This window comes from Rattus norvegicus, chromosome 12 (genome assembly GCF_036323735.1).
Source record: "Rattus norvegicus strain BN/NHsdMcwi chromosome 12, GRCr8, whole genome shotgun sequence".
NCBI classification, from domain to species: domain Eukaryota; kingdom Metazoa; phylum Chordata; class Mammalia; order Rodentia; family Muridae; genus Rattus; species Rattus norvegicus.
Genome location: NC_086030.1, coordinates 16332081 through 16449706, shown reverse-complemented (window position 1 = coordinate 16449706; position 117626 = coordinate 16332081). Strand labels below are relative to the sequence as shown.

At 50.3% G+C, this 117626-nt stretch overlaps 5 protein-coding genes and 1 long non-coding RNA gene across 23 annotated transcripts; 1 reads left to right on the top strand and 5 right to left on the bottom strand.

Moving 5' to 3' along the window:
- The first annotated feature begins 3643 nt into the window (after positions 1-3643).
- Positions 3644-19161, top strand: Zfp12 (zinc finger protein 12). 4 transcript variants are annotated; one of them, XM_221917.11, is made up of 5 exons: positions 3644-5835; positions 6708-6767; positions 10366-10492; positions 10728-10823; positions 15321-19161. In XM_221917.11, exons 2-5 carry the CDS (start codon positions 6753-6755, stop codon positions 17153-17155), a joined length of 2073 nt encoding a protein of 690 aa, XP_221917.5. In that variant the 5' UTR covers positions 3644-5835; positions 6708-6752; the 3' UTR covers positions 17156-19161. The 4 variants fall into 4 exon arrangements, with proteins under 4 accessions (XP_221917.5, NP_001414121.1, XP_063127211.1 ...); NM_001427192.1 differs by lacking the exon at positions 10728-10823 and having other exon boundaries at positions 5639-5835; positions 15321-19146; XM_063271141.1 differs by lacking the exons at positions 3644-5835; positions 6708-6767; positions 10728-10823 and having other exon boundaries at positions 10479-10492; positions 15321-15439; positions 15532-19161.
- A 3118-nt stretch (positions 19162-22279) lies between these two features.
- Zfp316 (zinc finger protein 316) lies at positions 22280-41675 on the bottom strand. Of its 5 annotated transcripts, none has more exons than NM_001107121.2 (7): positions 41153-41317; positions 36279-36395; positions 35553-35929; positions 35317-35408; positions 34590-34716; positions 34050-34163; positions 22280-27681 (listed from the first exon to the last, which is right to left on the bottom strand). In NM_001107121.2, exons 3-7 carry the CDS (start codon positions 35902-35904, stop codon positions 25316-25318), a joined length of 3051 nt encoding a protein of 1016 aa, NP_001100591.1. In that variant the 5' UTR covers positions 35905-35929; positions 36279-36395; positions 41153-41317; the 3' UTR covers positions 22280-25315. The 5 variants fall into 5 exon arrangements, with proteins under 5 accessions (NP_001100591.1, XP_008767188.1, XP_008767189.1 ...); XM_008768966.4 differs by having other exon boundaries at positions 36339-36395; positions 41153-41294; XM_008768967.3 differs by lacking the exons at positions 36279-36395; positions 41153-41317 and adding an exon at positions 41565-41675.
- Positions 41676-59624: 17949 nt separating this feature from the next.
- Positions 59625-70155, bottom strand: Zfp853 (zinc finger protein 853). Of its 2 annotated transcripts, XM_039089853.2 has the most exons (4): positions 66867-70155; positions 66089-66329; positions 65480-65597; positions 59625-62989 (listed from the first exon to the last, which is right to left on the bottom strand). In XM_039089853.2, the coding sequence occupies exons 1-4, from the start codon at positions 67085-67087 to the stop codon at positions 60996-60998; spliced, it is 2574 nt and encodes an 857-aa protein (XP_038945781.1). In that variant the 5' UTR covers positions 67088-70155; the 3' UTR covers positions 59625-60995. The 2 variants fall into 2 exon arrangements, with proteins under 2 accessions (XP_038945781.1, XP_038945782.1); XM_039089854.2 differs by lacking the exon at positions 66867-70155 and having other exon boundaries at positions 65480-65602; positions 66089-66822.
- A 5788-nt stretch (positions 70156-75943) lies between these two features.
- Positions 75944-91063, bottom strand: Ints15 (integrator complex subunit 15). Of its 3 annotated transcripts, none has more exons than XM_017598485.3 (6): positions 89673-91063; positions 88926-89147; positions 86753-86918; positions 82268-82792; positions 81372-81411; positions 75944-76715 (listed from the first exon to the last, which is right to left on the bottom strand). In XM_017598485.3, exons 1-6 carry the CDS (start codon positions 89832-89834, stop codon positions 76514-76516), a joined length of 1317 nt encoding a protein of 438 aa, XP_017453974.1. In that variant the 5' UTR covers positions 89835-91063; the 3' UTR covers positions 75944-76513. The 3 variants fall into 3 exon arrangements, with proteins under 3 accessions (XP_017453974.1, NP_001385809.1, XP_038945780.1); NM_001398880.1 differs by having other exon boundaries at positions 89643-90080; XM_039089852.2 differs by having other exon boundaries at positions 89594-89703.
- On the bottom strand, positions 77559-81365 carry LOC108352423 (uncharacterized). 2 transcript variants are annotated; one of them, XR_010056713.1, is made up of 3 exons: positions 79899-81365; positions 79807-79866; positions 77559-79775 (listed from the first exon to the last, which is right to left on the bottom strand). It is a non-coding gene; the product is annotated as an uncharacterized LOC108352423 (long non-coding RNA). The 2 variants fall into 2 exon arrangements; XR_010056712.1 differs by having other exon boundaries at positions 79807-81365.
- A 150-nt stretch (positions 91064-91213) lies between the features above and the next one.
- Positions 91214-105260, bottom strand: Zdhhc4 (zinc finger DHHC-type palmitoyltransferase 4). 7 transcript variants are annotated; one of them, XM_063271258.1, is made up of 8 exons: positions 105137-105259; positions 104341-104520; positions 101838-103418; positions 100642-100715; positions 99138-99316; positions 96869-96994; positions 94781-95025; positions 91214-91557 (listed from the first exon to the last, which is right to left on the bottom strand). In XM_063271258.1, exons 3-8 carry the CDS (start codon positions 101952-101954, stop codon positions 91267-91269), a joined length of 1032 nt encoding a protein of 343 aa, XP_063127328.1. In that variant the 5' UTR covers positions 101955-103418; positions 104341-104520; positions 105137-105259; the 3' UTR covers positions 91214-91266.
- Positions 105261-117626: the final 12366 nt, after the last annotated feature.

Sequence of the window (117626 nt, the reverse complement as noted above, 5' to 3'; positions counted from 1 at the left end):
CAGTGGTAGAGTGCTTGCCTAGCAAGCACAAGGCCCTGGGTTCTGTCCCCAGCTCCGAAAAAAAAAAAAAAGTATCCAAGATGGCAACCCATGCTAGGGCACAGGACAGAGGACCAGAACACTCAGTCACGGGTTGACTACATTCATTGTACAATGGAAGATGCAACTGATAGCCAGGGGTCCAGTTGAAGCAATCTTCTCTGTCTTTACTAGTGGCTTACAAGATCCCATCCTCTGCCTGCTGTAGTAACATAAGGATAAGTGTCCATTGACATTTGGAGGTCTGACCACAGTCACAACATTCCTGCTTTTGCTGTACCACTGAGAATTTTACAATGGGCTATCCCGAACAGCAGCAGGTTCTGGGTAGGATGTCCCTAGCCACAACATTGCTTTTCACAAACCACCTCTGCTTTCGCCTCAACTTTATATATGTTTGACCAAACCACAGACATTTTCACAAGTCTTTCTGCTCTGCTTTTACTCTTAATCTTTACTTTTAAACCTGGCTAAAAGCAGCCTATGATAACCATGCCATACTCTAATCACTATGCTGTCCCTAAAATTCCTTTATGGCATTAGTTAATACATTAATCTCTTGTGGGTTTTTTTTTTGTCTGTTGCTATGATGAAAAAAAAATGCCTCAAGGAAAGCAACTTAAGGGAGAACAGACTGATTCTGACATACAGCTCAGGGTATAGTCCACTGTGGCAACAAATTCCTGCTGCAAGACCTTGAAGTAAGTCTTTGGTCCCACTGCATCTGCAGTCAGGAAGCAGAGAGTGAATGATACATGATGGTGTTTGGCCCCCTTTCTCCATCTTTTATAGCCTAGTATCTCTCACCTAGAAAATAGATCTGCCCACGATTAAGATGAGTTTTCTGACAGCAATTAATGTAAGATAGTTCTAGAGTGGTGGCAACTCTGTCACAGCTCCACAGACTCAGGGCCACATGGTGGCTCATGTCTATGATCTGAGCATTCACGAGGCAGAGGCAGGAGGGTCTTCTGCAGGCTAGAGACCAGTCTGGTCTATATAGTGAGTTCCAAGTCAAAGATACATACTGAGGCCCTGTGAAAAATACAAAAACAAAGCCAAAAATCAAACAAACAATGAGAACAAAGTCTCAGGGCACAGACAAAATACTTCCAAGTTTCTTGGCAGAAGGTGATACAAATGGCCTCACGTGCAATTTCCAATAAATGTCTCCTTCTCACTCAAAACTTCTGAGTGCAGTCAACACTGAGTGTCTCCTGGAAGTCATGTTTTGAACTCACTCTAGGGTCTCTTACCCAGCTGGGCTTACAACATCATTAAGCTTCTCTACTGTGCAGCTCGGGACTCTCAAATTTCTCTTTCAAGCCAGCTCCATAGGTTTAGAAACCACACCAGTTTTCTCTGTGAGTTGATTTCATATTCCTGGGATGCTATACCCGACATAGACTCCTGAAAGAGGAACATTTGTTTGCCCTCATCACCTCAAGGGGTTCATGCATGGCCCCTCTGCTGTGTCCTTCTGCGATTTTTGTGAGGCAGAACATGACAGTGGCAAACATCTGTGACTGGGGATGGCTCATTGCACAGCAGACAGGAAATGGATCAGGGAAGACAGGAAGGGACCAGATAGAGCCAATAAATTGCCCCTGCTCCCACTGGACCTACTTCTTCCATCCAGGGTCTACCCTTTAAGTTTTCAGGACCTCCCTAAACAGCGCCATCGTTGAGGACACTGCTGGGACAAAATCTTGGACAGGTGCAACTTTAGGAAGGAAGAGTTTATTTGAGCTCACAGTTTGAGAGCTATAGTCCGTCATGGCGAAGGGGTGGAGGCAGTAGTGGGAGGGGACTCTGTGATGGTCAGTGCTGATTGCCAACTTGACAGAATCTAGAGTCACCTACAAGACAAGCCTACAAGGCAGACTTGTGAGGGATTATCCAGGGTGGGATGGTCTCCTGACAAGCCCTTGCGGAGTTACCTTAATTATCTTGGTTGAGTTAGGAAGACCCACCCGACTGCAGAGCACCATTTCCCTGGGTTGTATAAACAGAGAGGGCAAAGGTAAACACAGTCACCCCTCATCACTCTCTGCCTCCTGGTTTGTAGATGTGATGTGACCAGCTGCCTCAAGCTCCTGCCTGTTAGGCTTCCCCAGCACCATGGACCACTTTTGAATGGTGAACCCAAAGAAGCATTCTTTACCTTAAGTGGCTTGTGTTAAGCTGTTTTATCTAAGCGACATGAACAGAAATTAAAGCAGTCTTTTAGGTGGCTCTAAACCCAGTCAAGTTGACAATTACGATTCAACGTTTTACCACCCAACTAGGTAGTGGCCACCGACGGGTGCTAAACTGCAGAGGTTAACAGCAAACATTGCCTGTCTGGGGCCCAGAGTCATGAGCCTTGAGGTGGACAGGAAAGGTAATTACAGAGATTTCTTGAGTGGTTGTTTCTCATACACAAACACTCAGTGAGGAAAATTGCTGCAGTATGGGAGATTTTTGTATCCTCTGTCTTTAAGACCATGTAGCTTGTGTTTATATTGGTTTTCATGGTAGCTTTATATTTTAAATTGATTTATTATTGCTGTTTGTTGTATATGAGTGTGTACACAGCACATGCAAGCGATCAGAAGACAACTTTTGGGAATTAGTTCTTTCTTTCTACTGGGGGTTCTGGGGATTGAAGTCCAGTTGCAGGCTTACATGGTATCTACCTGATGCCCTTTGGTAATTTATGAAGATTGAAAATATAAATATGACCTGTGTGTGTGTGTGCGCGCGCATGTGCGTGCATGTGCACACGCGTGCTTGTGCGTGTTTATGTTTGGAGACCATAGGCATCAGATTCTCTGAGCTGGAGTTACAGGTGTTATAATTTGACTTTGGTGCTGGGAGCCAAACTCAGGTTCTCTGAGCATCAGGAAGAGCAGTGCATGCTCTTTAACTGCTGAGCCACCTCTCCATCCCCGACCCATGTTAATTGTTAAAAATTCCTTAGGAAGTTGGGGCTGATAGTGCAGGACTGTCACAGCTACTCAGAATTGCAGGTTCAAGGCCAGCCTGGGCTCCAGAGTGGTTTCCAGCCAGCTTGCGTGACTTAGTGAGTCAACTCAAAACAGGGAGGATACGGAAAAGGGCCAGATGTAGCTTAGTAGTTAAGTGCTTGTACAGCATGTGTGAGATCATAGATAAACACACATAGACACACAAACACACAGACACAGACACACAGGCACACATAGACACACAGATGCATAGACAGATACACACAGACACACACAGACACACAGACACACAGACATACAGAGACACAGAGACACACACAGAGACACACAGGCACACACAGGCACACAGACACACACAGACACACAGACATACAGAGACACAGAGACACACAGACATACAGAGACACAGAGACACACACAGGCACACAGACACACACAGACACACACAGGCACACAGACACACACAGACACACGCAGACACACAGACACATATATTCATTCTCTTTCTCTCTCTCTCTCTCTCTCTCTCTCTCTCTCTCTCTCTCTCTCTCTCAGCAGATGGAATGACCAGCTCTCCCAAGGGTATTTAGCTGAGTATAGAACACTAGTAAATAATATTGAATTAATTATTAATGTTAATAATAAACCTTTATTCTGAGCACCCATGTTAGTGTTTATTTTTCCTTTAAAGAAGCTACGTATTTACTTCCATAATCCATAGCAGCTAGCCTCTTTCTGGGTGTGCTAAGCAGAAGACCTTAGCCAATCAGTCTGGTGAACTGCCCTCAGGGCAACCAGGATGTCTACTACCAACGCTCTAGTCTCCTTGAGGAAGCTGCCTGATGTTCATGGATGCTTGGCTGTTGAAATGTGTTCAGAGGAAAGCAGCCATTTCTGCCCATCTGTAACATCAGGCTCCACAAGAGGTTTCTCTCCAGCAGCCTTCTCCTATCTTTGATCCTTATTGTCAGTTCAGCAGGTTAGCTGTGATAGGATGAGGAGACAGAAAAGGGAAAACAAAGATTGACTGCCGGAGGTACACGGAGTCCAGATGGCCCACACTGGTGGAGTGACTCCTTGGCTACTCAATTCCTATCTGAGCAGAGCAGACGGATGTCAGCCTGCTGATGGTGGCCCTTGTTCCGTCTGTTTGTACAAACCAAAGTCTTTTCTTAACACAGAAATTAAATGAGCTTGAAACGTCCTCATTGCAAGCAAGAATTCCTTTTCTGAAAGACCTGAGTCCCCCCTGTGGAATGTGAACCTTGAGAAAAGAGTCTTCCTATCTGCCAGTCACCGGGGAGTTTAGCCCAGGCCCCTCATTCAGACATTTAACTCTGTGTTTGTCACAGGGATGGGGGAGATTTTGCTTCATGAGATAAGAACCAGCTCTGATGGGCAGGTGAGTTGAGGACAGACCTGGGAGAAGGTGCAGCCAGGCTTGCAGTACAGTCCTTCCAAGGTGTCCTCACCCTTTCTCCTGAGACCATTTGTGCCCAGCAGCATCTGAGGGGAATTAATGACGCTCCTGTCTCCTGCTGCTTGCTCAATAGTTGGCCCTTGAAGGTGCTTGGTGTTTCTTCTGGGATAAAAATGTTACTTACTCTCTGCACCAACGCAGAGAACTTACTCTGTTGACAGACTTTGTTATTAATTTTGATGTCAATGTCTTTATGAAGAATTAGAACAAGAACACTGTTGCATTATTTCTGTAAGAAGTTGATTATACTGTAGTTCATTATATTGAAGTTCATTATACTGTACTATCTTTAAAAATTGTCATTGTTGCCTGGCCCCAAATATCACCTTTCGAGGTCACATTGCAGAGAGCTATTTTCTTCTTTCTGTGTGTTCTTTCTGGTTCTGTTTTTAATCTCTGTTCATTACCCACGTGATCTAGAAACCCACCATTTGTGTTTTCTCTTCCTTCCTTTTTTTGCATCTGCAGCTTTTGTTCGGTCTCCATCAGCTTTGGAAACCGATAGGACAAGAACACTTTTGTGTTATTCAGGAAGGCAGGTAAAATCTGAGGGATCATTGATCATAGGGTTCCATGTTTGAACATTATCGCCCGACTGCAAACATCGAGTTTGAGAAGTCATTAGACAAGCACTTTTTTTTCTTCCTTTCTTTGTGTACCTTCTGGTTGCTTTTAGAATTTTTTATGCATTTGTTGTGTGATCCAGCAAAACCAGTTTTTGTCTTCTTTGGAAAAGAATTGTTGGGCATTTCTTATATGTAAGTGTTTGATGGAAACTTCTAGCACTTCGGTTAAACAGAGTGTGACACACTGTTAGGATCTGCCTTTTATCTAAAAGCCTCCGGCCCAGGGCGTCTAGGTAACTGGATATAAACCCTCAGGCCATTCCGGGAGGCTCAAAGGGAGTGAGGACAAACGCGATGGTGACCGCTGGGGCTGCCATTACTGTTGCTCTCAGCTCGGCGCCCACAAGCCGCTGAAATGAGGAGACTTGTGAGACGATCCCTAGAAGCTTAAGACTTCTGGGAACCCGCCCCCCAACCCCCCCACCCCCCGACAAGAATGAGAGGAAGACCACTGGGACTAGCGCCGAGGCGCTGCTGCGCGTGCGCACTTCTGTTTGTGTGCGTGCTCGCGCAAGCGCACAACCGCTGCGCTGCCCTGGCTTCCTGAGGTCTGAGTCTCTACGCTCGCGTCCGCAGCTTTGGAGAGTGCGAGCTGGTGTCGCGAGCCTGCGGGGCCGAGGTCCGTGCGTCCTGGTCGGCAGCTGGCGGACGCACCTTTGCAGGCCGGGGAGGCCAAGGGACAGGTTGACAAGAGCGGCGAGACCCGGGCGCGGCCTCCTAGGTGAGGCCTGAGGGTGCAGACCGGGGCCGCGGGAGGGAGGCTGGGTCCGTTTGATTGCTTGCGGGGGCCTGAGACTTCTTGCGGGGGGCCTGAGCGATCAGCGCCTGCGCCAGGCCTTGGCTCCCTGATGTCCTCAGCGTGTGGGATCCGGGATGGTAGCAATGTTCGTGTTCACGACTTTGGGCTGCGTACATGGTCCGAGGACGAGGCGTGCAGGCGTAGGAGGGGTCAGCTCAGTGGCCTGAGCTGCAGAGGCGCTGTCCACACTGGTACCTCACTTAACACCCCTTCCTCCCGGAGCTTCAGAGTCTCGTGATGTCACTCGGTGCCATCAGCATCCTTGCTCTGCCTGCTAGTTTTCCCGAGCCTGTCCCTGCAGCATCCTATGGTCTAGTTCAGGAAAAGTTTGTGTATGTTCATAGGGGAACACCGTGGGTCTGCGATGGTGGTGATATAGCCGAGTGCTAAGTCCCTGGCCGGCTTTCCTTCTGTAGTATTAAAGTCATGGTCACAGTACCGCGTAATTTTATATAAATTACAGTATAAAAAATAGTTCCCACCAGGCTGTCTTGTTTATAAAGCAGCCTGTGAGATTTCTTTTGTATCCCATGCTAAGTGTCAATTGTTTTAACTAGCATTTCTGGTTAATTCACCTCGACAGCTGCATTAGTTCATTTCCCCACGTCCCAATGCATGGTTGCTGTTCTCCAGTCCTTTCTTAAGGGCAACGAGAGCATTGTCCATAAGGTTTTCTTCTGGGAATGTTTTAGGAGGTTTTTTTGTTTTGTTTTGTTTTGTTTTGTTTTGTTTTGTTGCAGGAGAGTCCCCCTTTTCCACGCCCACTCATAATGACGCTGTTTTTCCTTCCCCAGACCCGACTGCATTAGTTCTACAGATTTTTCCTACCGCAGCAGAAGATGAATACATCCTTGGTAAGTTTGGTTTTGTCTCCATTGTCTAGTTTGGTTTGCTATAACTGGAAGAGGCGAAGGACAGATCAGACTTTGACGGGGAAAATCGATACGATAGAAAGAGATAAATGTTAGACAAAACAGTAGTGGACAGTAGTGAGGATTGTTGTGCTCGTATCTGTAGGTAACGTAGCCCATACCAAGTCCTGAGGATGCTGTCCTTGGCACCTTGACCAGATTTAAAGATGAGCCTCTTGGGCATGTCTGTTGGGCGTTGTCTTGATCACATTCATCGATGTAAGAAAACCTATTTTGTTCTGGACAAGGCCATACTCTGGGCATCTTGGACAGGATGACTGGAGAGAGTGACTTGAGTCCCCGCAAACATGTCTTCCTCCCCCTGTTTCCTCACTGTGGATATGACGTGGCTCTTGCTGCCTTCCTTGGCTTAAGATTGACCCTTTGATCTACAGCCCCAGCTCTCCAGTGGTATTCTAACACGAGCTCTCACGTTCTCTCGCTCGCCCTCTGTCTCTCTCCCTCCCTCCCTCTGTCTCCCTGTCTTGAGCTGCCTCTGTAGTCTCCTCTGTTTCTCTGATGTCTGTCATGCTGCCCTGTTCCTGGATTTAGAATTTCTTCTGCTCTTATGAGGATCTTTTAACCCTGCTTAAATCTGCCTCTCCTGGCTTTCCCCAGTGGCTCTGGGTTGGTTTACCTGGGGATCAGCCAGCTTCCTGCTGAGCATCTCTGTGGAATATGTCTGAACCTAACGGACTCCATGCATCTAAATAAGTTGGTCTCTTCGCCCATTATTGTCCTGTCTCTCGTTCCTTTCCTTCCACTGCTCCGTTGCCCTGCCAGTAACTCTCCAAGGATATGGTGCATTCAGATCCCATTGCCTACCACCACAGTCAGTTTTCTCTACGGTTTGAGCACTTTCTCTTGGGTTTGTTTCAGTTTCTTTGTTTTTTGCATCATTGCTTGGTTCGAGAGGGTCTTGGTATGTAGCTCAGGCTGCCCTTGAGATCTTCCAGGTATGTAGCTCAGGCTGCCCTTGAGATCTTCCAGGTATGTAGCTCAGGCTGCCCTTGAGATCTTCCAGGTATGTAGCTCAGGCTGCCCTTGAGATCTTCAGGTATGTAGCTCAGGCTGCCCTTGAGATCTTCAGGTATGTAGCTCAGGCTGCCCTTGAGAACTTCAGCCAGGGGCATATGCCGCCATCCCTGGCCCTGATGGTGACTTTCAATGACCAAGAAGTTTCAATGACCCATTTGACTTTTCCCACCCTCCCCTTGGCTAGAGTTGCTCATTAATTAGGAGTCATTATTCGCTGGCAAATGCCAGTGTACTCTTGTAGATATCAGCATTCATTCACCAAAGAGTAGAATATTCCTTCCTAGAGACTCATTAGGTTCCTGTAGCGGGAGAGTCTCCAATAGAAACACACAGATCGGGGATGAGTTTATCCTCAATGGGTTCTCGGTACAGAGCTGGTCCCTGGGTGCTTTTAATATAAGAAAAGTTCGTCTACTTAAAGACAGATGCTGTCAGCTCACACTCACGAGCCGTAGATCTGTGGTCCTGTTTTATGGTACTGTTTGGGTTTGGGTTTTGTTTGTTTGTTTGTCTGTTTGTTTGAATTATTTTGTGGGTGCCCTTGTGCAGGTGCCATGTTGGGCATGTGTAGGTCAAAAGACAACTTTTAGGAGTCAGGCCATGGGAATTGAACTCAGGTTGCCAGATTTGGTGGCAAGCATCTTCACCCACTGAGCCATCTTGCTGGCCCTCATGTTTTCCTTTATTGGACACTTGGTTATTCCATTTCTTTTCCAACGCAGTGGTTTCACATCTTTATCGCCTGAGAACAGGTCACTGGCTTGAGGCATCTTTGTTGTATGGCTAATGTATGTTTATACTATGATACGCTTGATGGCCGATAGCATAGATACCACTGGAGTCTACTTCATAGTGCTTGGTGCCTCCCATAGAGTCGCCGATGCCCGCTGGTGCCCGCAGGGATCAGTTGTAATGCTGATGTGTTTCAGGGAGCTGAGGACACAGCTCAGTGGTTAAAGCATTCGCCCCATGAGTGTGCAGACTGGTGTTCAGATCTTCAGAAACCCATAAGAAATGCCAGGTGGGTGTGTGCCTGCCTGTCCGGGACGGCTGTGGAAAGCGGAGGCAAGGGGATCATGAGAGCATTGGCTGGGAAGAGTAGCACGTCTCCAAGTTCTGGGATTGATTGAGAGGGTGAGCAGTGCAGCATGGGGGCATGCGTGTCTGGAGGACAGGAGGGGCTTGGGCGAGCAGTAATAACTTGGGAAGCGATGGAGCATAGAGGGCCATTAAACTGTCCACGATTCCAGGCAGGCTCTCCGTCAAAGCAGTCACTGCTCTGGCCCCTGAAGGAGAGAAGAGCTAGCAGAGGGCGTGAGGAAGAGCCAGGGAAGTGAGGGGTGGGACACCAGCCTTGTTCATATACTGGAGACAAGATAGAGAGCGTCCAGACGAGCAGGGTGGACCTCGGATTGCATGGGTGTCCCTTGTGCCTGAGGCCCTCAGTGGACAGAGCTGCTTCTCTTGGTTTTTGAGTTTCCAGCAGCCAGGTTTGTGCCTAGCTTGCAGTTCAAGCCCAGTGCTGCTGCTTCTCCTTCTCCTTCTCCTCTTCCTGCTCCTCCTCCTGCTCCTCCTCCTCCTGCTCCTCCTCCTCCCGCTTCTCCTCCTCTTCCTCCTTCTTCACCTCCCCCTCCTTCTCCTACTTCTCCTTCTCTTCCTCCTCCTTCACCTCCCCCTCCTTCTCCTACTTCTCCTTCTCTTCCTCCTCTTCCTCCTCTTCCTCTTCTTCCTCCTCCTTCTCCTACTTCTCTTTTCCCTCCTCTTCTTCCTCCTCTTCCTCCTCCTTCTCATTCTCCTCCTCCTCTTCCTCCTCCTTCTTCTTCTTTTACTTTTATTTATGAGTACATTGTAACTGTCTTCAGACACACCAGAAAAGGGCATCCGATCCCATTACAGATGGTTTTGAGCTGGGATTTAAACACAGGACCTCTGGAAGAGCAGTCAGTGCTCTTAACCGCTGAGCCATCTCTCCAGCCCCACCCACTGCTTTCTTAATGTGCATAAATGAGCCCCAAGGTAGTGGGGTTTTTTTTTCTTTCTTTCTTTCTCACATGTGCATTTGTGTCTATGCATGGTTTGCATGTATCAGTGGCTGTGGAGGCCAAGGTTGGTATTGGGAATTATCAGTCACCCTTGTACTTTATTCACTAAGGGAAGAGCTCTTATCCCAACCCAAAGCTCCCCAGTATGGCTAGTCTGGATAAACCAGCCTCCTCTGGAGAGCCCCTGTCTTGACTTCCAAGATTGAAACTACAGATGGGCAGCCATACCCGCCTTGCATTTGCATGGGTTTCTGGAAGTCCAAACTCTGGCACTAACACTCATATTGCAAACACATTTCCATAGCCACAAGACAGTGTGCTTTTGATAAGTAGACTTTTCCTCTCGAGGTCAGTAACATAAAGGTACACAGTGCTCATGGTTAACTGTACCAGTAGCTCGAGAAACACTTGTTCTCCCCGTGCATTTTATAAATGTCCTCATTCCGATCGTGTCATTGCAGGCCCCGCTGTCATTCAAGGATGTGGCTGTGGCCTTCTCCCAGGAGGAGTGGCAGCAGCTGGACTCTGAGGAGAGGACGACCTACCGGGATGTGATGCTGGAGACCTACAGCAACCTCGTCTCCGTGGGTGAGGATCGCTTGCTTCCCAGGTGCTCGGACGTGGGCTGGATCCGAGCGGATGCCTTTAGCTTTGAGTCGACTGTGAGCGGCTTGTTCTGACCACCAGAAGGTCCTGACCTTTCTGCGGAAAGAGAGCCCGGAGTTCTTGTGCTACGTAACTGGCACAGTGGAGCTTTCCCAGTACGGTAGACGTCCCAAGGCACGCGGGCAGGCTCAAGTTCTTTTTCATTTCTCATTAACAGGGTATCACATTATCAAACCGGATGTTATCATCAAGTTGGAACGAGGAGACGAGCCATGGATAGTAGAAGGAGCTCTCTCACCTCGGAGCTATCCAGGTGTGTTAGTGGAGGCAGAGAGCAGGTGGTAGCTGGGGAGATCCTTTAGAAGTTACTGCAGGTAGTGAGTTACCCCTAAAGGCGTCTCCCTTACCCCATGAAAGTACGCGGTTATAGAGTTTCCCCCTGGCTACCACTACCCACAATCAAAGGTTCCTAGCTGGCTGTGGGAGGTGCACGTCTTTAATCCCAGCACCTGAGACAGAGCAGGTAGAGCTCCGAGAATTCTAGGCCAGTGTGGTGTACAGAACAAGTTCCAGGACAGTCAGGACTACACAGAGAGACTTGGGGGTGGGGTGCTTATGGAGGGGTCTGAGGAGCGGGGGAAAGAACAGAAGTCAGTTCCGTTTTTCTCTGTGCCTTGGACCTTAGCGTTTTGAGTTACTCGATGTCATAGTTTTCTCTCGTCCGGGCATTATTAAGTGTGTCATCAGAAGACACCTTAACCTTCCTCACGCCCAGGTCGTTAACTCCTCTGCTTCTCTCTTCATTCTCTCCCTGACTGAAACGCTTGGAGCTCAGTATCAGTCACTTTCCTGTGGCTGGGATAAAACCCCCACCAAAGGAACTTAAGGGAGAAACGTTTGTTGTTTTTTTTAAAGATTTATTTATTTATCTTATGTATGTGAGTACACTGTAGCTGTCTGCAGACACTCCAGAAGAGGACATCAGATCCCATTACAGATGGTTGGGAGCCACCATGTGGTTGCTGGGAATTGAACTCAGGACCTCTGGGAGAGCAGTCAGTGCTCTAACCACTGAGCCATCTGTCCAGCCCTGGTTTTTTTTATTTTGACTCCAGCTCAAGGGCTCATCGCAGTCTGGAGACTTTGAGGCAGTCACTCACACCGCATCCATCCGCAGTGAGGAAGGGAGAGAGATGCACGCTGGGGCTCGGCAGAATCCCTTCCTGTTTTTCATTCAGTCCAGAATCCTAGCCAAGGGCTGGTGCTGTAGACAGTGGGTGGTCCCCTCCCATCAAGCCCCCTTATCTGGATAATCCCCACAGGTCTGCTGAGAGGCCTGACTCCTAGGTGACTCAGCGCTCTTGAGGTGCCAATAGTAACTCTCACGGGCTCTTTTTTTTTTTTTAACTTTTATTTTTATCTTACACATATATCTTGCCTGCATGTATGTCTGTGTACCATGTGCGTGCAGTGTCTGTGGAGGACAGAAGAAGGCATTGATTGTCCTCAGACTAGAGTGACAGGTGGCTGGCCGTAAGCCACCATGTGTGTGCTAGGAGCCTAACCCAGGTCCCCTGGAAGAGCTACTGATGTTCTTACCCGATAAGCCACGTCTCCAGCCATGTTGATTTTATTTTGTATTATTGGGAGCGTTTGTGTTTGACTTGGGCAGCAGCACACGTCTTAGGTCACTGGACAATTTTTGTGAGTGATTCTCTCCTACTTTCATGGGAGATCTAGAGGACGAACGTAAGTTGCTAGGGTTGAGCCGAAAGCTCCCTCACCCGGTGAAGCCATTTCACCTCCCGCCTCTTTGTTTTCTTTGAGGTCAGATTAAAGAATTTCTATCCTAAACTGTGTGACCCCAGCCTCACCCTCTATTGGCATTTTTCTTGTTCCCATAACTCATTCTTACAGAGTTTCGTTTTGCTTGTTTCGTGTTTTGGTTTGGTTTTTAGAGACGGTCTCTCTGTGTAGCCCTGGCTGGCTGGCTTGGAACTCGCTCTATAGAACAGACTGGCCTTGAACTCAGAGATCCGCCTGCCTCTGCCTCCCGAGTGCTGGCACACACCACTTACAGTTTCATTCCCAAGCCCTTAAATGACATGCCCTTGTACTGTGTACGGAAGTGGCTTTTTTTTTTTTTTTTTTTTTTTTGGTTCTTTTTTTCGGAGCTGGGGACCGAACCCAGGGCCTTACGCTTGCTAGGTAAGCGCTCTACCACTGAGCTAAATCCCCAGCCCCCTGAAGTGGCTTTTGATTCATTTGTCTTCCCTCCCTTAAGTCTCTGGGAAGGATCGTGTCCCACCTGTGTCCCCTGGCTGGATGGTTCCTCAGAGGCTTCTCCACTGTCCGCTCAGTCAGGTTTCGCTTGCCTGTCCATTTCTCTGCCGACTCACGCTGGGGTTGCAGCCACTCTGCCGAGTTCCTACCGTCTCTTCTCTGCATGCGTTTCTTTTGGTCTTGACGTGTGTGAAAATTGATCGGGAACTCTCGCAGCTGATGGTGACTGAGCACTTCCTGTCTCCCCTTGCCACTCGGTCACACTGTTCTCATTTCCCACCATGGCCCTCACAGTTTCTAAGACTATCAATCAGCTCCTCAGGTGGATCTGGTCTCCAGAGTCTCTCGGGCAGTTTTTCCCTTAGGAAATATCTTCCTTTACCCTGTACGGTTGTGATGTAAGCATGAAGGGTGTCTGGGTTTCTGTAAATCCTAATTGGCTTGGAACGAGTCTTCATCTGAGATACCCAGGGAGGAGACATCCTTACAAAATCAACTATTTAATTTCCTTGTCTCCCAAGGCTTAACACTGTTCCATATTGCCTGTAAGAAGTGGTTTCCTGAAACACTCACTAACCTCCATGGCCCATGGTCTTAGCATCTTCTCTTTATGAATTTTTTTCATGTCTGCAGCTGTATGGTTTCAGTAGGATAGAGCTGTGCATCCCCACATAGTAAGGTTTGTAAGTCTGAGCTCAAGTTCCTACCCCTGGAAGTGTGGTCCCTCTTGCCACTGCTGAGTCTTCTCTCTGCAGTAAAGTGGGCAAGAAGTCGGGCAGGAGAGCAGTAGGGACGGAAACTTGTGGGTGCCGGTGCACCAAGAATTCCTTGGCTATCCCAGAAATCCTAGCATAGGGCAGCGGCACTGTGATCTATCTCAGCCGACTTGATAGGACATAGTGATATTGACAGTATGGATCGCCAAAGCAAATTCTGATTCCCATGTATTGCATGAGACCCTCTTGTTTTTCTGGAACAGGGTGTTTTCAGTTCTTCAGGTCAGCACTGGGTCCAGATGCTGATGTGTTGATTTTTTGACACTACTGGATTCTGGGAGGCTGTGAGTTAAGGAGATTAAATTGATAATGTGTGACTTAATCTGCATGACATTGAATAAGATTGGTCTATTTTATAATTTCTAAGATAAGTGAAAACAACATCATCACTGGAGAAGTACACTGAGGGACCCAATTCTTATGGTCCCCATGCTCCCTGAAAGTCACGTCCAGAGTTAGGAAACTGCGCGGGTCGTGTAGGAATGGGCTCAGTAGTCATGATAAAACACCATGACCAACTGAAAAATGTATGGAAGAAAGTTCATCACTGTCACAGCAGGGAGCATGGCCCCAGGTAGGCAGCAGCAGCAGCTGAGACCTCAGGACTCAGTCCATAAACAGGAAGCAGAGAGCTCACTCAAAATGGCACCGAAAGCTGCCACTGGTGTCATCCTTCAGGAAGGCCACACCTCCTAATCCTCCCCAAACATCTACCATGGGGGGTGTGGGGACCAAGTATTTAAACGCTCAAGGCTCACAGGGGACAGCTCATTCAAACGAGCACAGCGGGCTACCACAGTTATTGGTAGATTAAAAGTGGGAAAAATAATTGCTCAGGCGATCTTGAATGTGTGTTCCCTGCATGTGTTGTTCTGAGCTCTTCGACTCCTACAATCCCGCAGCAACCCTGTGATATAAAGGCCATCACATCCTGCTGACGTGGGGATACTGACAATACAGGCTGTTAAATACCTTCCCTGGGTGACCACAGCAGTTCATACAACACAGGATTTCATGGTCAAATGCACTCAGTCTTAAACCACAGCATTGGCAGAATGTTTTTTTCTTAAATCAATGCTTTTAGCACACAACACTTTTTTCAGTGCCATCTGATACTCCGTGTCCCACATAGGTGGTCCAGAACTCTCCTTGCAAGTGAACGCCTGGGTCCCAGGTTCTAAACATGAAGCAAGTTTACGTGTAAAACTTATATGACACTAACGTGGGGTGGAAAATCAAAATAGCAAAGAAGGATGCAGAATTGAGACTTGGCACAGTGTGTCAGTGTGGTCAGCCGTGCCGTGGAGTCTGACCTCTCTCTCCCAGTGTGTGAAGTGATAGAGGGAGCGGTGTTCGTCAGTGTCAAACCAACGCCCTGTTTCCATTCAGCTTGTTCTCTTTCTTGTGCTTTGATGCTTCTGACTGGCCTGAAGGCTCTCCCTGTTGTTCCTAGCTGTCCTGAAGGCTCTCCCTGTTTGCTGAGATTTCTTCTGTCAGCCTTCTACCCGTTACTGCTCCGGGTGTGTGAACAAAATACTCCGAAGCGGCCCTTCTCAGAGGTGCTGTGTTTCACTGGCTCACTCTCCTTCCCACCAGTGGGATCTGTCCGTGTCATTCCGAGAGAATAAGCAGTGTGAGCAAGCCCTCACAGCGCCGCGAGGCTAGGCACCAGATGAGAGGCCCTGTGTCAGTCTCAGGCCGTGTCTTACTTGGAAACGTACAAACCTTGGTTCACTTTTGCCTCCTTCTAGACGAGATCTGGCACGCAAGCAGCCCGATGGAGGAAGTCCAGGAAGATGAGGAGGACCAATCACGTTCAGCTGTGTTCAGCTATGGAAGCCTGCTCGATGCTTCTCGTATGGCCGCTGAGGTAGCAAAAAAGCTCGCCCCATCAGGGAAAGTCCTCCCTAAGTGCAGCTCCTGTGAGGAGAGCCTGATGTGTGTCTCCGCGTTCATTCGTAGCGATGGAAGTTATGCAAAACTGCGGCCCAATGTGTGTGCTGGGTGTGGGAAGCCCCTCCTCCACGGTAAGCTTGAGAAAACACATCCTGGAGACGATGAATTGAGTGGAGATGGAGAGGAGGACTGTTCTCTAAGGGAAGAAAGTGTTTATCAAAACGTTCGATTTGTGGAGAAGCCTTTGGACTATGTCGAGTGGCAGAAACCCTTCCCAAAGAGCGCTGTGTTTCTTAATCACCTGGAGGAGGAGCCCTGCGACTGGAATGATTCTGAGGAAGCTTTTCTGCAGACGTCAGACCTCAGCACCCACCAGGAGTCCCTCATGGAAATGAAGCCCTACGATTGCCAGCAGTGCGGGAAGTCCTTCTGCAAGAGGTCCAAGTTCATCATTCACCAGAGAACTCACACGGGAGAGAAGCCCTTCAAGTGCAATCAGTGCGGGAAGTCCTTCTGCCAGAAGGGCACGCTCACGGTACACCAGAGGACCCACACGGGGGAGAAGCCCTACGAGTGCACTGAGTGCGGGAAGACCTTCTACCAGAAGCTGCACCTCATTCAGCACCAGAGGACCCACTCCGGCGAGAAGCCCTACAAGTGCAGCTACTGTGGGAAGTCCTTCTGTCAGAAGACACACCTCACTCAGCACCAGAGGACACACTCGGGAGAGAGGCCCTACGTTTGTCACGACTGCGGAAAGACCTTCTCTCAGAAGTCAGCACTCAACGACCACCAGAAGATCCACACAGGCGTCAAGCTCTACAAGTGTAGCGAGTGTGGCAAGTGCTTCTGCCGCAAGTCCACGCTCACCACGCACATGAGGACACACACAGGCGAGAAGCCGTACGAGTGTAACGAGTGCGGGAAGTTCTTCTCCAGGTTGTCGTACCTCACTGTGCATTACCGAACCCACTCGGGGGAGAAGCCCTACGAGTGTACGGAGTGCGGGAAGACCTTCTATCTGAACTCGGCCCTCATGAGACATCAGAGGGTGCACACGGGGGAGAAGCCTTACGAGTGTACGGAGTGTGGGAAACTATTCTCACAGTTGTCCTACCTCACCGTCCATCACAGAACTCACTCAGGAGTGAAGCCCTACGAATGTAGTGAGTGTGGGAAGACTTTCTACCAGAACTCAGCCCTTTGTAGACACCGGAGAATTCACAGAGGGGAGAAGCCCTATGAATGCTACATATGTGGCAAGTTCTTTTCTCAGATGTCCTACCTCACCATCCATCACAGGATTCACTCAGGAGAGAAGCCCTATGAGTGCAGCGAGTGTGGGAAGACCTTCTGCCAGAACTCAGCCCTTAACAGACATCAGCGCACACACACGGGAGAGAAAGCCTACGAGTGTTATGAGTGTGGGAAGTGCTTCTCCCAGATGTCGTACCTCACTATCCACCACAGGATCCATTCTGGAGAGAAGCCCTTCGAATGTAATGAGTGCGGGAAAGCCTTCTCTCGGATGTCGTACCTCACCGTGCACTGCAGAACCCACTCAGGAGAGAAGCCCTACGAATGTACAGAGTGTGGGAAGAAATTCTACCACAAGTCAGCATTCAATAGCCATCAGAGAACTCACAGGAGAGGGAACGGGAGTGGGGTTGATGTGGGAAGGCTCCTTTAAAGTCGGACTACCGTCTCAGTAGACTAGAAACTCCTGCCTACACTTGAGCCCTGAGGTACAGTTGGCCCTCGGTGCCCCTAGGTTCTGTCTCTTAGGACCCACCAAAACTATGTAGGAAAAGGGGTTTCCCTGTACTGAGTCTGTACAGATTATTTTTTTTCTCCATCCCCTGAGCAGTACAATGTAACAAATCTTTATATTGCTTTGATACGGTATTAAGCATTATAGATAAACTGGAGGGGAATTAAAATACACGAGGGAATTACGTAGGGTGTACACAATGATGATGTCATCTTACAGACGTAGGTGTTCAGGTGGTCTCAGAACCACACTCCCGCATAGCAAAGGACACGTGTGTCAGAGAGCTCACACAAACGAACAAGTCTGTGTGAAACAGATCCATCAGAAACTCATAGGGCAGGAACCGCAGTCCGGAAAAGACCACAGAGCAGACTATACAGGAGTCAAGATGTAGAAATACGTTTCAGCATAACCTCGACCTGCTTAGCGGGGAACTGACTCAACTTAAGGAATGTGGGGAGGACACGCCTTCGGAAACTGCTAATACTAAAGGACACTTTGTACAATTAAAAGAAGAGGGCTGGAGGGATGGCTCAGTGGTTAAGAGCACTGACTGCTCTTCCAGAGGTCCTGAGTTCAAATCCCAGCAACCACATGGTGGCTCACAACCATCCGTAATGGGATCTGATGCCCTCTTCTGGTGTGTCTGAGGACAGCGACAGTGTACTCATATACACGAAATAAATAAATCTTTAAAAAATTAAATACTCTGCTAGAAATAAGTACAATCCAACTACAAGATGTAAAATTGTCAGTCTGCTTAGCCAAATTTGCCGCACTAACCTGGTAACGTAGGGCTTGTGGTTTCTCGCTTCATTTTCGGTAACCTTCACAGAAGTCTCACGTTCAGTTTGAACCAAGCTTGGAAAAGTGTGTGCTCTGTAACCTATGGTGAGATTACCCATTCCAGGTTCCCGTCCTGTTACTGTCTCCATAGGCACTGCCACTGAAGTAGTTTTGGAAATTACGAACTCTGCTTTTTCTCACATTTTTTCCTTGGATTTTAAAATGCATTTGGTCATCATCACAGGATTCTGTCCTCTGTAAGGAAGCCAGGTTTTTTTTTCCCCTCAGAAATATATCTATAAAATAGAAAACTTGGAATAGATAATTTTAAACTAAGCCGGAAGTCTATACAGATCAGAAATAGCTTTAGCACTCACTGTACTGGGTACAGCTAAGAACCATACTTAGGATATTGTCATTTCTATATGCGTTAACTCACTTTTTTATATGGATGCTTACGAGTATTCGGAGCACAGTGGCTGGGTAGCATGGTGCGTGCCATGGTTATGAGCTCGCCCTGCTGTCCCGTCCCTCAGAAGTGAGAACACACACAGAGGCACGTGGCAGACTTCACCCAGTGCCTTCTGCCGCTCCCTCCTTGGCTTGTCCAAGTGCGTTCCTCCTTGGATGATGGGAGGTAACTCCTGGGAAGTTTTAATTCCTGGAGATAATCCTTTCTCAGAACCTTTGACCTAAGTCCAGAGAATCAGAAATGGTATGAGAGCATTTCTTGAAAGGGTCTCCTCAGAGAGGTAGAACCTTGTGGGCATCACCTTCTCTGGATGCGGTTCCTGATCATGACTGCCAACCACGTGTACCATGTGTAGTCCTGGCTGGGACCTGAGTGATATCACAGAGCCACTAAACCAATGTGACCTGTAAGCCACTCTGGGTCTGGACTGTGGTTTTTGTTTTTTGTTTTTTTCTAAGAGACTTTCTAAACCAGGTGACTTAGGGACATTCTGATAATAACAAGAAGACATTGTTCTGCATTACGCTTTGTAGGAGTTCTGCAATTCTGAAGTGGACTTTAGGCAAATCGTTTATTTTGATGTGTCCATAGAGAGATTTACTGCCTGTAAATTTGTATATAAATAACCTGAGAATTGAAAATGAACTTGAAACAAATGTGTACTCTTCCTTGAGGTGTCCTGTCATTGGCCTGTAAGATTATTTCCCCGTGTGTTCCTACGTGCACATGTGTGCATGTGTGTGGAGGCCCCAGGATGACTTCAAGTGTCGTTCTTTGGGTGCTGTCTCTGTTGTTTGCTTTGACATGGTCTCACTTACAGGCCCCAGCTTGTGTCAGGAGTCACCTGTATGCAGTTCCCATCGTAGGTCCCACAAATGCCCAGCTTGCATACACGGGACCTGGGGGTAGAACTCAAGTCCTGGTCCTTGCAGAGTACCAGGTGTCATCGACCACCCCGGGCTGCTTCTGGCTCTTTTCACATGGGTTCTGAGAATCAAACTCAGGTCCTCAGGATGGGATGGCGAGGCAGAGGCAAGCACTCTGCCAGCCAAGCTCCTCTTTTGACTTGTTTGAGATACAGATGTTGCCTTGCAGCCCTGATAGACCTTGAACTCATAGTGGTAATGCTGTCTTACTCTCCGGACCATGGGAGCACAGACGTGAGGCGCCAGTTTGACACATATAATTTTGGAAACTGACAGCCTCAGATTTACTCCACGTCTAATACATGATGTTTATTTGGGGCCATTTAGCTCACACATGGCTCATCGCTTCCCTCATTCGGTGATACTTGGCACGAGGTCAGGATCTAATTCTGTTCACTTTCAGATAATCTCCTGATAGCCCGTGTCTTTTGAACAATGTATCCATTATACAAAATGTCCCATCACTCATGTATGAGACTCAACATTCTGTCGCTCAGCCACCCCATACCTCCCATGACCTTGTACAGTTGTGAGTTTGATAAAATCTGGTAGGTGGTTTGATTTGGGGTTGAAACAAAAGGTTGTTAGCATATTCTGAAATGATAGCTAGAGCAAGGCATGGTGGTGTACGCCTGTAATCCCAGCCCTCGGAAGACAGAGGCAAGACAAGCAGGCCAGCCAGCCTGGAGTAGATACCCACATACACATAAGTTTCCCACAATTGTATCACAACTCGATGACAATAGACATCACTGTGTGTGCATGTGGGGGTCCAAAGGGGACATCAGGCATCTCTCCTCCATCACTCCTTTATTTTTTGGGACAAGGACCTGAAGCCTGTTGATACATGTGTGAATTGGATGGGATCTACCTGTTAATGTGCCCAACCCCCAGCTTTTTACATGGGTTTTGAAGATTGGAACTCTGGTCCTCCCACTTGTACAAGAGGCAGCTTCCTGACTGAACCATCTCCTCAACCCATAATAGACATTTAGAGAGAAGACATGATACTACCGCCAGGATTACGTGTGTGAACCCTGGATTTGCCTGGTTCATTCTTGTTATCTCTGCACCCAGTTGTGATCCAACGCTAGCCAGGAAGTCACATGACTGCCCCCCAAATTATGGCAAGCTTAAAGTAAAACCTGCCAGGAAATGTCTGCTACCACACAGATGACTATGAGAAGTAAGTTGTGCTGAAGAGATACCTCAGCAGCTAAGATACTTGCCCTGCAAGCAAGAGTTCAAGTCCTCAGAACCCATATAAAGGCAGGGAGCATGTGGTGGCCTACCTGTAACTCTAGCCTCAGAGGGAAATATGAGTGGTCACAGAGTAGGCTGGCTAGCCAGAACAGTTTTAGAGAGCTCAGTTCAATTGAGAGACCCTGCCTCAATGAATAACTCGGAGGAATGATTCCAGGCATCACACGTGCATAGAAACCTGTGTGACCACATGCATGCACACATACAAAAATGAAAAAGGCATTGATTTCATCTATGTGTGTGCATGCCTGAGTGCACACATGTGCACCCTGTGTACAGATGCCCATGGAAATCAAGAGAAGATTGAGTCCCCTGGGGCCAGAGTTATGCATGGTGGTGAGTCACCCTGTGGTTGCAAGAAATTGGCCTGTCTGCAACTGTCCAATAGCAGCTGAGCCATCTTTCTAGCTCCCTCCTCCATTGGATGTTGTGAAAGCATCTGGCTTGTTGCTACCACCGGAAGCTGGAGGTGGCATAGAAGCAAGAACCGTGTGAACATGGAACTAGAGACCCGGTCAGGGACGGCAGAGCAGGTGAAGCACTTTGAGAAGGAATATGGGATAACAGCGTCAGGCGCTACAGCACACCTGAACTGGAGTCTTACTGCATAAGGCCTCTCCTCTCTAGGCAGCCTTTTAGTGAAACATTCAGCGTGTTGAGGAGATGGCTCAGTCAATGAAGGACTTGCTATGCAAACATGAAATCTGAGTTTGACCCCCAGTTCCTCCTGGAGTGGGGAGATAGGATTCCTGGGGCTCACTAGCCTGCCAGCAAATTAGTGAGGGACCCTGTCTCGATGATGATGATGATGACGATGACGACGACGATAATAATAATATAATGTGAAGCTGGCCATGGTGGCCGTGTGCCTTTAATCCCAGCACTTGGGAGGCATAAGAAGGTGAATCTCTGTGAGTTCAAAGCCAGCCTGGACTACAAAGCGAATTCCAGGCTACGTGGAGAAACTCTGCCACAAAAAACCAAAAAGGAGGGCTGGAGAGATGGCTCAGTGGTTAAGAGCACTGACTGCTCTTCCAGAGGTCCTGAGTTCAAATCCCAGCAACCACATGGTGGCTCACAACCATCTGTAATGGGATCAGATGTCCTCTTCTGGTGTGTCTGAAGACAGCTACAGTGTACTTATATATAATGAATAAATAAATCTTTAAAAAAAAAAACCAAAAAGGAAAAAAAAAGAAAGAAAAGGGTGGAGTGACTGCAGAAGACGTCTAACATCAGCCTCAAGCCTGCAAACACATGTGCACACATGCAAACATTCATATACATCCACAATTTTTAAATATCTTATGTCTGAGGGTATGTCTGTGTGCCGTGTATGCAGGATCCCTCAAAGGTCAGAAGAGGGGTCAGGTCCCCTAAAATTAGGTACATGGGCTCGTCAGCCAGGAAGTTGCTAGGAACTCGGCTAAAAAAGTATTCAGTGCCCTTACTTCCCAAGCCGTCTATCCAGCTCCACATATCTAAAACAGACAAACTAATTAACAAACACCCCTAAGAGACACATGTTCTAATTGTAACAGGTGAAATGAGGAAAATACATCTGAAATGGGGAAAGTAGAGAGGCACACGATGAAGTAAATTGTTCGGTTTTTATTTATGTGTATGGGTGCTCTGTCTGCATGTCTGTGTACCACATACATTCCCATGCTTGCAGAGGCCAAAAAAGGATGTCAGGTCCCCGGGACTGAAGCCTTGAGAGCTGCCAGGCAGGTGCTGGAATGTGACCAGGGATCCTCTGGAAGCCCAGCCAGTGCTCTTGACTGCTCAACGCTCTCTGCTGCCCCCTGTTGTTGAGACTTCGAATCAGGCATGTGTGACCATGAATTCTACACAGTACAGAAGTGGGGGAAAGCAAGTTGTCGAACAGTTATCTGAAGCACGTTGTTAATCAGAACCACTACCATATAGAGCTGTGTGTGCCCAGGAGCCTGGGTACTGCGTAGGATGGGTCTTGTCAGGGGAGGGGGTGTGTGAAGGTGAACTTGACGACTCAGACTGTTGGGAGTTCTTACAATTCATATCTAACTTATAATCTGAGGGGAAATAATGAACAAGGAAGATAAACTTTTATTTGAATCTAAAACTGTTGAATAAGCAGAGAAGAGACAGAGAAGATAAGTGTCTAAAGAGACGAACGAAAAAAATACAAAGGCTGAGAAATCAGGGACGTCAGAAGAAAAATGGAAGCCAAGGCAGGAAATGGCCAAGAGCAGTCCTCCAAATGTCACCCTTGGTCACATTTCAGAGGTCACTGGGGCTTTACCCTCCTTGGTAATGAAGAGACCTTTTGTTTTTTTCCAGTCTTAGGACAGACACAACACGAAAAACTCCAGCTGCAGTCAATGGTGAGTTTTATCAAGGATCTGCTTGGCCTTTCAACCATCTTTGTCTTATAAAGCATCCGCCTCCTAAAGTCCGGGTTATTTGTTTATTTTTGAGGTAGGGTCTCTGTGTAGCCCAGGCTGGCCTCAAACTCATGGAGTTGAACATGACGGTGAATTCCTGATCCTCTTGACCACCTCCCGGGTGCTGGGATGACAAGCGTCCCTGGTTTATGGGGCTCTGGAGAGGAAAAGTGGGAATATCAAGCAAACTCTGTGCCAACCTACTGCATCCCTTGGCTGGCCTGTTTGTGGTTTTAAAGGAAATACTAATTTCCTTCATCCCCATGTCTCAAGTCATGTTTGCATATTTTTTTCAAACCCACTGGGAAAAGATCAGCTTGAAGACTAAGGAAAGCCAGTTTAAAGGGGTTGTTTGGGAGCTCTGGGGTGGTCATGCCTTTATGGATCTGGAGTAGACAAGTCAGTTAGCCCTGGAGTCCCTGAGAAAAGGCCAAGGCCAAGGCCAGGGCTCTGCATTCCCAGGAAGGAGACTAGGCCTGCTCTCAACCTGGAAGGTTAGTCACAGTCATGCCTGTGTATGTTGTTCCAAATTCCTGGCAGTGTGAGGTATCCCAGCAAGATGTGGTGGATGCAGGCCCAATCCGTGATGCCAGATTTGATTCTGGTTTCTCTAAGGGTGGGAGGTGGGGTCAGAAAGGAGATGGGCTTTCCAGAGTGAGTGTCACTAACAGGCACCGAGGTGGGGCAAAAGTAGAGTCCAGTCCAAAAGCTTATTACTCCACCTTTATTAAAGCTAGGTCCCCCTGTCCACAAGAGAGGGGGCAGGGTGGTTATGGCTGCAGACTAAGAGGGATGGGATGGCACCCTCACAGACCACCCTGCCCTGGCTTGTTCTGAAGCTCGTCCCGGAAGACATGGAAAGAGAAAAGGGATGTGTGTCATCCACTGCTGAACAACAAGGACCCATGTCTTCCTCCCCACTCAATGCGACCTCACCACCCAGGCTCTCCTCCCACCCATGGACGACCCACCCAGCACCTAGCAGCCAGCCTGTTAGCTTTTGGGCCCCAAGGTCATGTCTATACTACAACAACAGATCTAGGTCTAAAAGGGAATGCAGTTGGGTGGAAATCTCACTTCTCTAGCCCCTAGTCACACTGGCCCAGAATTCATGGAAGGTGGGAGAGGCTCCTGGGAACCCTCCACAGATGCCAACAGTCTGGGCTGTCCACTGTACAGGGGCCTTGCAGAGTAAGGTGCTGTAAGCTCAGATCGGCATAATCCCTTATGTGGACAACCACTGTGCAAGCCGCCAATCCCTCTGTGGCCACGGACCCACCCATGGCAGAAACACCACCCGCTTCTTGTGTAGGGTGACCCCAGAAGCCAAGTGAAAATGCTTGCAGAGGATGTAGGGCCCTTATTACAGGATAAGAGGGAAGATTCCTGGGCCCACCCCAGTGCTGTGGAAAGGCTGACTGAACGCAGGACTCCACAGTCACTTGCTCCAGGGGAGGGATCTGCTAGGAAAGGCTGGGGGCTAGGAGCCCAGACCAGCACCCCACATATGCCCATGTGTGCTACTTGTAGCCACTAGAGAACAGACTGAGAGGGGATAGTAATACCAAAATCCATGTTGTAGCCAGGGCTTGTCGGACCTGTGTTTAGGGGTTGGAGTGAGGATTTTCAAAGAATAAGGCTTCCAACTCCCCAGGGACCTTGACAGCATCTGAAACCTGGCTACCCGTTTGGTATTTTGCTTTTTCAACTCCTCCCACACTCTTCGGTCATATAAGAGATGGAAATGAATACCTACAATCGACAGAAAATCTTCCCCTGTTGGTACCTCCACTTCCCCCAAAACCTATTGAGGTTCCTGCCAGCACTAGGTTCTGAAAACATACTGGACTCACTCAAATGACAGGAAGATGGTCCCCAAATCTCCCAGGGAGAGATTGGTGGAGATTGGTGGAGGTCAAACCCACCAAGAAACCCAAATGCACCAGAGAGCCCAGTGACAGACTCCTAAAGCAGCGGGGCTCTACAGGCCACCTGAACCGGATCCGTGATGAACTAATAGGTCTTGCCCGCCATCCCACCACCCCTGTAGCACAGATCCAGGGATGGGTCGGTCTTGATCAGGATGGCGGCCCATGCGCACCCAAGCCAGATCTGAAGCTTGGGGCGGAAGGGACCTGAGCACCCAAGAGTGGGAATCCTTAGGCCGCGGAAGAGACGGAGGACACGCCGCGCGCTTCGACAGGCCTCACAGGATGCTCTCCTCGTAGGTGCCCGAGGGGCTGGCGAACGCCGCTGGATCGGAGCCGAAGCTGGTTCCTCCGGCGAACTCGAGCAGCGTTCCAGCGCCGGAGCCCGAGCCCGATGGAGGCAGAGGCGGTATTGCCTTGGCAGGCGCCTGGGCCTTGGCGGAGGTGTTCTGCGCTGGCGCGCCCCCCTGCCCGCGATGCGTCTTCATGTGCGTGAGGAGGTGCGAGCTCTGCGAGAAGCGCCGGCCGCAGTTGGAGCACAGGTACGGCCGCTCCCCTGTGTGTGTGCGCTGGTGCGTCACGAGCACGGAACGCTGAGAGAAACGCTTGCCGCACTCTGGGCAGGGGAAGGGCCGCTCGCCCGTGTGGCCGCGCCGGTGCTTGGCGAGGTTGGAGCGCTGCGCGAAGCCACGGCCGCAGTCGGCACAGCGGAAAGGCTTCTCGCCCGTGTGCGTGCGTCGGTGCCGCTTGAAGTCCGAGCTGTGGCCGAAGCCCTTGCCGCAGTCGGGGCAGCGGTGCGGCTTCTCCTCGGCGTGCGCCCACTGGTGCCGCGTTAGTGCCGCGCTCTGGCCGAAGCGCCGGCCGCACTCGGCGCACGCGTAGGGCCGCTCGCCCGTGTGCGCGCGCCCGTGTGCCGTGAGGTGAGCGCGTCGGCTGAAGCCCGCGCCGCACACGCCGCAAACGAACGGCTTCTCGCCCGTGTGGCCGCGCACGTGCGCCGCTAAGTGCGAGCCGCGGGCGAAGCGAGCGCCGCACTCCGGGCACGGGAAGGGCCGCTCGCCCGTGTGCGTGCGCCGGTGCCGAGCCAGGTGCGAGCCGTACACGAAGCTCTTGCCGCAGTCGGCGCAGCGGTGGGGCCGCTCGCCCGCGTGGTAGCGCTGGTGCTTAGCCAGCGCAGCGCGCCGCCCGAACGTCTTGCCGCAGTCCGAGCAGATCCACGGACTCTCCTCCTCCGCCAGCGCGGCAGGTGCCGGCTCCGACAGCAACGAGCCGACGGCGGGCGCGAATGCTCGCAGGCCACTATCCGCCCTGGCGCCGGGGCCCGCGCTACGGAACGGGTCGCAAGCCAACCCCATGCCCTGCAGGGATAGCGGGGCGCCCAGGGGACCGGGCAGATGGCGCCCATCGGTCTGCAGCCGTTCAGAGAACTCGGGGAACCCCAGCAAGGGGAATCCGTCCGGATGCAGCCAGGACTTGGGGTGCATGGGGAAATGGAAGCCGAACCGGTGCGAGGAAGGCCCTTCGCCCTCCGCCAGGCCGTTGCCCATCTCACGAAACCTCCTGTCTGGCTCAGGATCCTTCTTGCTGTCGGGGACAGTCGCCTCTGCTGCCGCAGCGACCACCACCTGCTCATCCTGTCTGACTTCAACTTCATTGTCTCCATCGGCCACACCAGCCTTGGGCTCTTCATTCTTCTCTGCGAGCCCGGACTCCAGTTCCTCGGGTTCCGCCGTGGCTACGGCCGCGATTGCCATCTCCACCTCGTTGGGAGCCATCCCTACCTCGTGTGGAGCGGTAAGCGCGCCATCGCCGCTGCTGGGTTCCGTGCAGCCGCCACCACGCCGGTGACGCTGGAAGTCGGCGCGCAGGCGGAAGGCCTGGCCACAGTCAGGGCAGCAGTGAGGACGGTCAGCGGTGTGTACAGCCTGGTGGCGGGCGAGCGCTGAGCTCTGGCTGAAGCTACGGCCGCAGTGTAAGCACGGGTAGGGCCTCTCGCCCGTGTGAGTGCGCTGATGGGTCACCAAGTAGGAGCGCCGCCCGAAGCCCGCGCCGCAGAAGACACAGCGGTAGGGCCGCTCGCCCGTGTGGATGCGCCGGTGCGTGACCAGGTGTGACTTGTAGACGAAGCGCTTGCCGCAGTCCGGGCACGGGAAGGGCTTCTCGCCGGTATGCGTGCGCTGGTGGATGGCCAGGTGCGAGCGGTACACAAAGCCCTTGCCGCACTCCTCACAACCGAAGGGCTTGACCGCTGCGTGGTAGCGCTGGTGCTTGGCCAGGCGCGAACGGTGAGGAAACACTTTGCCGCACACATCGCAAGTGGTCTCCGGACATCCGATGGGGACAGCCACTGCGGGAAATGCCCAGGGCACCAGAAAGTTCTCCCCAGGCCCCCGACCGGACAGGAAATGTTTTGCTTCAACCTCCTCCGCCAGAATACCAAGGCTGCCTGGGTTGGGTCCCCAACCCTCTGGGGTCTGCACCGAATCTGAGTCGTCGGGGCCCCAAGTCCCAGGCACATCCCCCACTCCATAGGCAGCAGACCACAGCCCGGGGGGCTCATTCTCCTCCTCTGCCATCTCAGCAAGGAAGTCCTCATCATCTTCCTCCTCGTGGTCCTCTAGGTCGTCGTTCCAGAACCAGGCTCCTGACGGATGAAAAGAGAAAGACGGTACAATTTCACCTTGGCAGGGAAATTGGCCTTCATGGCAGCCAGACCCTTAAGTCAGTCTGTGTGTGGTGCATGCCACAGTTCCCTTCTACTCAGGACAGAAACGGCTAGTCAGGGAGAACCATGTGGAGAACTCACCTTAAAGAGTGCCCAGGAGCCGTGTATGTGGGGTCTTGAGTTCCTCCCTGTTAGAGGTCACCCCTGGGCTTCATTTTCCTGAACTCTGCATTGCAGAACTCTGGGGCAGCTTAGAAGATGTGTGTATTGTGAGTACGCCTGGGACTTTGTGCCATTCCCATCGAGATACACAGCCTGACTCACTACTGCCCTTTCTGGAACCTGTGGGCTCTACAAACAGGTCTGTAGGGCCACCTCATTCCAGAAATGAACCTGTTGACAACGCCCCCATGATGCACCCAGGAGACACAGGGACACTGGAAGTGTTCAGAGCACCTGCCCCCCCCCCACCCTCGTTCATCATACCCCCCTCAGAAGTCAGCCACTGAAAGGGCTGAGCTCCCTCAGGTAGGGCAGAAAAATCCTCCCAGCCACTTGAATCTGAGGGCAGAGGTGTGGCCCATCTAGACTGCTGCTGGCCCCGGGTGAGCCTAGACCACAGAAGCCAGGGACTGGGCCAAGACGTCTCAAAAAACCACAGCTGGCTTATAAGGTCAGCAGCCCTCCTTCTGCATTCTAGATGTTATTCACAGGAGAAGACAGCACAGTGCCACACACACGAAGCTGCAAGGGCCTAGCCACAGATAGGGATGAGCACACTGTCATATGGCAAGGAAATGGGTTCATTTTTTTTTCTTAGTCTGTACCACCATTGTGGTAATATATAATTTAGAAGCTGTAAATGGAAACATTTGTTAAGCCAGTTTACCTCCAGCTGTCACCAGAGTAATGAGGAGTGGCCGGCGGCCACGTACCCATGAGCCCAGTAAGGCAGGGAAGCCAATGCAGAGGAACAAATCCAAGTCCCTGGATTTCTGAGCCAGTCTGCAACTCTCCGGGACCTAGTTCTAGCAAGAGCTGAGAGGGTAGGCTGGGACTTGGCCAGAGTCTGGGGACAGCAGGGATGCCTACTGTCTTAGAAGGTAAGCCCCTGCACCCCACTCTGCAAAGTTCTCTCTGTGGGGTGGGTAATTCTGAGAGGCCTGGGGACTCACTGCTACCTCGGGTTGGCACCGCTCAGCAAGCATGAGGCCTGCATTGTGCTCAGCGGTGTTTAGAGGCCACTCTGGAGAAGTCAGAGCTGGCTCTACCCCAAGGTACCCCTCAGGAAGCTACAGGCCTTCTGGGAAAGGAGAACCCCAAGAGAGACCAGCTTTGGTCCCCCATTTCCTGCTTAGAGTGTTTGCTCAAAGCCATCTCCAGTGACAGCCACCACACAGAGCCTGTCTCTGTAAGTCTCAGGTGAGGATTCATCAGGCGTCAGGCATGCCGTGAGACTTGAAACCTAGGGTTATGGTGTGTTGTGTTCCTTAACAGCTAGCAGGTGGTGGGGGAGGGCAGCAAGGTGACCTTGAGGGCCAAACCCAGACCCACAGGGTAGTGAAGTTGGGGTGAGGGCTGCCTTGTACCCAACACTTTCTCCAAGGATCTGACCGTAGGTGAAGGTTCCAGGAAAACACAGGCTCAAAGCCCACTGTCCAGCAAATTACACAGCATGGCCACAAGAATATCTTCACAAGCCATGCCCTGAGCTTGGGATACCCAGACCCTGGTAAAACCGGTTTCCTGCTCACAGTAAGGGAAAAGGGAGAGGAGCTGGTAGAGGGTAGTAAGTTGAAGCCCTCAGAACTGTGGGCTGTCACCAGTTTCCCCCATGTCTCAAATGTCACTGGGTCACAGCCTCTTTGTTATAGCAGCTGGCGGTATGAGTCTTCTAGGTTCCTCTGATGCACAGTCCTGGGATTTACAAGCCCGAAACTAGTTCATTCCATGATTCACCCCAGGAGATCTCCCATGGCAGACGCCCCAAGTCTATGTGTTCTCCGAGGACTGCATGAGTCAAGCTGGGCCCTTTACCCAGATCTTTGCTCCAGAGACCCTGAGCGACCAGTCCCTTCCAAGGCTACAGGGTGGGGCGCTGGCTGTCTTGGAGGCAGCCTGGCATCAGTCGTAGAGAACCACTGATCCTGACAAGGTATTGGAGACTGAGGTCCCTAGTCAAGTTGCCATTTTTTTCCCATTAACAATCTGTTGTCCTGATGGGCCCAGATAAGCATCCACCCCCATCTCCAGTGGGAGATGAGCTCAGGCAAAGTTCCGTCCCTTATTGGGGACAGTCCCCAAGGGAGGAGGCATTCTACAGTGGTGTGCAAGTCTATAGATGCTGGCAGCATCACTGCCAGGGAGGTGTCTGAACTACAGCTTGGAAAGGCAACCAGCTCCTGTAACTGGCATCTGCCCCCTAAGCCAAGCTGTGGACAAGCAAACAGGTCTGGAGGCAGGCAGCCCTTCTCTGGGGATGGGCACTGGGTTGCCCCCCACCCCCAAATTGCTGGTGAGTGGCCTCTAAAAAACCAGCAATTCTTTGGCCTTGATGTCTCATGCGTGATGTGCAGATTCAATACCAAGGCCCTAGTGTTAACTGGAGCTGGGTCTGCCCAGATGGAGACCTTTGTCACCCCATCAGAGCATGTGCTCAGCACCTGGACATCTGTCTGCCCCTTTGCTCCAGGTGCTAAGCCAGCCTCTCTGCCAGATACTGTCTGTTCTTCCCTCCCACCTGCACCAAGCCCAGGGACCTGGGAAACGACAGAACTCCAGCCCTTTGTGCCCTGACTAGGACTAGAGGACGCTACTCTCCAGGTTCCCTCCAGGGACCCTCTAAAGCAGCGGTTCTCAATGTTCCTAAACTGTGACCCTTTAACACAGCCCCTCATATTGTGGAGACACCCAATGATAAAGTTATTTCATTGTGACTTCATAATGAATTTTGCTAGGGTCATGAATCGTAATGTAAATATCTGATATACAGGATATCTGATAATGCGACCCCAGAGAGATCTCGGCCCATAGAATGAGAAGCGCTGCTCTCAAGTGTCTAGTTGTTCATGGCTGTGTGCCGGACTGCCTGCTGGGGTGTTCCTGCACTGCCCCTGGCCAACAGACCTCTTCCCTGTGGCTCTCCCTTCCCTGTGCTCATTTCTGCTTAGCTGAACCACTAGGTAGCCAAGAGCTGCTGGGTCAGCTGTCCCAAGGCTCACAGCGTGCACTTCGTTGAGAAGGGTCACGTGAGGGGCTCCAGACATGCCCCAAGCCCCACCACAGCTGTGCTTACTTGCTAGTTCTGGATCCTCACTGCTTAACCCACATCTCTACCCACTGAACTATATCTTAATGTTTAAACGGGGCCACTCCTGGGTGTTGTGTGTCCTTTTTATCCTTTTCTTCCGGAAATGGGGCTGGGAAGATGGTAAATCCTAGCACTTGCCACACGAGTACAAACCCCTGAGTTTTCCCAGCACACGTGTGTGAAAAGCTAATGTGGCAATGTGCTTGTGATCCAGACTAGGGAGGGCGGACATGGACAGAGTCCTTGGACTCACCGGCCAGCCGGCCAAATCATGAAGCCCCAGATCCCAGCGAGAAACCCTGCCTCAGCAAGGCAGACAGCTCCTATGTTGACTTCCAGCCTCCATGCACAACTGCACATGTGCACATGCACACATGCACACACATCAAGAAAAGAAAACGGGCAGAAGCCTGCAGTGGAGTCGGGGTGGCCCCTACAGGGCCAGTCCTGCTCTAGTCGGCACAGCTTCTGTAGTGCTAGGGAGGAAGAAAGCAGGGAAGGTCTGTCTCAAGTCATAAGGCCAGGGACACACAGACACAGAGAAAGGGGCAGCAGCCACTGGGGTAGGCCTTCTCCGGCTGCACTCCCTGCACTGCAGACTGGAGGCAGGGATCTCTCCAGACCACATGGGTGTTTACACGGACCAAGGACCCTGGTGTGGAAACTGGGTCAGGAGGATGAACTTGTCTGGATGATGCAGGAGTGAAGAGTTGGAGGTGGCTAGGATACCTAGAGACCAGGCTGACAGGCAGTGGGACTGAGCATCACACAGAAAGTGACAACACCTGATGAAGGGACGAGGCCAGGCGCCCACACGTCATGTACAGCTGAACTCACAAGGGACAGAGGCAGGTTAGAGTCTTGTCTTACAGGACTAATTTAGAAATCCAGATGGCCAGCCTCAGGACAGACTCAGACAGTCTCAGTGCCCAGCTGGCACTGCTGGGCAGAGACGAATATAAAAGGACAGAGGAAAAAGAGAGGCAGACAATGAACCTCTCAGTATCCTCAGAATCTTCAGAAGGGAAGACCTGAGGGCTTCCCCCAAAGTCGGCCATCACGTTTGGATCCCCTATGGGCAGTCATGTGACACATCAGACATGCACTGGGGGCTGGGAGGAGAATAGCTCAGAAGTAAAGTGTTCACCATGCAAGCATGAGGACCTGAGTTCAAACCCCAAGTGCCAATGAAAAGCCAGGCATAGTTCTCGTGTCTAATCAATTAATCCTTTGGCGGGCAGGAGAATCCTGGAGAGCCCACAGGCAGCTAGCAGACCCTATGTGAGTGGTGAATCATACTGACACCCTGTTGCAAAAAGTGGAAGGTGAGAACTAGCGCTGGGGTTGTCCTCTGACCCCACCCATGATTCTTTTTCTTGAGACATTGTAGCCCTGGCTCACGTGAAACTCAAGCAGATTCATCTGCCTTTGCCTCCTGAGTGCTGGGTCATGACCCTTTGAGGATCAAACAGCTGTTTCACAGGTGTTGCTTAAGACCACCGGAAAACACAGATGTCCACATTGTGCTTCATGGCAGTAGCAACATTATAGTTAGGAAGTAGCAATGAAAATAACTCTTCGGTTGGGGCTCAGCACAACATGAGGGGCTGCAGCACAGGGAAGGTTGAGAACCACTGTTTAGAAGATGTTCATGGACCCTTTGCCAGCTGCCACTCTGCAGACAGAGCCAGGCTGAGAGACATCTCGGGCCACCAGCTCCAACACAGAAGAAACAGAGCCACTGACCCAGTTAGCCAGTCCTCTCAACGAGCTTCCGGTTCCCATCCAGGTGTGTAGCTGTGTGGCACCTGTTACCTGGTGTCACCTGCACTGAGAAGGACCAGACTCCTCCCATGGACCCTTCAAGGGAACACAAGGGCACACCCTGAACCTACACTCAAGAGGTTGACTCGTGTCCCACTCTAAGTGGGTTTTCTAGACGTGTCCATGAATGGAACACACCTCCCACTTGGGCCCTCAAGAACACTACCTAGGGGGTTGGGGGATCTAGCTCAGTGGTAGAGCGCTTGCTTAGCAACTGCAAGGCCCTGGGTTCGGTCCCCAGGTCCGGAAAAAAAAAAGAACACTACCTAGTTTGGGGGCTTCATCTGAAGGAAGGCTAGATTCCTGGTTGCCCCTCAGTACGCTGCTGTGAGGACTCATGAGCACACCAGAGTGAGGTTTCCCGTCTTCTTGCTTTCATACACATCTATGATATAACCCCACCGTCGGGTGACAACACCCCAGCCCCCCAGAGAGACACCTTTCAGGCAAGGGTCTCCATCACTCCAAAGACCCCATGAGATGTGTAGAACCCATAGCGTATTCCATGTGCATGCTCGGGGTGGAGTCTGAGGGTTTAGTTCAGTTGTTTTATCCTCCGTATGCATAATGTGGGGCCCAGGGAGTTGAACAGGCAAAGCCTGAACCAGTGCAAGGCAGTGGAGGGGGAGACAGAAGAGGAGGTGCTGGCATGGTGGCACACCCCGGAGGGACAGAGAGAGGTGGATCCCTGGAGTTCATGGGCCAGCCAGCCTCAATTGGTGAGCCTCCAAAAGCAGTGAGACTCTGTCTCAAAAGAGAAAAATCAGGCTGGATGGCTCCAGAGGAAGTGGAGAGACTGCGGAGGAAGTGGAGACCCCTTATGGTCAAATAGGTGGGCAAGCCAGAAAACTGGTTGGTCCAAGTGTGGAAAGCCACACTGACGGTTTGGTGGGTTTCTGTGCCAGTTTGCCAACTCCACTCATTTATGAAGGAAGAAAAAAATAAACGAAATGGACTCTGAAGGTTCTCTAAAGACGTGCACTAGCCCTTAGAGCTCTGTGAAGCTGGACCAAGACTCGGGAGCGGACGGCAGGGGTCAGCACACAGCAGCCCTCCCTGTCTCCTCACAACCACTGCAGACCCCAAGACATTAGCATTAACCTCTCAGGGAGGTAGAGGACCAGGCGAAGATCTGCTGAGTGCTTGCCTTGGTAAAGGCTAAAGTCAGACACAGCTCTGAGCAATGACCCTCCAAGGCTGGTGTCCCACTCACCCGTGTAGACACCAGTGACGACGTCTCCCTCCTCGGGATGGGGGCTGTCTTCGACCCAAGGTTCTTCTCCTTGTTCGAGGTGGAAGATCAGATCCGGCTTAGGGATTGGGTATCCTGCCCAGGAGAGGGACAGACGACAGCTGCAGGGATGATGGCTGCTCCAATGGGGCCCAAGGCATCCCGGTCCACACTCGAATCCTCTGCTCTCTGCCCTCCCAGTCCAGCCCTTCCCACCACCTCTGCTCTGAGCTCCTATAGTCCACGCCCCGGAAGCCTTGCATCCAGCCAGCTGTCCTTCCACACCCACCCCACACCTTCCATCAGGATACCCACCCTTTCTGCTCCTACCTACAGGCTTCTTGGGCTGCACGGTTGAGAGGCCGGTGGACTAACAGCTTCATAGCACGTCTTCCCCTACTCCAGACTCCCTGCACCCAGAGGCCAAAATGGCCTGACTGCTCTAAAGTCCTTTGGCTCAAGAAGCTAAGCCCTCAGAGCCCTCACTGACTGCCCTGGGGGCTGGGAGGGGGGTTTCCTTACCCAAGGAAACCAGGATCCCATAGTTTTCCTGCATCACATCCCGATAGAGGTCCCGTTGGTCCACATCCAGCCTCTCCCACTCCTCCAAAGAGAAGTACACAGCCACATCTTCAAAAGTCACCAGGCCCTGAGGAACACAGAGCCCCAGGAGAGAGGCTGAAGGGATGCCCTGCCTCCAGCACCCATTTGAAATAAGCTTGGAAAGCCCAGCATCCCATCATAGATGGGACCACATGTGCCCACATGCTACTGCAGCCTCTCAGGCCTCTCACGCTGTGATGGGGCCCATCTTCTATCCAGAGATGAAAACCTCAGACTCAGAGAGGGCAGAGGCCCTTGCTACCCTCACATCCCTTCCCTGCCACACCCACTGGTCCCAGCAAATACCTTGGCTGGGATTCGGATGGACAGGTGGTACCAACCAAACTGAATGTGGGTGCCAACACCTGACCCAACAGCAGGAAAACAGACCCCAGGAAAGGGAGAGCCATTCTAAAAAACGCCAACCTGACTCGGGGTGGGAGCTACAGTACTAGAAACAACATGATGGCCTGGGAAGGCACAGGGACCTGGGGAAAAACATCACCACATAAACCCAGGGCCTGGAACCTGAAGCCATGTTCTCGCTGATGCCCCACCCGCAGAGGGCTCCAGACCACGGTGTAAGGCCGCTGGGGACAGAGAGGCTGATCGGTGCCCAGAGCTGCCTATGCAGAGAGCAGCTCACCTGAGTCAGGAAATGCTCGTCATCTTCCTCTTCCTCCTCTTCCTCTGGATCGTCACCCTGAGTAGTGGGAGGCAGCCGGGAGGCCTGCAGGGCTGAAAGGAAGAATGCTCAGAGCCAATGGTACCTGGCTGGCAAGCAGGGTGGGGCCCCTGGGTCCTCCCACACTTCAGATCCAGGTCCCCCTTCACGGCCCCAGCCTCTCCGTCTCCCTGGCAGGGGCAGAGTCCCGTCCTTACCTTTTCCTTGAAGAGCTGGTGACTTGGCATCAGCACCATTGCTAAGCCGCTTCTGGGTCCCTAAGCTCAGAGTCTGCTCCTCTGCCAGCACCTCCTCCACATCACCGTCATCGCCATCATCGCCACCACCAGTGTCCGCTGAGTTGGCCTCCACTTCCACTCCCGCCGCCTCCTGCACCTGTGTGGCCACTTCCTCTTCTACTACTACCTCTTCCTCCTCTCTCCCCTGCTCGTCATCTTCCTCTTCTTCTTCCTCTTCCTCCTCGGGCTCAGCATCACATTCCGAGCCATCTTCTGCTGGCTCCAGTTGGGTATCTGGGGAGTCTGGAGCAGTATGAAGGGCAGCCATCATCCCCGGGAGAGAGCCTCCGTGTGGCCTGAAACACAGAGGCGTTTTGCAAAGGTGGCCACAAGAGCTAAGTGGGGGAACTGAACTCTACCTGCCATCTCAGGCTGGGCAACAAGCAGGCCCAGAAACACCACCGAAGGGGCTCCCTCCTCAACAGCCTCTGGGACATGGCTCCGGGTTCTCTCATCAGCAGCCGTGTGTCTAGTGGGAGCTCCAACCTGTTCCTGGGTGAGTCACCATTATCCCAACCCAGTCTATCCTCCAGGACCAGAAGCATGGGATGCAGGCAACAGAGCCAGCCCCAGGGATCCACGTTTGATCCATGAGTGTAATCTACAGAGGGCGGCCTGGTCCACACAGAAAGCAAAGAGGCTTACCCAGCCCTCGGTGCACATGAACCAGGCCAGGCCCGAGGACTGTCGACAACAGGCACTTACAAGGCTTGGGGGAGATGCAGGGCCCGAAGAGGATCTTGTTTCCTTTCAGAACCCCGTCTGTAAGTCAAGAAAGAGACATGGAGGGGGCTGGAGAGATGGCTCAGTGGTTAGAGCACTGACTGCTCTTCCAGAGGTCCTGAGTTCAATTCCCAGCACCCACATGGTGGCTCACAACCATCTGTAATGAGATCTGATGCCCTCTTCTGGTGTGTCTGAAGACAGCGACAGTGTACTCACATAAAATAAGTAAATCTTTAAAAAAAATGTTTAAAAAAAAAAAGAAAAAAAAAAAAGAAAGAAAGAGACATGGAGGGCCATGAGCACGCATTACTCGACTACTGATCTTCCCCTGGTGCTGTGCAAATCTCAGGCACAGAGATGGAGCCTGGCTCATCACTGGTGACACGTGAGGTGACCCTCCTTTACACTGGAGGGTCAGAGAATAAGCATGGTTGAGATGTCAACACCTCAGAGGCTCACAGAATCCTGCTCCCTCAAAGATGCCACAGACTCGGTCTAGCTGAATCTGGCCTGGAGCCTAGAGCCACGGGCTTAAGGGGACAGGAACAGAGGTCCTATAGCCACTAAACTGTTCCTTATCTACAAAACCCCAGCCCAGGGGATCTCCAGAGTGGGGTAATTGTGTTTCCTTTTTGATTATGTTTTCGTTGCTGTTTAATTTGTGGAATAGTGGTGCACGTACGTCATGGCAACGGTGAAGACAGGGTGACAACTTGCAGGAGTCAGTTCTCTCCTACCGCTTGGGTCTCGGGGATCAAACTCAAGACGTGAGCCTTGACAGCAGGCACCATTAGCTGTTGAGCCATCTCTCTGCCCGGGTGGCTTTCACAAATTCATTCCCATGTCTCCTTTCACCACCCTGCCACCTGGAACCTACCCTGTATGTATCTCAGATCTCAATGGGACTATTTTGCAAAGCAAGGCAGGCCACCCCAGCATGCTGAGTTCCAAAAAGGTCCTGAAATGCCAGGCCACACCAGACCCTGCAGCCACCTCCAGCACACAGCATTGCCTCAGGAAGCTTAAAACCAGACGGTGGCAGGTGAAGATGCCCAGGGCCATGAGAAGTCGGAGCACTGTGCCTGGTATTCCTTTGGACACACATGAGCGGCCTGCTCAGGTTGGGCTCACTGTATCCTATCCCCTTTCTGTTCAGACATCTTTAAAACCTAGGCTCTAGGGGATGAGGAGATGGCTCAGCAGTTCACAGCACTGGCTGCTCTTCTAGAGGACCAGGGTTCAATTCCCAGCACCCACAGGGTGGCTCACAACCATCAGTAGCTCCAGTTCCAGGGGATCCCATGTCCTTTTCTGTTCTCTGTGGGCACCAGGCATACAAGTAGTACACAGACACACATGGAGGCAAAACACATACTTTTTTTTTTTTAATTAAACTCTAGACTTTGGTACTGGGTCAGTCAGTAAAATGCTTGCTTCACATGCATGACGACCTGAGTTTGTTCTTTAGAATGTAAAAGCTGGGCATGAGGTACATGCCAATCATCCCAGTACTGTGGAGACAGAGACACGAGGTTCCATGGGACCTGCTGGCCAGCTGACGTGGCCAATTCAGCTCAGCGAGTTCCAGGCTCAGTGACAGACGCTGTCTTAGAAAACCTAAGGTGGACAGCTATTGAACCATTGACTTCCGGCCTCCACACACATCATTCATACACACACACACACACACACACACACACACACACACACACACACACAGAGATCAAAACAAAACTAAACGAACCCCACCCCACCCCATATTTTAGCAGCTGGAACTCTCTGATCATCCCTGCCAGTGCCAACCGTCATGCCCCTCCTCCCAAATCCACAGGCTGGGACTCTTGACATCCACAAGTCCCCTTTGTCTTGTTCCCGAGCACTATCTCGAGCTATATTCAGGAGCACCTGTCTCAAAGATTGAAGCCACAGAAATAAGTTTAAGAGAAGCATCGAGGGGTTGGGGATTTAGCTCAGTGGTAGAGCGCTTGCCTAGGAAGCGCAAGGCCCTGGGTTCGGTCCCCAGCTCCGAAAAAAGAAAAGAAAAAGAGAGAGAGAGAGAGAGAGAGAGAGAGAGAGAGAGAGAGAGGCATCAGAGGCTTCCAGGGCTCTTTGGTGTTGAAAGATGCCTGAAGGGTAGGAATAGATGTATGCCTTAGCTGTCCTGGCCAGAACCCAGAGGCACCGAGAACACTAAGGGAGAGATTTCCCAACCACCACCTACCTACCTCAGACCTAGAGAAGGGCTTACTCAGGCCTAAGGCTATAGAGCCAAGCTGAGCCCAGACACCCACAGAGCTAACGCCTATCCACTGGCCACCACCTTGGGCAGCAACTTCAGACTTCCCGGAGCCAGACTGTTGTCTGCAAGGACCCAAGGAAGGAGTAAAGCTGGGGCTGGGGAGGTAATTCGCATGTTTGCCACAGTAGCATGAAGACCTGAATTCAATCCTCCAGAAGGGGGTTGGGGGTGTGTGTGTCAATGCAGAACACAGTGCTATCTATCCGTAAACCAAGCCCTGGGCTGTGCTAGTCAGGCAATCTGAGTTGGTAAGCTCTGGGACCAGAGAGACACTGCCTCAAATAATATGATGACGAGTGACCAAGGAAGACAGCTATGCCGACCTCTGTTATATACATGTGCACTGTATGTATCTGCATGCACATATGCACACACAAAACTGTGTGGATACACTGTACACAAAAGGGAGGACGAAGAGGCAGCCCACCTTGGCTACGTCTCTTCCCAGGCAGCACGCACATTTTCTTTACGGACAAATTACCGAGGGATGAGGAAGAGTCTCAATTTCTTCCCCTTACTTCCTATCCCAGATACACAGTAGTCACTCCAGTACTTACTAAAGACATGGCCCAGAGATCTATAGTTAATGACATGGACATTGAATATTTTTTTAAATCATTGTCAGGGCTCCACTGTCACACTCCACAATAGGCAGGCCACGGTTGAGGGAAGGGTACACGGAACCAAAACCCACCCCAGAAGCCATGGAGAGTCTCTGTCTCCAAAGAAGACAGTGGATAAAATTGAGTCCGTGCACCAGCCCTGTTATGGTTACTGTTGTACACTTGACAGGATGTGAAGTTACAGAAGAAAAGATGGCTCGGGGATGTCCGTGAGGGAACGGCTAGATTAGGTTAACCACGGTGGGGAGATCCACCCTAAACATGGGCGGCACCATTCCCTAGGCTGGGGCTCTGGTTTGAATGAAAAGGGGAGAGTGAGCTGAGCCCCAGCATCCACCTCTCTGCTTCCTGACTGGGGAGGCCATGTGAGCAGCTGCCTTTAAACTGTGAGCCAAAGCAAATGCTTCCTCCCTTGAGTTGCTCCTTGTCAGGACAGAGCATGAAGGGGGGAAAACTATTAAAAGCCTCTAAGGTTTGTAATGTCCATGGGAAGACAGGGCAGAAGCCAACGAAGGCCTGATGCTCCAGGTGCTTTCACCCAGGATTCAGAACACAAGTTCTGAAAACCAGTCTGACCCGGGTAGGTCAGTTCATATTCCTGCAACTCAGGCCCTGGGTTCCCCTTCTCCTGGGATATTCTCAGCCCCATCCTGGCCAGTCAGCCCCTAGAATGCCTTTCTGTTCCATTCTCCTTGACCTCTCATCCTGGATTAGAATGCAAAGTTCACAGCTACATCAGGCAAAACCCCTGAGGCACTTCGACCCATCTTTCCACTAAAATCCTGAGCTTAGGGGACAGTGCTGCAGACATTCAGGATGGGGTGCAGCGCTGTTCATGAGAAGGGAGTGTGCAAAGACACAATGGTAAAGTTTGAAAAGTTAGGAACTCCAGAAAAGTCCCAAATCCAGGGGGACCCATGTGAAGGAGCATGTTTGTGTGTGTTCATACGCGTGCACGCACACTTGTATCTAGTTATCTTCATTCCTGCTCAGTAGCCCCCACATTGTCCAGAATGTCTTTCCCTGTTCACTATGATCCTCACCATCTGGCCAGTTTCTGGAGCCCCTACTCTCCAGGGTTGCTCCGTGGATGTCATCCACGACCCCCAGACCAGGCTCCTCAACCAGGCCCGCTAGCCTCCTAGACCAGAACAAAATGCCAAAGCCACCCACCCAGGCTGAGCAGTTGGGCTGATCCTCGATGGTACCTGCACCTCCTCTCTCTCTCTCTGCTTGTGTCCACATAACGCTCCCTAGATTCTGCCACCCACCTGGGGTGTGGGGATCAGATTTAGCAGAGCAGCCCGGCCAGCCTCCATTTACAGATAAAGCAGGCTGAGCCACTTCCCCTCGATGTCACAAAGCTGGCTGTAGGGCGCCAGGACAAAGTCTTTCCCTCTTCTCCCTCCCTCTAGGTGGGTGTAACCTAGCATCCACTACACGCTTGGGCCAGAGTGGTGACAGCCCTCCTTGAAAGGTGTCTCTCCAGGGGGCGGGAGCAGCTCCAGCCCAGCACCCGCCCCTAAGCTGGAGAAGGCGGCGCTAGCACCTTGCAAGGGTGCAGTGCAAGTTGTCCCTGGCCCGCCCCCTCCCACGCTAGAGTCTGCTCCCCTCTGGGGTGTTAAGCCATCCGTGACGTGCCGCGCAGGCCCAGGTCGGTACTGGGGGGATCTAGGGGCTTGGAAGAGCCAGCCCGTGCAGCTGCAGCTCCGACCCCACCAAGGACAAGCCTTGCAGCCCCGCGATCTCCCCACGGACACCCGAGGCCTCCAGCTCCTTAGCATCCATGACGGCCAGCCTTGCCGCCGCCACCGCCCCCAGCGCGCGCGTCCCGCCCGCGCGCACCTGCCGCGTCCGCGCGCCCCACTCACCGCGCGCGCGCCCGGGCCCGGCCAAGCCGGAGCGAGACACGGACTTGTGGGGGGGCTGTGACCACCGGGGACCCCCCCCGCACTACACAAAGTGACGGCCGCGAGCTGCGCGACGGCGGAGGAGGCGGCGGCGCGTGGGCACCGGAAGTGCAGCCTGCCGGCCCCGCCTTGTCCGCGCCCACGGGGGGGCACTTCCGGTCATGGGGCGTAACGGAGCTCTGAGTGTAGACAGGGGGCTGCTGCGCTGCACCCCCATATGCATGGAGGATGTTTATGGCTACTTGCAACGAGCATCCCTGTATTACCTGCTTCTCTATGTTTCAGGAGACCCCTGCCCACCCTTGCAGATGTCCACGACATCATGCCAGCCTCAGCAAGCATCTCTTTCCTCCAGACGACAGCCTGGGTCTACCTTCATGCCAGGATGTGCCGCGAGCCCGTCCTCTTGCCCACTGGACCCTCCCTGGATCTCATGATGGTGGAGAAGGGTAGTGACCCCCTGTGTATATTCAGGCAGCGCTTGTCTGACCCTGATATAGGCAAGGGTGTGGCCAGGAGATTGAACCCTTCTGGCGTTACTTGTGTGTGCAGGACAGTGCTGATAAGCGTGTGGCAGATCGTGAGGGGTTGCTGTGGACTATAGCAGTCAAATTCACGAACGCTTGAAGATTGACTCCAGAATAGACTTATGTTCTTCAACTCCCTAGTCTGTCATCCCGACACCTGGAAGGAATATGGAGAAATAGCCTTGCATGACTTTGACAGGTTGAACTTTGACAGCCCAATGATATATTCACAGCCACTGGGGCAGTGCTCTGTAGCCCCAAATGGGCCATCTTTTATTATGAAGTCCCTGGACCCCGAGACTGCTGGCCACCTATGTCTGGAGTAAATGCCCTAGGTACCTACAGAGACCAACCCTGGACATGATCCTGGGGAGACCAGGGTGCTAGCTTCTGCCCTCCTCTCTTCCTTGCCTGCCCCTCCCTTATATTGAAAAGTCTTTGTGAAACTCTCATGCTTTAGGATTCACAGCCTTACTCATTTTAGGGTAAGCCCTAACCCCTGCCTCTATTTGTGGGTTCTCTAGGGACCAGAACTTCACCCTTCCTTCCTGCCCACACACATGCAGGCACACATGGAAGGAAGCTACTTGTCTCTTGTCTTTACTGGGATATGTGTTCACATGTGTGCACGTGAGCTATCTCTGTGATGGCATTCTTACACACCCTGAGTTTTTACACGGACAGGTTGCCTGGCAAGTCATCTGCCTCCCTGCAGGATACCTGACAAGCTAGAAACCCAGGGAAGGGAAGAGGAGCCAGTCTCTTGTGAGTGATGAATGTGTGTGTTCCTGCCACGATCCACGCTGTGCTCCCTCTCCACAGCCTTGGCCCCTGTTGTCGAGTGAGCAGCTGGGAAAGTGGGGAAACAGACCTTCACATGGAGGCCATGTGTTACAAGAGTCGTGCAGCCAGACACAGTGGTGCAAGCTTGAAATCCCAACCCGAGAAATTTAGTAAGGCCCCCCCATTTCCAAAATTATTAAAAGCTGGGGGATTTAGCTTAGCAATTCCAGGCCTGACTTAGAGTCTCCCAGTGAGGGGCCGAAGTTGTGGCTAAGTTGCAGATTGATTACCCAGAATTCACACCAATGAGAAGCTGGGGATATGACTTAATAATGGTAGAGCATTTGCCTAGAAACCACTAGTGAGGATCTGGGGGCGTCCGTAAAATGCATACCCAGCATTCTTAAGGCTTTGAGTTGCATCCCTAGCTCCTTTGAAAACAAAGCAGATAGGACATTAGCATTACCTACAGTGGGTGATTGGAATTCAAGTGGAATATGAGGGTGTTTTTTCTGAGGGGATGAGAGTAAAGAAAACAAGTGTATTTAATTCACAGTTTTGGAGACTGGAAGCTCAAACAGCACGGCAGACTCTAGTGAGGGATCCTCGCTGCATTGCATTGTCAGGGGAGTGTGTGTGTGTGTGTGTGTGTGTGTACACGACTTTTTGGCTAATCTTGGCTGTCAAGTCACGGCACTTGGGAAAAAAGCTCTCAGCTGAGGAATTACCTCCATCAGATTAGCCTGTGGGCAAGTCTGTGCATTTTCTTGATTGCCAATTGATGTGGGAGGGTCCAGCCCACTGTGGGCGGCGCCACCCTTAGGCAGATGGACCTGAACTGTGTAGAACAGGGCAGCTGGGCAAGCCTGTAAGAAGCCTTCCTCCATGGTTTCTACTTCCTGCCTCCAGCTTCTCCCTTGGCTTCCCATGATGACAGACTGTAAGCTGTCAGCCAAAATACATCCTTTCCTGAGATGCTTTTGGTTAGAGTGCTTTGTTACAGCAGCAGAAAAAGTAGCTAGAACAGATAGTCTCACTACAAAGCCCAGGATGGACTTGACCTCCTGCTCTCCAATGCCAGGATTTCAAATATTCTTCCACCTGTCCAGTGCTGCTTTTCACATGAGCTGGGATGTAGAGATGCCCAAGGCTTGCCAGTCACCTGTCTTCCTGTAACATCCCTGACAGGCTCGAACCCAAGGACGCAAAGAGGAGCCAGTCTCACTCGATGGGAAACCAAAAGCAGACGATGCGTTTCTGAGAAAGAAGAAAGGAGGTTGAGGCCGCCCAGATCACGGACTTATCCAACTGCCACCAGATGCTTACAGAGATAGAGAAGAGAGGGGATTGGCAGCCTGCCTGGGGACAAGGCCTGCCTAGGCCTGTGCACCCCAAGAGAGCAGAAGCAAGAAAGACAAATGTGTAAAATGCTAGACATGGTGGTGCATTCTTGTGCTTCTCATGCCAGAGAGAAAGGTCCCTTAGGGCTCACTGGGCAGCCAGCCTGATCTAATGGGTGATACTCAGGTTCCAGTGAGAATCTCACTCAGAAAGTGTGTGTGTGTGTGTGTGTGTGTGTGTGTGTGTGTGTGTGTGTGTGTGTGTGTGTGTTGGGGGTAGACTGGTAAGATGTCTCAGTGGTTAAGAGCGCTGGCTGCTCTTCACGAGGACCTGGGCTCAATTCCCAGCACCCACATGGCAGCTCACAACTGTCTGTAACTCAGTTCTACGGGACCCAGCACCCTCACACAGACTCACGTGCAGGCAAAACAACAATGCATATAGAATAAAAAAAATAAACCCTTAAAAAAAGGTGGGAGTTGGAGAGATGGAGCCGTGATTAAGGACATGTACTGTTCTATCAGGAGACCTGGGTTCATTCCCAGTCCTCCTATCAGGTGGCTAGCTCACAGCTACCTGTAACTCCAGCTTGGGGAACCCACACTTGCCTCTATGGACAGTGTACTTGTGCACAGAAATGCACGCGCATACACACATGTGATTCAAGATACAAAAATATTTTAATTTTTTAAATAAAGTTAAGGCTCCTGAGGTAAGATACCCAAGGTTGCCCTCTGACCCCCACAGGAACATGTGAACACATAACCACACATTCACAAAATAAAGTTTACAGTGCAAAAAATATCTATCTACCTGCACTGGGAAAGAGCTGTCCCTCCATCCTGGGCTTAGCTTTTGCACAGTGGTCACAAAGCAGGGAAGGCAGAGCCTGCTCCCTTAGGGAATCAAGAAAGTCCAGAAGCTGTAACTGTGAGGTCTGTCTCCCACAAAACCCCATGGAGAGAGAGAGAGAGAGAGAGAGAGAGAGAGAAGTGCAAAGTGGGTCACCCATGCTTCCCTGGTATTAAAGGCTTTGCTCCAGCCTGACAGGTGACCAGAGACTGGGACACAGTAGGCTCTGGGTGAGGGCATGCCGTGGGAGTTTGGGGTTATTCAAATAGCCCCATCAAACTGGACAACAGAGAGGGTGTGTTTTGCCAAGATGGTGGGGGTGATATATGAGAGTCCCAGGAAGCAGCAAGAAGACAGGCAAAAGTTGCTGAGGGGGTACAGGGCCAATTGGACAAAAGGGCCACCATACAGGCATGAGGATCGGAGTTTAGATCTCCAGCACCACGGAAAGGTCAGGCATCTTGGCATGTGCATGTAATTCCAGCCCTGGGGAAAGGAAGACAAGAGGAACACAGGCTTGCTGGCAGTCAGTCTAGACAGGCCAGCAAACTCGAGATTCAGTAAGAGACCCCGTCTGATAATAAACCAACAGATAATATGAGGGGAGGGGGAAGAGAACTACGGAGGAAGGCTGGAAGACCACTGGAGCTCGGATCCAGCCAGTCCAGCTGAGTAAGTGAACTCCAGGTTCAGTGAGCTACCCTGCCACAAAACCCAAGGTAGATCGTGACAAAGGAAAACGCTTAACTGTAGTTTTCTTCAGGCCTCCCCATGGGCATTGGCACAGGTGCACAGGTGCACCCGTATGTACACACGTGCACATGTATGTACACACGTGCACCTGTATGTACACGCGCGCACACACACACACACACACACACACACACACACACACACACACACACAGCTGTTGAGGCGACCTTGATGGACAAAGTGACACACCATGAAGATGTGAACCAGATTTCCCTTTAGAGTCACAAGTGTCCCAGGTCTGCAGTGTGGTCCACTGACACCAGCACGAGAAACAGGACCATCTTTCCTTTGGATGAAGTCCCACTTCCTGTCCCACCACTCCCTAGCACGGCCACATCTGCCCCCTACTGCCCTGCCCAGGCAATCAAGTCCACTGTAACACCCCAGCGGAGAGCAACTCTATGGCATGGGGAGAGAACCGTCATTGGGCCCGGGCGTGGTCAGGGGAGTAGAAAGGAGGAAGGCCAGCTCTTTTCTCACTGCGTATAAAATCAAAGTGGCCAGAGGGTCCACCAGACAGGATCGGACCAACTCCAGGTGCTTGCAAACACTCAGAAAGGAACAGGGGTGGGGTATCTTGCCTAAAGACACAGGAATGCCCAAGGGGACCCCTGAGAGTCCTCGACTGTGTCTCCACCCCTGTGCTCTACGCCACCATTGCCATCTTAGTAGTGACAAAAATCTCGTCCAGTCGGTTTATCCAAAAGCCCCACCCTTAATATCTGATGAAACCCTCCCACCACCCTCGCCTGCCTGCACAAGCACCATCCCTGGACTGTTTAGCCAGAATCCCCCATTCTTCATGCTTTTGCATCTGCTGACACTGCCCCGCCCCCAGCTCCTTGACCGCATGCGTGCTGTGCTCCTGATTAAGCTGGTTTTATCCTCAGGTCTCTAGCCCTGAAGTTAATGGGATGTTAGCATTTTTACTTTCTGTGTTTGTATGTGTTTTTGGTGTATGAGTGTGTATGCATATGTGTGTGTATGTATTTACCTGTGTGTGTTTGTGCGTCTGTGTGGTATGTGCACAATGTGTGCCCACACACTGAGGCCACAAGAGGATGTCAAATGTCCCTTTATCACTCTCTGCCTTATTCCCTTGAGACAGGGTCTTTCAGCAATCCTCCTGTCTCCATTCCCTATAGCGCTGGGCTTAAGGGTACATCCTCACCTTTTTATGTGGGTTCTGATGATTCGAACTCAGGTCCTAAAGCTTGGGTATCAAGTGTTCTTGCCCACTGAGCCACCTCCCTAGTCCTAATATCTCTCTCCCTCTCCATGTATGTGTGTGTGCATGAGAGAGAGAGAGAGAGAGAGAGAGAGAGAGAGAGAGAAAGAGAGAGACAGAGAGACAGACAGAGAGACAGACACAGAGGAAGAGAGAGATGGAGGAGAGAGTGAGAGATAAAGAGAGAGACAGAAGGAGGGAGAGGGAGGGAGAGAGAGAGAGAGAGAGAGAGAGAGAGAGAGAGAGAGAGAGAGAGAGACTCTCCTGTAGCTAAGTCTGACATAAACTTGCTCCATATCCTCCTGCCACCATGCCTTGCATGCTGGGATCAAACACACGTGCCATTATACGAGTTTATGAGATACTGGGGAACAAACCCAGGGCTTCTTACATGTTAGATCAGTCCCCTACCAACCGAGCTACATCCTGGCCACTTTTCTTTCTTTTTCCAACTGGCACTACAAGGGGTGGAGAGAAGCTGCTTTTGCAGACAACTCAAGGGTGGTTCCCAGCACCAACAGCTCAGAGTCATCTGTAGCTCCAGTTCCAGGGGATCTGGTGCCCTCTTCCGACTTCTGTTGGCACCAGTTATGCTCCTGGTTCATATACATACATGCTGACAACACACACACACATACAAAGTTAAATAAATAAATCTAAGTGAAGGTTAGACAAACGGGCACTATGGATGTCTGTCAGATCTGGGGACACGGGTCAGTGCTCCCATGCCAGACTTTTTGCTTCCCTGTGCAAGTCTTAAAAACTGAGCTGGTGTGAGCATTCCTTAACTCTCCTCAGTCACTCAAACAGTCTATTCTAGTGAGAGTTTTGGTTTCTTTTAAACCTGTTACCTTATGTGAATGTTTTGTTTTAATCCCAAGTGTGGGATACGGGGCTGCTTCAGGTTGTCCACAGCCCCTAACTGTGATTGTCTCATGCTCTAGTGGGGAGTAATTTTTGCCAGTTGCAAAATCTGGGGACTCTGCCTCTGCAGAAGGTGTAAGTGGGAGAGCTCCAAGAGGGCCTGTGTAGTTGCTGCTCCTCCCTGCTGCTGCCTCCATTGCTGCTGGCCCCTGCTAGTCCCTGCTGGTCTCTGCTGGTCCCTGCTATCCCTGTTGGTCCCTGCTGGGCCCTGCTAGTCCCTGCTGGTCCCTGCTGGTCCCTGCTGGCCCCTGCTGGTCCCTGCTGGTCCCTGCTGGCCCCTGCTGGTCCCTGCTATCCCTGGTATCCCTGCTGGCCCCTGCTAGTCCCTGCTGGCCCCTGCTAGTCCCTGTTGGTCCCTGCTGGTCCCTCCTGGCCCCTGCTGGCCCCTCCTGGTCCCTGCTGGTCCCTGCTGGTCTCTGGTGGTCCCTGCTGGTCCCTGCTGATCCCTGTTGCTGCTGAATTGCTGGTTTGGTGGACAGCTGAATATTCTGACAACAAGGATTAAACTTGACCCAAAGAACCCAATGTCCCCATCAGCAGGAAGTAGCCTATAGGGGTCTACGCCCCTTTTCCCTCCTTTCTCTCCTACCTAGTGTAGTAGGATTGAAAGGGACTGGGGGGGATAAGAATCGGAAAGAGGTAGAGAATATAGGAGCTGATAAACAAATCATAGCTTCCCTTAATCAGGTAGGCAAACCCCTCAAAATAGATTCCAGAGTCCCCTGAAACTGACCGGATTCACTAAGTCCCCACTGCCAGAGTAAACAGTGAAAGCTGAGAGTTTCTCTCCGAAGGAGGGCCTTAACACATAACAAGCTGCAAAGAAGAGGCGGAAACCATCCCGGCTGCCTGGAAGGGCTTTCGACCCAGTCATCTGGAAAGTCTCTCCAACCTGGTGAGCTGCCTGCAGGCTGAGCTGCCTGCAGGTCTGTGAGTCATTTCTGCTCCCGTGTGTAACCCCACCCATATCCCTGTAAGTAACCCCAGTTCATCAGATCGCACTTCAGTGGTGTCATTATTCTGAGCTGTCGTGGGATCCCTATCTGGGGTGAGAGATGTATGTGTTGTCTCGTCCGGAAAAAGTTTTGTCATACATCCTAGTTGGTGCCCAGACAGGGACACAATGGAACTAAAGATGAGTTGGGGAGGATTGAGTACATGGTCCTGCTTATGGGTAGCAAGGGATGCAGTTGAGGCCGTTGCTGAGCAACCTGAGACGGAGGGGGGGGGTTGGGAGGAGCATCTTCAGAGGAAATTCCAATAGAGTTGTCCCTTCTTGTATGGTGTGTGTTAGTGTGTCTTTGGGGATGACGTTGGCTGCACGGTTCTAACTATGGGGTAGTGAGGCGTGCAACTAAGGCTGAGCCATCAGGATTACTAGTGTCTGGGGAGAAAGCCAGGGGTGAATGCATCTGAGGCCGAGACAGTGGTCAGGCAGGAACTTGATTGTGTAAAGGGAGAACAGAATCAAGGGAAATGGTGGCGGCATCCTCCACGTTAGCCTCTGCCCTGGCGAGTCAACCGGATACATGAGAAGGCGAGGTAAGGGTGTTGGTTTGCCCCTTCTTAAGGCCAGGGGGCAGAAGGAAAAGTGAGTTCAGGTTAGTACTGTGCTCAAGAGCCCCTGTTGGGATCCCAGAACTTGAAGCCCAGGGAAGATTTCATGAGCAGGAAGAAACCAGGGCAAAAGCAATAGAATTGCCCCTCAGGTCTGAGTTTTAATAGAAAAAAAAAAGGGGTTGGGGATTCAGCTCAGTGGTAGAGGGCTTGCCTAGCAAGCGCAAAGCCCTGGGTTCGGTCCCCAGCTCCGAAAAAAAAAAGAAAGAAAGAAAGAAAGAAAGAAAGAAAGGAAGAAAGGAAGAAAGGAAGAAAGGAAGAAAGGAAGAAAGGAAGAAAGGAAGAAAGGAAGAAAGGAAGAAAGGAAGGAAGGAAGGAAGGAAGAAAGAAAGAAAGAAAGAAAGAAAGAAAGAAAAAGAAAAGAGCTGGAGAGATGGCTCAACGGTTAAGAGCACCCAACTGCTCTTCCAGAGGTCCTGAGTTCAATTCCCAGCAACCACATGGTGGCTCACAACCATCTGTAAAGAGATCTAATGCCCTCTTCTGGTGTATCTGAAGACAGCTACAGTGTACTTATATATAATAAATGAATAAATAATTAAAAAAAAGAAAAATGAAAAAAAAGAAAAAAAGAAAGAAAAAAGAAAAAAAAGGGGAAATTGAATACGACTCAGATTGGGGCGGTAACAGTGGTCCAGGACAAGAAATTGCAATCATTGGTACCTGAGCTCCTGGAACTCGGGGAGACTTTTTCTTTTTCTTTTTTCTTTTTTTCGGAACTGGGGACCGAACCCAGGGCCTTGCACTCGCTAGGCAAGCGCTTTACCGCTGAGCTAAATCCCCAACCCCTTCGGGTAGACTTTTAAATAAGCAATGAGGAGCCCGTCACAGCCTGGCTCCTGGTGGTATGGGACTTGGGAATGGATGGGATCGGTCTGACTGCTGTGGAAGCAGGCACACTGAGCAGCGTGACTTCCCAGTCCACCTAAAGGCTTCGTAACCCAAGATGGCGTCAAGAAAATGGGTCCCTGATGGACTGGCTCATCGGAGCCATTGGGAACACTTGGCTATCTCTGTCTGAGGACCCACAAGTTTCAGAGGTGAGAGGGACAGGAAGGGAGGGGTAGATGCTGTGGAAGGAACCAGGAATAAGAGGGACCGTTTGAATCCCAGTTCACTGGGCCAGATAGACCTGTGTTCACAGAGACGTCAAGGACAAAGCCGATCTAGGCAGGGACCTGAAGGCTGGTACGGAAGCCCGCACAGCAGTTCATAGAAGACATCCGCGACAGATCGATACAAGTGAACACAACTAGCCTGTCCCAGCGATGGGTGATTATCTCCTCAGACTAAGGAGGATATCTCTCCAGCAAAAGGTTATGCCAGGGATGAAGATAGTTTGCCCAGCCAGGGCTTCCTCAAAACAGTCCAGCATGGTGAAGAGCTACAGTGGCAATCCAGGGCCACTCCAACCCAGGGAGACAGCAGTACAGCGAGGGAGGGCAGGGTCACACTCGCCTTTGGCCCTGAGTAGGTCCGAGTAGATCACCTGAGGGCCACTGAGTTTATCAGGAAGGCTCTGTGGAAGAGGTCCAGGATATGGAAACACACACGCTCGGAGAGGATGACTGAAGATCCTAAGGAGGTGATTAGGTTAGACCCCTTACCCATCCATTGTGCCCAACCTTGACCTGTGGAGGAAGCAAGTGATACAAACAGACTAAACACCCCTACCGCATTAGACCTGTTAGCTGTGACCCTCTGGGCTCACTTGAAATAGCTGAGAACAGACGACAATAGACCTTAGACCCTTTCAGAGCGCTCCATCGATAGTGATACCGGATGTTGCCTTGTCCTACCCATCCCCTGGGAAAGGTTCTGTTATATAGATGCCATGATGCTAACCTCTGAGTGTTTGGCAGATTTGGAAAGTCACCGGAGAGGGAACTAGGTACAATGGAGCTTTCCTGTGCCTGACAACCCTACCAGGGCTGGGTTAATTGAGAGGGGTAAGGAGCCAAAGGGCACCCTGCACGGGTGAAAAAGGTCACTCCCACAAGCCATAACATTACTGAACGAAAACCCCAGTGCCAGGGGTGGGCTACCTCCCTGTCAGGTGCTGGCTAGGGATGCCCTTGAGACTCCATAAACCAAAAATACCTTTGCTACTGCTGTTGGCGAGTCCCGGAATTAGACGGTAAAACCCTATTACTCAAGACACTGCTTTGACTGGAAGACATAGAGAAATTAAGCTGAGACTGAACTGGAAACTCCCGCCCTGCCGTCTGGCTTTCAGAGTGACAGAGGGGACCATGAGGGCTGCTGCTGGAGAACGGTCACCAGCGTTCCTACTTGGCTATGGACCCTGGATGCTAAAACACCAACATGCCAAGCAGGATGCGCTGACTTGTGCCATTGTGGCTGGGCTATGGCGGGTAAGGCCAACAGCCTTCCAATTGGATTTAAGCCCCACCCCACAGAGGGAGGGTCATATGCAGTACTGCAAGCCAGGACAAAATCCTGTAGCTGTGGGGATCACAGGTCCCAGTGGGCAAGCAACTTCTATGGTTTTGTTAGATGAATGTGATGCACCTGTCAAACTGACGTCGAAACATGGGAATGTAGCCCACGAGGCACTGTTGCTGCCACCCTCAATTCAACTGCTGGTGTAGCTCCTGAGAACAGGGGACTGTCACCTCAGCATGGTGGTCATTTCTCAGTCATAGGGGGACATGTATAGCTACCCCCTCCAAGGCTCAGGGATTATTTAATCGTTATGAATTTTTAATAGAAATTTAAGCTTATATTTGCTATAACAGACTATATATATATATATATGTGTGTGTGTATATACATACATTTTCAGCTCTTAATGTATCATATATATACACACTCTTCCGGTTTTGCTGTGGTAACACTTATGGGGCATTCCTTTCTGAACAGTGCCCATTCCATTTCTTTAAAAGTCCTGCTTCACAGAGAAGTCCGTCAGATACTCTGGGCCTGTTGGCTGAAGATCGGATGCCCCAACCATATAGAACAGCCTCTGGTCTGTCTAGGCAGCCGGCAGCCTCGTCATTTCGGAAGCTGCTCGCTTTGAACTTCCTGTTCACTCTGGTAAAATTGATCCTTCTGAGGTCTCTGATGAGGTCAAAGACTGGAAAGTTAGAGTCTCACAGTTTTCCTTATTAAAGATTTAGAGATATAAAAGCTTAAGTCGTTTAGGATCAAAGAAAATGTTTTAAGGCCTAAAAAGTTTTTTATTTTAGTTGATAAATGAAAGTTATGATAAGAAAATGCTTTAAGTACAGAATCTGGAACCTACCAAGATAGTATAGATAGTAGAGTGCTTTCTCCAAGATTGCCAAACACAAGTGGCCTGGACATTGTAAATACAATTCCCACCCGGCAGTTCTCAGAATCGTTCTTATTGTATATAGTTTATTAATGTTAGAGAAAAGTCAATTTTTGGACACAAAGGGAGAAATATAGCGATATTTTGGTTTCTTAAAAAAAAAAACTCAGCTACGTTATGTAAATATTTTTTGTTTTAATCCTCGGTGTAGGATACAAGGGAGCTTCAGATTGTCTACAGCCGTGAACTGTGATTGTCTTGTGCTCTGGGAGGGGCGTGATTTTTGCCAGCTGCAGATAATTTATGTGTAGAAATCTGGGTATTCATGAGAAAGAGTATAAAAACGAAAGGGCTGCTGGTTCCTACTACTGAGTTTGCATTGCTGGGTTGCTGGTTGGAGAAATCCTGATGAAGGACATTGCACTTGCTCCAAGGAACTCGAGGCCCTGAATCAGTAGGAAGTAGTTTAAAGAGATCTACTCTCCCTTTCTCCTCTAACCTTCTTTCTTTCTTACCAAGAAAGGGGGGGGGTTGGAAGGGTGGTAGGGTGATAGATAATAGAACCAACAAAGTAACCCAAAAAGTACACCAACAATAAACACCTCAAAATAGCTTTAGGAAGTCCCTGAAACTGACTAAATTCACTAGACCCCTTCCCGTCAGAATAAGCAATAAAAGCTAAAATTTCCCTCTGTGACTACTAGAACAGACCAGTGGAGAAGGCTCGGGAAAGATGAGCTGTGACGACATGAAACCAGACCAGCTGCCTAGAAGGGGTTTAGACCAGAGTCTCTTAGAAAGGTCACCATCAAACCTGTTGAACTCCCTGCAGGCTATGCAGTGTACTCCAGGTCCCGAGCTTTGTGAGCTGTCACCCATGCTGAGGTGGGTTTTAGTAATGTAGCTACCTTTGAGTCATTTCTGCTCCTGTAAGTGACCCCTCATCCATACTCCTGTAAGTCACCTCATTGGTGCACAAGGTTGGACTTCAGTGGTATCTGTACTTTTGTCTGTTTTGGGATCCCTTACCTAGGATGAATAGATTTATGTGCTGTATCTCCCCAGGAAGAGTTTTGTCACACAAAAACAGGGCACACAGGTGGCTTTTGAAGGACAGATCGCTCATGTCTGTATCTGGAGGACTCCAGCAGGCTTGGAGTCAGCCCAAAGCTACTGTATGTGAACCAAGTTATCCCTGGACATTCAGAACCTCAGGTGTCCTGAAATGACCCACTCCTTCCTGTGCTGACCGTGTCCCCCTCTCCCTTGGTGAGCGGCAGGAAAGCAGATACAAAGAACAAACTTCCAGGACAGAGGAGAGAGGGGGGAGAAGCCATGGCAGGTGATGTTAAGATTCTGCCCTGTGTATTTACAGGTTGTTATTAATGTTCTCAAGGGATGGATGGTACTGGGCTTTGTATGTTTAAGTGGGCAATTATATCTTATCAATTGGGTCAAAGATTACTGTGTTGTGTGTTCTTTTATGTGGGGATTTGAGTGTAGGAAAGTGTGTGGCTGAGATGTGTTTCCGCCAAGATATCTAGCAGATACTTTGGGCACCGAGGTGCGGACCCAGCGGGGTAAAAGACTACTACTCTTTTATTTTTATATTTGTACAACAACAGATGGCGCCCAACGTGGGGCACGAACCCACAACCTTGAGATTAAGAGTATCATGCTCTACCGACAACAGATGGCGAGCCAAGGTGATGGGCAAGAATCCACTAGTAATCCTGAGAGTAGAGAGAAAGTTTTTATTTTCTAAGAGGAGGCCGGCACCATGTTAAGTCATGTGATATCTTAAGTGCGGGAATTCAAACAAAGAAATGGGGAAGCCACTTGGGCAGGCAGGCTGTAGGTCCCCTGCTGTGTGAGAAGTAATGGCAGATCAGAGAGTTAGAGATTAAAAGCTGCTTTTTAAAGAAAGTTGTTTAGAAAGTCTTTCAGGATATTCTTATTCTTTTTAACATGGGCTCCACAGGAATTTTGGGTTGAAATCCTAGTTAGGCAAGCTACTTCTTAATTACAGGTATTATTAAAAGGTGATTGAGTTTGTTTTTAGAAAGAAGAGAGTAATCAGGTGGGGATTTTCATCCACGGTTCAGAACTTAGGGAAAAATTAGTCACTACCTCCAAGTAGAGAGTTGTGATGAAATGTCTGTAACACCAGGGAGAGTGAATGCAGACATATATTATAGAAGTTATTAAGGTTAAAGAAAAATATGTGGCTCCAGGTAGAGAGCTTAACAGATGGATATATTTTGGGCTAAAGTCCTGAGTTTTAAGTTGTTTGTTGGTTTTAGAATTGATAGAATGTGTTTAAGTTTGTTTTAAGGAGAGTAAAGAGATTACCCGAATCACGTGGTGATTTTCATCTATGGTTCGGAACTTAGATAGGGAAAAATTGGTCACTAACTCCAAGTAGAGAGTTGTGATAAATGTCTGTAACACTGGGGAGAGTGAATGCAGGCATATATTCTAGAAGTTATTAAGGTTAAATAAAAATCTGTGGCTCCGGGTAGAGAGTTTGACAGATTGAGATTTTGGGCTAAAGTCCTGGTTTGATGTGTTGCTTGTTGATACTGTAATTGATAAAAGGTATTTGGTTTGTTTTATGAATTACCCCGCTAAAGGCCATATAGCTTGTTGATGCCGGCTATCGAGGGTTTGTGGTTACTTTTGATATTTACCACAACAGGAAGCTCGAAGTCTCTTAACGTGGGCTCCACGGGAATTTTGGGTTAATTTCCTGATATCACAGAGTGCAAAAGCCTATCAGGATCATTGTTTAGCTTACTTCCTTTTTAAAAAAATTGTTTAGTCTTCATGATGGGTGTGACATTGAGTTTTAAGGTTATATTATTACTCTGGGAGAGAGTGCAAGATACAAGCTTTTCTGGTTTCAGACTAAGGAACACAGTATTTTGGGAGAAAGATTTTGTCTTTGTGTTTTTAAAAAGTGTGATTAGGCTCTGGAAACCTCACAGAGTCATACTGATCAGATTTGATAGAGGTAGACCGCCTGAAAAATTTATTCAGGAGAATCAAACAAAAAGATATCTCGATTTTAAACTTTTGTCTTGAGAGTTGTATTTTACAGAGTGTGCCTACTTGGAATCCTGATCTCAAGAACTTTCAGCTGGGTCCAGTCAGGACACATCCTGCTACAGCATTTGCTTCATTCTTCCTACCCCCTACCCTTAAGGATATCTCAACACCCATGTACAGCTTGAAGACGTTATAGAGGAGTCGTCGCCCCAATTCCCTGGACTTTGGGGGGCTGAAAGTGGTTATTCTAAAATTGTTTTTATGAGGAATTTAAAATTGGTTGTAATTTAACAGGGAGGAATTACCTAGATTGACTTGTACAGTCATAATTTCATTTGGTAACTAAGCTTAAATCGTATCTTTGTTTTGGCATAGAATTTTTTTTGTCAAAAAAGTTTACAAGGTTTAGAGCCAATCCTTCTATTGTTGTCATTACAAACTTCTGAGTTGATTACACCTGTGAGTTAAGATTCACATAGCAAAGTCATGGCTCTGAGTTTGTGAGAGTACTTTCAAGATAAAATTTAGGATATGGAGACAATAGTCCAGATTGTCTTACATAGGGAGATGGTTTTCAAAAACGTCAGAAATCCTCAAAATTTGAGATTTAAAGTTATGTATCTTTTGTTGAGACATATCTGCTCCTAACAGTTCCCCTTTGGTGGATTTAATGAAGAATGTGAACATCTCTACATCCAGGTGAGGCGATACTTTGTTGCTAGGCAGCCACTAGACAAAGCTGCCTGTTTCATCTGCAGACTAATACTGTCCAGAAAAGGACAAATTATGCAGAATAGTTGACTGATAAACTCAGCCAAGACAGGGTGATCAGCCCTTCAAAAATCTGCATTTCAAGAGTCTCTCAGTTGATTTTGGGCCAGAAGGCTGAAGACGTGCACTGAAGATGTTGCTAACAGGGGACTGTGCTAATGGAGATTTGTCTCTACAACCTCTCAGTTCTGGAAGCCATGTTAGGCTTCCTATGTGTATAGATATTTGGTCATTCCCAGATTTCTGACAGGGTTGAAGACTGATTATAGTCTCATAGCCTATCAGGCTGTTTAACTCTGAAAATACATATTTTATTAGTTATCAGATAGTATACAAGCTAGCCAAGATATATATATATATTTTAAGCCTTTCTTAAGCTGGAATGGATAACTAAATGTTCTGTTTTATTGATATAGTGATGGACTAGGTGTTGAGACTGTGATATGCTATACAAATTATAGAATGGTTAAAATTGTACTCAATTTATATGTAAGTGAAAAGGCTTTTTAACTGGACAAAAAGGGGGAAATGTTGTGGTTTGCCCTGAAGTTATCTGTATTTTGATGCTAATTCCACTGCCCCAAGCACAGCAGCCTAGTCAAGGACTCAGAACTCAGGTGACTTCACCAGAACCACCTCCCCACTGAATCTGTAAAGTACAGGTGAGGGGCAGGTACAGGATAGAAGGAGGCCTGTCATTGGAGGAGAAGGAAGGATGGGCAGGAGAGAAGTATGAAGGAAGAGGAGGAGACTAGGAGAGAAAGGAGGAGACAGGGACAGAGGAGAGAGAGAGAGGGGAGAAGCCATGGCAGGTGATGTTAAGATTCTGCCCTGTGGATTTAGCTCAGCGGTAGAGCGCTTGCCTAGCAAGCACAAAGCCCTGGGTTTGTTCCTCAGCTCTGAAAAAAAAAAAGAAAAGAAAAACAGTAATTTATTAAGATTCTGCCCTGTGTATTTACAGGTTGTTATTAATGTTCTCAAAGGATGGATGGTACCGGGCTTTGTATGTTTAAGTGGGCAATTGTATCTTATCAATTAGGTCAAAGATAAAAAAAAAAAAAAAAAAAACAACTTCCAGAAAACTGCTGGGTTGGCAGATAGTCCTGTCACTGACAGAGGCCAGTGTGGAGGGCAGAGCAGGAATTAAGCAGGTAACAGCAGCTGTCTCTCCATAGCCCACACTTACCTTGAACTTGCCATCCTCCAACCTCAAGTTTCAGAGAGCTTGGACGAGAGGCTGTGCCACCAGGTCAGCTAGCTGTTATATGAGTGTATTTGGGGACTTCTGTGTCCATTTCCTTGTACATACCATGTGTGTGTGTGTGTGTGTGTGTGTGTGTGTGTGTGTATACATACATATATACATACATATGTATATATACATTTATACAAGTGTACACACATAAATATATATACATAGATGTATGTATATATACATTTATACAAGTGTACACACATAAATATATATACATAGATGTATGTATATGTGTGTGTGTATATATGTATACATATATGTATATATGTGTGAGAAACATGAGAATTGCGTTAGTGCCAAAAATGTATCTTTTCATTTTTGAAGTCCTTAGATTTCATCCATATTGTTTTGATACAATTGCTTTAAAAGGATTCCTTTCAGTGGGGCCTGGGCACCATGGAACCAGGAGGACCCAGTCTGGAGCAGGAGTCCAACACCCAAAATCTCATCTTGAGAACAGTAGGAGTGAGGGCCAATCCTCCTGCGCCTGCTTGTCCCAATGCACATGGGTGTATGGCCCAGACCTTCATCTCCTCCAGAGGCCGTTACATAGTTGCAGGCATTTAAACTTTCCCTTCCCTTATAAAGTCATGTCCAACAAGTACCTGAAATTCTGCTTCATGCAAATGAAGCATTCCCAAAACCTCAGCCCCCATTCGATGGTCAATGATGTACCTACACTCACTCCCAAAAGGTTGAAATAGCCTCTTTTTTCCCAACGAAAGGAGTTGCTCAATGAAGCCTGCCTCCTGAGAAGTCTTTCTCACCTCGCTCTCACCCATTGCCTGAGGTCTCCATTACACGCACGCACACGCAGTTCCCAGTTCAGAATCTGCCAGTGCCAGCATGGTTGTGCTGACAGTTCTTTCAGACTGCAGTCTGGTTCCCAGCACTCAAATTGGGCTGCTCACTGCTCCAGGGAGTCCAACGCCCTCTGCTGGCCTCTGTAGGCACCTGCACACATGTGGTGATGAACTGACACAGACACATTACACACATAATACATATATACATAAATTTAAAATATAATAAAATTATTCCCTTCTAGTGAGTTTGTGACAACAGTTATGAAGTAGCAATGAAAATAATGTTATGGTTGGGCGTCACCACAACGTGAGCAACTGATAAAGAGTCACGCATTAGGAAGGGTGAGAGAGACGGGCCTACACCCACACATTTTCATCCTTGGAAAGATTTGTTCTGACCTAGGGAGATGGCTCAGTTCACAAAGAGCTTGTGCAAGCAGGAGGACCCCAGTTCAGATCCCCAGAACCCTCACAGAAGACAGGCGTGGTAACACATATCTCTGTTAGAGCTGAGGGGAGGGGTACAGAGACAAGGGGGCTCGCTAGCAGCCGGCGTAGCCAATGGATGTGCTCCAAGGTCAGTTGAGAGACCCTGTCTCAAAAAGGAAAGAGGGTTGGGGCTGTCGAGATGGCTCAGCGGGTAGAACCGTTTTGTAACACAAGCCTGGCTTCCTGGCTTCAATCCCTTGAATCTGTATGAAGGAGGAAAGAGAGAATCGATTCTATAAAGCTCTCTTATGTGCACTGTAACACATGCATCCCCCACAAACATGTGCACATTCACACAGGTTTGTTATAAACACAGTATAAGGTGGCACGTGCTTATAATCTTAGTACCCAAGAGGCTGGCTGAGGCAGAATTATTGCAAGGTCAAGGATGACTTGGGCCACATTTCTTTGAGACTCTCATTAAAAGAGAATCTATAGCTTGTGACTGTGCATGGGGCTCAGCTGGCACAGTGCTTGCCTCAAACGCACAACGCCCTCGGTTCGATCCCCAACACCTGTGTGCCAGCTCTCGGGAGGCCGAGGCAGGAGAATCTGAAGTCAGCCTTAGGCCATCCTCTGCTATATATCGAATTTGAGGCCAGCCTAGGGCTGCACGAGACTGTTTTAAACAAACAAGAGAAGTTGCCCTGGATCTGTGAGACTCTGTTTCAAAGAAACCAACAAGATTAGAGGTCCCAGGCAAGGTGTGAAATGTGAAGTTTGCATCACAGACGGGACAAACTATTGGCATTATCCACTTTATTTCCCAAGTTTTGTTTTTCACTTGCCAACACATGTATAAAATTTGGCAGGCTGTGTTACTGAAGGAGTTGCAGGGAGGGCAGAGAAAGGGCAGGAATCAAGCAGCCACAGTGGGCAAGTGAGGTTAGGTGGGGCAGGAATTGGCTGGGGACCATGGAAGACCTCCTCCACGCACACACCTTCCAGCACTGTGCGCTGCTCAGACAGTCCCTGGCCTACGTGATTTGGTAAGCATGGCTTACAGCCTTTCTGATACCCCCAGTCCTTGTCCCCAACATTTCCCCCACACCCCCAAGCAGGAGGCAGGGACTCCTCTGGCCACCCCTCCCCGTAGCTTAGCCCTGGAGATTGTGGTCCCTGGGTCATATGGTGCTGACCACTTGGACAGCATCTAGATGGCTTAGGCTAGGCCGGGGCTACAAGCTCTTCTTGGAAATCTCTTCTTCACCTGTATTCTTACATCAGGGGACAGTAAGGACATACAAATGGCTAGGGGACATTCCAACAGAGTCCCCGAATCTGCTTCTAACACCTGTAGTCTGGACTCCATGGGAAGGAAGGTTTGACCTTCCACCCAGAGCAGGACTTCTGGCTTTTATTTGCACACTGACTGGACTGCCACCGTGACCTTGTCTACGAGCAAAGACCAGGCATCTGCACCACCCTTCCACGTTTCATCTTGACAAATATTTTCAAGATTTATGTCATGAAAATTCACTGCCTTGACCAAGTTCACTGCACTGTGACAACCTGAAGACCACCGGTTTTTATTTGTTTTTGTTTTTGAGGCAGGGTCTCATGTAACCCAGGCTATCCTCCAACTCACTATGTGGCGGACAATGACCTTAGCCTCCTGCCACCACCTCCCAAGTGCTGGGATTGCATATGTCCACACACCAGGTTTGTATTGGTGCTGGAGATGAAACCCAGGGCTTTCTGCTAGGCAAGCAATTTACCCCAGGCTGAGCTTCCTCCCTCAGCTCCCCCCTTCCAGTTTCTCCTTAAGTATCAGAGCAATCCATTCTCCAAGCTCTTACAGACTTTGCCCATCTCATTTGCTGGTTGGTGTTCGGTTAAATCAAACCTCACGTTTGTTGTTTGCCACAAAGCCAGTTCAGTTCTCAGTCCTATTTTCCCAAGAAAGGACAAAGTTGGACAGTCTCTCTCACCCGCCTGGAGATGGTTTTCGGGGGGGAGGGTGAATCTGTGAACTTGGTGTTTGGGAGGGAGGGGTCTGGAAAAAGCTGGAAGTCTTCCTTTCCTAAGAATAATTCAAGATGCCCAGAATGTCCTCAAATTGGAGTTAAAACCAGGAACTAGGGTCGAGGTGTGTGTGAATGGCTCTAACGCCTCTCAGTGCTTTCCGGAGGCAGAGGTCTGCTGGGCCCTTGTAGAGGGCACAGGCCTGGAGGACCGCAGGAGGCCCAGGCCTCGGGAGCGCCCTGCCCCATGCAGCTGGCGCTCGTGCCTGCGGATCTGCACCTTCTGCCGGAAGCGCTCGCCACAGTCCTCGCACACGTAGGGCCGCTCACCCGAGTGGGTGCGGCGGTGGCGCAGCAGGTTGGAGGAGACGCTGAAGCGCTTGCCGCAGTCGCCACAGGCGTAGGGCCGTTCTCCGGTGTGGGTGCGCTGATGCTGCACGAGCGCCGAGCTCTCGCTGAAGCGCTTGGAGCAGTAGGTGCAGGCGTAGGGTTTCTCGCCCGTGTGGATACGCTGGTGGGTCACTAGGTTGGAATGCTGCGAGAAGCTCTTTCCGCACTCGCTGCAGAGATACGGCCTCTCCCCAGTGTGCGTGGCCTGGTGTCGCACCAGGTCCGTGCTGCGGCTGAAACCCTTGCCACATTCCCCACAGACGGTCGGCCTGTTCCGGACTCGCCGCTTCCTCCGCTGTCTGGCGGGAGTTAGAGCCGCACTCCCCGCGGGCCCCGGAATGGCCACCACAGTGGGTGTGGCCACAGAGGGCAGCACCATGACCTCCTGCAGCACCACATAACCTGGAGGGGCCACCACGACGGTGGCTGAAGCCGGTGCTGCAATCCCCGGAGTGGGCACCAGCTCCAGCTGCAGCTCCGGCTGCACAGAAGTCAGCTCCAGCTGCAGCTCCTCCTGCTGGGCGTCTAGTTCCACCGGGGTCAGCTCCAGGTGCACCTCCTGTTGCTCCAGCTGCAGCTGCTCCATCTGCTGCTGCTGCTGCTGCAGCTGCTCCAGCTGCTCCATCTGCTGCAGCTGCAGCTGCTCCATCTGCTGCTGCTGCTCCAGGTGCTCCTCCAGCTGACGCAGCTGCTCCTGCAATTTTAGCTGCAGCTGCCGCTGTTCCTGCAGCCTCTCCAGCTCCTGCTCAGATCTGATGTCCACAGGCATGAGTTCCAGTTCCACTCCCTCCTCCTCTTTCTCCTCTTCTTCCTCTGGCTCCAGTGGAGGAGGCTGCAGCTGCTGGTGCCGCTGTTGCTGCTGCAGCTGTTCCTGCTGCTGCAACAGCTGCTGCTGCAAGTGTGCCTGTTGCTGCTGTAGCAACAGCTGCTGCTGTAGCTGTCCCTGTGGCTGTAGCACCAATACCTGTTGCTGCAAGTGTTGCTGTTGCAAGTGTGCCTGTTGCTGCAACAGTTGCTCCTGTTGGAACAGCAGCTGCTGCAACTGCTCCTGTTGCAACAGCTGTTGCTCTTGCACTTGCTGTAACTGCAATGCTTGATCTTGCACATGCTGCAGCAGCAATTGCCTCTGCTCTTGCAACAGCTGCTCTTGTTGGAGAAGCTGCTGCTGCTGTGACTGGTGTTGTTCCTGCACTTGCTGCTGTGGCGCAGGCTCATGCATTTGCTGCTGCACAAGATGCTGCTGTTGGATTTGCTGCTGTTCCTGCTGCTGTGGAAACGGCTGTTGTGCTTGGTTTGGAGGCTGCCTCGTCTGGTGCTGCTGCAGCAACAGATGCTGCTCTTGTCCAAGTCTCGGCAGCTGCACCGCCTGCAGCTGTGGTTGTGGTTGATGATGCCGCATGGACCGGTCTTCCTGTCGTTCTTGCTGTGGTGGAGACAGCTGCTGTTGCCCATCTTGCTGCTGCTGCTGCTGCTGCTGCTGCTCATGCTGCTGCTGCTGCTGCAATTCTGGCTGGGATCCTAACAGTTGAGGCTGAGATTGCTGCTCTTGCAACTGCTTGTGCCCCAGCTGTTGTTCCGGCTCTGACCGACGCTTTAATCGGTGCACTCGCAAGTCCTGTGGTTCCTGCTGCTCTGCCTCGATATAGTAGACATAGTTACTGACCCCGACTGAGGCTGCCAGCGCTGGCTGCTGTGGATGGCTGCGCCCCTCCTGAACCTCCTCTTCCTCCTGCCTCTCATTCCCACCACTGCTACCTGTAGTGGAAACGGCAGGAAGCCAGGAGAGAAGGATTCATAGGCGGTGATCTCGACCAGACCTCAAAAGGATGCACCCAGGATACACTAAGGGGCTCTGAGCAGGGACCCAAAAATGTGAGATCAAATGACAGGACAAACGTTCCCAGAGACCCCCTGATTACCCCATTCAGACTCCCACTGAGCCCCCTTCAAACAAGTCAGCGTCCCCAAGCTCTTGGGGCTCCTGACACCATTCCCTGAAATGTGTCTAGCTCTTTCTCCCCATATAGGGAGACCAGCTATTCCAGTGGCTGAGCTCTGAACCCATTTATGGTCACACTATCTGTCTGTCTGTCTGTCTGTCTGTCTGTCTGTCTGTCTATCTATCTATCTATCTATCTATCTATCTATCTATCTGTTTTTTTTTTTTTTTGAGACAGGATCTCTTTGTAGCCATGACTATCCTAGAATTAGCTCCTTAGATAAAGCTGGCCTTGAACTCACAGAGATCCGCCTGCCTCTGCCTCCCAAGTGCTGGGATTAAAGGTGCACACCACTACCACCAGAGACAATGGTCACACTTTAAACGAGTGAAATCTGCCTTGTCTGTGAATAACGAGCCATTTCTATAAATACATGGCAAGTCATTTCTAGAAACCACTGAAGTAGCAAGGAAGCCAGGGTAGGGAGTCTGTATTTCCGAAGTTAACTGGAAAGGCGGGCACACACAGCAGCATGCCTATCACTCCAGCCTCAAACGGTGGAGCCAGGGGTCCCTGGAAAAAGCTGGCTGGGAAGACTAGCCATGCAGGCAAGCTTTGAGCTTAACTCAGAGACCCTGTCCCATTGCATACGGTGGAAAATGATCAAGTATGACTGAGGCCTCCAAACGCATGTGCACGAGTGTCCACACACACCCATGCACATGAGCACCCGAATGCAGACAAGAAACATGAAGGCACATGTGCACACCACACATACTACACACAGATAGTTGCATATAATTATACTGTACAAAGACAAATTTTCTAATCACCTTTGTTGGATGTGTTTTTAAAATCTGTGTGTCTTGTGTATGTACATGTGTATGTTCATCCATGCGTGTGCTCGTGGGAACACAGGTGCCACAGCACACCTACAGAGGTCAGAGGACAACCTTGGGTGCTGGACCTGACCTTCCACTCTGAGACAGGGTCTCTTCTCTGTCACTGCAGGCCAGCTGGCCCTGGACTTTCCAAGGATTCTCCTGCCTCTACCTCCTGTCACACAATAGAGGCGCTGTGATTACAGACTATGCCTCCACTTGAATTCCGGGGACTCAAACCTTTGTCCTCAAGCTTGGAGGGCCAACACTTTCCCCACTGGGACACCTGAAGCACCTTTTCTTTTCCAGAGACACTTCTACTGGGCAGCTGGGTGTTGGGTCGTAGATGAAGACAGCTATGGGAATGTGTCCCTAGAACAAGATCAGCACCCTCTCACGCACTCCTTTCTCGTGCCTCTTATGCAGGGACAGACCTCACCTCGGTGTGAGGTCTCCTCATCTCTAGCTTGGTCACGTGGTCACTCTGACTTCCTGGGACAGCAGTTTCCACAGAAGCATTTTATTGACCATGTAGTTAGATGTCACCTGAAGTGTGTGCTTGCTAGAGTTAAATTTATAAGTGGAAAGAGTCTTCGTTCAATTCATAGAGCCCCATTTAATTTTATTCCTCTAATTTTCCTGATATATATTCATTTTCTCTCTCTCTCTCTCTCTCTCTCTCTCTCTCTCGTTCACTTGCTCTCTCTCGCTCTCTCTCACTCTTGCTGTGCAACACTGTCTCATTGTATATAGTCCTAATTCGGAACTCACTATATGGGTCAAGCCGTCAAACTGTGACCCTCTTGCCTGAGCCTCCCAAGTTCTGGGTTTCCAGTCAGGTGTCCCCAGGCCCAGCTCTTCCTGGTTCTCTCAACTCTGTTCAAGTCTGTCCCCACACAGTCACTTGCTGCCTTTAAAGCACAAAATGTGAAAGCTGACTCTTGTCCACCCTTAAAGGCTGCCCGCCCCTGCACGGGTCTCAGGGAGGGGACTGGGAAATTCCACATCCTGGGAGCCTGTGTGTGGAGGGAAGGAGATGGGCACAGGGTAGAGAGGTAAGGGCAGGAAAGAAGCCATTCAGCCAGTGTCTGAGGCATTAGAGACAGAGGAAAAACTCTCCAGCCCCAGATGGGAGATGGTAGGGGTTTGGGGGGGCACCTGGGAAAAGCAGGGTAGAGCCAATCCAGATGCGGGTCTCAGAGATGAAGCTACTAAATCTCTAAGTATCTCTCTCCAGCAAGACCTTGCCTGACAGCCACCACAACAGGTCCTAAAACAAGTTTTAAGGTAGCTGGGGTTAGCGGGCATGAGTATGCTGGTCACACATGGGGTTCCTCTGTGGTGGTCTGGACTGTGCCACCTTGCAAACTCAACTAAAGAATCCTTGTGGAGGGGACCCATTGTCTCCACACCCCAACCCTCACCTGAGAGGGTGTCAGGCCCTGGACCCCCATCCTCAAGACATCGAAGCTCCAACACAAAAGTCTGGGTTGCTGGGCCCAGCTCCATCCTGGCCGTCACACCAGGTTCTCCCAGAGCAGGCTGTGCTAAGAGGAATAAAGGAAACTGTTCAGAAGGGAGGTGGTGGTGGCTGAACCCCATTCCTACACAGAATAGCCAGAACTATTACTTAATGGATGTACACAGGAATTCACCTCCGCTGACCAGTGGCCCTCTTGCCCCCTGACATAAGACTGTGGGAACTAACCTATCCCAAGGCTGGGAAGCTTGTGCCCATGGGCACAGCTCCTTGTCTCCTTCCAAAGAATGACCATCCCCCAGGCTTCAAAGGGCACATGGGTCAGGTGTGTCACCCCAGGTCCCTGGGAAGTAGGTGTCCAGATCACTGTAGCTCACGGCAGGAGCCTTCTGCAGGCCTGCGTTCCTGTCCGGAGTCCTCTCTGAAGAAGTGGTCTGCACATTCGGGAGTCCCTACACCCCCGCGCCAGCTGCCTACACCTCCCTCTGGCTTTAGAAGCTCTCCTTAGAGAAGCGTCTGTGCGCGCCTGCAAGGATCTCCCGCCAGGCCTCACCTGGAACAGCATTTCCCGCCGCCGGCCACCGCCGCCGCCGCCGCCGCCGCTGCTGGCAGCAGCCTCTGCGCTAGGGGAGGTGTGGTCACCAGTGGCTACAAGGTGAAGGCCACGGCCGTTCAACCAGCTCCTTCCGGAGGTACCTCCATCTAGAATGAGCCATGGAGGCTCTGACCACCCCCGGGAGAACCCTTTACGGGTACTCTGCAGGGTCTTCACTGTCAGAGCTGCCGAGGTCGCCCTGGGCCAAGACAAGGTGCAGAGTGGAGTTCCCAGGCAGAAGTTTGGTGGAGACTCTCGCGTAGGGACAGGGAAGGGAGGCAGGGTTCCAAATCCAGAACTGGGATCAGGGTTGATCCGGGTGGCCCATGGCGCGCAGCAGGGCCCAAACTAGGGCCCTAGGTTGGCTCGGTGGGAACCGGGTGACAAGGGTCCTGGACCATAACCTGCCACAGGTGCCCGGGTGCGGGGGGGGGGCGTGGGGGGGGGGGCGGGCGCCGCGGCCGGGCCGGGTCCCGGATCGCTCGCCCGCCCTCCCGTGCTGTGCGTCCGAGCGGGAAGCGGCCCGGCCCGGGCGGGGGCGCTGGGGGGCCGGCACAGGAAGTCCCCCCGGCATCCGCATCCTGTCCCCCGCCCTTGCCGCCCGCCGCGCCCCCGCGCCCCGGCCCCCGCCGCCACCACCATAGCCGCTGCCTTCGCCTTAGCCGTGGTCGCCGCCGCCTCTCTAGGCCGCGCCGCCAGCTTTGTGTGGTTAACCCTTCCCGGCCCGGCCACTCACCAGGGCCCCCCACCCCGGGGAGGTGTGGGTGGGGATGGGGACAGGATGGTCGGCCCTGCGTGCGTCTCAGGGTCCGCCGATGCTGGGCGCAGCGCACGCCGCAACGCATCGCCTGGTGCTGTGCGCGTGTCCGTGCGCCACGGTGGGCGATTGTCACTGAGGCTGCAAGGCTGGAAGAGGAAGGGGGTTCCCAGCCAACACCCCTTTATTCTCTGAAGCATAGGTGTAGCTTCAGGACACTCTTCCCTTGACTGTGGCGTACGAATTGGGGCTAATTAGCACGTTCTTAATCAGTTAACGGGGGGGGGGGGGGGGGGAGCCCTTTCCTGATCCCAGCAGGTTCAGAACAGCCAACCCAGACTCTTGAGTTGGCAGAGATGGACAGGTAGAGATTGTGCCAGCTCCATCGGGCCACCCTCGGGAACTGAGGGAACTGCTGTTATCTCTTTGGGTTCTTGCTCTCTCCAGTAACCAGAGGCCCTCCCTCATTCAGCCTCCAGCCTTTCGGAGGAGGGGAGAGGAGAGACCGGCTCCCAGCGTTCTGAGCCAGTGGCTTCTCCTCCGCCCCCCCCCCCCCCCCGTTTGTTTGAAGACACAACAAATCGTTTCCTGCCTGAGGGTAGGAGTAAGAATAGGAATTGGGGTGTGTCTCTTTTCCAAGAGGTTTGAGTTCACCATTTGCATTTCCCTCACTCAGCTTTCCTGGCAGACCACAGGCTTCTGGACAATTCACAGAAGAAGCACTGCTTCAGTTCTGTAGGAAAGAGGTGGCGAATGAAGCTCTGTAAGCCCTGTGAGTGCCCTGGCACTCGCAAAGCCCTAGGTTCCATCCCCAGTAGTGCATAAAACCCACACCCACAGGTATGAGCCTGTCATTCCAGAAGTTAGCAGAAGGATCGGGAGTCCAAGGCCATCCTTGGCTACATATAAAGTCTGAAGCTAGTCTGGACTACATGGGACACTGTCTCAGAAATAAATAATTTTTTTTCTTGAAAAACTCAGATCTGCCAAAAACAGAGCGGCCTCTAGAGTGGAGACGTCCTCAAAGGGGGGACAAGAGCCCTTCCTGGGATCACAACCCCATTCTTTCTGTCTCCCTGCTTGCAGTAAAGTCTCCAATTCACACGATTCCTGCCCCCCCCCCCCAGGCCTGGCTTGAAAAGCCTGAATGACGATGCCTTGCAAACCAGCGCCCGCCTACCAAGGGAATGGGTGCAGAGGGCCGAGATGATGCACCGAGCTGTACACCAGTAGGGACCCAGCTTTGGAGGCAGGGCTATTTTGGAGTGACAGGGGCTTCTGGCAACCAAGTAACCAGAGGCACCATATAGTCTTCCATCTGTGAAAGTGGAGACAGGCTGCCAGGCAACAGTGTCAGGGCAGCTGAGCAGACAGGTGGGCGTGTCCTTGATGGGAGCCTCTTCCAGAGAACCCAGCCCCTACTGTTTCCATCTTCTGAGTGAGTGTGTGTTGGGGGGGGGGTGCACGTGCACATGCGTGCAAGTGTGCCTGTGTGTGCATGTGTGTGTGCGTGCATGTGTGAGTTCACACGCGCGTGCAATTGAGCCCGTGCACCCATATGCACATTTAAAGAGGTCAGAGGAGGATGCTGGGTGCCCTCTACTTAGCATTTCCTAACTTATTCCCTTGAGACAGAAGCTAACCCTGCAGCAGAGCTGGCAGCCAGCAAGCCCCAGCCACCCTCTTATCCCTGCCCCCCACCAACAATTGGGGTTATAGGCCAGCCAGTATGCAGGCTCTTTACATGGGTGCTGGAGATTCAAACTCAAGTCCTATGCTTGCCCTACAAACTTCCTCTCCCACTAAGCTTCTCCTAGTCCCCTTCCCTGGATCCTTCACTGCTCCCTCCCTTGCATGGCTGGATTCTTTCCAAAAGTATTTACACATCCACAGGGCCCTCCCAACCTCAAAACAGGCATCCCCTTCTGCTCCCCACCGCACGCCTATCCCTCCATCCCTTCTCCCACCTGGCCTGAGTGCCATCACTTCACCCAGACAGCTCCCTCCGTCTCATGGCACGGGCCACCTCCTTGTCCTAAACCTCTTATCTTCTGCCTGGAGGCAGCACAAGACACTTCTGCTGGGTGTCCCTTAGTCTGCTCCACCCAGACCCTTCTATAGTCTTTTCTTGTGTGTGGGAGAGGAATTTCTGGAAATCATTGCTGACTTTTGCATCATTTCCACAAACAAGATGTCTCTGGGAAGCAATTGTTTCCGCCCGCGCCCATAGGTGTAGAAGCCATATGTCAATACTGTGTGTGAGCATTTGGACATTTGAGTGCAGGTGCCTTGGAGTCCACAAGGGGGCAGCACCAAGCCACCTCTCCAGCCCGCCTCCACCTTATTTTTTGACCTAGAGCTCTCCCTGATTAACTAAACTGGCTGGTCACTAAGCTCCAGGGATCAGCCATGTCTGTCTTCAAAGCACGTGAGTACAGACCCACAGCACTGCCGGCTTCGATAGGAGTGAGGGGAAGAGGGATGTAGCTTAAGTTGGTTCCTGCTTGCCAAGCAGTCCAAAAGTTCCAAGACGTGATCTCGGCACTGACCAAAACAGTGCTTTCCTGAATTCTGTGTGTTTGCACAGCAAACCTGAGTGGGCCATGGGAAATCCTGACTTTGTAACTAGTTGGCCAGGAGCCTGGGTAGACTGGGGACCCTGGAACTGGTTTCATCAGGACTGTGCCCCTAACCTGTTTAGTCTGCACCCATTCTGGTGGTTATGGGGTTTTGTTTTTTGGTTTTTTTTGTTTTTTGTTTTTTTTGCAACCTTGGATGCATGTATGTTTACCGTTTCCATGGTTACACTTGTCTTTGGGGCTGAGCCCAGGAATCTTCCCGTGCTTGAGTCTGTCTGTTCTAACCACTCTGGTGTTAACCTACTCAGTGCTTTCTTTTATTTCTATTGATTGAGCCATGATTTCGCTTGGTAGCCCTACTCACATCTTTCCCTCCTCTCAGCCTTACACCCAATCAAACTGATTAGAAACCTAGTTTTTCTTTTTGGTTTTAAAATCGCATTTGGGCTGGAGAGATGGCTCCGTGGTTAAGAGCACTGACTGTGGGGTTGGGGATTTAGCTCAGTGGTAGAGCGCTTGCCTAGGAAAAAAAGAACCAAAAAAAAAAAAAAAGTACTGACTGCTCTTCCAGAGGTCCTGAGTTCAGTTCTCAGCAACCACATGGTGGCTCACAACCATCTGTAATGGGATCCGATGCCCTCTTCTGGTGTGTCTGAGGACAGCTAAAGTGTACTCATATAAATAAAATAAATAAATCTTTTTTTTTTTTTTCGGAGCTGGGGACCGAACCCAGGGCCTTGCGCTTCCTAGGCAAGCGCTCTACCACTGAGCTAAATCCCCAGCCCTTTTTTTTTTTTTTTTCGGATAAATAAATCTTTTTAAAAGCACCACATGTGGGGTTGGGGATTTAGCTCAGTGGTAGAGCGCTTGCCTAGCAAGCACAAGGCCCTGGGTTCGGTCCCCAGCTCCAAAAAAAAGAAAAAAAAAAAAAAAAGCATCACATGTATTCTCTGGGGTGGGGGAGGGGGCATGCACCACAGCATATAAGTCCCTTCCTTCTCCCTCGTGGGTCCAAGGAATCAAACTCAGGTTGTCAGGCTTGGCGGCAAGCACCCCGATCCACTGAGCTGACCCACCAGCAGCGTTGTTAATTATTCTTTTTCTTTCAGTTTTTGGAGACAGGAGTTTCTGTGTGTAGCCCTGATCATCCTGAAACTTGCTCTGTAGACCAGACCGACTTCAAACTCAGAGATCCACCTGTTGAGGCAGCCTTCTATCCCAGGCTGGCCTCGAACTCACCATGTAGACCTTGAACTTCTGATCTCCTGCCTCCTAAGTGCTGGGATACAGGCACGGACCACCATGCCCAGTGTATGGAGCGCTGGGATAGAACGTCGGGTCTCGAGAATGCCATGTACGCACTCTGTCAACTGACCCACACTCCGAACTCCCTTCTGCATAGTTTCTGGCAGGAATCTTGTCAGGAAGAGACAGAGGGCTGCCAGCCAAGTAGCCCATTTCTATATGATTGGGGCGGTTCCAGCCACTGCAGGAGATGTGGTGGTAAAGTGGTTACCAAGGAGCCCAGAGTCACCAGTCACCGTCAGTGGCATCCACTATGGGTTCCCTTCTGTCTAGATCCTGGTCAAGACCGTGGAGAAGAGTTCTGCGGCTGGAAGCATCCAGAAAGCCAGAGGAACCAAGTGGCCACACAGGTGGTGTAGACGCGGCAAGACTGTGCAGGAATCAGGCCACATGAGTTGAGTGTGTCCGCAGGACTGAGCTCGGTACTCAGGCTGTCTTAGTTTTCTGATGCCATGAAGAGAGGAGCCCTAGCCTGATGTACAGGGCAGTTTTCTGCCTCTCAGGTAACCCCAGGCTCAAGGAAAGTGCAGACGGCGATTGGGAAGGGACTCTGCAGAGATGCACGCCTGCTTTGAACAGCTAGACCTGGAGGCTCAAAAACCACAGAGGCCAGGTGGGATGCATGATCAACAACTCCAAAATCAAAAAACAAAAACAGCAAACAAAAAACCCCACCACTGGGTGGAAGCCCAGAATCTAGCACAGTGGAGGAGAAAGTGGGAGGGTCCAGGGTCATCCTCAGCTACATACTACTTCAAATTCAAGGCTAGCCTGGGCTATATGAGGCCTTGTCTTAAAATGGTAACAATGATGACAACATCAATAATACATTTAAATAGTAAGTACTGGGGAGATGGACTGAGGCGTGGGTAAAGTATCTGCCACGAAGACCTGAGTTCAAACCCCCAGCACACGCATAAAAAGCTCCGGGGTGGAGAGAGCAGGACCACTGGGGCTCCACAGCCAGGCAGCCTAGCCAGCTCCAGCTTCAGTGAGAGAGCCATCTCAAGAGCAGAAGACAGAGTGTGACAGAGATGGACTCTCGGTGTCTTCCTCTGGCCACTGTATGTATGTATACATACACATACAAGTGCACACACAGGTATATATAAGCATGCACCATACACATACACCGCTTGCACCCACGCATGCACACAAGCATGCACCTGTGCAAAGACAGGAAGCATCTTATTTCTACCTGGTCCTGCTGTGTGGCAGCAGGCACCTCAAGGCAGGGACATCTGAGAGGATCAGGAAACAGAGACTGGACAGGAAGGGGGTGTGGCTATAAACCTCAAGGACCGCCTTCCTGAAACTGACCTTCCTCCCTCAGCACCCCGCTTCCCAAAGGCTGTAGGATGTCCCAAGACAGCAGCTAGAGACCAAGTGTGCAGACACACGCGTGCTTGTGGGGACGATTCACATTCAAATTGTGACACTTTTTAACGCCCACCTGGCCCAGACACCTACATTATCAACAACCAGCTCTATGTTCTCCAGTGTACTGTAGCATTCAGTCCTTCCTAGAGTTTGCGGTCTCTAAAGACTTACGTGTTTACATTTAGCTGGCCTGTGTGAGGGCTGTTTTTGATTAACTTGATACTCAAAGTCCTGATTCTCAACCTTCTTAATGCTGCGACCCTTTAATCCAGTTCCTCACGCCGTCGCAACCCCCAACCATAAAATTACTTCTGTTGCTACTGCGGAACTGTAATTTGGCCACTGCCATGCACAGTAATGTAAATCTTCCCTACACGGGTTATCTGAGAGCCCTGTTGACATGCTCATCAAATCTCAAAGGAGTGAGGACCCACAGGCTGAGAACCATTAGAGTCATCTAGGAAGAGCATCAATGGGGGATTGTCTAGAACAGGTCGGCCAGTGGGCAGGCACATCTGTGTGGGGATTTTAATTGTGATAGAGGGACCCACCCTGAATGTGGGCAGCACATTCTGGGAGCTGGGGCTCAGGATCCCATCTTGAGAGTGAGCTGAGCACTAGTGTGTATTTACTCACTCTCTCTGCTCTTGCCTGCGGGTGTGACGGGGCCAGATGCTTCCGGCTCCACTGCTGGCCTGGAGGCTGGAATCCTGAGCTAACACCCTGAGAGGACACCCTTTCTCCCTTAATTTACCTTTGTCCGGGTATTTTATCCCAGCCTCAGGGAAAAAACCCCACCTGGCTCCTGTGTATAGCGACTCAAGCAGTTTTTTTCCCCCTTATCAAAAGAATTCTGTACTTAGCCTGTATTCGTGCTGACTCCCAAGAGAACTGACACATGCACACAAAACCATATAGACACATGCCATGGTGACAATATTCATAAAAGCCAAAACTGGAACAGGGAGAGGTGGCTCAGTGGTTAGGGGAACCTGCTGCTCTTGCAGAGGACCTGAGTTTGGGTCCCAGCACAGAAAGTCGGCTGACTCACAACCGGCTGACTCACAACCGGTCACTGTAGCTACAGGGGATCGGATGCCCCCTGCTGGCTTCCCAGGCCACCGCGCTCACATGTGCACAGATAGACCTCATTTTAAACTTTCTTTTTTTTTTTCTTTTTTCTTTTTTTCGGAGCTGGGGACCGAACCCAGGGCCTTGCGCTTGCTAGGCAAGCGCTCTACCACTGAGCTAAATCCCTCACCCCTCATTTTAAACTTTCTAAAAATGTGTTTCACATTTACGCGGGACCCTGCCATCATATCAGGAGCACTTGCTGCCATTCCTCATCGGGACACATCCATGAGACTCAGTCACTTTGGAGCTGGAAATATGGGCAACTCGGTAAGGTGCCTGCCCCACAAGCATGAAGGCCTGAGGTCAGGGCCCCGGCACCCGTGTAAACCAGGCACAGTCCTTATAACGCCAGCAGCAGGAAGGATAGAAAGAGGAGCCACCTCGAGCTCAATGGCCAGCCAATTCAGTGAGAGGGGTGAGCATAAGACTGAGTGAGAGACCCTGCTTCAAACTTAAAGTAGACGGACCAAGAAGATGGCTCGGTGGGTAACAGTATTTACTGTGTGATCCCTGCCTGAGTCTGAAACCCCACATCCCTGGGTGGGAGGAGAGGACTCCCAAATTTGTCCTCTGACCTCCATGTGTGCTGTGGCATGCATGAGCCTGAAGCACACATAAATGAACTCATATCATAAACACACACACGAGACCAATTTTGTGTGTGTTTGTTTGTTTTGGTATCTCACATTTTATACACAATGGATTCAGCCATAAACAAGGAATTGAGCAGCTGGAGAGACGACTCCATCACTAAGAGCATATGCTGTTCTTACAGAGATTAGGCATTTGGCTCTCAGTACCCAAGTCACAAATGCCTCTGATTCCAGCTCCAGGGAATCTGACATCTTCTGGCTTCTGCAAACACTGCATCTGCATGCACAAACCCACACACACACATACATATGCATATATGTGCACAATTAAAACACTAAGATTATACTCTCTTACCAGATGTAGACTCTCTTACCAGATGTAGATGCACACGTAAGTCTCAGAACTTGGGAGGCAGGACAGGCCGACTTCTATGAGTTCTGTGCTGTCCAGGGCTACACAGTGAGAACTCTAAGCGAATGAATAGATGCCGGAAGGATGCTTCTGTGGTTAAAAGCTACTCATGCAAGGGATCCAAGTTCAGGTTCTCAGGACCTGAGTCGGGTGGCTCACTCAGCCTGTACCCAGTCCCAGGGAGATCTGATGCCCCCTTCTGGCCTCTGAGGGTACTGCACACACACGGTGAAGGGTCGGACACGCGCGAGCTGGCAAAACACACACAACAGCAGACACACGCAACAACAACAAAACCCTTGAAGACGTCACACTAAGTAAAGGAAGCCAGACACAAGGCCGCATTCTGCACTGTTCCACAGATAGGAAGTTTCCAGAAAAGGCAAAAACCTTTAGAGAAAAAGGAGATGGGGGCTGCCCAAGCTTGGGTGTAGGGGGAGTAAGTGCTGAGGGGTGCTGGCATCTTTGGGGGATACTGAGGGATGCTGAATGGCCACGTGGAAATACAGGAATAATTACTACAGTGTACATTACAAGTGGATCGACTGGGTACGTCAATTCCAGTTCCAGCTGCTCTTACAAAGCCATCGCGGGGGGTCAGGAGGACGGCTCAGTGCTTAAATTGCTTGTCGCCAAGCTGGGAGACCTGAGTTTTATCCTTGGAATCCACTTGGTGCCCACAAGATGTTCTCTGATCTACATAAACATGCGCATGGGCGTGCACGCACACATGCGGGCATTCACACACACCTGCATGACCACACACGCGCACGCGCACGCGCACGTGCACAGCTTTCCCAAGCCGTCTGATTTGGCACTGTCTTCCGGTTTAGTCTTCAGGATTTCGCTTCTTCACTTTTCCATTTAATCCCACCCTGCTCTGCTGTTTGTTCTTGACATCTGTCACTTCTAATAGGCACAGGGACATGAGTGTCCCTTCCAACAATGTCCTGGGGTATCCCCGAGTCCCATCCCTGGTACCCCAGAGAGGACTGACCACAGGACAGAAGCAGTCTGCACATCCAGTCTGGGCAGAGCCCAGAACCCTGGCTCCAGTGGAGACAGAATCTCAAGTTTTGGTCCAAAGCAGCTGGGCTGTGGGGAATGGCTTCACTCGAGTATTTACTGCAAAAGCACGAGGACCTGAGGTTGATGCCCAGAACCCTCGACAAGGGCTCAGCCTGACCACATGTGCACCTGTAACCCCAGTACGGTGTGGGATGGTGACGGGCTTGCTGAAGCTTGAAACAGCAAGCAGAGATGCTTGTGGTCAAGCAGTTTGCAACCAAGCAGCTGGTGGCCAAGAGTGATGACCCAAGTTGACCTGCACATGCAGGCCTGTCTGCAGACAGACACACACAAATAACAAAATAAATCAAAGGGCAAGCCGTGGGGTCAGAATGACGTCATGCCTCAACAGTAAAGTGGAAAGCTGATGAAGGACTTAGGTTCAGTTCCCAGCACCCACACAAACATACAACCAGCAGGCCTCCAGGGGCACTGTCCACACATGGTACAGAAATCCATGCATATCCAATTCTTAAAATTTAGTTAAAGATGTATGTTCCAAAGGGCTGGGGATGAAGCTCATTAAAAGCAATGAATGGGCTTGAATCTCAGCACCACAAAATGAAAATTCCATAACGCCTATGAAACTGTTTAGAAAAAAATTTATTTTGAACACATGAAAGGAAAATTTAGAGATACCCGCCCCCTAATAAAACCCAGATCCTTTCCAAGGTGACGGGGGTCCCAACAGGTGTCCCTGAGCAGTGCCCAGTGCTGCATAGGAACTGGGTCTTACCCTCTGTGTTCTGAGCTCATAGAGCTGCAGAAAACAGGTGCTGGTGGCAGAGACACTTCACATTCCTGAGGCCGGACAAACAGACCCATGGGTGGCTACCCACCAGCACTCCCTGGTGGTGTGCGTGAGTGACAGCTGTCACTGGCTTATTTAAAAACACCCGCAGCCAGCGCTCTCTGCAGAGGGCGGAGCCCACTCCCTTTCATCATCCAATCTGGATATTTAATGTGACCAGGTAGGAGGCACCCCGTCAACAGCAACTTGGGACATCAGTACCAAGATGGTTCTGCCAGCTGGAGGGACCACCCGCTGCCTCCCAGGGGTCCTTGTCCATGGGGCCAGCACGCCCCTCTCCAAAGGCTTCCTTGGCCCAGGTGCAAGGCACACAGCCGCTTGGCGGCTTGGCTGGGAGGGCCAGCCTAGCGGATGGGCCTGAATGGAAAGGTGACGCCTGAGAGGAAGGTGTGCCCCGGGTGCGTAGGCAGGGCTGGGTGGGCAGCTGGGTGGGCGGGCACAGCCCCATAGGCCAGCGGGGGTGTATGGATATGTGGGTAGAACCCAGGGGGAAGAGCGGTGTGTGGCGACTGCTGCACTGGGCCCGAGATCACCAGCTGGAGCAGGCTGCAAACACAAGGAGAGAGATTAGGACCACTTGGGCCTCTGGCCTGTTCTCTCAAATGCTAGCACAGCGTGTCATCCCAACACTCCAGAAGCTGCTCTGTCCCTCTCTCTGTACCTGGTGCCTCACACCTCATGAGTCAGAGGCTCCTGGGAGGTGACCTTGGAGCACAGGAGACTGGGGAAGGGAACGATGGGGTTGGCAGGATCTAGTCCAGGATTGTGAGAGAAGGATGTGCAAGGACGAAGCTACAATCCATACGCCAAGGATGGGTGGATGTGCTGTGGCTCACAGAGGCTGGCCTCTGTGCTGACTAGTTTTAAGCCAACTATACAGAAGCTAGAGTTATCTGAAAGGAGGGAACCTCAATTGAGAAGATGCCTCCATGATATCTGGCTGTAGGGCATTTTCTTAATTAGTGATCAATCGGGGAGGGCCTGCCCATGGTGGGTGGTGCCATCCCTGGGCTGGTGGTCCGGGGTTCTATAAGAAAGCGGGCAGAGCAAGCCATGGGGTACAAGACAGGGAGCAGCACCCCTCCTTCACGGTCTCTGCAGAAGCTCCTGCCTCCAGGTCCCTGCTCTGCGTGAGTTCCTGTCCTGACTGCCTTCTATGAGGAACAGGATATGGGGGTCAAATAAACCCTCCCCTCCCCAGCTTGCTGTGGTCTTGGTGTTTCATCACAGAGATAGCAACCCTGACTAGGACAGCCTCCAGGCCGTCCTGAGCCTGAGCCCATTCACCTCACCTCACCAAGCATCAATAACTTGGCCACCAGGAAAATGTCAGTTCTAATTGAGTTTGACTGCATTCCACACACAAGCCCCACAAAGATAGCTTTTCTGGTTCTTTTTTTTTTTTTTTTTTTCGGAGCTGGGGACCGAACCCAGGGCCTTGCGCTTCCTAGGTAAGCGCTCTAACCACTGAGCTAAATCCCCAGCCCCCAAAGATAGCTTTTCAATAGCTCATTATGATTTGAAGGATAATACCCCAAGGTCTGAGGAAGCCAGACGCCAGAGCCATGCCCTCCCTACCCAGACCCCTACGCTCTATTTGGGATCCTCACCAAAACCTCGTCCTTCCTTTCTACAACCTCCACCGTCTGGAATGCCCCATCCTGAGTTCAGCGTTGCTTAGCCTCCTGTCCCGGTTTCTTCTCAGCTGTCAGCAGGATCACAACTTCCCTGCTCTAAAGCTCAGCCCGTCCACCTTCCCTGAGCCAGTCTGTCAATCAGCCTGGCTCTCCAGGCTGAGGACGCAGCCTCCCAGCTTAGGTCTCCACTGCAGACACAAGCTCTCTGCTCACCCCTCTCCCAACCTCACGTGAGCCTGGGGACAGCACTGCTCTCTCTCCACCAAATCCAGCCTCGGATCCAACTCTGGTCCTCTCATCCCTTTGACCCCTAACTCCACCATGCTGCACCTCTCGGCACACTGACCACGACATGGCTGTACCCAGTGACAGCCTGCTCTCAAAGTGGACCCTGCTGCTCTTTGGACACTGTCTTGAGCTTCCCTAAAGCAGAGGGTGGGACTGTCACAGACCCTTCTATAGCAGCACAGGGGACCCAAAGCTGACCTTAGCAGTCACTGTAGCCATGAAGAGATTGGGCAGAGTTAACAGACCAAAGATCCCGAGCCCTTTTCAAAAAACAAACAAAACCCCTACACACGGGGTTGGGGATTTAGCTCAGTGGTAGAGCACTTGCCTGGCAAGCGCAAGGCCCTGGGTTTGGTCCCCAGCTCCGAAAAAAAAGAAAAGAAAAAAAAAACAAAAAAAACCCCTACACACCTCTACTTTTCTCATGTGTAAGGCCGTTCCGCCTGCATGCATGTCTGTGTACCACATACATTCAGTGCACAGGAGGCCAGGAGGAGGTGTGGGGCATTGGAGTCAGTTGTGGCTGGGAATTGAACTCAGGTCCTCTGCAAGAGCAACAAGTGCTCTGACCACTGAGCCACTTCTCCAGACCCCTGCGGCATTTTCATTTACACCCATTTCCTTTTTGTTAAAACAACTGAGTGGTGGGGCACACCCTCAACCCAGCACTCAGGAGGCAGAGGCAGGTGGATCTCTGAGTTTGAGACCAGTCTGGTCTACAGAGTGAGTTCCAGGATAGCCAGGGCTACGCAGAGAAAACATTGTCTCAAGAAAAACAACAACAGAAAAAAACAAAAACAACCCCCCCCCAAAAAAAAATCTCTGGGCCAGAAGCACGATCAAAACATTTATAAGCCAGGTGAATTCAAGGTCAGCCTGGCCTACAAGACCAGTGTCTGTCTATCTGTCTGTCTGTATCTCTCTCTCTCTCTCTCTTAAAAGAAAGAAGAAACAGAAAAGTCAATAAGCACAGTGAGCACTGCAGAGGCCGTACCCTGCCAGAGATTTAGCATTTCCAGAAGCTTCCAGTCTGGTTGGAAAGTCAGCACAAACCAGGCGGTTAGAACTCAGTATTCAAGGTGAAATGCAATGGTCTGGTAGCCAGAAGAAAAGGAGCAGTGGGCCCCTGAACAACACTCCAGCCACTGAGGGTGGCCTGTGTGTTCTGCCAGCACCTCTCCCGCTTCACTACTGGGCCAGACACTCAGTCATTCTCCCACAAGAACTCAAGAGCAGAGGGGTGGGTGACAGGGCCCCACCCTGGCATACACCACCCTTCCTCAGCTTGCAGTGAAGCAGCACTCAGCTGACTTGCCAACTTCTGCCCAGATTGGCTATTCTGGCAGAGCCAGGAGCCAGGTGCTGCTGGGTGGCTATGACAACTGGTGCAGCTAAGATGTCTACCTCCTCATCCAGGTCGCCTGCCAGCACCAGTCCTGGGACCCAGTAAAAAGTGACAGGATCGAGTGACCCAGAACCCAATAATAAATGAACAAGACCAGCAGTCCTACCTGCACATCACCACTGTAAGCCTGCCCTGTTCACACCTCACACTGCTGTAAGCCTGCCCTGTTCACACCTCACACTGCTGTAAGCCTGCCCTGTTCACACCTCACACTGCTGTAAGCCTGCCCTGTTCACACCTCACACTGCTGTAAGCCTGCCCTGTTCACACCTCACACTGCTGTAAGCCTGTCCTGTTCACACCTCACACTGCTGTAAGCCTGTCCTGTTCACACCTCACCACTGCTGTAAGCCTGCCCTGTTCACACCTCACACTGCTGTAAGCCTGCCCTGTTCACACCTCACCACTGCTGTAAGCCTGCCCTGTTCACACCTCACACTGCTGTAAGCCTGCCCTGTTCACACCTCACACTGCTGTAAGCCTGCCCTGTTCACACCTCACACTGCTGTAAGCCTGTCCTGTTCACACCTCACACTGCTGTAAGCCTGCCCTGTTCACACCTCACCACTGCTGTAAGCCTGCCCTGTTCACACCTCACACTGCTGTAAGCCTGCCCTGTTCACACCTCACACTGCTGTAAGCCTGCCCTGTTCACACCTCACACTGCTGTAAGCCTGCCCTGTTCACACCTCACACTGCTGTAAGCCTGCCCTGTTCACACCTCACACTGCTGTAGGCCTGCCCTGTTCACACCTCACACTGCTGTAGGCCTGCCCTGTTCACACCTCACACTGCTGTAGGCCTGCCCTGTTCACACCTCACCACTGCTGTAAGCCTGCCCTGTTCACACGCCTGACTTCAACTGAAAACAGCACCTTGTTCAGTGGTTACAATTACTACCTGTGTGGGTGTATAAGATGCACATGTACGCGTGAATCATGCACGTGCATACGGACACTCATGTATGTGAATGAGGGCACATGCACGCCATGGCAAACATGGAGGTCAATGGACAACCTCAGATGCCAGCTCTCACCTTCCACCTGGCTTGAGCTGAGCTCAACTGTTTCCATTGTCCCTGTCAGGGAATTACAGACACTTGTGTGCTACAAGTTGCCCCTTGCTGGGGCATCAGTGTGTCCCAACCACAGTCACTATTTTTAGCAGCTCTGCAGCCCTCTCGTCTGAGGTATGATGGTTGGTTACTGATCAGTTGGTCCCCTGTACCTGGGATTAAGGACACTATGCTCCCTGACAACTGCATGAGACTCTGTCAAGCACGCAGCTTTTGGCTTTGCTTCTAAGGACAGAGTCACAGGACTAGAATGCTCACATTCTGAAAGGGACAATGGCTCCCATGAGGCACCCTATGAGGCAGACAGCATTGCCACCCCAAAAGGAAACTGAGACCAGAGACACAGAGAGACTGCCCCAACACCACCACAAATACCTCCAAAGCCAAGTACCGCTAAGGGAACCCATACACAAGTGTGACCAGCACACTGGGCTCTCGAGGTCACCACCGTGTGACGGCACATCACCCTCGGCACATACAGATTTTGGCTTCGCTTCTAAGGAGAGGCACAGAAGCGCAATCAATGTCCGGGTTCTGAAAGGGACAGCAGCTCACATACACACCGAGGTCAAGCACTGCTCTGATAGAAGCATACTGATTTAGCAGCTTTGAGTGACACTGGGAGAGGGCTGTCCTGAGCCTCGGCTAATCTGATCCTGCAAAAAACCCATCAGGGGATACTTGGCTGCCTGCAGACGGAATCTGTCCCCAGGACCAAGGTATCTGCCCTGCTCTGCCTCTTGTCATTCCCGCCCTGTCCCAGCAATGCCCACCCAGTTGGAGGTAGGAACACCTACTTGTTATGGGGCAGCCGGGAGCACAAGGTTCTCAGGTCATCTGTAATTAAGGAGACATGGGATTAGACGGGGAGGCCTGGATTCGAGGTTCTCAACAAGACCGCTGACCAGACAGCAGGAGGACCTGCTGCAGCAAGCTCCCAGCCTCCTTAGAAACTGCATTCTCCTGAATGGTAGTTTCCACTTAAAAGAAAAAACAAACCAGAAACAGAAGAAGCTACTTGAAAGGGAGTGGCCCTGCTGACAATTTGTTGCCTGCCTGGGAAAGAGCCACAAACAGAGCTCTTACTGAGTAACCAAGTGCCCAGGGTAAAAGGGGGGATCATTAACCGTAACCCTCCACTGGGGACAGAGCCATCAGTCCATTAGACAACAAACACAAGGCTGGTGCTACAGTTCAGTGACAGAGTGCTCGCCAGCCACAAAGCCCTAGCTCCATCTAGGGCTGTCTGCCCACTCCCCAAATGAGGAAACCAGACAGCAAACACATCCAAGCATGGGGGTTCACTCCCATAACCCTAGCACTCAAGTACAGAGGCAGAAAAACTACCATGAGTTTCAGGCTAGCCTGGGCTATGCAAAGCAAACCCACCCCCCACACACCCCACACACATCCCCACACACACCCCCACACTGCAATCTTAGTCCTACAGAGGAAAAATTCTGTAGGTTCTAGTCGCACTGTCCCGAAAGGGCCAGGTAACAGCATCTAGGTGTCTTCTCTAGAGCACAGCAGCACCCCATGAGTGACCCTAGGGGACATTCTAGGGCTTTCCACCAACCTCCCTTATAGTCACGGGGATGGGGAGCAAGTCCCTAAAGAAGCAAAGGCGGTATCTGTCTAGGATCCCCTGATCTTTCTGCCTGCAGCGTGGGGTCACGGGATCAGCACCCACCTCTCGTACACAGCAGAGCCCCCGACGTCATGGCCACCTGCAGGGCCTGGGCCAAGCGGTCCAGTGCGAGCTCGATCTCCTGGGAGGCATTGAGAGGGTTCAGTTCGTCAGCGAGTCTGTTGATCTCCTCAACAAGCGGGACCATGTGGTCGAACAGGATGAGCCCCAGGCGCCCGTACAGGTTCTTCTCGGTCAGGTGCAGCTGGAGTGTCGTGAGGACCTGCAGGACACTCAGGTGGAGCTGTGAGTACAGCAGGTGCGAGTCTCTGTCTGTGCCCGTGCCTGAGTCCTTAGCAACCTTGTGACTGATGTGGCCATTGGATAGGCAAGGCTTCTTCCTTTTGTAAGCCAGAGGGGCCTTCACGCACCACCGGATCAGCCCAATGAGGGGCGTGAGCTCTAAAAATCCTATGGGCAGGTTGGCGGCGATGGGGGTATTTAAAAACGTGATGAGAATCAGCCTTGGGTCCTCAAAAATCCAGCTGACAATCATTTCAAGTAAGTCCAAAGGCGGGATGAGGTCATCTGCAAAGAGACATTCAGTCAGGAGTGGCTCTGGCCAGGGACAGGAGCAGAGTGGACGGGGGGGATGGGCCCGAGTTTACAGTCTGGTACTCAGATGCCTACTGCCCAAGTCCCTCAACCTGTCTCCTTTCCCACATCTGCTCCACTGCCCAGAAACCTATGGCCAAAGGCAAGACTCAGGAAAAAAAAAAAAAATCAAATAAAAATTAAAAACCACCTCAGTAAGTTAACAATTCCCTTGAACTCCATCACTTCCTCCCTACACACACATACTCATTTCCTCACATATGCGGAGGTCACATATGCGAAGGGACCTGCAGGAGTCCCTTCTCTTTCCACTTATACACGGGTCACAGGGATTGAACTCAAGTTGTCACACTGTATGACACATGTTTCTACACATGGTTCTCAACCTTCCTAATGCTGTGACCCTTTAATATAGCTCCTCGTGTTATGGTGACGCCAAACCAAAGAATTATTTTCATTTCACAACCATAATTTTGCTCTTGTTATGAACTGTAACATAAATATTTCTGGATAGAGGTTTATTTACCAAAGGGATTGTGGCCCAAGGGGTTGAGAACAGCTGTTCTACGCAATGAGCTGCCTCACTAGCCCCTAGCTCAGAACTACTGGTGTACCTCACCCCTTCCTTGGGCACAGGTTTCTTCCCTATATCCAGTATCTCCTCCATAGCACAGTGACAGCTACGGTGACCTTCAGAGTAGCCTGGAGTGCCGTTAGTCATCCAGCGGCAGCCAGTAGCCATCTCAGCCCCAAAGCTGGAACCCTTATCTAAGTCCCAGCTTGACTTCTGAGCAGCACTAACGAGGGCAGAAATTGGCACTAACTCTGGGCCTACCACGTGTCAGGTGCTGGCCCCAGTCCTTTCTTTATAGAGACCAACCCACATAATCCACACAGCACCCCACAGTCCTTTCTCAGAACTCATTAGAAACACGGGGTGGAGTCAGGACCTGGTGGTGCATCCTCTGATCCCAGCACTCAGCAGGCAAACGCAAAAGGTTATCTCTGTCAGTTCAAGGCTAGCCTGGTCTACAAAGTAAGTCCAGGACAGCCAGGGCTGTTATACCAAGAAACCCTGTCTCTACAAAACTAAACAAAACAAAACAAGCCCAAACCACAAACAGGACAAAACAGAACCAACAGGTGGTGGGCTCATCTGACCCTGGCAACCTGGTTTACAGGTCACCAAGCCACACTGCCCAATTTGGCATCAGCACAGTATACGCTGAGAATGTGGCCCAGGCTCCTCTCTGAGGCTATGCACTCTCAGCTCACGGGAGAGCAAGACCTGACAGAGTCCCCGTCCACGCTTTGCTCAAGCATGCGCTCCCTCTGTAGGACTAAGGTTTCCTTCCACCCTTTCTTCTACTGAAAGACCATCTCAGACTGTCCCTACAACACCGCCGGCAGGAGACAGCAGCTGTGTCTACAACCCCCTGTGGCAACCCTGCCTCTGCCCCCTCTTCTGCCACCTACATTTCTTTTCTTTTCTTTTTTTTTTCTTTTCTTTTTTTTTCGGAGCTGGGGATCGAACCCAGGGCCTTGCGCTTGCTAGGCAAGTGCTCTAACACTGAGCTAAATCCCCAACCCCCTGCCACCTACATTTCTAACGCATGCCCAGGCCTCCGTGGAGGCACCTGCCGTGGCCTAAAGACAGCATGCGTTCAGGCGAAGGTGTGCATCCATGCCTTGGGCATGCATGTGGCACGCGTGCCTGGTGGCTGAATTCTCCACTCCCACAGAGGAGGCTCTTGAACCTGTTTGCCTGCATACATGTGTGTGCACCACATGCGCACAACTCAATTCTCTGTAGAAGCACTGCTTTGGCCTGAGAGCAGCAAAGGTTAAGTGTAATAAAACAAACAAAACAAAACACACACACATAACCAATGGGGCTGAGATGGAACAGGAAATAGAAAATGTTCCCAAAGACTCTCAAACTGCTGGCTGAGCTATCAGATCAGGACTCAGCCCTCAGAGCAGCAAGGGTAAAGGACAGAAGGAGGAGACTGAATCCTGAGCACAAGAGCAGGCTCAGAACTTAACTCCACACAGAAAGCAGCACAAACATCTTCTCTTTATGGGAAAACAATGAGCCTAAACCTTAAGCTATAAGCCTAAGGCCATAGTAGACACTGATTATGGTTAAACAGGACAGGGGGCTTAGGCCTCCACAGCCCGGACTTTGCTACCGGGGCCAGAGTAGACACTTGACTGTGGCTAAACAGGGCAGGGGCTCAGGCTTCCGCAGCTGGGGCTTTGTGGCCCATTCCCTCGCTCATGGACACGTTCCCAGGACAGGAACAATAAGCAGGGCTTTCTGCCTAAGTCCTTCCACATCTGTGTCTTCTCTGGCCACTACTTCCTGGCTGTCCTTCCAGAAGACCTTGGTTTAATTTCCCAGCACCCACATGTGGCTCGCATCTATCTACAATTTTAGTCCTAGGGCAACCAACACCTTCTTCTGTCCTCCGTGGATACCAGGCTTCATGTGGTACACAGATACCCATACAGGCAAAATATCCCCACACGGGAAGAAAATGAGGAGAAGGGGAAGAGGAAAAGAGGGAAGGGTGGGGGGAGGAGAGGGGAAGGAGGAGGAGGAAGAAGAGGAGGGAAGACGAGGGGAAGAGGAGGAGGAGAGTGAGAGGGGGAGGAGGAGAAAGAAGAAACCTTAAAGATGGATGGATGGATGGGTAGGTAGGTAGGCAGGCAGGCGGACGGGCGGACGGACGGACGGACGGATGGATGGGTAGGTAGGTAGGTAGTTAGGTAGGTAGTAGATAGATGGGTGGATGGATGGATAGGTAGGTAGGTAGTTAGGTAGGTAGTAGATGGATGGATGGATAGATAGGTAGGTAGGTGGATGGATGGATGGATAGATGGATGGATGGATGGATAGGTGGGTGGGTGGGTGGGTGGGTGGGTGGGTGGATGGATGGATGGATGGATGGATAGGTGGGTGGGTGGGTGGGTGGGTGGATGGATGGATGGATGGATAGGTAGGTAGGTAGGTAGGTAGGTAGGTAGGTAGATAGGTGAACAGCTGCTGCTCTTCCAGAGGACCTGTCTGGTTCCCAGCTCCCACACTGGACAGTTCACAACTGCCTGTGCCTTCCCCTTCAAGGGACCTGACACTCAGTTCTGGCTTTCTTGGGCACCCACAGTTACAGTGCATACGCCCACACACATGCACATAATTAAGAATGAGTCTTGTGGGGGTTGGGGATTTAGCTCAGTGGTAGAGCTCTTGCCTAGCAAGCACAAGGCCCTGGGTTCGGTCCCCAGCTCCAAAAAAAAAAAAAAAAGAATGACTCTTGTGGAGAGGCGGTGACACGTCTGTACCTCAGCTCCAGGTCCTGGGTTCCTAACCGGCTTGTTGATGCCATGCAGACCCAAGCCACTGGGAAGGACTGAACAAAGCCGCTTGTAGCAAATGACAAAGGTCAGACGCTGCAGGTCTAGGCTTAGTCCCACAATAACGACGCAGACTTTGCAGTTAAAATAAAGGGCAACGGCACTGGGTTTGGAGAGTGGCTGCTCTTAACCTGAGTTCACTTCCCACATTTGGACCATCTGTAACTCCAGCTCCAAGGGCCTCTGTGGGCACTGCACACATGTAACACACACACACACACACACACACACACACACACACACACGGCCTCTGTGGGCACTGCACACATGTAACACACACACACACACACACACACACACACACACACGAACGCATGCACGCACGCTGTACACATGCATGCATGCACACATAAACAACAAAATGAAACAAAAACAATGTAGTCACTGGTGCATGGGATGTAGTTCTAGGGTAGAATGCTTACCCAGCATGCTCGCAGCTCCAAGTTTTATCCCTGGCGCCTCAAAGAAGATAAAATACACAAAGCTGGCATTCACCAGAAGCTGCTGGACACTCACCTGATGACAGGTCGTAGAGCGCGGTCACGGACGTTATGAACTGGCAGCAGAAACGAGGGCTGGCACTAAAGATCTGTTTCAGTGTCTGAACAGAGCCTGGCACCAAACAGCAGTAGTCATCCACAAGGGCCCTGGCAAGCCTCACGCAGTAGACCACAGGCGTCCGCTGGGAAGAAGCCACAGTCCAAGTCACTGAGGAACCCTGAGCTAGCAGGTAACGGCTGATATAAACAGTGAGGACCACCCAATGGATGGAGCCGCTTCGGGGCTCGGGTAGACCTGCTAACAGAGCCCCTTAGAGCAGGTTCTCATCTAAAGCCCAAGGAACCAGTCCACCACTTCCCAGCCACCCAGGAGCACATCAGCCTGCTATCCTACACTCCCACACTAGAGGGCAGAGGTGAGCTCTTGCAACAGCCTGCAAGGGTGGAATATTTACATAAACCTTCTGCCTGTCTTGTTCCTTGGTCCAGAGGTGACTTTGGTAATCACTGTGAGGTTTGGAAGAGTGTGTGAATTATCACATGATCAAATGTCTGCTACAGCCGGGCGTGGGGGTCCCAGCTTCAGTTTCAGCACTAGGAAGCCTGAGGCAAAAGGATCATAGGTTATAGGCTGGCCTAAGCTGTATGGCTACACTTGTTTAAGACTTTATTTTTCCTGGCGTGTAGACCTGTGTGTCTGTGTGAGTATGTACATGTGAGTACAGGCATTCAAGGACAGGGGGCGATGGATTCCCTGGAGCTCGAGTTAGAGGCAGTTGGAAGCTGGATATGGGTGCTAAGAACTGAATTTGGGTCCTTTATATGAGCAGTATGTCTCTTAACCACTAAGGCTTCTCTCCTTCCTCTGCATATTGGCTTTAAAATCCAGTCATGTTGGCTCACAAAGCGATTTTCTATTTATTCTGAAGATGAGGCCTTTTTTCTTTCTTTATCAAAAAATCTACTTAAGGCCAGGTGTGGTGTCACAAACCTTTAATCTGGGAAGGCAGAGGGAGGCAGATCTTTATGAGTTAGAGGCCAGCCTGGTCTACATAGTGAATTCCATGCCAATCAAGGGTATACAGTAAGACTCTTTTTAAAAAAAAAAAAAAATGGGGGGATGGTGGATGGTTCAGCCAGTAAAGCTCTTACAGAAGGAAAACTCTGTAACTACATTAAGGCAAAAGAAGTAGGGGCTAGAGAGAGATGGTTCAGTGGTTAGGGGCACTGGCTGCTTTCCCAGAGGACGCAAGTTCGATTCCCAGCACTCACATGCTGTTTCACAACCATTTGTAACTGGAGTCAGGCATCGGAAACCCACTTCTAGCCTCCATAATGTGAGCACCAAGCACACAGGTGGTACACGGACATACGTGCAGGCAAAACATCCCCACGGGAAACAATTAAAAGCTAATAAATAATTTTAAAATTTACGATGCAAAGGAGCCAAGGAAGCCAAGTGGTGGTGATGCACACCTTTGATCCCAGCACTCAGGAGGCAAAGAAGGCGGAGCTCTGAGTTCGAGGCCAGCCTGGTCTACAGAGTGAGTTCCAGGACAGCCAGGGCTACACAGAGAAACCCTGTCTCCAACAATGGAAAATAAAAAAAAAAGGTGACAGTGGTGAGTTGACTTCGCAAAGTTGTCCTGAGAGCCCTACAGATGTGCTGTGGTGCAGGCCAGCACGCACACATCATACAAGCACATTAATAATAAGTAGAAGTTTTAAATAAGCTCGGTGTGGTGGCACACACCTTCAGTCGCAAACACTCAGGAGGCAGAGACAGGTGGGTCTTGGTTGAGTTCAAGGCCAGCCTGGTCTACATTTTGAGATCCAGGACAGCCCAGGCTACATAATCAGGGCCTGTTTCAAAATAAAACAAACCCTAACCATTTATCACTGTGTGCATAAGAGCCAGGTACAGTGGCTCCTCAGGGGGCTCAGGCAGGAGGGTCATGAGGTTTGAATCCAGCCTGGACTACATACCAAAATCCTAGTTTCAAAAAGAGCAAACAAACAAACAAAAATTGTTAGCTCCATAAAAGCGAGAATGGGTGTAGCACCCAGGCCACAGTGACTGATGACATCATTCGTGTGTAAAAGATCTCTACAGACATCCAGTGACATCCAAACTCTTGTTATCCTGTCTGTGGAGACTCTGGGAAGTAACACTATTTCAAGAGCAGTACCTGGAGCCAGGAGGCCGCACATTCCAACACGGGTATCCGACACACAGCCACGGCCATGGAGACCAGCTTTCCCAACAAGCTCATTCGGCTGTCGTCGGCTTTGTTCCCTTGGGGGCTGAAAAGGGAGGAGAAGATGATCTGCCGCACAGAGTCCTTGCTTTGCTCCTGGAAATAACTGCACATGATTTCAAGAAGCTGGAGCTCCTGAAGCGAATTCAGTCTCTGTAAAAACAAACCCAGGAGAGAAGCTGTGAGAGAAGAGGGTCTACACCTGCCCCTTAGCTCCCACAGTAAAGGATTAGGGGAGTGGATGCCTGGAATCCCAGCACACAAGAGGCTAAATCTAGAGGATCTTGAGTTCCAGGTTGGCCCGAGATACATGGTATATAGTGAGACGGTTGTCTCAAAAAGGGGGAAAAATCTGTTCTTTCTCCCAGGGTGTACTTTTTCACCTTTCTGGAGCCTAAGCCCAGGGATTTAACCCTAAGAATAAGCAAAGTAAAAGCCCTGCATCTAGTAAAGCAACATCCCAGAGGGATGTTAAGTAGCCAGTTCCCAAAGCCACCACCAGGATCATTGGTGGGAGACTGTCACACGCTTGAGAAACGGGCACGCGGCTGAAGAACGCCGCTGGACTGCAGGGCCGGGGGCTGAAAGAGGAGCGAGACCTCGGGGCGAGCGCCTGTCACCGAGCGAGGGCATGGCCGGGGCGGGCACCTTGGGCTGCGCGCCGCGCTCCTTGGGCACCTGGAACACGAACTCCTCCAGCAGCTCCACCGAGCCCTTGTCCACGATGGGCAGCGGCGCGCTCTGCAGCTGGCTGCTGAAGTAGATGTCCAGGTGGTACAGCACCTCCTTGGCGGCGCTCAGCGCGTCGCGCCGCAGCAGCGAGTGGCGGATGTCGCTCATCGTGCGGCCGCCCCGTCCCCGCCGCGAGTCCTACTTCCGCCCGGAGACAAAGAGGCGCGACCGGCCTGGGCCCCGACTAGGGCAGGGTCGCGGCGCCCGCCCGCCCGCCGCTAAGAGGCGCCGACCCGCTCAGGGAACCATCGTCGTCGTCGCCGTCGCCACGGATCAGCGGGTGTCCTGGGGTCCGACTGCGGCGCCGCCCAGAGCCGCGGGAGCCGACGCCGCTCGGCCGAACCGGCGGCTGAATGCCGGGGTGGCGACGGCGGCCCGCAGGGGCCAAGCTCGGGCCGCGGCCGCGCGTTCTCGTGGGCGCCCCCTGGCGGTGAGGCCCGCACGGGCAAGCACGAGGCCCCGCCCCGCCGTCCTGTTCTAGCCGGCGAATGTTTGATTATCAGACACTCAGAGGTGTTCTGAGCCAGCACCACGTATTCAGGATTTCTCCTGCTCCCCACCAACCAGAAGATGTTCTTATCGCCCCCGGGGTGTGTGTGTGTGTTGGGGGGAGGGGGTGACTACTAAGATAAATGATTCTGGTAAGCACCTTCAGGCCCTGATCCATAGGTTCCAGAGTCCCTGTTTCCAAATTCTCTCCTGACTCCTGGCCCCTCTTAACTGCTGTGCTCTAGCCAAGCCCAGGAGGACTATGGGGATCTTAGTACAAGGTTCAGCCCACATGCTCCCTGTTCCTGAAAACCTCTGGCCCTACACCACCTCCCACCCCAGTATTCGTATACAATCTATGGGCAATCATTTTTGCTTTTCACTGAACTAGCTGTCAGTGAAAATTGGAGATTTTTTTTCTTTTTGGTTTTTCAAGACAGAGTTTCTCAGTGTGGCCCTGGCTGTCCTGGAACTTGCTATGTAGACCAGGCTGGCCTCAAACTCAGAGATCCACGTTCCTTTGCCTCCTGATCAAAGGATCACTGCCCAGTGAAGACTGGAGATTTTTAAACAGAATGGCAAATGGCTCACAAGTACAACAATGAATAGGAGGAGGAGGCCTGTGTGTGAGGATTTAGTGAAAGCGATAAAGAGCCCTGCCTGGGAGGGACAGACTAGGGGAGAGCACAGCTGGGGACAACCCCGAGACATGCCGCTGCCAAGACTCGTGTACACCAGGGAACAGGCTTTATGGTCCTAGTTCAGGCACCCAAGGGTGCAGTGCAAAGGCCTCCATGTCACCCTGAGCCTTGGCCATCTCTTGGCCCTTCTCACACTAGGACCTCAGAAGGTATTGGCTCTGGAAGTAAGCAGGAGGGAAATGTGCCCTGGAAGTACTAGAACTCAGCAAGCCCGGCTCTCCTCTCTGTCTCCCCACCAAAAGGCCACTCACGCTCACGCAGCGGAAACCATCACAAACAAGGCTGAGAAAATAAATATCCATGAGTACAAATAGCTGTGTACTGTATTCAAAAGGCTGGACACCTCCCTTCTATCTCTTCTTTTTCTTGTAACTGGGGGTAGCAGGTATAAAGACCTCTTGAAGGTTGCTCCAAAGCCCATGGGAATAAATATTCTGGTGGATCTGGGGCTCGGCTGATGGGGACCAGGCCACCAGAGGCCAGTGCTGGCACCAGGCCCAGTCGCCTCTATACCATTCATTTGTGGTCTGGTTGGTGGCAGCCAGGTACAAAGCAAAGCACAGGTAGCCAGCCAGGAGCAAGCTCAGGACGATGACAAAGCCCAGCAGGAAGATAATCCTTGGGAAAGCCAGGAACAGGTGCTGGGGGCAGAAAATCAGAGCGTTAGCAAATAGATTCTGATGTCCGAGAGCACCAGCCTGGCCCTACGGTACACACCCACCACTCAGTTATTGACCACCAGGCAATGTACACAGCTCAGAGGTGTGGCAATGTCAGAGCATTCATGAGACCCTGGGTTCAAAATTCTCTATGTCTCTTTTCTGTGCCTCTGACTCTGTCTGTCTCCCATGCACACATTTGTGTGCACAAGTGCAAGCACACACACACACACACACACACACACACACACACACACACACACACGCACGCACATACATACACTTCAGTTGCCCCAATTCTGACCCTTTAAACATAGATTTGAGTCGCAGTCAACACAGGCAACCCAGGCATGATTCTAGTGTGTGCGAGAGCTTCCTGCAGGATAACTGTCACACAGGCAGAAAGGTCACTCATGACACAGCACTTTGCCCATCCACTGCTTATAAGACAAATATGTGAAGACAGCTCATGCGTCAAACTAAAACCCTGCAAGGCAAACCAGTCTCTTTAAGGCCGCTGAGCAGAGGAACACCAGGCCAAGGGCACTGACAACACCCACCCCTCTAGTGTCTCTGCTTATGAATGACGGTGGAAGCTGGTGAGCATTAACTCTCACAAGACTGAAACCAGGATGGCAAGTCTCAGGCTGCTCAAGATACAGAGTGAGGCCTTGTCTCAAGACATCAAAACAAAAAAATAACAAATTAAATGGCTGTGCATGAGGAAGAATGAGACCCTGGGTCTGACCAAGCAGCAATTAAAAGTCAACTCAGACTGTGGATTATTGGCACGCAGTGAGTACGTAAGGCTCAGGGCTCCCCCTGGTACGTTATGTGACTGTGGCACCAGGATGGTGAGGGTATAATGCCAGGCCACCTCTGAGAACCAGAAGTGGACAGGCAGGGCAGAGGTCTCACGCTGCATGTTTTCTTTTAAACACTTCTTACATCTCCCAGTGTGAGAGTTCTCTGCGGGTGCTATGTTGCACGTGTCTACATCAGAGCGCAGGGTCAGGTGTCTGTCTTCACTCTCCACAGTGCTTGCTGCTGAATGCCAGGCTGCCTGGCCAGTGAGCTCTTAGGATTTCCGTCTCCATCTCTTAGCCTCGCATTACCCATCTAGAGGGGTGGGTATTGTTGTCAGTGCCCTCGGCCTGGTGTTCCTGATGTTTGCCATACTGTGTTTTATATGGGCTCTGGGATCCTAACTGAGATCCTCCTTCATGTGGCAAGTGCCTTACCCACTCAGCCATGTAGATCCCTAAGCCAAATGCTACTTCTTGGTTATTTGAATATCATGTTATTTTTATAATATGAGGGGTAAAAAATTAGAATTCAATGTTTTTGGAAGTCAGAGGAGGAAAAAACTCTCATCAAAAGCCTTGATGAGAGCATCTGCGTAACTCAAGTCACAGAGAGAGGAGACAGTGGGCAAAGGACGTCTAAGCTTCTTATACCAAAAACTGTATACCAACTGGACAGGATGATAATACATGTATCCCAGCACTTGGGAAGGTAAGGCAGGAGGATTGAGCATCTGAGCAAGCCTGGGCTACATAGTGATACCCGACCCCCAAACAAAACAAAAACTGTTAGAGGTAGGTAATTTAAAGTGTTGGTGACCAGTCAGAGACTGTAGGCCTTATACAGTGCTTGTAGGAAACATTCTAGCTATTGTCCAAGTGGTTAGAAGGCACACACGACCTCATAAATCTACTTCTGTGCACACACCCAAGAGAAATGAAGTCGTGCTGACAATAGAAGTGTGTGCACTGCTCACAGCAGCATTACTCAAAAGTAACCAGAAACAGGACTAGCCAAGCATCCATCAACTTCAAAGCACGTAAATTATAGTGGGTCGTGAACTCTACTGCTTGATCCCAGAAAGGAATGAAGAAGCGACTGAGGCTCCAGCATGGACCATAGAACACTGAGAAGCCAGTGTGGAGGGTCACATACTGCATGACTGAACCTGTGAAATGTCCACTTACAGGAACTCAGAGCGACAGGAAGCTCTGGAATGGTTGCCATGGCGGGGGCAGGTGGAATGGCGAGTGTTCCTTTGGGGGTAATAAAATGGTCTCAGACACAGGAGTGCTGAAGCGCTCGATCACAACCCCGAATGCCCCAATGCCATTGACTTGTACATTCACAAAGCCCTGCATTTGACCCCCAGCTCTGCATACACCAGGCACAGTGGAATACACCGGCTATGCCAGTACCCAGGATCAGGAAGCAAAAGGATCAAAACCTCCAGCCTGATATACACGGGGCCCCATCACAGTAAATTAGTTAAGCTGTAATAACTTTAAACCCTGTATGTTACCTAGGTGTAATGACACACATTTTTAACCCATAACTCTTTAGGCAGATCTCTTGAGTCCAAGACCAGCCTGATTTGCATATTAAGTTCTAGCAAGTCAGGCATTTTAAAAAAAAAAAAAAAAAAAAAAAAGGATAAAGGACCAAGAATCCAAGGGCTCGACAGCCCCGGGGATGAAGCTGTTATTATTTGTTATTATTTTATTATTTTGCTGAATGGACGGAGTATCACACTTCCCTCTGAAGTCGTATCTCTCTACCCATAGGTTAGTACAGGTCTCAGACCTCATCAGAGGAAATCCTTTATGCAGTGGACAGTGTGCAGACAACAGGTCAAAGTGCAGAGAAGTGTCTGTGAAGTGCTCAGTCATAAAAGGGGACAGACATTTATATCTCTGACTCTATTTCTTTTACACACACACCAAGGGCCAGGGACTAACATAGGATGGGGGTGGGGGTCGATGCAGAAAGTCTCAAAGAGCCAGAGACCAGGAGGATTGGAGTCAAACAGTGTCTTCCAGACATGACAGGATCATGAACTCATAGCAGGGACAGCTGTCTGCACAAGATCAAGCCAGACAACATTCCCCAGAGCAGAGAGGAGCAAAGCCCTTCCTCCTAACCTGTAGCTGTAGGTAGTTAATGGCTTCTGGGGGAGGGGCAGTCAGTTTCCCTTAAGGGTGTGGGACCTGGAAGGCTGAGCGTGACCCAGTAAACGACCCCACACGATGAGTACTTATGGGCAGCCCAGGGAGGACACAGAGTTGGGAGGGGCAAGATACACTGTATGCATCTAGGACATTCTCAAAGAATAAGAATATTTATTTTTTAAAAAGAATAAAAGAGTAGCTTCGTGTTTTCCTGGGACCCAGTACAAAATTACCTGAATGAGAAAGCCTGTGTCCACAGCCTGGAAACGCCCCAAGTCATCCAGGTAAGTTTCCTGGTAGAGATTTGACACTGCCACTAGGCGGAGCAGAAAGGCGGCACTCAGGATGGCTATGGTGGCGGCAGAGGCTGTCAGTGTCAGGAGGTAGATGAGGAAGTACCCGGTGTTCCAGGCCCCAATGCAGTTGTTCACCCAAACACAGTGATGGTCGAAGCGGTGCACACACCGGTCACACACCCCTGCAGAGAAAGGAACGGTTCAGCCGGCTGTCCTGGAGAGATGATAAAAACATCTGGACTGTTCCCTGAGCACTGACAGTTGGGGGCAGGGCGGCTGTTATCACCACGCTTTTAGAGCTGCAGGGTATGCGCTGGGGAGTGGCTCACCAGGTAAGAATGCTTGCCATGCGAGCATGCCTGGAGCCAGATCCCTAGGTGGACAGATGCTGGGCAGGCTTGGCTCACAGCCTCCCTGTAACCAAGGTAGGCAGAAGACCAGATTCCCTGAGCAAGCCGGCAAATCAGTGAGCTCGGCCTTCCACAGATAAGGTGACAAGTGACTGAAGGAGATGCTGCTATCAACCCCTAGCCTCTACATGCATATGCCACACATCTACCCATACACACACATGCACAAACACATGCACATGCCACACATCTACCCATACACACACATGCACAAAAACATGCACAAGCCACACATCTACCCATATACACACATGCACAAACACATGCACATGCCACACATCTACCCATACACACACATGCACAAACGCACGCACAAGCCACACATCTACCCATACACACACATGCACAAACGCACGCAATGCCACACATCTACCCATACACACATGCACAAACGCATGCATATGCCACACATCTACCCATACACACACATGCACAAATGCATGCATATGCCACACATCTACCCATACACACACATGCACAAACGCACGCAATGCCACACATCTACCCATACACACACATGCACAAATGCATGCATATGCCACACATCTACCCATACACACACATGCACAAATGCATGCACATGCCACACATCTACCCACACACACACATGCACAAACACACGCACATGCCACACATCTACCCATACACACACATGCACAAACACACGCACATGCCACACATCTACCCATACACACACATGCACAAACACACGCACATGCCACACATCTACCCATACACACACATGCACAAACACACGCACATGCCACACATCTACCCATACACACACATGCACACACACATGCACATGCCACACATCTACCCATACACACACATGCACAAACGCACGCACATGCCACATATCTACCCATACACACACATGCACACACACATGCATATGCCACACATCTACCCATACACACACATGCACAAATGCATGCACATGCCACACATCTATCCATACACACACATGCACAAACACACGCACATGCCACACATCTACCCATACACACACATGCACAAACGCACGCACATGCCACACATCTACCCATACACACACATGCACAAACGCACGCACATGCCACACATCTACCCATACACACACATGCACAAACACACGCACATGCCACACATCTACCCATACACACACATGCACAAACGCACGCACATGCCACACATCTACCCATACACACACATGCACATACACATGTATCTTAAACAGAACTGCAGTGTGTAACTATGATAGTCACTACACACCAACTGGGAACAAGAAAAACTTGAAAAAGTAGTTTCTGGACATTAGCAGATTTAGTGGCTTTTGACGTATACAAAACTCTTGAGTTCACTCTGAACATGGAGGTGGATAAGATGGAGTCCAATACTGATGTGGACACTCTCAGTCAGTCTGTTTCCTCTTCCCTGAGCTGGGGAGGAGCCCAGGCCTTGCACTTGGTAGGTGTGCAGTCTTCAACCTCTGACCCCCATTCCGGTCCACTAGGTGGTAAACCTTGAACAATGCCAACATGGAGGCTGGTGTGTTTGCCCTGCCAGCATTCCCCTGTGAATGGGCCAGTGCGTGCCAGGAGAGGAGGCTGTAGAGCCCGGAAGTCACACTTACTGCAGTGCTTGGAGCGCGCTGGTTTCCTTAAGTCACAGGTGGAGCACCTCGAGTTCTTTGGAAACATCACCTCATCGAATTCATAGACTTGCAGCAGTAATGACACGTTCGTTTTAGTGATGGTTCCTGAGGAGGGATGAAGCTCACTTTCAAGCAATGTGGCTGACCAGGCCACAAAACCCAAACTAGCACAATGCAGCTGAAACTGCTGTGATTACTATTTTAAAAAAACATATTTCTCTTCTGTGATGTTCATGTGTGTGCTTGTGTGTGTGTGTGTGTGTGTGTGTGGCGAAGTGCACATGTATGTGGAAGTTGGAAGTCAATCTCCAATGTTGTTGGACAACTTTCTTTTTTTTTTTTTTTTTGGTTCTTTTTTTCGGAGCTGGGGATCGAACCCAGGGCCTTGCGCTTCCTAGGCAAGCGCTCTACCACTGAGCTAAATCCCCAACCCCGACAACTTTCTTTCAGACAGATTCCTACTCATTTGGAGCTTAGAAATTGGGCCACGCTGGTTAGCCAAAAGGCTTGAGGGCTCCTCCTGTCTCTGCACCCAGTGAGGAAGCACAGGTGAGAAACTGCTCCCAGCCCCTACCTTTTCTACATGTTCTGGAGATGGAACTAGGGTCCTGAGGCTTGCATAGAAGCATTTCACCAACACAGCAGCCACCCAGTCCCTAACTCACTTTGAGTAACTAACTGGCTTATTGGGCAACAACGCAGGGATCCAAGTCACTTATTTATTGAGTATCGTGTGTATGAGTGTAGACTGTGTCTATAGCCCAGGTGAAGGCCAGAGAACAACTGTATGGGTCCCGTCTCTCCATCCACCTGTATGGAGGTTTTAGGATCAAGTTCAGTTGTCAGACTTGGCCTGGGCAACAAGTGCCTTTACCACTGAGCCATTTTGCTGGCCCTGTGCTTGAAGCAATCCTTCTGCCCCAGCCTCCCAAATGCTGTGATTAGATGTGAGCCAATTTAAAGCACACTGAGCGCCGTGGCTGGCAGGGTACCAGAGCTGTGCGGCCATCGGCTACTCCCAGTTCCTCTCCATCGCTCATGGAAACGAAATGCTATGGCCGGGAAGGGGTGCAGTGCCCAAGCATTCTCAGCATGCAGTGGGCCCTAAATTCCATCCCAGTATCACCACAAAAGAGAGAGTATTAGAAATGGAGACAATAATCTGCAGCTTTTGGTGCTAACTTCCAATACCCAGCAGAACATTTCAGGGTTCATCTATATCAGAGTGTGAATCCTAGCACTTGAGAGGTACGGGCAAGTAAATTTCTGAGTTTGAGGCCAATTTATCTATAAAGTGAGTTTCAGGACAGCTAGGGCTACACACACAAACCCTATTTAGTTTTGTTTTGTTAAAAACAAACAAACAAAAAAAAAAACCAAAAAAAACAGGCTAGGAGGAGGAAGGTGACCCCATGAGAAGACCAGCAGTCTCTACTAACCTGGACCCCCAAGATCTCTCAGACACCGAGTCACCAACCAGGCAGCACACACCAGCTGATATGAGACCCCTGACACATACACAGCAGAGGACTGCCTCGTCTGGCCTCAGTGAGAGAGGACACACCTAATCCTCAAGAGACTTGAGGCCCCAGGAGGTGGGGAGCAGTGGTGGGGTGGAGGTGGGGTGGGAACATCCTCTTGGAGATGGGAAGGAGGAATGGGATGAGGAACTGTTGGAGGGCAGATCGGGACGGGGCAATGACTGGCTGTAAAAAAAAAAAAATTAAAGAAAGAAAACAGAAATCACACATGCATGCTCACACACCCTCTGGCCTCCACGTGTACATGAACATACCACATGCACACAAAGAGAAAGGCACACAATTAAAAATAAAGTAAAAAGGAAGCTGTGTCACAGGGACCACAGCTCTCCATGGACATAGGCAATTTTGAACTGAAAGGTTCACTGAAGCCAGGGTTCAGGGTTCACTGAAGCCAGTGTGGAGGCACATGCCTGTGACCACAGCCTGCTGCGAGTAGGGAGCTCCCAGGTTCAGTCAGCCTGAGACACAAGCCTGGTCTCAGAATAAACAGCCTATATTAGAAGGTCTCACGCTGGTGAATATATTATAAAATTGTAAATAACCCACGGATCAAAGACCAAATATAAAATTGGAAAATATTCAAAGCTGAAAGACAGTGGGAACGTAAGAGAGGGCCTTCTGCCATCTCACAGGGGACAGCTCATAACTGTGACACTGAGCAGCAGGCGTGAGCTGTCACAGCCCCGACATGACACCTGCCTTACCAGGATTGGTGGAACAAGTCAGGGTGAAGAAGACCAGGTTCACACTCAGCAGCACGTAGGGCAGGAGAAGGCAAGGCAGGGAGAACTCCAGCTCGCGGCAGTAGCTGAAGACTTCGTAGGTGTATTCCGCGTAAACTAGCCCTTGCAGGAGCAGGTGCAAGGCAAGGAAGGCCGGGTGGCTGGAAGGAAGCGCATGCGCCTTATGCACAGGCCATTCCAGGAAGAACCCACATGAATCCGAGGAACACAACCCCCGCCAACCACCTCTGTAAGAGTTAACCAGGGCCAATGTGGTAGCGCGTGCCTTGAACCCCAGAACCTCAAGGCAGAGCCAGGTTTGTCTTGAGTCTGAGTTCAGCCAAGGCTGCCCAGAAAGAACCAGGTTTGGCAGGGCTACATAGTAAGGCTCTCTCTCAGAAACAAAAGCCAGGCATGGGTACACATCTCTAACCCCAGCACTCAGGAGGCCAGGGCAGGCAGATTTCTGAGTTCTACATAGAAAGTTCTAGGCCAGCCAGAGGCACATTGTGGACCCTGTGGATAACAGTGGCCGTGGCGGCGGTGGCAGTGGTAGTGGTGGTGGCAGTGGTGGTGGCAGTGGTGGTTGTAGGAGTGGTAGTAGTAGCAGTAACTGGGGCTGGAGAGATGGGTCAGTGGTTAGAGCACTTGCTGCTCTTGGAGTGGACTAAGTTCAGTTCCCAGCACCCACATGTCAGGTCACAATCATCTATAACTCTAGTCCTAGGGACCCGAAGTCCTCTTACGACCTCTACCAGCTCCTACACATGTGTGGGGCACATATGCTCAGGCACAAACACATGCTTTTTTAAAATAAAAATTAAATGAAGGGGGTTGGGGATTTGGCTCAGTGGTAGAGCGCTTGCCTGGGAAGTGCAAGGCCCTGGGTTCGGTCCCCAGCTCCGAAAAAAAGAAAAAGAAAAAAAAATAATTAAATGAAAAACAGAAGCACATTTCGCATATACTTTACAGACGTATTTAAGAACACTTTCCTACTTTTTAAGCATCTTTACTTGAAGGCAGACATGATGTGGAGGCAATAGAAAAATGGCTATGATACCAGCCCTTGGGGGGCCGGGGCTAGAGGACTGTCATGAGTTTGTGGTCAGTATAGTCTATGTAGTCAGTTCCAAGCCAGCCTGTGCTGTAGAATGAGACCGCACTGCACCCCAACAAACTGGCCATGTTGGTCTGGAATATACCTCAGTGGTTGAGACAGAGCGTGCCAGACATACACAACACCTCCAGCTCGATCCCCAGCACCACAGTCAATCGATAAATGAAAAGAACACACTAGTTACCTTAAAAGCCCACAGCAAAAGGTGAATGATCTTAAAGAGAGATCCCAAGCCCAGCCCGCCCTGAATGTCCGGCATCCTTCCTTTACTCCGCTGGAAACCACAAGGTGCTCCCACAAGCTATCGAATGGCAACAATTAATCACCCAGGCTGACTGTGGCCGTGCGTAAACCCTGAGCCACAAATACCGTGTGTGGAAGAGCTGATGAAGGAGCGTCTGCACGGCCCTCTGGAAGCACTGTGGGGTTACACGGGCGCATACCTGAAATCACAGGAGAAGGAAGGGTCAGTTTCACCTCTCCCCCCTCACTCCCACACAAGGAGGTTTTCCACTTGCAGTGGTGGTTAGCCTATCATTGTGTCTTCACATGGCGGACTTGCTCACGTGTGTGGTGCCTGTGCACGTGTCCACATATGAACACATGAAAGTGGTCAGAGCCAGGTATCTTCCCTGATGGATCTCCGCCTTCTATACTGGCACAGGCTCTCTCACCTGAAGCCAGAGCTCCCTATGTGGCTAGTCTAGCCAGCCAGTGGGCCCTGCGTATCTCCTGGCATTGCCTCCCAAGTACTGAAAAACAGGTCGGCCACCATCCCCAGGGTTTACATCCACTCTGGGGATCTGAGTCGCCCTGTTCTTCCTTCTCTTGCATTGCTTCTCTGCCATCCAGTCCTTCTGGTTACACGGCAAGCACTGTGACTGCTCAGCCATCTCCTCAGCTCCACTCTGTGTTTGAAACGCTCAGTACATAACCTGAGCTAGCCTGGAATTCATGGTCCTCCTGTCTCAGCTTCCTAAGTGTAGGTCGTGTAGGCAACGTCTCCATTTCTACCCTGATTGCAAAGAATGTGTTTGTCAGAGTCTTTGGAGAAAAGGGAGTGGGCAGAGGCTGCTGTGGAGGCTGACCTTTCCTCACCCTGGGTTCTACTCCATGCTCAAGGTCTGCCTCCAGATCCCCAGGTCCCTCCCAAGTCAACCTCTTCATGGCTACTTGCCCCCACCTTGCTTTGACCCCCAAGGGAAGATGGATGGGATGATGTGAAGATGGACAGCTAGATGCTCAGCTTTCTGGTCACATGTGTTCACACCTGCTGCAAGCATTTCTAGTCAAACACTGGTCACATCCACACCCAGACACAGACATGAAACACTGCTTACAAAGCCAACCATGAAAGTTCGACCTATCTCAAAGCTAAATAACAAGACGACTCTTTGTTTGTCTAAACACAGGCTCTTGTGAGGTAGCCCCAACTGGCCTTGAGGGCTCAGCCTCCCAAGTGCTGAGATTAAACACAAGACTCACACTGCCTGGTCCGGTGAGCCTCGCAGACTAGCACCTAGCACAGTATTCAAACTTCAGCAGTACCCAAGGACCAGTGCTACCTGTGCTCCTCCCAGGACCACAGCTTTCAAACGCTGGCTTTTCGTGAAGATGCAGATCATGATGACACAAATCAGTAAGAAGGCCAGGTAGAACGAGAAGAGAACCAGGAAGTCCATGCTGGAGGCTGTGAAGGAAGAGACAGCATGAGCAGCTGCTGCTGAGGGATTTCTCCCCAGCACGTATTCCGGCCCCGGGTTCACTCCTGCAGTTGAGATTCACGATCAGATCGGTGGGTAAGCCCTAGGCCATTCTCAAGATGAACAAAGAGGCCTGCTTTTTTTTTTTTTTTTTTTTTTTGGTTCTTTTTTTCGGAGCTGGGGACCGAACCCAGGGCCTTGCGCTTCCTAGGTAAGCGCTCTACCACTGAGCTAAATCCCCAGCCCTCGAGGCCTGCCTTTGAGGCAACAAATCCCTTCATTAGTTTGTCTGTAGGCAGTGTGTGCACATGTCTGTGTGTGCACATGTGTCTGCAGGTGTGCACAGACATGTTTCTGTGTGCCTGAGCCCAAGGTCGAGATAGGGTATCTTCCTCAATCATGCTTCACCTTATTTTACACTACATTGTTGTCTCTGTGCACATGTGAGTACCACAGAGTGTGTGTGTGTGTGTGTGTGTGTGTGTGTGTGTGTGTGTGTGTGTGACAACTTTGGGGAGCTGATTCTCTCTTTCCATCACGTGAGTCCTGGGGACAAACACAGGCTCTTCAGGCATGGCAGCAGATACCCTTACCCAACAGACATCTCACTAGTGCTGAGGCCTGGTTATTACTTTTGTGGGTGCTTGAGATAAGGTCTCACTACACAGACCAAGCTGGCCTCAACGGAGATCCACCTGCCTCTGCATCATAAGTGCTAAAATTAAAGGTGTGTGTGACCAGGCCCAGACCCTGCTTGTTTGAGACGCGGTTTCCTGCTTGCTCTCTGTGGCGTCCACCAGGCCGGCCAGCCTGTGTGTTTCTGAGGACTCTCCTATTTCACAGACAGTGGGGAAACTGGAATTATGTAGACACACACTGCTACAGCAGGCTTCTATATATATGTTCTGGGGATTTGAACTCTGGTCTTTACACTTGCATGACAAGTACTTTGCTAAGCTAGCTCTCCATCCCAAAGAATTGGTCAAGGCAAGTCAAGTCCAATGGGTTCCTTCCCACCCCCGTCAATATTGAGAATTGAACCTCAGACTTCATGTCATGTACGCTGGGCAAGCAATCTATCTTGGAGCCACCACCCCTGCCCTTTTCCACATCTTTTGAGACATTCTCATTCATTCTCTCTCTCTCTCTCTCTCTCTCTCTCTCTCTCTCTCTCTCTCTCTCTCTCTCTGAACCTGTAGCTCACAAACTCAGCTAGACTGGCTGGCCAGCAAGTCCAACAGAGCCTACTGTTTGTCACCTCCTCCCCTGTGCTGGGACTATACTGAACTGCTTGACCACCAGATACATGTTTTACTTTCCTTTTCTTCGGTGTCTGATGTTTGGTGGGGCAGTGCTCGAAAGTGAATGCTTGCAGGCATGTGGAAGATGTCACACATTCTCTGTCATTCTCCATCACAGTCCCTTAAGGCAACGGTTCTCCACCTGTGGGTCACAACCCCTTGGAGGTCAAATGACCCTTTCACAGGGGTCACCTAAAACCATCCAGAAACACTGGTGTTTACATTATAATTTGTAACAGAAGCAAAATTACACTGATGAAGTAGCAAGGAAAATAACTTTATGGTTGGAGGTCACCACGACATTAAGAACTGTATTGAGGGGTCACAGCGTTAGGAAGGTTGAGAACCACTGCCTTGAGATCTGGAGCTCAGACCTGGAGCTCAGCATTTTGTGGCTAGGCTGACAGCCATTAAGCCACTCTCATGTTGGAGCTGGGGATCCAAACTCAGGACTTCATGCTTGCACTGTAAGCACTCTTATCCACTGAGCGAGCTCCCAGCCCATCAACTCCTTGTTTTTTGAGACAGAGTCTGACTATGCAGCCCAGGCTAGCTTGGAATTCAGAATTCTCCTGCCTCAGCTTTCCAAGTGTTGGGATTCTGGAGTTGCACCACCACACCCAGCAACAAACCCTTTTACTGCTTTAAATATTCACATAGACACCGATAAAGCCCTGACAATGGATCTACTGAGTTTATTAGAATGAGCAACTCCTAAAGGTAGTCAGGGTCCCACACCCAAACTCAGATATATTAAACAGGTCAATGGCCATGATGTCACCTATCACCCACGAGAACCAGAATGCAGAAATATAAAAAGCCTGTGTTAAGACACAAAATACTGACATTGGCTTTACCAAGGCCGGATTCTGGGCCAAAATTCCAACTCAGAGAATCAAAATAGAAACTATTAACAGGGGTTGGGGATTTAGCTCAGTGGTAGAGCGCTTGCCTAGCAAGCATAAGGCCCTGGGTTCAGTCCCCAGCTCCGAAAAAAAGAAAAAAGGAAAGAAAAAAAGAAACTATTAACAAAAGAGGAAACAAACAAAAGAGGCCATTCTCACAAGGTAACAGGTTTCCAGTCTACATATTTCTCTAGGTCGGACACTTCCAGCGACACCGTTAGCGTTCATTCCCCTTTGCCACATCCACGGAGAATTCAGATAGCAGCTCTGCTGGGGCAGCACTATGAATTCGGCACACGCAAAACCGGCGACATGACTGTTCCAGGAGGCTGGAAGTGGCTGCGAAGACAATCAAGTGTAACACACCGTGTTGAATAAGTGTCAGTGGTGGACTGCATTGTGAAAGGCGCTCGGAAGTAGAGGATGCTGCACCGCCGCTGAACTGGGAAGAAAACTTAAAAGTCCACTAGTTTGGGGTCTACCATCCCTACCTATAGCTGCCATTGTCACTACGCCTATCTCTGAGGCGCCCACACCTGGGTCCAAACTCAGAGTGAGGTTGTCCACATGAGGTAGGTTCCCGGGAGTTTTCCCTTGCTGGACACTTTCCCGACACATTATTCATGGCCCTTGCATACTGAGGTCACAGAATCTGCAGCTGTGAGGAACCAGGGAAGGGTAATAGTGAATGGAGACCATCCCTAACCAGATCCCAGATGCGTCCGGTTCAGAGGAGATAAGGAAGGCTCTGTAGCAGGTTGTGAGACCATAACTGCATCTAGAGTCCGGAATGAGGACCAGGCGGGCAGCCGACTGGGAGAGGGGGACACAGGAAGCGGGATGCAGGGAGCTCACAGAGGACTGTGGTCTCACACATAACTGGGAGGCTCAAACATGGGGTCCCGTCGGCCGCCGCCCAGTGGGGATATCACAGAACCTCCCGAAACTACCTTACCCCAAGCCTGGCCAACTGTCAGCCGCTGCCAGCTGACCCCGGCTGAGCGCTCCCGGAGACTTCCGGCGCGTCCATGGCGTCATCAGTGCCCGCGATAGAGGCGACTTCCGACGGAAACAGTAGCGGGAGGCAGGAGATTACTGGGTTTGGCCTCTCGTTCTGCGAGCATGTTATGTTTCGTACCGTTGTGGTCTTTATTTCTTTTTTCTTTCTTTTTCTTTTAACGTGTCTTTCTTCCTGTTCCTTCTCTTCCTTCCTACTTTTATTATTTTTAAAACTGTTTATGATTTATCAATTATATATAAGTACACTGTAGCAGTCTTCAGATCCACCAGAAGAAGCCATCAGATCTCATGATAGATGGGTGTGAGCCACCATATGATTGCTGGGAATTGAACTCAGGACCTCTGTTAGAGCAGTCAGTGCTCTTAACCACTGAGCCATCTCTCCAGCCCCCTACTTTTATTATTACTTGACAGTTTACTACATGTACAATGTCTGATTCCCTTCATTTCTCAAACTCCCGTCCCATTTTCGTGGCCTTTATTTAATTAACTCTGGTGAGTGTGTTTGCTTGTTGTGATCAGCTGAGTTTAATTTGGATTTCTTTTATATGCGTGGGTAGAAAAGCTATTTTCTTTTTAAATTTTTCTTTCCAGAACTAAAATTTCAGCTAGGCATAGTGGCTCTTGACTTTAATCACGGCCCTAAGGAGGCAGAGGCAGATCTCTTTTGAGGCAGAGGCCATTCTGGTTTACTTGAGTTCCGGGCTAGACAGGGCTGCGTAGCTAGACCTTTTCTAAAAACAAACAAAATTAAAGTCCCACCAAATTATACACGACTGGCCTTGAGCTTTTTTTTTTTTTTTTTTTTTTTTTTTTTTTGGTTCTTTTTTTCGGAGCTGGGGACCGAACCCAGGGCCTTGCGCTTCCTAGGTAAGCGCTCTACCACTGAGCTAAATCCCCAGCCCTGGCCTTGAGCTTTTGAACCTCCTGTCTCAGCCTAACTTTGGTTGGGATGGCAGGCACACACAACCACACCCAACACGGGGACTGGAATTTTTTTTTTTTAGCGCTTTTGATAGAAAACGAAGACTGTCTTGGGTCAGTACAGGAAAACCGTTGGACTGTGCCTGGGCCTTTCGGTGTCCTGGGAGGAACTCATCAGTGGCCCCTGACAACTCAGCAGGTGCCCTAGACAGTGGCACCTGTGTCTTCCTGGCAGACAGTTTTCTCACAGCCACACCACTGGGACCTGTCCAGACCGTCCTAGCATCTAACACTGCCAGAGATCACAATAATGTCCCCATCTGAGTCAGATTCTGCTGATGGCATACCCCTTGCTTCTGCTATCTCTGTGTACAGCTTTGAATATCCTCCCTGTAGGGAGCAGTGACTGGTGTTTTATTCTTGAGGATAAAAAGGCTGTTTGGATGATGGGCAGACTTGGGGTGAGAGGAGCTGCTTCTAAACATAGCACTGAGAAGTTCCCTGCAGGGTGTTGCTTTGTCTGAGTTTCCCCAGGTCCTCCGAGAACTATTCTTAACGCCTCTGAAAAACAGGTTCCCTTTTAGGAAAAATGTCTGATCTCTAAACACTAGCCTCAATGCTCTTTTTTCCTGTTTGCTTCCTCCTACCCTAGCCTCTGAATTCTTTTTCCTTTTAGAAATTAAAAAGAAAAACCCACCAACAACCATCTTTCTGAATATATTGTATCCACGGCCTTTGCAATGTTGGGAACACAGAATGAGCAGGTATGGTGAGACCTGAAAGGTTCCATATGGAGACCTTCTGGCATCCAGAGTAGGCTACACTTCATCAAGGTCTCCAGCAGGCTTCACCCCTGCTGGTGAGCACTGAGCCTGCAATTAATACCTTGAATTTTCCCCAACGTAAATGCAGGGTTCTGTGGTTTTCTCTAGAGAGTTTCAGTTCTGACCAACTTTGATTCTCAATTCAGTCATCCATTTCATCCTGTGTTCTGTCACCTTTCAATAAACACACAAAGAGAAAAGGGTTGGACTATAAGTGAGTCACGTTATCCAAAACAAAACCTTCAGGGACCACCTCCTCTGTGATGGAATCGTCCTTATTTGATATGTATCCTGCAAACTCCATTTTTTTCTTTTTGTTTTTTGTGGGAGAGGCAACTTCTCATGATGTGCCCCAGGCTGGCCTTGAACTCACAGTCCTCTTGAGTCAGCTTCAGACGTGCTGGGATTATAGGGTTGACTAGAACTCATTTTGTATTTATGAATACATAGTCATTCAATAAACACATATTGACTAATAGGTACCAGCTGCTCATCTAGGTCAAGGGAACATATCAGTCAAACAGCAATTACAAAACTTGTGCTGGGGCTATGGGTCACTGGGTAGACCCTGGGTTCCGTCTCAGGCACCACATGAAGCCTGGCATGACGGCACATGTCTGTAATGCTATTGCTGGGGAGGTGAAGGCAGAAGGAGTGTAAGTTTAAAGTCATCCTCAGTTACACGATTTTGAAGCCACCTTAGGTTACATAAGACAGCATTCAGCGTGTAGGCCACAGATGGGATACACCTGTCTCCATAGACAGTTTCAGCCAAGAGTTATGGTGCACACCTTTGATACCAGCACTCCGAGAGAGGCAGAGGCAGATGGATTTCTGTAAGTTAGAAGCCAGCCTAGTGAGTTCCAGGACAGCCAGACCATACATGAGACTCAGTCTGGAAAAACAAAAACATTCTTATTGCAGAACACTTTGTAATTACTTTGTAATTTTTTTCCAGGGGAGGGCAGTTCAAGAAAGGATTTCTCTGTATAGTCCTGTTTTGGAACTTACCCTGTAGATTAGGCTGGTCTCAAATTCCCAGAGATCTCCCCGCCTCTGCCTCCTGAGTGCTGGATCATACCTGGCTACTTGGTAATGTTACAAATAGTTTTTCAATGAAGCATTCTTAGCTTAAAAAATTATCACAGGACCAAACCCAGTAGTACAGTCCCATGATTCCGGGGGTGGGGGTGGGGTGAAAGAAGGAGGTTCATAAGGTTAGGGAAGAAAGTCATGAGTTTGTGGACACATAGACACATTCCTGTGACTCCAGCACTCAGGAGGTTGACATAGGGGGATTGAGAGGTCAAGGGGAACCCAGGTTAGATATGACAGAACCCTGTCTCCATGGTAAAAGTTCTGGATACGTTTCTCAGTACTTTGCTGGATTTTGAGAATAAACGCTTCTTAAACTCTGCCCTTCCCTCTCTGCCCCTCAGAACCTCCAATCACGAATACTGGAATCCGTTTTATAAGCCAATAGGAAAAAATACTAAAGCCAAAATATAAGGGCTTTTCTCAAGCCTTCCAGAAAGGATTGCATTGCCTTTGATGCATAGAGCAAAGAATTCTTCTTAGACTTTTCTGCCAACCCCAGAAACTGGACCTGTGGTGTCGGTTTGGTTTTGTCTGTCTGTCTGTCTGTTTGCTTTAACCTGCCCTGAGATCCATTGACAGGATCAACCACCTTTTATACCGTGATCCTTTGTCCCTGGGAGGCTGTCTGAGACAGTAAGGAAATGGGATACAGACTTCCTAGCTGGGCTGGGGGAGCTGGCCTGGGTGTAAAGTACCTGACTCAACATGGAGACCCACTTAGAAAACGTCAAACATAGCCAGGCATGATGGGGAACGACTTTAATCCCAACACTCAGGAGGCAGAGGCAGGCAGATCTCTGTGAGTTTGAGGCCAGGCTGGTCTACAGAGTGAGTTACAGAACAGCCAGGGCTACACAGAGAAACCCTATTTCAGGGAAAACAAAACAAATCGAGCCAGGCCTGGTGGCATTGGCCTGTGACCCAGTGCTGGAAGGCCAGAATCCGGAAGATCAAAGGGGCTGGCTCACAGCAGGGCTAGGCTGCCGGATTCCCTCCGTGTCCCAACGAGAAACTCTTTAAGAAAGACATTGGAGACTAGTGTCATAGCTCAACCCCGAGGTCCAGAATTTATCTCCCAGTATTCCTACACCAAAGCAAAAGTGGACTGCTGCAGACTTCCAGTCCTGACTGGTGGAGGCAGGAGGATTACTGGAGCTCTCTGGCTATCAGCCTATCTGGAAAAAACAAGAGCTCCGAGTTTGGCAAGAGACACTGCCTCAAAGGAATAAAGGAAAATGGGAGAGAATGGCACTGGCCTCCTCCTCCAGCCTCTATGTGTGCATGGGCTCATGGGTCCCATTACACACGTGCATATGCAACACACATACATGTAAATAGTCTTATGCTATGAAGGCAAGGTCGGTGTCTCCTAAGGAATGACCTCTGACCTCTACATGCTCACAAGCACACATACAGAGGCATAAAGATTCCATAGCTGTTCATGTGGGAGAAATGTATTGGTCATAGGAAATTTTTCCGTGGGAAAACAGACTAGGGGAGGAAGAGATATAACAGAAATGTTTTTCTTTTTTCTTTTTTTTTTTTTTTTGGTTCTTTTTTTCAGAGCTGGGGACTGAACCCAGGGCCTTGCGCTTCCTAGGCCAGCGCTCTACCACTGAGCTAAATCCCCAACCCCAGAAATGTTTTTCTTTGTAGGTAAAACCTGACTTGTTTTAGTTCGTCCTGATATCAGTATTATACCTGATGTAAATCTATACTGAAGGAAATAGTCATACAGGGCCTGCTAGGTGGCTCAGAGGGTAAGGGTGCTGGTTGCCCTGATGACCCAAGTTTCATCTCCAGGTCTTACATAATGATAGGAGAGAATTGACATCCACAAGTTATTCTGTGACAGAGAGAGAGAGAGAGAGAGAGAGAGAGAGAGAGAGAGAGAGAGAGACAGAGAGACAGAGACAGAGAGACAGAGAGAGAGAGAAGGAGGAGGAGGAGGAGGAAGAGGAGGAGGAGGAGGAGGAGGAGGAGGAGGAGGAGGAGGAGGAAGAAGAAGAAGAAGAAGAAGAAGAAGAAGAAGAAGAAGAAGAAGAAGAAGAAGAAGAAGAAGAAGAAGAAGAAGAAGAAGAAGAAGACGACGACGACGAAGAAGGGGAGGGGGACGGGAGGGGAGGGGAGGGGAGGGGAGGGAAGGGGAGGGGAGGGGAGGGAAGGGAAGGGGAGGGAAGGGAAGGGAAGAGGGGGAGGTATCAGAACAAAAATTACTTTGGCCAGTAGGTGGCGCCACAGCATATCGCAGTGAGCTGGCTTGCATCAGTCTGTGGGAGTCCAATTCACCCTTTGGAATTTGCACTTGTCTTCTGTGATGGTTGCACTGTGCTTAGGAACCTCCTCTTTGGGACTCATTTTGAACTGTTCCTAAACTATGTAGTTCTCTATATATTGAGTACTTATGTGTATGGCAACATTCCCAAGGGGTCCACGGAGGAGGGAAGACCCATTTATACAGGCAACACCGTGCTGTGGGGCTGGGTCTTTTGGACATGAACTGAACACCAGCATTTGCCTCTTGCTGTCCTGACCGACTGCAGATGCAACGTGTTCAACCATCTCAAACTCGCACGGCCAGCCATAACTTTCTGAATCGAAACACTGTAGAAATAGGCCCTGAGGTCTGGAGAGATGATGCCATGGGCAGAGCTTGCTCCATAAGCGTGAGGACAGGAGTTCGGTTCCCCAGAAGCCCACATAATGCCACATGGGCGTGGAAACCCTCCTGTAACATCAACACAGGAAGGCACAGATGGCGGCCACTCCCCCACTCCAAAGCCCCAGCATGCTGATTCAGCAGGTTCTGCCTGTAAGTGAGAGGCCGTCCCAATATATGAGACAGAGAAGAATTAGGGAAGACAATGGACACCAACTTCCGGTTTACAGCACACACATTTACACATGTGCTCACAGACAAAACAAAACTAACGTGTTAGCCCTTCCTTAAGTCTCCAGTGCCAGGTATTTTCTCACAGCAGTGAGAAAAGTAAATAATAAAACTTTTGACCCCGAGGGCGTCCTGGTCCCCTTTGAGCTCTGACCACAAGGGCGTTCTGACCCCCTTTGAGCTCTGCTGTGGACAGATGAAAAGATAGTTCCAGCAAGAAACACAGGATGGTGGGGTTGGGGATTTAGCTCAGTGGTAGAGTGCTTGCCTAGGAAGCGCAAGACCCTGGGTTCGGTCCCCAGCTCCGAAAAAAAGAACCAAAAAAAAAAAAAAAAAAAAGAAAGAAAGAAAGAAAGAAACACAGGTATGGAAATATCAGCTGGGAACTGATATTTCCCAAGGAATATCAAGGGTAGGTAAGGAAAGGTAGAGTGTGCACACACAGCCAGGCATAGTGGGACACGCCTACCATCCCAGCACCCAGGAGTCTGAGGCAGGAAGATTGTGAATGTAAGCCCAGCCTGGTCTACACAGTGAGCTGCTACCTAAGGCTGTCATTTACAGAACTGGGCCTGCGGACATCCTGTCATGAAGATGGGTAGAGTTGGGAAGGGAAGGGAGAGCCATTTTCTTTAGCGTAGCCATAAAGGCACTAATGCGCATGCTCAGAGACGGAATTTCCTGGTTTCCGATAGCGCCTATTGTGTGAAACCAGGTGGGTCACCTGACCTCTCTGTTTCTCCGGTTTCTTAGGACTCAAAAGTAGGGATGAGAGAATTTACTTTGGTGGGTTATTGTGAGGATTAAACATGGAAGTGTCCCTGGAGCATTTTCAGTAAACGCTGGCCACTGATGCCATAAACAGGCAATTAACAAATGCAGACAGAACGGAAGAACAAAGCAAGAAGGTTCTGGAGTAAGAGTAAGAGTGATGGTTAGTTGTTTAATAACAAGCCTGACACAATGTGGCATCATCTAGGAAGAGAGTCATAGTGAGGTTTTGCCTAGCTCAGGTTGTCCTGTGGGGATGTCTGTGAGGAATTGCTTTGATTGTAATTGATGTGAGAGGAACTGTCCACTGTGGGTGGAACCATTCCCTGGCTTTGAACCCTGGACTGTGTAAGAGTAGAGAAAGCTGAGTTCTAAGTACTCACACATTCATTTCCTTCTGCTCTTGACTGGCTGTGATCACCTGCATTAACTTACCTGCTATTCTGTAACCTGGAGTTATAATAAAATAACCCTTGCTCCCCTAAGCTGTTTTTGGTAAGGTTATTCTATCATGGTAACAGAAATAAAACTAGAATAAGGTGTCAGGATACTTTATTTGTTTTCAAAGGTTAATTTTTCTGCTTTCCTTATGCGTGTTTGTCTGTCTATGTGCATGTACATATGCTCACAGAGGCCAGAAGGGGACGTTCTTAACCCTTAGTTAGCAACAAACTTAGAGATCTGAACTCCAGGCTTCACAATAGAGCAGTGTCATCAAGATCCCACATTGATAGATGGTTACAAAAGAGGGGGAAAGATAGACAGCCTAGTATCCCTTGCTGGGGCTAACTCCCAACATAGGTTCACCCTTGAACCAATGACAGGGGAAGAAAATAGAATTTGCCCCTTAGTGTGACTTGTATAACCTATACTGAAGCAGTATGTGGGTAGGAGGCCAGGAGGGAATTCTCTCTACCCAGTAGCTGGTCAGAGAAGGAGAGAACCCCAGAAAGGAGATTTGGGGGTGGCAGGAAGAAACACAGATCCTTACAGACAGTCTATGCATGGGCATATAATAAGTTGTACTATTTGGAATGGTGGGAGGAACATGTCAAAAATGTCCCCCCAGTTCAATATGGACCCAAGGGTGCAGAAGTGGGAATGTGGATGCCACGGGTGATGAGAATCCACAGTGCCTGTCCTCTAGTTTCTGGACTCAAAGGCGAATCTATTAATAAGTCCCTTCCTGGCAGCCGTCTCCTGGTGCAGATTCAAGGAAATGTATATTCAAGTCAGGAGAAGGAAACTTTATCCACAGAGCTGTTGTTTCTCAGTGGTGCAAGGTCACGGAGAATGGACGCCGTTCCTTAGGAGGACGGAGAGAGAGGAGGCTCTCATGTCACAGGGCCAGCGGAACGGATACAAAGCAAAAGAGAGAGAGATCGGTGGGCAAGAGCACTGCTGCAAGCGAGAGCTGCTACTTCAAACCTCCAGGCTCCACACAAAAATGACTGTACGTTCCTGGGGCCCCACCAGTAGGGAGGTGGCCGAGTCAAGTGCACCACAGGGGCCGGCCAGTGTAGCTGGAATGGTGTGCTCGGTTCAGCATGAGACCTGTGTGGATGGAACAGGGCATTGGATGTCTCTCTCAGTGTCAACTCTGGCCTTCACACACATACGTGTGCATGTGCATGTGTTTGCAAACACACACACACACACACACACACACACACACACACACACACACAAATCAATCCAGCATGAGGTGTGTTCTGATCTCCCCAGTGAAGTGCCAACAGGTAAAGCCAACAGGAAAGGGTAGAAAGGGCCTTCCACAGACTCCATGGAATTGAGAAGGATGTTAGGTACACCACCCTGGCTCTGAAGATGGCTGCAGACCAGCTCACCAGGTGCTCACTGCTCAGTTTAAAGGATCCATGTCCACTCTAGGGAGAGCCGTATATGAAAGCACAACACAGTTTCTAAAGACATGGAAAACAAGATAAAGTAATATTGAAGTGGGTGTAAGAGAGGACTAAGACCATGTATATGTGAGCCGCGTATACTGGTGAGCTCAGAGTAATTGACCTTGGTGCTCCCGGCACTGAAACTCTGGGGGCTGTTTGTTACAGCAGCTAGTGTTAACTATACTGACTAATATTCCATCTGCTTTGTTAGGGAAAGCTTTAATATGGCTCAGTGACGACATTTGTCTTGAGGTTTCTGTTGCTGTGATAAAACACCACGACCAAAAGCAAGTTAGGAAGGAAAGGGGGTTTTTGGCTACACTTTCATATTCGGACTCACAAAAGGAAGCCAGGACAGGAACTCAAACAGGTCAAGAACCTGGGGGCAGGAACTCATGCAGAAGCCATGAAGAGACACTGCTTACTGGCTTACTCATCATGGCTTTCTCATACGAAACGAATACTGCTTTCTTTTTCCTTCATAGCTTCTGCTGACTGCCATGTTGGTGAGAGAATGCAGAACACACAGAAAGTCAACAAGGACAACAACAGAGTTGGATCAAGCCTGTAATCCTAGCACTCAACAGGTGAAGGACAGAACGTCAGGGGTTCAAGGCCACCACCAGCTACATAGCAAGACTGAAGCCAAACTGGGCTATGTATCAAGAGAGAAAAAAGATTTTATAAAGGTCATATCGATTATTTTGTGATAAACGTAAGAAAACATTTTTTAAAAATGAAAAAAAAAAAGAAAAAGAAAAAAGAGGAGTCTGTAAGGTACTCTCTGTACCGCTCTAGTGAACTAAAGTCAATCCCTAAAACCCACATAAAGGTGGAAAGAGGGGCTGGAGAGATGGTTGGGGGCTGGAGAGATGGCTCAGCGGTTAAGAGCACTGACTGCTCTTTCCAGAGGTCCTGAGTTCAATTCCCAGCAACCACATGGTGGCTCACAACCATCTGTAATGGGATCCCATGCCCTCTTCTGGTGTGTCTGAAGACAGCGACAGTGTAACCACATACATGAAATAAATAAATAAATCTTTAAAAAATAAAATAAAATAAAGGTGGAAAGAGAACCAACTCCAGAAAACTGCCCTCTTGCCTGCATTACTATGGAACGTGACCTCTGCACATACCTATGCGCACACATACACAAATAATAATAATAATAATAATAATAATAATAATAATAATAAATACACATTTATCTTTTTAAGGAAAATTGTTTTCTTTTATTGTACATTGTTGTGTCTGTGTGAGGGTGTTGGATCCCCTGGCACTGGAGTTTCAGACAGTTGTGAGCTGCCATGTGGGTGCTGGGAACTGAGCGTGGGATCCTCTGGAGGAGGAAGAAGAGGTCTTAGCCACTGAGTCATCTCTCCAGTCCTATGATTACAAACTTTAAAAGTATTTTCACTGTATGTGCATGACTGTTTTACATATACATTAGTGATCCCCACAGAGGCCAGAAGAGAGCATTGGATCCCCAGGATTAGAGTTACAGGCGGTTGTGAACCGCCGTGTGGATGCAGAGAAAGAAAATCGGGTTTCTAGAAAGAAATCCAGCGTTCTTAATGACTGAGCCTCTCTCCAGCCCCATGGAATAACATTTTAAAATAAATTTTATTTATTCTGTGTGTGTTCGTGTACATATGAAAAAAAGAATATTTATGGAAGAATAAAGGGTACAACCAGATAAGGATACATTTTTTTTCTTTTTTTCGGAGCTGGGGACCGAACCCAGGGCCTTGTGCTTGCTAGGCAAGCGCTCTACCACTGAGCCAAATCCCCAACCCCAGGATACATCTTTTTTTAAAAATGTTCTAATCTCATTTATGTAGCTAGTCGTCTTTGTGAGGGTGGGGTAAGGATCTGTGTGGGTGTGCCACAGCATATGTATAGAGCTTAGAGGACCACTTATGGGAGTTGGTTCTCTTGTACTCTGTGGATCCCAGGAACTGAACTCAAGTCCTTAGCCCTGGCTGCAAGCACCCTTATCCACTGAGCCATCTCATCTGCCCAGAAAATACATATTGCAAGGTATGGGAAGGTCCTTAGCTTGGCAGTTTCTGTTCCCAGAGTTAGGACTCACAGTATTCCCTTCCCAAGCACAAAGCTTGATTCTTGTCCCCCAAACTAGTCACCCTCGGAAGCCTGTCCTGCAGGGTTTTATAGAGGTTCTTTCGGTGACATGACTGATTATAGGGGTAGAGTTGAGAGTGCCAACCCTCTAATCACATGTCTGGTTCCCTTGGCAACCAGCCCCCACCCTGTGGTACCCAGAATCCCACCAAGAGTCATTTCGTTAGCACAAAAGACGCTCCTGCCCCTCAGAAAATGACAATGCTCTTGAAAGCTGTGTTAGACGCCAGGGCCGAGAACACACGATTGACTTCTTTGTGTGTGTGTGTGTGTGTGTGTGTGTGTGTGTGTGTGTGTGTGTGTGAGTGAGAATGTGTGAGTGTGTAGCCTTGCTAATTTGTAAGTTCTTCTTTTCCCCATCTTTTATCTCTCTGGTTTCACCCCCCTCACAGTAGATAGGAGAGAGACAAGGAGAGAGGGAAAGAAATCCCTGAATCTAATTTCTTTCTTTTTCTTTCTTCTTTAAGCATGGCTACTAGCAAACCACAAACAACTTCCCTAAAGTACCAGCAATCACCCCCACACACACCTCCTGTTTGGACCATAGAATCTATACACCCTCTGACAAGTCCACAGAATTCCAAACATCACACAACCGGAGAAACTATCTGTGGCTGGCAAAACCATGCCTCTGCTAGAGTGCAAGGCAAATCACAGTCAACTGCTGTGGACAATCTGAAGCTGTCCCATATCCCACACCTGGGATTAAAATGAAAACACATTCTTATACTATTTCTATGTTTTTTTTTCTTTTTTTTTTTTTTCCGGAGCTGGGGACTGAACCCAGGGCCTTGCACTTGCTAGGCAAGCACTCTACCACTGAGCTAAATCCCCAACCCCTATTTCTATGTTTTTAAAGAAACCAAAGGGCTGGGGATTTAGCTCAGTGGCAGAGCACTTGCCTAGGAAGCGCAAGGCCCTGGGTTCGGTCCCCAGCTCCGAAAAAAAGAACCAAAAAAAAAAAAAAAAGAAAGAAAGAAAAAAAGAAACCAAAATTCCAAACCTGTCACACGTGTATGTGTGTGGGGTACGCCTGTGTGCTCGCATGTGGGTGTGCGGGCCCAGGGCAGGTTAGAGGCTAACATTGGGTGTTGTCAATTGCTCTCCACTGTGAGCTTCCTGTCCCCAGTCCTAGCATTTCCCCCAGTGCTGGGGTCACTGATGGGCATTGCCACACTTGGCTTTAGCTGCAGAACTGAACCCAGTTCCTCATCTTGTGCAGCGAGAATTCTACTCATTGATCCAAGTCCTCAGTGTCCGTGGATTTACTATTTTCCCCAGTGGCAAAGAACTCTGGATAGACCATAGTTTCTGAAGTCAAGAACCAACACTGCCTCAGCCACTCAAGTCTCAGTGATCTTGACACATTCTATAATCCCTCTAACGCTATTCTAGTCTCTCTTGTTTGAACCAGGCTAATGGTTCTGGGTTTCTTAGGAGAATTGTGACAATTGGGTGAAGTAAGAGATGTATGAAAACGATCTGCTGTAGGATGGCTCAGGGGCTGAAGGGGCTTGCTGCCAAGCCAAGTGGAATGAGTTCGATCCCTGGGATGCACATGATGGAGAGAGAATGAATTCCTACAAGCTGCCCTCTGACTTTCACTTGTGTAGGGTAACACACATTGCCCCCACCCCCAAAAAAGTTTTTTTTTATTCCTTTATTATATATAAGTACACTGTAGCTGTCTTCAGACGCACCAGAAGAGGACATCAGATCCCATTACAGATGGTTGTAAGCCACCATGTGGTTGCTGGGAATTGAACTCAGGACCCCTGGAAGAACAGTCGGGGCTCTTAACCACTGAGCCATCTCCCCAGCCCCCCCCCCCAAAAAAGTTTTAAAAACCCTGGATCTGGCTCAGTATCC

Excerpts from the sequence above, each read along its gene's own strand:
- Zfp12 (XM_221917.11), top strand. Across the intron at positions 10,493-10,727 it reads CAGCAACCTCGTCTCCGTGG|GGTATCACATTATCAAACCG; the intron begins GTGAGGATCGCT and ends TCTCATTAACAG. Across the intron at positions 10,824-15,320 it reads CTCACCTCGGAGCTATCCAG|ACGAGATCTGGCACGCAAGC; the intron begins GTGTGTTAGTGG and ends GCCTCCTTCTAG.
- Zfp316 (XM_008768967.3), bottom strand. The coding sequence starts at position 35,904 with ATGATGGCTGCCCTTCATACTGCTCCAGACTCCCCAGATACCCAACTG. Across the intron at positions 35,409-35,552 it reads ACCAGCTCTTCAAGGAAAAG|CCCTGCAGGCCTCCCGGCTG; the intron begins GTAAGGACGGGA and ends TCTTCCTTTCAG. Across the intron at positions 34,164-34,589 it reads TGGGATCCTGGTTTCCTTGG|GATACCCAATCCCTAAGCCG; the intron begins GTAAGGAAACCC and ends TCTCCTGGGCAG.
- Zfp853 (XM_039089853.2), bottom strand. The coding sequence starts at position 67,087 with ATGCTTCAGAGAATAAAGGGGTGTTGGCTGGGAACCCCCTTCCTCTTC. Across the intron at positions 66,330-66,866 it reads CCCCGGGGTGGGGGGCCCTG|GGCGACCTCGGCAGCTCTGA; the intron begins GTGAGTGGCCGG and ends GTCTTGGCCCAG. Across the intron at positions 65,598-66,088 it reads GGCGGGAAATGCTGTTCCAG|CCTGCTCTGGGAGAACCTGG; the intron begins GTGAGGCCTGGC and ends CTCTTAGCACAG.
- Ints15 (NM_001398880.1), bottom strand. The coding sequence starts at position 89,834 with ATGAGCGACATCCGCCACTCGCTGCTGCGGCGCGACGCGCTGAGCGCC. Across the intron at positions 82,793-86,752 it reads GCTCTACGACCTGTCATCAG|ATGACCTCATCCCGCCTTTG; the intron begins GTGAGTGTCCAG and ends GTCTCTTTGCAG. Across the intron at positions 81,412-82,267 it reads GGCTCTGCTGTGTACGAGAG|ATGACCTGAGAACCTTGTGC; the intron begins GTGGGTGCTGAT and ends CCTTAATTACAG.
- Zdhhc4 (XM_063271258.1), bottom strand. The coding sequence starts at position 101,954 with ATGGACTTCCTGGTTCTCTTCTCGTTCTACCTGGCCTTCTTACTGATT. Across the intron at positions 100,716-101,837 it reads TGGTCCTGGGAGGAGCACAG|GTATGCGCCCGTGTAACCCC; the intron begins GTAGCACTGGTC and ends CTGTGATTTCAG. Across the intron at positions 95,026-96,868 it reads AGCGCGCTCCAAGCACTGCA|GGGTGTGTGACCGGTGTGTG; the intron begins GTAAGTGTGACT and ends CTTTCTCTGCAG.